General features: G+C 33.6%; 13 protein-coding genes and 3 pseudogenes across 15 annotated transcripts; 5 read left to right on the forward strand and 11 right to left on the reverse strand.

Annotated features, from left to right (window-relative positions):
• Positions 1–15853: 15853 nt before the first annotated feature.
• On the forward strand, positions 15854–23613 carry LOC145568220 (sulfate transporter 3.1-like). Its single transcript, XM_081627656.1, has 12 exons — positions 15854–16400; positions 17507–17714; positions 18963–19134; positions 19423–19488; positions 19874–19987; positions 21225–21341; positions 21575–21701; positions 21842–22128; positions 22231–22421; positions 22528–22613; positions 22856–22932; positions 23077–23613. The coding sequence occupies exons 1-12, from the start codon at positions 16052–16054 to the stop codon at positions 23254–23256; spliced, it is 1974 nt and encodes a 657-aa protein (XP_081483782.1). The 5' UTR covers positions 15854–16051; the 3' UTR covers positions 23257–23613.
• A 2180-nt stretch (positions 23614–25793) lies between these two features.
• LOC145568068 (sulfate transporter 3.1-like) lies at positions 25794–31716 on the forward strand. The gene is made up of 12 exons (XM_081627507.1): positions 25794–26142; positions 26628–26835; positions 27913–28084; positions 28423–28488; positions 29079–29192; positions 29724–29840; positions 29929–30055; positions 30252–30538; positions 30780–30970; positions 31058–31143; positions 31311–31387; positions 31513–31716. The coding sequence occupies exons 1-12, from the start codon at positions 25794–25796 to the stop codon at positions 31714–31716; spliced, it is 1998 nt and encodes a 665-aa protein (XP_081483633.1).
• A 1181-nt stretch (positions 31717–32897) lies between these two features.
• Positions 32898–35200, forward strand: LOC145568221 (protein ANTAGONIST OF LIKE HETEROCHROMATIN PROTEIN 1-like; annotated as a pseudogene). Its single transcript, XR_014095787.1, has 2 exons — positions 32898–33289; positions 33931–35200. The product of XR_014095787.1 is annotated as a protein ANTAGONIST OF LIKE HETEROCHROMATIN PROTEIN 1-like (transcript).
• Positions 35201–38000: 2800 nt separating this feature from the next.
• Positions 38001–40053, reverse strand: LOC145568070 (receptor-like protein 7). Its single transcript, XM_081627508.1, has 3 exons — positions 39411–40053; positions 38461–39348; positions 38001–38374 (listed from the first exon to the last, which is right to left on the reverse strand). Exons 1-3 carry the CDS (start codon positions 40051–40053, stop codon positions 38001–38003), a joined length of 1905 nt encoding a protein of 634 aa, XP_081483634.1.
• Positions 40054–40181: 128 nt separating this feature from the next.
• On the reverse strand, positions 40182–41009 carry LOC145568071 (receptor-like protein 6). Its single transcript, XM_081627509.1, has one exon. It carries the CDS (start codon positions 41007–41009, stop codon positions 40182–40184), a length of 828 nt encoding a protein of 275 aa, XP_081483635.1.
• A 4064-nt stretch (positions 41010–45073) lies between these two features.
• LOC145568072 (serpin-Z10 pseudogene) lies at positions 45074–46706 on the forward strand (annotated as a pseudogene).
• A 964-nt stretch (positions 46707–47670) lies between these two features.
• On the reverse strand, positions 47671–49060 carry LOC145568073 (glyoxylase I 4 pseudogene; annotated as a pseudogene). Its single transcript, XR_014095766.1, has 2 exons — positions 48685–49060; positions 47671–47928 (listed from the first exon to the last, which is right to left on the reverse strand). The product of XR_014095766.1 is annotated as a glyoxylase I 4 pseudogene (transcript).
• Positions 49061–53521: 4461 nt separating this feature from the next.
• On the forward strand, positions 53522–56401 carry LOC145568074 (receptor-like protein 6). The gene has a single exon (XM_081627510.1). The coding sequence runs from the start codon at positions 53522–53524 to the stop codon at positions 56399–56401; it is 2880 nt and encodes a 959-aa protein (XP_081483636.1).
• An 834-nt stretch (positions 56402–57235) lies between these two features.
• On the reverse strand, positions 57236–59572 carry LOC145568075 (receptor like protein 27-like). The gene has a single exon (XM_081627511.1). The coding sequence runs from the start codon at positions 59570–59572 to the stop codon at positions 57236–57238; it is 2337 nt and encodes a 778-aa protein (XP_081483637.1).
• Positions 59573–61908: 2336 nt separating this feature from the next.
• Positions 61909–64717, reverse strand: LOC145568076 (receptor-like protein 6). The gene is made up of 5 exons (XM_081627512.1): positions 64053–64717; positions 63632–63688; positions 63316–63555; positions 62653–63229; positions 61909–62481 (listed from the first exon to the last, which is right to left on the reverse strand). The coding sequence occupies exons 1-5, from the start codon at positions 64715–64717 to the stop codon at positions 61909–61911; spliced, it is 2112 nt and encodes a 703-aa protein (XP_081483638.1).
• A 3694-nt stretch (positions 64718–68411) lies between these two features.
• On the reverse strand, positions 68412–71725 carry LOC145568077 (receptor-like protein 6). The gene has a single exon (XM_081627513.1). It carries the CDS (start codon positions 71723–71725, stop codon positions 68615–68617), a length of 3111 nt encoding a protein of 1036 aa, XP_081483639.1. The 3' UTR covers positions 68412–68614.
• Positions 71726–76591: 4866 nt separating this feature from the next.
• LOC145568078 (receptor-like protein 6) lies at positions 76592–79693 on the reverse strand. Its single transcript, XM_081627514.1, has one exon. The coding sequence runs from the start codon at positions 79691–79693 to the stop codon at positions 76592–76594; it is 3102 nt and encodes a 1033-aa protein (XP_081483640.1).
• Positions 79694–82054: 2361 nt separating this feature from the next.
• LOC145568079 (receptor like protein 27-like) lies at positions 82055–84355 on the reverse strand. Its single transcript, XM_081627515.1, has one exon. It carries the CDS (start codon positions 84353–84355, stop codon positions 82055–82057), a length of 2301 nt encoding a protein of 766 aa, XP_081483641.1.
• A 3443-nt stretch (positions 84356–87798) lies between these two features.
• On the reverse strand, positions 87799–88668 carry LOC145568081 (receptor-like protein 43). Its single transcript, XM_081627516.1, has one exon. The coding sequence runs from the start codon at positions 88666–88668 to the stop codon at positions 87799–87801; it is 870 nt and encodes a 289-aa protein (XP_081483642.1).
• Positions 88669–89109: 441 nt separating this feature from the next.
• On the reverse strand, positions 89110–90465 carry LOC145568082 (receptor-like protein 7). Its single transcript, XM_081627517.1, has one exon. It carries the CDS (start codon positions 90463–90465, stop codon positions 89110–89112), a length of 1356 nt encoding a protein of 451 aa, XP_081483643.1.
• A 1151-nt stretch (positions 90466–91616) lies between these two features.
• Positions 91617–99010, reverse strand: LOC145567167 (protein NETWORKED 1D-like). Its single transcript, XM_081626403.1, has 4 exons — positions 98875–99010; positions 98135–98337; positions 93610–97682; positions 91617–93002 (listed from the first exon to the last, which is right to left on the reverse strand). Exons 2-4 carry the CDS (start codon positions 98220–98222, stop codon positions 91848–91850), a joined length of 5316 nt encoding a protein of 1771 aa, XP_081482529.1. The 5' UTR covers positions 98223–98337; positions 98875–99010; the 3' UTR covers positions 91617–91847.
• Positions 99011–108274: the final 9264 nt, after the last annotated feature.

Genomic DNA, 108274 nt, shown 5'->3' on the forward strand with positions numbered 1-108274 from the left:
TGATATAAGGTTTTATGGTGGAAAGCTTTTCAAATATAAAGTGAGTTTTTAAAAGTGATTGTCATTATTATATTGTTGATGAGTAAGGCTAATTAAATTAGGGTTGATCTGACTTTCTCCGTTTTGATTTTAAGTTATAACAAGTTGAGTTTTACATTTTAATGTTAGCCATACAACATAATAATGAGAAGTATTAATTAACTATATCAAGGGTGATGGTGTTTCAAATTTGTACGTATGTTGAATCAAATAAATAACAACATAATTATACATAATATATAGTATATTTTTTTTTATATACTGACAACTCATGTGGTCAAATCATTGTAATTTATAGCAACAGACAAAACACAGAAGGTGATGTATATATATGTTTGACATTTGAAAATTTCAATATAGTCGGTTATTTTGTTTCATGCTCCTTTTTAACAAAATTGAAATGAATGGACTAGCTGGGTAGTGGGTTTAAAGAGCTACTAAACGAAACGAATTGAAAAGGAAGCTTCAAAACATGGGTTTCATTTTCATTTCATTCTTTGGCGTTTCTTAGAAAAGAGATTTGGGCAATGGACCTAACAAGCAACACCATGGTGAGGGAAAGCTTAAAAGCTTTTCATCCCCCTTTTGCCATGTGATGTTTTCGTGGTCCTCAACTCAGTGTGTGGTAATAAGCCAATAACAATTTGCGTATATATTGTCCTACCAAATAAATAAAATAATAATAAGAAAACTATTACTCGTAGCATATTGTTCGTATTATTAGTTAGGGTAATATGTAAATGTACAAACAAGTACAAAATGGAACGTATTTTATTTTCATTCATTTTAGGTCTTTTGTATCTTGCTTGCTACTACTACTAGTGGTGGTTTATAAATTTGAGATTTGACATAATTCTACTCGGTCAATGCAAGTTATTATTTGCCATTTGCCAACGAAAGACCTCACAAATGAATTGTTCAAAATGTCATAAGTCAAATTTGTCTTCATTTTACCCAATTCATATAGAGGGGCCGGGGTGTATGTATTAATTAATGTAATACCTAAAGGACTAAACAAACTTATTGATAGAGTATATAATTTAATTTTGGGTATCAACCATAAAATTAAGTGGTTAAATTGGTTATTAAAAATGGTTGAATTAGGCCTAAAAGTATGACACTCCTTAATAATTAAGTGTTCGTTGCTTAGTAGTAAACTTTATCTTGCATGAACATGTTTAATAATAATCAACAATTGATTATCAAATAATACACGCATGACTGTGTGACCATAATGTATGGGATGGTACCGGTACTGATATGATTTCGGTAAAATCGGGTTGGATCTTGTCTTTTGAATCACCTTCATACCGGCATATTACCCATATTAGCGTTCAAGGCTGGCCACATGGTGAGCTGCTTCCGACCACGTGGATACCCACCACCCATTTTGACATGCTAGCTACGTGGACCAACACGTGACACCAGCTTGATTATCTTCCTATAAATACCCAAGCACCATTCATTTTAAAGTTTATTTTATATATCTCTCTAAACCTTTCTCTAGAACACTCTCTCTCTAGACTCTCTCTAATACCCTTTCTTACTCATATTACCTTATTACTGATTTTATTATTATCGAAATGGTTATCCCCATATGAATCCTCAAACTAGTTAATCCACGTTGACTGTATAGGCACTCAGTTGGACGATCAACCTTTACCGACCCTGAATACAAGTTGCCGGAGCTGATCCGAAACACATAACAACACTTAACACAAATAATTAATTAAATCTTTTGTAATAAAAAAAATAATAATAAATAAATAAATAAACCTAATTAATTAAAATAGTGATGATGGATTAATTAAATCTTTTGCATCAGTTCAATTAAGAGCCTCATTCATATGCATGATTGTATGAAAGACCATATGCTATCTTACAGCCCCGAATTAAACTACAAATACGAAGTTATATTTTACACGTCCACATGTTACATACGTGGCCTATGAAACGGATAACCATTTTCGTGTATGCATGCAGTGCTTCGCATCTTCATGAGCGCACCCGCAGCAGTCAGCAGTAGCACCATACTAATAACTAAGATCGACTTACCTAAAACGCCGACCTTTTCAAACCAACGAGTCGTTTATTAATGGTAGGGTCGTCCACGTACAATATCCTATTATCCTGACTAGACAAGTAAGAGTGTAAGATCGATGTACTCCGCGCTTGCATTGACTACTCGGCATACAAAATTTTAAATACTACCTCCGTTTCGCATTATCTGCAACAAAGGAATATTTTATATCTCACAAATAATACCCCTTTGTTGCAGATAATGCGAAACGGAGGTAGTATAATAATTATGGGCCGTAAAGCTAATAGGGTTGTACATAAGTCCAAAACTACATTAAACTGTAATTGAAAATACTACATCCGTTTCATATTATTTGTAACGATTTAACATAAAGTAGAGAGGAAAAATGTCTAATCGTTACAAATAATATGAAACGGAGGTAGTAAATAAATAATTCTCGGAGAATGATCTGCTATTAACCCGTATAGTCTAGTACATGTTCAAACAACAATGAATCTCTCCGCCATTAATCCGATTAGTATAGTCCATGTTTAAACACCATTGAATTTGCTAGGTTAATTAAGGTGGTCGAGTGTGTAAAGTTTCTTTTGGTTACAACCTTACAAGGAAAAGACATCCATCACAATCACGTACAACTTCTCAAGTAGGCCGAAATACATGATGTTATGTTATTATATTATCAACCAATACACATGTACATTACTCCTTAAGAGCGAAGCACTAGTAATAGCAACCGTCAAATAACGGAAAGCTAGGTACCAAAGAATTTAGGTATGTAATATGATTTGACTTTGATTATACGTTGATTAGGGAACTTAATTATATTTATATATAATTACTTGATATGGTAAAGGGAAAATGGAGGTACGTATACAAATATAGTAACGCCATGTGAACCTGTTATATGATGCCCAAGAAGGTGGTAGTTGCTTTCAATTAGGGATGGGACACTTTTTCTTCTCAAAATTTTGATTTACCGGTTGGCACTTAGTGAGATGGTGAGATCCAATTTTTCATGAAAGAAATAGAAGCCAAATTTTGGACAAACTTGTGACTTTAGGTGTAAAACTAAGAACAATTCCGTTCCGTTCTACTGGTTATAAATTATTTCGAAAAATAAATTAAAATATTTTAACTCATTTATATAAATTCGGACAAACTCAGTTAAATTTAGGCAAAATATATTTCAAACATTCTAATAGATTTAAACAAATTAGCTAAGTCAGAATAAAATAAGTATGATAAAATAAGTTTGTAAACAATGCGAAGTATGTCAGATTATATAATACACAATCCTCAAGTCATGATTAGCTATATATCTTTGAGTGTGCAAAGCCAAACACCTCCATGCTATATAGAAGATCATTACCTGTAAACACACCCATACCTAGTTGTCTCGTGATTTTTAACATTAGGCTCAGATCGATTAAATAAAAACGCTACTAAAATAATTAACTTTTGTATTATGTGAGGCTTAGTGAAATTCAACATCGATTACCCATGCAGATGGATTCTATAATTCAATACCTACATACTCGATCTTGTTAAACATGACAATAACATATGCTTATGGTTGAGTTAGTCCTTTAACATGGTATTAGAGCCTCGATCATTAATTTAAAGTTATGATTGAGTTGGTTCTTTAACGTGGTATCACAACCAATGTAGGGGGAGTGATAAAGTATAAAACATACTTATGGACCTTAACCATCAGGTTAAATTTTTAATTGAGTTGGTGCACTAATAACAATATTATTAGACCTCACTTTGACACGAATATTGTACCAGCATGAGGTTTAAAAGTATCAATAGTGTTGTTGGTGCTATTTAGACCTTCCATTATTACAATGCTTGTGTCAAGGCGGGAAGCCTAAAAAGTACCAATAACACTTGTTATTGTCATGTTTGACAAAAATAGTTATTGGTAGAGAGTTTCTTCTCATGCTATCAATGTTTCTATCTTAATAGGACTTAATAATAAATCTTCGGTGGATGAGTGATGCATGACTAAAAATTGACACTCACTTGTTGCCTAGCTACCTAGATTCTAAAAAAACTTCAATTTCTCTGTGGATACTATCCGATCGCGCGCCCCATAGGCCAGGACGAAATTAACCCATGTATGTTGCAAGACAAAGACTTATTGTTCAAGCATAGTTCCTTATTAAAAATTTTAAACAATATTCCTACTTGGCATGCATTGCCTAACCCTAACTATACAATTTCAAACCAACACTATTCAATTATTAAGGTCACTTAAGAAAATTCACTAAATGTGGGTGTGTGGGCACACCCATGTTTTGGGATTAAAGATACACCCCAATATGATATAGACACGTTTTGTAAAACTTATTCTACTACTATTTGTTATTTAAAATAATAAAATACATTATGTGGTGGGTCGTCGAAACAGTGTAACCAAGCAAAGTTTATAAGGGTAATAAAATCTGCGCTTTATCTTCTTCTATGTAGTTGACAATCTCTTTTGTCAATTTAAGATATATAACCTCGCACAAACTTTCATATATGGCTGGTCATACAATATAATCATCCATTATAGGGGTTACTTTGTTAGTGTTATAAGGGTTACTCATTTGGTCTGATGTTAGTAAGTCGGTTAGGGGTTACTTGATCGGTAAGGGGTTATTACTCGGTCTGGGGCACTTAGTCAGAGATTACTAAGCCGGTTAGGGGTTACTCGATCGGTCAGGGGTTACTCGTTTGGTTAGACATTACTTGATGTGTGTCAGCTAATCACACGGTGTGGCCAACTTCACACAAAAGTTGTTTAAAAGGTTGAAAATATAATAAATTTGATAAAATTTTAAATGACTATTTTTTTTAGATATAAATCACAAAATATAGTCAAAATAAACAAATTAAATGGTGTCAAAAATCAAGACATAGACAACTTTCATCTGTTTTTAAAGCTTGCTCTAATTTTTGCACGGAGTTTTAGGAAAAATTAAAGAAAGTAATAAAATATGGAGATAGGGGGATAGGTGGAAGAATAAAAAATTATAAAAAAAAAAAAAATTAGTTGAGAGAATTGGAGGAGAGAAAATATGAAATTAATAAAATATGATTTATGTTGGGTCCATTAGTTGAGAAAAATGAATTAAATATAGTAAAAACTTTCCAAATAAGGAAAATAGAGCAAGTATTTAAAAACGGTCGGAAATGAAAAACTAAGCAAGTATTTAAAAACGGTCGAAACTGAAAAGGTAAGCAAGTATTTAAAAACAGAAGGATTAGAAAAGAGTAGAAGATGTATAATTTTATGATTGGCAAACTATTTAGTCACTGTAGCCATTGACCCATTAGCCACCTAAATGCTTGCGCAATCGGCAATAGGATTGTATCATCTGTGTTTGCTACTTTCTGTATACATTGACTTGTTGCATTATTTATAGCACTCCTAATTTCCTCATTAGTCCTATATACTTCAATTCTATGTATCAATACATGTGAAATTCCATTATTTTTAATGGATATCAAACGAACAACGCAAAAAGAACATTTATCAATTATCATTGATCACTACTCTAGACTCTAGTGTGTGGACAATAAGCTGTTACATTCTTTTTATTCCATATCTGATTATCTATCACAATGTCAACCCGGCCCCTTTAAGATTTTCTTCCACAAAATTTGTAAATTGTAATTATAAAATAATTTCTACCGATATTCTTCAAAAATTAAGCGATGATGATTAATACGAGTAATTTGAATCACATCCACATAAAAAAAAAAAAAAAAAGAAGTTATGCAAGTGTACTGTTAATGTGTCATGATAAGTGTGAAGTGGAATCTAACGTGAATTGGAGGAAGTACAGAGTATTATTTAACCTCAATTAGCTCACTATGTCAAGGTTATTTATTTATTTCACTTGTATCCTCTCAAAAAATAAATAAATCACAAGGATTCATTTGCATGATTTAATTAAATTTACTTGGACTCACATATATGGTAATTTGAAATAGAAGAACAATACAGAATAGAGGAATTATATTAAAATAGTTGTTAAGGCTTTGCTCATGAGTAGTTAGTTGATAAGTTAATTAAATACCAATTGCTTTTGAGATGGAGCCTTCTAAAGCTAATTTTTTTTACGTCATCCCAATTTTAAGGATCGACTATAGCAAACATAGAAGCAAAAAATTTAGAGGACATACAATTATAGAATGAGAAAGTATCTTCAAGAAGTATGTTTTTTTATCCATATCACATAATGACCTTTATTACAATGAGATACCTACAAGAAAATATATACGGAGTTTTTTATAATAAATTATTAACTTTCTATATCTTAAAGTGTGTTGAGATAAATTTAACAATATCTTACATTTGATGAATTATTCTAAACGAAACAAACAAAAAAAAAACAGAGGTAATACTTTTTGACTATGCATGTGCACATACCTTTATTTTTATGGGCTACAGGCCCACAACCTTCCTGCCAGTGTCCTATAAATTGGCAATAATACTTCAAACAAAGAAGAACCTTATCTTTGTTAAGTTTTGCTACAACCATGTTAAGTTAAATCACTGAGAAAATAACTATAGAATTACACAATTATACATTGCAACATTTGCTTTCATCTAACTAATTATTAGCTGCCCTGGATGACTCCATATTTAGTTGGTAGATTATTGTCGGTCTTTTTAATTGATACTCTGTAAAATAATTCATTAATTAAGGTATAATTTATATGTGGGTGGCCAACATTAGTTAGGATGATATATATATATATATATATATATATATATATATATATATATAAAATAAAAAAAATAAAAAAAAAAGGTTATAAAATTATGTTGTTTATTAGTTGAGACATAATTTCAAATCCAAAGTTAATCATACTTAGGTCCCGTTCTCTTTACTTTATTTTTGCTGACTTGAAATTATTTTTAATGAAACAAAATTATATTTGCTGAACTTAAATTAATTTTACTGAACTTAAATTAATTTTGCTAAATTAAAATTATTTTTGCGGAACTGAAATTATTTTTACTGATTTTCTGTTATAATTTTCTTTAAGAAAACTGAATTTTACTGAACTGAACTTATTTTTATTGAACTGAAATTATTTTTACTGAACTTAAATTATTTTTACTGAACTGAATTATTTTTACTTAATATTATTTTTTTAAGGTGAAGAAAACAGGGTTTTAGAGACAATTTTGATAATATCACATAATTAGTTTTAGTCCACTTTTACAACTTCAATTGATAAAATGGCAGTTGTTACAGAAAATGATAAAAATTGTAGGTAAAGAATGCAAATATGACCATTTATAAAACCAAATCGATTTCTAACAACTCTAGAAGTCAAAGTTCAAGTATAGCACGACCTTGGTCTACAATCATTCCATAATTTATAGACCTAAACTTCTCTTTTCGGTACCCTTTTAGCCTGGTCATAGCTAGCCAATAATTTTGTACCACGTGTCATGTTTGCAATGAATCAGGTTTAACACCTAAGCCAATCACAGTCTAACACATAACTAGAATCTACCACTTTTTGGATATTCATTCATGATATCATGCATGAACCTATGCGATATGCAGCCAAGAACCTTCCATGTCCCTGCACCATAATCCTATAAATCTATACATTACTAAAAAGAGAATTGTAGCTTTGGGTGAAAAGGGCATTTACACAATAGCATCTTTTGATATAATTGTTTTTATGTACTTTTTTTTTTTTAGTAAGGTGTGGCCCTATTTGTATAATTGTGTAGATAGTGATGACCGCAGATGATGTAGAACTTGTGATATTAATCATCTCTGTTCAACAAGGTTTCTATTAGATAAATACGTAGTATCATAATTTGAGACTTTGAGATACGAGTTAATTTTAGACCCATTCACGGCTCACCAAGAAACCGAGGGAGCAATGACTTATAAACAAGTTTTGTGCGTGGTCAACCACACAAGGCGATCATAATTGTTTATATAAACTGTAATAAAGTTATGACCATAAAAAAAGGACGAATAAAAAACCATAGAGGGTAGTATTATACTTCCTCCGTTTCTTTTTAATTAATACGTTTTTTTAAATTTTTAGTCATGTTTGTCAATGCACAAATTCAATCAATAATATTCTTAATTACTGATAAGAAAAAATTATAAAAAGTTGATATTTAGAAAATATAAATCATGATGAATCTTACAAGATCCTACATGACTATAATCTCATTTCATACAAAACTTAGTCAAAGGGAAATGTGAGAATAGTGTTAAAGTCAAAACGTGTCAACTAAAAAAACGAAGGAAGTATATATATATATATATATATATATATATATATATATATATATATATATATATATATATATATATAAAGTTAATTTATAATTGATTTTTTTCTTGCTTATGTATGATATATAAATTTAATATTACATATGCTAATACATAAATCCATGATTGTTTAGAGATATCCTAAACCTTTATAGATAATAACACATGTATCATAAAAGAACAAATATCAGTTATTGCACGAATATTCATATATTAAGGTTAAAAAACATGTGAAATTTAAGCATAATTTAATTAGATATATAAACAATAGTTGATAGCAATTTTCGACTACATATATAAAGATGTTGGTTATACAAAATTATATGGAAAAAAAGGGACACAAAGGAAGCTTTTTCAAAGCAAAAGGTTTTGTGTGAGACCGGACTCACGTGAGACCGGGCTCAATAACAAAAGGCCAACAAAAAGGCACGGGCTAACTAAACCCGATCGCGAGGCCCGCGACACCAACTCTGCCTTAGTACTACTTCTTCCTCCATTTTCTTGGATTGTTTTTCGTCGTTGTTGATACTCTGAAGAAGAAGGTTGAGCTTCGAAGATCGACTTCTGAGTCTAGATCGAGAAACTACCGATTCTTTGATACTTTGACCTTTCTCTCTCCTACAACAAACAAAAATGAAGTTATAGGAGAGAGGAAATCGGATTAAAAATCTGGTATCACCAGAAACCAGAACAACAATGGTGGAAAAATTAATAATATTCAGAAAATTAAAAGAAATTTTCTTTTTTGTCAAGAATAAGTAGTCTCCATTTCGTATTGCTTTGTGTAAAGGTGTTGTACCTTCAGAATCTTGAAGATTGAATAGATTTTGTGCAATTAATCCATAGAAAGTCTTCATACCCTCACTTAAAAACAAAAGTCAGAGTTCGTTTGTTGATGAAGATGATGAGATTGGGAAACATTAGCAGCTTAATATATATCAAACAACAATAAGTCTAATACCTGACCCATATAACCTATTATCAAACAAAATAAGTCTAATACCTTATTAATGTAACCTATTTTCAAACAAAATAAGTCTAATACTTGACCAATATAACCAATTATCAAACAAAATAAATTTAATACATGACACTAATATTTTAATATCTGAAAATAATATTCTAATACATGACACTAATATTCTTATACCTGACAGTAATATTCGTATACATGACACTAATATTTTAATATCTGACAATAATATTCTAATACATGACACTAATATTCTTATATATAACACTAATGTTTTAATATCTGACAATAATATTCTTACATATGTTACTAATATTCTTATACATGACACTAATATTTTAATGTCTGACAATAATATTCTAATACATGACACTAATATTCCTAACACCTAACCATACTAATCTATTACCAAACAAAAGATTCCTAAAACCGAATATACTAATTTATTACCAAACAAAATAAACCTAATACCTGACTATAATAACCTAATATCTGACATTAATAATCTAATATCTGATATACAAGTGCTAATAGCTGGCCGTGTAAAATAATCTAAAACCAAACACTTATATTCCTATATCCTACAAAATGTTCTAAAACCAAACATTTATATTCCTATATCTGACAACAAATGCTGTAATATCTATAATATTATATCTAACAAAATAATAGGTACATGAGAATTGAGAAAATCAATTACAAAATCAAGGAGCTTAATACGGTCTCTAATGGCACGAGAAGCAGCCCTTTTATTGAAACCCATTTCGATCTCCTCATTATCTTCCTTAAATGAATTTTGTTGAATAACACCAAAGATGTATTCCGCTGAATAATTTCATCAGTTGATGAGAATGAAAAACAAATAACTCTTCAAATAAAGATCTTAAAAGGAAAGAAACACATAAGATGAATTCTGTTGAATAAATCGGAGATGATGATGATGAAGGTGAGAAATACGACGGCGTGTTGGAGTAGTAGTACTGGTGAGACGACGACTGTTTTCGCCGCCGACTGCCGGCGATTGTCATCGACGTCATTTTGTGTATAGTGTTAGATTTTCAAGCTGCGGGCCGGTTAATAAAACGGACTTACGTGAGTCCGTTCTACACAATATTTTTCGTTTTCAAAGTGCTCTTGACCAAGTTAATTTATCAAATCAAATCAATACGATTTTATGAGTGTGAGGCAACTATACAATATACATAGTATTTTTGTAAATATTTAACATTTTGTGTGTCAAGATGAATATGATTATACTAGATTAGCTATTGTTATTATAAATTTATCAAAATAAGGAAGGGTGAAAATGAGATACATCACCCATGTTTATAGATTTACTTTATAGATCAGACATAAGAGATAGAAAGTAAAAGCATTTACTTGGGTGGCATCGCCTTACAAAATGAGGTAGTAGATAATTAAAAACAAAAAAACATATTATATAAAAATATAATAAAAGTGAATACAACTTTAGAAAATTAAGGAACATAGATATTTCGAATGTATTTTTGGCCCTCAACTTTTTTTCTTCTACTATTTATAATCTTTGTGACTTTCCACAAATTGAGGGAATGTTTGAGAAAAAAAATTACAGATGCAATAATTTTTACCGGCCTACATTGATTATTTCATCTCATCTATCAAATACTTAATTTTCTTTATTTTGGAATCAAATCATTATTTAGATTGTATTAGTAAAGTATGTAAACTGTATTAGTCTACAAAAGCTCCCTTTGATTTTACAATATATACCACTACTTTAGCTACTATATCTGTTTTTAATTTACAAATTTTTACCTTTAATGTTTTTCTTACAATCCTCTTAGTCGGATTGTCTTATTTTAGCTTAGTTTCAATGCGTGTCAAATTTTTATAATTTTTTTATTTATTCATAATATTGTCAAAAAAAAAAAAAAATACTCGTAATGTGTTAGCTTAATATATAAAAGAAGTGTATTAATCTATGAGTACATACTCTTTTACACACTCTTTTCATCCCATCAACACAAGTGCTCATTCCTTATATATTAGGGGAATTAAGGGCAGTGAAAGAAGATGTAATATTCTTAAGAGTAGAGAAATTATTAATTACATGGAAAATGACAAAAAAATCTTGACGTTCGTAATGAATACTCTCTTCACTTTGTTGATCAATCACTAAAAATAAAAAAAGGAGGAATCCTTATAATTTAAAAATTTGATTGCAACTTTGTAATTAATGTTTTGTTTTTTCTTGTTTTATCTATTGGAATTGGCTATAATTAAATCTCATATAATAGATTTTGATTGGAAGATTTGCCATGTCAGCAATATACTAGCACATATATTAACCAATCAGAATTGTTTGACTCTTTAAATACCCAATTAGATTTTTGACAAGAAATACCCAATTAGATTAACTATTACAGATTATGAAAATTATTTACCCTATAATAATAATAGGATATATTCAATAGGGGTATATCATTTTGAAACGTCCAAAATAGTATATGAGACTGACGAAGTGAAGCGGAGAGAGTATGATTTATTTGAAATTAGGGTAATTTTTATGAAAATGGTTAAGAAAAGAAGGCACGTATGTAATGACACAAAGATTTGGGAAATAGAGGATTCCTATACAAGGAAAAATTAAAAAGTTGATTAAATTATATTATAATTTTTTTTTAAAAAATAGCTACTAAGGCTCTATTATCTTAACTTAATACTCTGTATATGGTGAGCTAAAACAATATTTGGTTAACTAAATTATTTTACTAATTTTCTACATTGATTGTTACTGATTAAAAATTTATTTTAACTAAATCGATTTTTTTTTATAGAATTGATTTTTGTTTACTAAGCTAAAATTAATTTTACGGAATATAAATTATTTTTACATATTATTATTTGAAGAAGATGAAAAGAAAATAATCTTAATTTTGTACACACAATTAAAAATCCAGTCATTAAAAATAGGGTGATTTCCTTAAATAATGTTGAAAGAAATCAAAATTCCTTAAATACGCCCCTTTTTATTAAAATTCCCGTTATACCGTCTACATCAGCAAAGAATCGGCCACTTTTTTTTTTTTTTTTAAATAAGTCACCACAAAACCGCTAACTCAATTAGCGGTTGAAATAGGTAAACCGCTAACTAAGTTGGTTTCAAAATACATGTACAAATAATATTATTATTCCTTGAACTCTTTCGTTATTTCTCTGTCTTCTCTTTCACTATTGTTTCATAGTATTAAAAAAAAGGTTATTTCTTCGTGAACCTCGCTTCCGAGCAACCTGCGTCATATCCTCAAGCACACCCAAGACCCACCCTCGCATCAACCATCAGCAATTAAGGAGGAATGAATTTTTTTTTCAAAGAAATTCACAGTAGATCCGAGAAGAAGCTAAGGTTGATTGTTTCCACCGCTTGACACTGCTCATCGCCACCACTACTAGCGGTAAATTTAGCCCTAATTTAATTGATGTGTAATAGTTATATGAATTTGATTATTGCATAATTAACTAATATAGTGGAATATTAATTTAGGTTCGTTTTCAATTGCTTGGGTTATATACTACAATATGTTTGTTGTTTTTTTTTTTTTTTTTTTTTTTTTTTTTTTTTTTTTTGGCTATGATAGAAATCACTAATTGGGGTTCATTTGGTATTGCTGTGGTTTTTTGTTTTTTAAAAGTATATGATATATGTCCCAAAATGAATCAAAAATTATATAAACTTATTAAAATCATGATAATTTTGAAAATTGACAATAGAAAAGTGAAAACACCTTTTTTTTGTTTCTTGTTTTTGGTTTTAAAAAAAACAGTAAACTGAAAACCAAAAATGATGTCAAACAAGCCCGAATTAGCGGTTTCACAATTGTGAAAACCGCCAATTCAATTAGCGGTTTCACAATTGTGAAAACCGCCAATTCAATTAGCGATTATTAGTGATTAATTAAATGTCCGTTGACTAGGGATGGCAATCCAGTCCGAATCCGACCCTACTCTGCCCCGATCCGAGGTAAAAAATCCGCTCCGAGTCCGAGAAAAAAGTAATCCGAGTTCGACTCCGTTAAAATAATCCGACTCCGAGTCGGAGGAGGGTCGGAGTCGGATCCTAAAAAAAATCCGAGAAAAAAATCCGACTCCGACAAATGTCCGACTTTGACGGATTATCCGACTCCGACTCCAATAGATAGTGGATTTTTGTGTGGGTCATGGTGGCATTGGGTGTGGGTTGTCAAGGCCCAAATAGCCCAACATCTCAAAGTATATTAAATAATGTAAAAGAAACTCGGAGTCGGGTCGGATCGGAGTCGGAGTCGGAGGTCGGATATTGAAGTCGGAGTCGGAGTCGGATTTCGGAGTCGGATGTCGGAGTCGGAGTCGGATGTCGGATTTAACATCCGACTTCTTGTCGGATCGGAGTCGGATTTAGCATAATCCGCTCCGAGTCCGACCCGTTGCCATCCCTACCGTTGACGTGGACGGTAGTTTGAGAATTTTATTAAAAAGGGGCGTATGTATGGAATTTTGACATTTTCTAGCATCTTTCAAGGAAATCGCCCATAAAAATAGAATAAATTAATTTTATTTACTTTGAAAATTGGTTGACGAGTGCGTAGCACGTGTCGATCCAACTAGTTAATAAGAAACATAACTAACTCGGTCCCTCCATCCCATATACGTTACACACTTCACTAATTCTTCATTTTTTTTTTGAGACCAGACTAATTCTTCATATGATCACTTCACAAACTAATTAATTTAATAAGAATGAATCACGACATACTTTGCATGCAATTAATTATTAAGTGTTGTTTGGTTGATAGGATAGATATTAAGAAAATCAAGAACAGTTTAAAATTAATTGTACATTAGAATGTGCGCTGATGAAGTGGAAAATTTTGATAGCTTGAGGAAACTAGCTGGAACTTCTTTTTGATAAACCCGATCCAATTCTATAACTCACGAGCAACCATACCATAGCCCTTGATAAGTTGGTATAATATTGTTTTAGAACCACAACCTCAATTGTCTCTCAATACTTACCATTTAGAATATGTGAAATAATAATACTTATTTAAAATCATTACTATTACAATTCTAGTTAAAAAAAAAAAAAAACTCATACATGCATTGCACAAGTTCCAAAAATTAGCTCTTCTAAATTACAAGTAATAAAGTCATGTTCCAACTGAATTGAACTGAGGGCCTGTTCTGATTGACTGAAATCAACTGAACTGAACTGAACTGAACTGAGCTGAGCTGAACTGAACTGAACTTATTAATTAGTGATTTTTAACTACGGATTAGTGATCTTTGATTATATATTACTATACCTATGTGTATATACAAATGTACTATTTCATATGACATAATTATAAAATTTATAATATAATTATAAATTTATGAAAAATATATTAAAAACTTGAAACCTCTAAATATTTTAAACACATATACTATTTAATTTCAGATATGGGAGTCAGTTCAGAGGAATGCCGAGGTAATGGAGGAGCTTGGTGGACAAGAAGAAGACGAAGAACTAACTGACTATGAAAATTAGTTTAAGTTGTGTAGTACTCTAATTTTCTCAATAAGATTAACAATAGAAATGTGTATCAAAAAAATAGAACCATTTGAACAATGAATTGTATCGATATTATTATTATTAATATTAATTATTGTTATTATTATTATTATAATTAATTATTGATTATTATTATTAGTATTATTGTTATTATTTATTCATGATTATTATTATTATTTATTGATAATAATAATAATAATAATAATAATAATAATTATTATTATTATTTGTTGCGTCGTTGTAATAAGAGCTTAAAAGAATGAAATTTGGCTTTATATCATTAGCAATATCATTAGACATAAGAGCTGAACTGAACTGAACTGAATTGAATTTCAACGGAAGAGAACAGGCCCTGAGTGCAGTTGAACTGAACTGAGTGGAGCTGAAGTGAACTGAACTGAACTAAATAGAGCTAAAATGAATTGTTTATGAGAGAAGAAAATTAAGAACTAAACTGAATTGATTGGTGCTGAATTGAACTGAAATTAAGCTAAACAGAACAGACCCTAAATATATATAGCTAGACATCTAGTAACTTTGTAATAATACAAACAAAATGTTGCAAGTAGCAATACCTACCTATAATTAAATTAAAATTAAAAATCATGAGTATGACAAGTTGACAACCTTTATGATAAGAAGATCTAACTCCATTCTCTAGGTAAAAAATGACCAAAACCACAAGTTATTGTGATCTCAAAACTGAAAAAGAGGGGGGAAAAAAAAAAGGTTAACAATCGAAAAAGCGCTTCTTCTCCATTATACTGTACAAATAATACATCTATCATCGAGCATGAACACCAGCCACGTGTCCAGCTGACGCATACTCACTAGTGGGTCCCATTGCGCACTCTCCTTAACCCTACTTAGTACACCATTACCAAATACAATGCCTAAATCACAATAATGTATCTCTTCATCTATATAAACCCTTCATTTTACATCATTACCTTCATCTCAAACCTCTCATCCTCCAAAATCTCCTACAACATTCATACACTTACTATTTATACATTATTCTCCACCTTAGTATAACTTTGACCGACCAAATAACATTTATACATATCTCGTGTTTCTATTTGTAATACCACATCAGCAGTGTTAGTTACTGATATCTTATGGGGACGGTGCAAGAGGATCAGTATGTGTATTCTAACATGAATAGGGAGCAATGTAAGAGCCGAGTGGCGGTTCCACCACCTCAACCATTCTTTAAGTCTCTACAAGGCTCATTGAAAGAGACATTCTTCCCCGACGACCCCTTGAGGCAGTTCAAAAACCAGCCGAGGTCTAGGAAGTTCATACTAGGGTTGCAATACTTCTTTCCCTTCCTCGAGTGGGGGCCGAAGTATACGTTGGACTTCTTGAAGTCGGACCTCATTGCCGGGATCACCATTGCTAGCCTTGCTATCCCCCAAGGGATCAGCTATGCTAAGCTTGCCAACTTGCCCCCAATTCTTGGACTATGTAAGTTGTGGTATAGTAAAATAATACTCATGTTGATATTTTTAATTATTTATCTTAATGTTCTACTTTATGAAACTATATTTATTTTGGATGTTAATATCTTAAATCTGATTCGAAACAAAGCTAGCTATACGTTTGATGATTTAAGTGTATCTAAGTATCTTCATGCACTAAAGTGAAAGATATTAATTAATCAATTGCAAGTAATCTTTTAATTAAGGGGCTAATTAGTGATCTAATGACAGCTACGTTTTATCATAAATTAAAAAAAAGCAACGTTTAGTGCAAAGTTAGAGTTTTAATGACAAATAGGAGTGAGTGTTTTTTTAATTTAAAATATACTCGTAGTAATAATGTGAAACAGCGTTTAGTGCAAAATTAGAGTATTAATGACAAATAGGAGTGAATGTTTGTATTATTATAGTAATAATGTGGAGTGTATGACTGGTTAATTAGTACGGATTAGTAATCTTGATTAAGATTCTGAATGTTGCAAGTGGTGTAGAGAGACTGGAGTGCACTAAATTATACTAAGTATAACTATAAATATGTACTTTGTAATAATTTAGGCATATTTATATACTATATACGTGGTATACGCACACTTTCTTATAGTAGGAAAGCTTAACACGGTTATAACGTTGTTCCATCCTAAAACAAACGAATCTTATAAGTTAGTCATCTCTCATCTTATTAATCAATGATACAAGACAACTTATATGGGTTATATATACACGTTCATGTATACTGTTTAGGTTATTTTTTTTTACTAAAGTTTATTCTTACAGTAAGTGGCTTGGTAATAGGTTTAATTTATTCCTTATTTTAACTAAAGTATATTGATTTACCCTATAACTAACTAAAAGTTCAGTTATTGCTAATTACTGGTGGAACTAATTGATTAACATAATGGTACACGGTGCGATCCGAGTGAATGATTAAATCAATGGACATGTCATTCGATTAACTTACAACATTAAAATAAACTTTATTTTTAATATATGTAGTACATATTTATTTATTTATTTATTTATTTATTTATTTATTTTTTGAAAACGTCGTATATGTTATCTAACATTAAACATATTTTGTGGATTTATAATCAGACTCTAGCTTTGTTCCACCTTTGGTCTATGCCATGATGGGAACTTCTAAAGATGTGGCGGTAGGAACCATCGCAGTGGGGTCGCTCTTGACCGGAGCTATGCTAAGCACCGTTGTTGATCCGAACCAGAATCCGAAGCTATTCCTTCACCTTGCTTTTACTGCTACCCTTGTTGCTGGAATTTTTGAAGCCACTTTAGGCCTATTAAGGTCGGTATAGTAAATTTTTTTATTGTTCTTTTTACTTTTAACGTTGAAGTACCAATAGTATGGATAAACATGATTAACTTTTTTTAACACATACACACTTACACTCAAAACTCTTCTACTAGTTTATATAATATTTACGAAGTATATAATAACAGTTGTACAACTTGCACTATTTATATATTTACGCACTCAATTTTAACAAGGGTAGTAAATAATAAATCATTTATAATATGAATCACTTTAATTATATAAATAAACATGCTAAAATAATGTATGCGACTATTATTTTCACACGTAGATTGGATGGAAAAATATCTTGAGAGGCAAGTGGCCATATCTAAGAGATTCATCTTTTTTCATACCACTTTCTCCATATATTTAGATTGTGATTGGCCAGAAAATAGTGGGAAAAATGCCAGTAAGATCGCTGTTTGGGTAAGGTTCGATTCACCTTATCGAAGCATATGCTATCCAAATATCCAATGATACAATTTCCAATATTTGTACATTTTTTCTATACCAAGGAATAAAATTATTTGCACTCAAAAACACAATAGGTCACGCATTATTAGACAGAAAAAGGGTTTCAGAGATATCACTTTTTTGAAATTATTGTTGGAATTTTCTTACACTTTTTGATCTTAAACTTTATTTTTTCAATGCAGTTTTAACATGAAAAAGATAAGAATATTGATTTTCCCATATGGAGATATTGTTTGTCTCCTTGGATATGAATTTGCTAAGGTAGGCCAATTGTCGTTCACTATAAAAGTGCACAATTAAAAAAAAAAAAAAAAGGTTTTGCTTATACGAAGTATGATATACGAGCTGAGCTGAGTACCTCTTTATCTCTAAGAATCAATTCGATAATATAATCAACTTTGTAATATATATATATATATATATATATATATATATATATATATATATATATATATATATATATATATATATATATATATAAATTACCATACAATTCGATCATTCGATATTACAATACAATTTGATCGATCTAAAACGACTAATGGGCAAACGACAAATTTAATATATATATATATATATATATATATATATATATATATATATATATATATATATATATATATATATATATATATATATATATGCGCGCAAATGTTAATACTAGAGTCGGTATTATGTTAATATATGTATAGTATTATTTTAATTTAAGTCTAAAATAGATAATTAATTGATTGATTAATAATGATGAGAATAATAATAATGCAGGCTAGGGTTCATAGTAGATTTCTTATCACATGCAACAATTGTGGGATTCATGGGAGGAGCAGCAACAGTGGTGTGTTTGCAACAACTCAAAGGAATACTTGGACTCACTCATTTTACTAAATCTACAGATATCATTGATGTTATGCATTCTGTCTTTTCCCAAGAACACCAGGTACTATATTTGTTTTTTTTTTTTTTTTTTTTTTTTTTTTTTTTTTTTAATTTTTTTAATTTTTTATTATTAATTTTTTTTTATTACAATGCTAATTATAAACAATCCATAATTAAACCATCCACTAGCTTTTTAATACAGTACATAACTATTGTATTCCATTATCTTAATGAATGATCTTTTGATTAATTGTACATTTGATCATGATGTAAAATGTTGAGTATGTATTTAATTTGTTTTGATTAGAAAAATTGCCAAAAATTGATTATTATTTTTTTAATTGTGCAGTGGAGATGGGAAAGTGCAGTACTAGGATGTGGTTTCCTCTTTTTCCTTCTTCTCACTAAATACTTTGTAAGTTTGATTTATTTTCTTAATGTTCTTGACACTTACTGTATGCAAAAGAGTTAAACAAATGAAGAACTAAAGTCAAAAAGTGGGATTGTAAGGGCCTGTTCTCTTCAGCTTATTTTCACTTCAGTTCAGTTCCTAATTTCCTTCTCTCATAAAATATTTAGTTCAGTTCAGTTCAATAAATCAGATCAGACCCTAAGTGACAAAAATAAATATACCTTGTATTAGTGTAAAAAACGTTGTAATCACGAAAAAAGAATAATAAACGAGAAAAAGGAATGGAGGTAGGATTCGTCATAGAGGAAGTGTCTATATTTACGTGATTTTTGTGACTTTCCTTTCCGGTTACTAATTACGTGCTGTTTTTTGGTATTTAAAAATGCAGAGCAAGAGAAAGCCAATATACTTTTGGATATCAGTGATGTCTCCTTTGATCTCAATCATATTGGGAAGCCTACTTGTCTATCTCACCCATGCTGAAAATCATGGTGTTCAAGTGGTAAGTTTCGGCAACGTCTTATCTCAATATTCCACACTTTTGTTATTATGTATATAACTTACATATTAATTGATTGCCACTTCTTTTTATATCACTTTTTAGAGATTATCAAACCTTTAAAGTGAAAGCACTTAAACATACACGTACCTTGACAAATAAATACATTAGATCAACACAACATTTAAACTTGGAAAATGACCTCCTTGATCATCAATATAAAATCCATAAATTTTATGGAATATAGTGAAAGTTACATCAATACAAGGCAAAAACACAACTTTATTTAGGGTGTGTATATAATTAATTAGTTTCTTGGTATATTTAAGAAAATAAATTTGATTGTGAGAGTGAGGGACAGCTCAAGTGGTTAGAACTTCCCTCTCGATTCTAAAAGATCCTGAGATCGATTCTCACCCCCACCCTTTTGGTTCTCTAAACACAAAAAAAAAAAAAAAACAAAAAATTTGTTATTATCAACTAATTTAGTTAGTTAATGTCTTGAATCTTGAGAGATTGTGCTTAAGATCTGGATCAAATTCCATATATATATATATATATCATATACTCTTATGTCGTTTTGAAAGTGGGTCAAAATGAGATCCAGAAAATGTAATATCCAGTAATAGTGGTAACCTTGGACCACACACCACAGTCCACAACATAAGTAGTGAGTTCCATACGTATAATCAGAACAGAACTCTGAAGACGAATATTGGTCTGTGCCACTAAATCCGTACCCACTATACCTTTTATATCTTGACGTATTACTAAAGTATGGCCCACCACTTATATATTGTTGGGCCCTCAAGCTATTCAATTAAAGGCTGTTTGCCATGAGTAAGTCTTTGGGCTGGCCCATTACATCATAATTGGTTGTGTGAAGATTCCTATATAGAATCTTCCTTTTAATTTAGCGGTGTGATTATGCACATACATGTTTGGGACAGCCCCACTAAACAATTGTACATTTGTATTTGTGTAATTTATACACTTCCTAAATATTTAGGGGTGCATAAGGGCATATAGTGCTCTCGTGGATCATATTTGACCCAATATTTTGATTATCTACCTTTTCATACTTTAACCAAGTAAGCTAGTTGACATTCAAATATCAATGAATTGAATATGGTATAAGGAGTAACTTCAATAAAGATAAGATTTGATCGAGAAGTTTTAGTTTTATAAATATATGTGAGCAAATGAATTAATAGAGTTTTCATTTTTGATGGATATGCAGATTGGGTTCTTGAAAAAGGGCATTAATCCACCTTCCTTTGGAGACTTTGTATTGTACTCTCCTTACTTTCCGGTGGCTCTCAAAACTGGCATTGTTACCGGTATCATTGCTATGGCGGTGAGTTGCTATACCTTTGCCTTAAACTTCTTACTAATCACGTATACTGGAAAATTTCTTATACAACGGTTGCACCACATTAACAATATAACCTGACCTCTCATGAGTACCTTGGAATATTTGGGGTTGTAACATTTCTTATACAACTGTTGCACCACGTGAACATAACTTATTTACAAACAATAATTCAAGTACCTTAATTACTTACTATTATATGATGTGATCAATTACAGGAAGGAATTGCTGTGGCAAGAAGCTTTGCTATGTTCAAAAACTACAACATTGATGGAAACAAAGAAATGGTTGCCTTCGGGGTTATGAACATTATTGGCTCTTGCACTTCTTGTTATCTTACCTCAGGTACGTACATTAATTTAATTTAACATATGATAATTAACTAATTAATAAAAACAAGTGAATTTCTACTAGAATTATTTTTTCAAATGATTTAATTTCTAGTTATACTAATCTAAAATTCTCAAATAAATCACTTGCTTTAGGTCCATTTTCGCGGTCAGCTGTGAATTACAACGCCGGGTGCAAAACAGCATTTTCAAACATAATAATGTCAACTGCTGTGATGATCACACTTCTATTCCTCACACCATTGTTCTACTACACCCCTCTTGTGGTCCTCTCATCCATCATCATGTCTGCTATGCTCGGCCTTATAGATTATGATGCCGCGATTCATCTATTTAAAACAGATAAATTTGATTTTGTTGTTTGCATGAGTGCCTACATTGGCGTGGTTTTTGGCAGCGTTGAAATTGGCCTAGTGATTGCGGTAAGAATTAGTTACGAGAAAATATAAGTTCAAATAAGTGCTAATAAGTTCCAATCCGAACAAACTAGTTATTAATTGACATTGTTATTCGAAATAATGTAGGTTGCATTGTCCGTGTTGAGGGTGTTGCTATTTGTGGCTAGACCAAGGACCACGGTCCTGGGTAATGTGCCGAATTCGATTTGCTATAGGAGTGTTGATCAATACCCGGAAGCTCAAACTGTGCCCGGAATTCTCATACTTGAAATTGGTGCTCCTATATATTTTGCCAATTCTACCTACTTAAGAGAAAGGTAATTTAAAAGAATAGTTCTTTATGTTTGTTTTATATATAATGAATAGCATATATTATTTCTGGAATTTAGATTGTTATATAAATGATTGTGTGTTTGTTCTTAGGATTTCGAGGTGGATCGATGATGAGGAAGAGAGGTTGAAGTTATCTGGAGAGTCTAGTTTACGTTATGTCATCTTGGATATGAGAGGTATGTTATACTATAGAAGTAAAAATAGCAATTAGATCAATAACCAATGTTTTTGTTTGTCTAGCTAAGTGGTAGGATTCTTGTTACCCTAAGGTTAAAAGTTTGAATCTTACCACTATTTAGCTCTTGGGAGCCAACAAGTTTTGACCACTATACGTAGTACATGTGTGGATGTTATTATGTAAAGGCGAGTTTAAACTTGTGACATAAACTAAAAGACTAAATTCGTTATTATATTGCAGCCGTCTCATGCATTGACACAAGTGGAATCAGCATGTTTGAAGAAGTTAAGAAGATCATTGACAGAAGAAAGCTTCAGGTATATATATATATCCTATTACGTAGTTTCACAATTGTTACATGTTCAATGTTAAAAGTACGAAAATCGATATATTTCATATTATCTTACCAAAGATAATGTTGTTTCTTATTTATATGTGTTTTTTTTTCTTGTAAAATTCAGCTTGTATTAGCAAGTCCAGGAGGAGAAGTGATGAAGAAATTGGACAGAGCCAAATTCATAGAAAAATTAGGGCAAGAATGGATACATTTGACCGTTGGGGAGGCAGTTGGAGCATGTAGGTACATGCTTCATACTTACAAGGCTGATGGTCAACCCGAGACGTGGAGCAACAATGTTTGACTTATTTTAAATTATTGATAAATTTGCTATTATTTAAATTTTGTTTTGGTGCTTAATCATAAGAAATTAAGAACAATTAATTAGGTGGGGAAGAAAGTATTGTTATTAGCAACTTAATGAAATTTAGAAAGAAGTTGTGATTCTTAATTGGAAGCTAAGGTTCTTATGCCTTCCAAATCATCAACATGTAAAACTATTTTGTAGTGCATCAAAATGATGCTATATTGTGTATATTTATGAATCATGAAAAAATATTTCATGGAATTTGCAATCTTCTGCACATTGTAATGTATTGTCATTGCTACTTAGCTTCTTCATCCTTGTATAAATTAAAGCTCCTTTCTTTATAATCTAATCCTACATACAATGAAGCTTTTTTTATGTGTATATGGATTGGATAATGCTATAAGAAGTCGATTGGTTCTCTAGTTGATCTTGCAATTATACGATTTGACAAGTTTGATTTATACCATTGTATTTATAGAGGATTAAAGGTTACACTTTCGCATATACATAGTTAACTATAGAAATATATACTAAATAATTGACTAGAAATCATAATCTTAAAATCATGAAAATCCTAGCGTGGCCGCCTAACGGCTGTGTTCTTGTTTACTTACTATCCTTATTGACTTGGTGACCAACAAAGCTTCCAAATAAAGATGATAATAATTCAACATTTTCTTATTAAATTACATCAATTGGCACATTTATGATCCTAATTAATTAGGCCCTAGTAGCTTATTTAATTTGTGAAATGCATTTAGCTTAGCTTTTTATTGTTTAGACTTTAGATGATTGATAAATTGATAACATAATACTCCGTAACATATACAGTATGACTAATACGAGTACCTAGTCTGAAATATACTCCGTGAATTGATTGGTGGAGACCTTTTATCACGGACCTTGGGAAAGCTTAACGTTATACGAGAAGTAATAAGTTAATTAACTACATGTAATGCAACTTGATGCTTGAGAGCTGTATTTTAGCTAATATTACTTGTATGTCATTTTGTTAGACCAAACTATCCCTAACCTTTTGTTTTTAAGGATTTGTCGGAGAAAACATGTGATTTTGTCCCACATTAAAAAAGTATGTCAATGATGTATTTACATATATTCGAGTTTGACATTCAAATCTTTATTTTATATTTTTAGGCATGCACCTTCAATTGATAAGTTTGACCTAAAATACATTATTTTTTCAATTGTTCGTTTGTTTAATTATTTATTATTGAATCAAAGACTTGAAGAAACCTTAATTGCATGATCCCCCATAATATAGCGAGAGGAGCCGAACCTATACCACCTTGTTGAAATTAAATTCAATTGTTGTAATCATATATAATTTCTTAAACAATTTCACAAATTAAAAAATTGTATATGTAAAAGTACGTTTTGATTGCCTTTTTAGGGTTGGGGAGGAGGAAAGAGGAGGAGTTTGATCATTTGACCTACTGCCACTTTTCTGTACACTTAAATTAGCTTAGCGACGAAAAAAGGTGGACAATTATGTCTTGATCTTGTCTATACCACGTGTTTAAGCATGATAATCGTTAATTAAGGAGGCCTAACTATTACTAGGAAATATCTCAAGTTTAAAATGTATGTGTAATTCTTTTGTACGAAATTTACTTTGTTCGATTGTCATTTATGATCACAAAATTGACAATTAAATACTCCTATTTTACCATTAACATTTTCAGTCATTACTAGATAGTATACTTCGTATAAGATTAATAGTTTATAAATATATAACAAGATGAATCTAATAAAATCTCACTTTAGAGAAGAATAATGCAATTTAAAGATTATATAAATTGTATACTACTTAATTAGTTAATTTATTAAGGAAAATGTTATACATATCCCTTAGGACTACATATAAGCATTAATTTTACACATGAAAATCGTAAAAAGTTAAGAAATCATAAAAATATAAACACTTATTATACTGATTCACGCGTGTATTTGTCATGAATTCCTAATTTTATACAATTTTCAAGAGTATATTTAATGCTTATATTTATTAAAATTAATCTCACTTAAATTAGTTGTATTATTAATTATGAAAGCTTAAAATTAGGGAAACAAGTCCACTCTTAGTAGAAAGTGAGTTATGACTTTTGAGTACCTAAAAACACAATGCAATAATAGGCAAAGAATAATTAGGCTATGCTTGACCCCTAATAAGTGATTATGACATTTAACGTCTCTCCAAGACCAAGCCACGTGTCCAAGTGACGTAATATCCAGAAGTGGCTTCTTTTAATTTGGACACTCTCCAAAGTCCAAACCATATGCCTTGATCTTCCTCTACATATACTCTTCAATTCATTACCTTATGAATTCATCTCTCAATTCTATATATCAATGTTCCTCTCCCCATTTTTCTTATATCAAATAAAAAAATAATCATTCATAGATGTTTTATCGATATTAAAATACGTACATAAATCATATCATTTAATTCATAAATAAAATCTAGTACAATTACGTTGTAACTTGTAACATTATAGTAATCGTGTTATCATATGGGGGTGGTGGAGGATCAACAATATGTGTACCCTAGTGCGAATATGGAGCAATGTAAGAGCCGAGTGGCGGTGCCACCACCTCAACCATTCTTAAACTCTCTACAAGCCTCATTGAAAGAGACATTCTTCCCCGACGACCCATTGAGGCAGTTTAAGAACCAGCCGAGGTCTAGGAAGTTCATACTAGGGTTGCAATACTTCTTCCCCTTCCTCGAATGGGCTCCGAAGTATAGTTTGGAGTTCTTGAAGTCGGATCTCATTACCGGGGTCACCATTGCTAGCCTTGCTATCCCTCAAGGGATCAGCTATGCTAAACTTGCTAACTTGCCCCCAGTCCTTGGCCTATGTAAGTACAGTACTATACAATATACAAACTATTTAACATTAGAATATACATATACATGTTCTTATTTATGTGGATTTATTATTTCAAATTATAGTTTATGTATCGTATATGTTTATGGGTTTCTCCTTTAATTTCATGCACTACATCATTATCATACTATACTTGACCTATATTGCAAAGATCAGCTAACGAACTATGAATCTATGATCTAATTATAGGTACCATTTTGACTTTTGTGGCTTTTACAAACAAAACATAAGTAAATAAATGTGATGCCTTAGCTTATAAAATAAACAATTAAACACAAAATGCGTACATATCTATGATTCACTCCCTATCTTTACTTATCAAGTGAGATTTTGTTATAATTAAACATCTAAAAGTGTGTTATCCTAACACTTACATATTTTATTGTCATTTATTAATACATTTTTGTATTTATTTACAATTTTTATTTTTATTTTGGGTGTGTTTTACTTGCACAGATTCTAGTTTTGTTCCACCATTGGTGTACGCGATGATGGGGAGCTCTAGAGACTTGGCTGTGGGTACAGTCGCGGTGGCATCACTCTTAACAGGGTCTATGCTAAGCACCGTCGTGAATCCAATCAAGGATCCCAAACTTTTTCTTCATCTTGCTTTTACAGCCACCCTTGTTGCTGGAGTTTTCCAAACTTCTTTAGGCCTTTTGAGGTTGGTACTACACTTACTTTCAAATTTAAGACTACTTCTACATTAATACTATATAGAAACTTAATTTTCTCTTATATAAGCAACATATGTAGTGTCAATCTATCTAGCTTATGTACATGTATCCTTTATTCATTCGATATAATGTTACAATTTAAAAAAGTAAAGTAAACTATGGTTCAATTTCAAAATATTTATGGAATGATTACGGAAATAAGTATATAGTACAACGTAAAATGGTATAGGTGACCTATAATATATGTACTACGTGTACTTGTTGTCCACACCTCAAACTAAATATCTATTTTTCCACATGAAATCTTAATTATTTTAGAGGACAAAATAGAAATTGTTTATAATTGCTTCAAAATCTGTAAAGCAGAAAATAGATCTAACTTTAAGTAGCAAGTGACCATTCTTAATAATTTTCCTCAATTCCCACATTCTGAGTATGATTGGATAGAGTTTAGATGTATGGATAGATCCATGCAAATTAAAGTTGGCAAACTCAATTAATGACAAAATTAAACAAATTCTTTTGGTAATATTTTTGTAATTTTGCTGTTGGACCCTTCTTTTCCCTTTTTTGATGATTTATTTCGCCCTATATTTTAATTCTTGTTTTGGGTTCATTCTCTTCTATAATTAGACAATTAGACATGTCATATGGTGAACTTTTTAATAATTGCAACTTTTACGTAAAGCCAAAATTCTTAATTATTATGTCAAAGCAATGAACAAAACACCACTAATTAATTCTACCTTGTTAAATATGGGTTTGGGCTGCACTCGTCACAAGAAAGTACAAGTCCACCACTTGATAAGACCAAGGAAGTTCCACCTCAAAACCATATGACAATGAGGGGAGTAGCCTCTACCTTATAAAATGAACACAATTATCTTCTTTCTTTAATGTGGAATACACATATTAATACAAACTCTCACTTAATATGGGACAACACACCACTCACATGTGTGTTTTCTCATGGGCTCAACATACTTATAATTATAAAGGTTTTTTTAGTGTAATAAATTAGATTAATTATGTGATTAATGGATCGATATTCGATATTAATGCAGGTTAGGGTTCATAGTAGATTTTCTATCACATGCAGCAATAGTGGGATTCATGGGAGGAGCAGCAACAGTGGTGTGCTTGCAACAGCTCAAAGGAATTTTTGGACTTACTCATTTCACACAATCCACAGATCTCATCGATGTTATGCACTCTGTCTTTTCTCAAGAACACCAGGTTTAGTTATCACTCTATAAAATTAATATTACCGAGTATACGCTAAAATGGCTAAAATTGTACATCCAATAATGCATAACAATTTGTCTTTTGGCATAATAGGCCTTATTCTTTTGGAGTTAATTTTCATCTAATTTCATTTCTAGTTTATTTTAGTTCAATCCGCCGGCCAGGCCAGTCCCTTGTCAGTTTCCTCTTATATGATTCCAAAATTATATATAAGTAATTGAAATACGGAGTATATAAGTACATATCACCATCAATCAATTGAATTCATTGAAAGCATTATAGTCATGATATATTAATTGGTGTCTATATACGTTTTTGTTGTTTTGCAGTGGAGATGGGAAAGTGTGGTGTTGGGATGTTGTTTCCTCTTCTTCCTGCTTCTCACTAGACTCTTTGTAAGTGCACTAAGACAAATTCTTTCTTAGCTTAACTGCTTTACTTTTTCACATGAAATTATTACATTTTGTATATTACTCCGTAATATTATATCAATGTACATGTATAGTGAGAGGTGTGTCTAGTTAATTCTCCAGAAATTTGTTTATCTTGGGGTATAATCGTCTTTTTAAGTACCAATAGAGGGATACATGCGTCTTTTCATGTAATAGTTGAGGGGTACATGGGTAATTTCTTAAATACAAGTTGCAAACAGTAATTGGACAGCTGACCAAAAGTACTGAATAAATGACCACGCTTTTCAATATATATACAGAAATGCCACCAGATTAACATGCACAAATTTGTTTATCTAGCAGATAAACTTGTATTTGCCGATATTATATTAATGTACATGTATAGTGAGAGCACAATGAGCAACATGGGTGTATGTTGTGTAGAAAAGTGTACGGGTCGGGATAGGGCTAGTAATCCGTATTGGGTAGCTAAAATTAAATAAACGTACTTTTACATTGAGATGATATATGATACATACAATAATCTTTACTCATGTATTGTTTGGGACGACAATTTGTTAAATGGAATGCAGAGCAAAAGAAAACCAAAGTTGTTTTGGATATCAGCAATGGCACCTTTGACTTCGGTTATATTGGGAAGCCTACTTGTTTATCTCACCCATGCAGAAAAACATGGTATCCAAGTGGTAAGCTTCCTCAACTCAACCCCCATGCTCATTGGTCTCAGCCCACTTTCTCAATTTTTTTTTTTTTATTTTTTTTGTTTTGAGTAAATTAATTGTATAATTTGTTTAATACACGATCACACGTATCTTTTTTTAGAATTATACATTTTTCATTTAATTTTTTTGAAATCTACTACAAGTAGTAAAGAAGTATAGGCACATGAGAATATTGGGTTGGATTGGAAATAGTGAGTCCAAACCGCTATGGGCTGAAATGTTAAGAATGTCGGCCCACTAGTAATGTTATTTGGTTAAAAAATAATATAAAAATTATGGATGATACTATTTAATACGGAGTGCCATTAATAAAGTAATATAATTAATTATTTGGAAAAAATATGTTAATTATGAACTATAGATTATATAATCATTAAAATATTGTGTAGTCTTTTTCAAACGACTATTGTAAAAGTTTCATATTGTTTTCCTTTTGAATGTTATTACTCCGTGTTATTAAGCTTCATGAATTTGTTCATCTTGTGACATTTACAGATAGGTTATTTAAAGAAGGGTATTAATCCACCATCTTTTGGGGACTTTGTATTCATTTCTCCTTACTTTCCGGTGGCTCTCAAAACCGGCATTATTACCGGTGTCATCGCTATGGCTGTGAGCTTCTATACTACCTTAACCATCAAAGTTCCATTTAATTAACACGAAGATTAGTAAATTTAATTACATACTAATCAAAATGCAGGAAGGAATTGCAGTAGGAAGAAGCTTTGCTATGTTTAAGAATTACAATATTGATGGTAACAAAGAAATGATTGCCTTTGGTATGATGAACATTTTTGGGTCTTGCACCTCTTGCTACCTTACCACTGGTACATAACCTTTAATTCCATATGATCATTTTTTAACGATAATACTCCCTCTATTTCATAATACAGGACATTCATTTATGTTCTATTCAGTACAATCACTCTTATGTACATACATCTTAATACATACTCGTATTAGTATTTGTTACGGAGTAAACAACTTTGTGGTTAACTAACACGCACGATATTGAATGCCTAGGTCCATTTTCAAGATCAGCGGTGAACTACAATGCAGGGTGCAAAACAGCAGTTTCAAACATAGTCATGTCTGTGGCAGTAATGATCACATTATTGTTCTTAACACCATTGTTCTATTACACTCCTCTTGTAGTACTTTCATCCATTATCATCTCTGCTATGCTCGGACTTATAGATTATGAGGCAGCCGTCCATCTATTGAAGCTCGACAAATTTGATTTTATGGTTTGTATGAGTGCCTACATTGGTGTGGTCTTTGGTAGTGTTGAAACTGGCCTAGTGGTCGCGGTATGTTAGTCTCTTACACCGTGGTTTTTGTTATTTTAATTTGGTTATTGTTATTTTGTTAAATATATTTGGGTGCATTTGAGATTTGTGCTGATTTTTTTTTTTTTTAAATTTGTCGGGTCAATTTTGTCTAGTCTAACTAGTCCTCACAAGTCACAACTTGCATGGACAAAATATTGCATAAATTCTGTATTCTTTGGACTAAGGTAGTTGGTATTGTTTGACTATGAACAATTTGCAGGTTGCATTTTCTGTGCTAAGGTTGTTATTATTTATAGCAAGACCAAGAACTTTTGTTATGGGCAATGTGCCAAATTCAATTAGTTATCGAAGCATTGACCAATACCCTGCGGCCCAAACTGTGCCTGGGATACTCATACTTGAAATTGGTGCTCCTATATTCTTTGCCAATGCTACTTACTTAAGAGATAGGTAATCTATAATTAGTAAGCTAAGATAGATAGAGGAAAATTGACTAGGGAGTTTTTCTTATAATGATATTTTCGTGTTTGTTAACAGGATCATAAGGTGGATTGACGAAGAAGAAGATAGGTTGAAATCACTCGGAGAGACCAATTTACATTATGTGATTTTGGATATGAGTGGTAAGTTTCAATTCTACCTATACTTAGCATAATTAACTAGACTCCAACTGAACTAATTAAGATTTCTCACTTTTGAAACTACTAGATGTATATTACTACATATATAATTTTATAAATAGTTTGAGTTATGGTTATGGAAATTGGACTAAATTTTGTGGCAATTGTAGCGGTTGGAAGCATCGATACAAGTGGAATCAACATGTTTGAAGAACTTAAGAAGATTATGGACATAAGAGATCTCAAGGTATATATATATTCTTTTATCAGTACTCAATTTACGTTGATCCTGAATTAGATACGTACACTTAAAAGCAAGAATAGATCCTTAATTATATAATATTTCATATTCTCCTCTTTTTATTTCAATAGCTTGTTTTGGCAAATCCGGGAGGAGAAGTAATGAAGAAATTACAAAGATCGAAAGTAGTAGAATTGTTAGGAGAAGAATGGATACATTTGACTGTTGGAGAGGCAGTTGGAGCATGCACATACATGTTACATACATTCAAGCCAAAGTCAACCCTGAAATCAATGGGTGATCAATTAGAGACATGCACCAGCAACAATGTTTGAATTAGCAACTAAAATTTGCAATTATTTGTTGATATATTGATGTACAATTAGTTGATTACTAGTGCATCAAAATGATGCAATAGTATGTAATTTATAAACCATGATAAGTCTCAAATTTATGTTTTTTCCTAAATTATAGCCATTACAAGTTATAAGTTATAATTGTCTTTGAATCAATTTGTGACAAATATTGTTCATGGATATAGAATTATTACGATAAAAGTTGTTACTGTTCAACATTTACCTACGAATATCAATATTTGTGATTTGAAGTACTTTCAGTGGTAGTACTCAAAATGTAGAATTATACAAGTACATTTTTCAATCCAAATTAAATGACACGTTTTAACTTTTGATAACACTATTTACAAACTCTACCTTAACTAGTTTGTGTGATTTATATATAAGAAAAAATATAGTCATGTAAGATTTTGTTGAAGTTATCTTAATGTATAATTTTCAAAATATCAAACTATAATATTGGTGAAAAATATTTATTGACCCGTAACCTGAAATAATGACCCGTCCGAAATGACTCGTGATCCGACCGATTGACAGGTATAAATAATGGATGTGGTACATTTTGAACTGATTCTTTCGCTCCAATAAAATATTATGATACAAAAAATAAATTTATATGATAATTTATGAGAGTTAAAATCTAATTATTTTTTGAATAAAATTATAATTTAATTTATACATATCAAATATTAGTACTTTTATTGAAAATAAAATTCTAAATTAACAATTTTATCCTAATATTCTATTCAAATTTGATTGAAAATAAAATTCTAAGGCCTTGTTTGGTTGGCTAAAAATTTTGTGGGAAGTCAAAATTCCTATGAATTTCATTTTCACCCTCTTGTTTGGTTGACACAAAAAAGTGAAAATGGAGGCAATTAAAATTCATGGGAATTTTGACTTTCCACAAAACATGGGAATTCATTTACCTTACCCCCCGATAAGTTGAAATTCCCATGAAAATTTACTTCCTCCATTTTTAACCAAACAAATTTGTTGAATTCCCATAATTTTGATAATAGAATTTATTTCCCACAAATTGAAATTTCACGAGAATTTACACTTCCCTAGCTAACCAAACGACCCCTTACCTAACTTTTTTATCCTACAAATTCAATTATATAACTCTATCCTACCAAAAGCCTTTCAGTTCTTCACACATTGTTATACGACCCAGTTTTTGCCCAAATTCAAAGTGGCAGTTTCCAACAGAAAAAAAAAAAAAAAAAAAAATTCAAAGTGGCAGAAATTAAGCACTCCTCTTCTACTTCAGAATTCAGTTACTAGGGTTCTTCCTAAATTCGTTTTATCTCCCATTTATTTTCCAACATTACAGAAATTTCCGGTTTTCAATTGCAATTTCGTTGAATTAATCCCATCTGCAATTGTTTGCCATTTCAAATTATGGCCCCTCTGAAGAAGAAATCAAAGAAGAAAGATTTGAAGAAATTAAAGAAGAAAACCAAAACAGTGAATGTTGTTCCAATTGAACCCAGACCCATTGAATCTGATTGGTGGGATAGTTTTCTCCACAAAATCTCCTCCTCCCCAGGTAACCAATTTACTATTTCCATAGTTATTTATGCTAATTTTCTGTCATGAAATTGCAATTTGTTGATGTATATTTACCTGGGAATTTGTTAATTTTAGGGATTCCTTTGTTTGATTTCTGAATTGCTTCCAATTTTATTTTGTAAATGTTATTTGAGTTTTAACTGAAAATGGGCATGTTTGTATTTTTTCTTTATGGTTGTTGTCGTTGTTGTTCTTGTTGTTGATTGTCTATGAAAAATTGAAAACTATTTAGCTATAATGAAGGGTAATAGGGTGTCCATTGTACACCCGGGTATTTGATATATAATTTACAGTTTTTACACCCACAAACATTCTCCTCCCAGTATTTAGCTGAAAATGGGCATGTTTGTATTTTTTCTTTGTTGTTGTTGTTTTTGTTGATTGTCTATGAAAAATTGAAAACTATTTAGCTATAATAAGGGTAATAGGGGTATTTGATATATAATTTACACCCACAAACGTTCTCCTCCCAGTGTGCTTGTGTTGGAGAATTTGAGAGGGTGTAGAATAGTAGATTTATTCAAGAATCAAGATGTAATATGGAAATGGCACTAGTTGATTGAATTACCAAAATGTTGGTAAAGTGACTAGCAAATTTGTTATTTGGGAACCTTTCAGGTTTGACCATACCTAGTGATGAAGAGGAGGCATTCAGGTTTTTCTTTAGGGTGTCAAAAAAGATTTTTGAGTATATATGCTCACTTGTTAGAGAGGACTTGATATCGAGACCACCCTCGGGGTTGATCAACATTGAGGGGAGGCTCTTAAGTGTTGAGAAACAGGTTGCAATTGCAATGAGGAGGTTGGCTTCTGGTGATTCACAGGTTTCCGTTGGTGCCTCATTTGGGGTTGGTCAGTCCACTGTTTCTCAGGTCACTTGGAGATTTATAGAGTCATTGGAGGTTCGTGCTAAGCACCATATTAAGTGGCCTGATCAGGATCGGTTGGAGGAGATCAAAACAAAGTTTCAAAGTTTGTTTGGGTTGCCCAATTGTTGTGGTGCGGTAGATGCTACTCATGTTCTTATGACCCTACCGGCTGTTCAAACATCAGATGACTGGTGTGATGAAGCCAATAATTATAGCATGTTGCTTCAGGGAATTGTTGATGATGAAATGCGGTTTCTTGATGTTGTCACTGGTTGGCCTGGGGCAATGTCGGTGTCTAGATTTTTGAAGTGTTCTGGGTTTTATAAGTTGTGCGAAAATGGAGAGCGATTAAGTAAAAAATTGAGGTTAGATGATGTAGAGATCAGAGAGTACATTGTCGGTGGAGTTTACTACCCTCTTCATCCATGGCTCATGATCCCTTATGACAATCAAGATTCTACCCTCATGAACTCAAAATATAAGGAGGCACATGAGGCTGCAAGGTATTTGGCAGTGAGGGCATTATCATATTTGAAGGGAATGTTGGAGAATTCTTAGCAAGGTCATGTGGAGGCCCGATAAGAGTAAGCTACCCAGCATAATCTTAGCCTGTTGTTTACTCCACAACACTATGATCGATTGTGGTGATAAATTGCTCTCTGATATTGCTATTCCTGGTCACCATGACTTGGGTTACGAAGAGCAATCGTGCAAGCTTGTTGATACCTCAGGGGGTACCATGAGAGATAATTTAGCTACATATTTGCAGCCTAGATAAAGAAGGCACTGATTATTGATTTAAGCATGTCTCCATCTTTGGTTTCTGGCAGTCATTTTTTTCTTGGGGTTGAGGGGTTAGGAAGCCTTCAATGGGGTTTTTGTAAATTTTGGGATAAGAGATAATTTAGATGAATGCGAGTTGAGAGTCTGCAGTATCTGAAATATTTAAAGCTGTTGTATAACATATGCTGTTTGATTACTTGCTTTTCAATGAGAAAGAACCCTGTTAAATTCTTCAATATTACAGTTCCATTTTTTTTTTTCAAATTCTATATATACTGATTATTTAAGAACTAAGTGGAACTCACCTGGTAATTCTGTAAGAGCTTGAGTGTACGAGTCTAGAATAATGAGTTGCTTGTAGAAAAATCAGTTAGTACAAGAGTAGAATATGGATAGAAAGCATTTTCTTTTATTTTCGTTATAAATTAAATTTAGGCAGCCCCTATCAATTCTTGTAAAAACTAATTTGAATTAATTTATCTTAAATGTATTTATTACCCTAATCTGAACTATCTTCCTAAACTAAGTGGACAGGTGAAAAGAACCAGAAGGTAAATCAAGTTCAGACAACAACTAATAACAGCTATCCAAATTCAACTTACAACTAACATAGTCTAAATTAAATAAAATTAATTAACAGAAAATTAGGTGAATATAAACGCAGCTTAACTAATAATTGTGGAATGGAAGTAACTATAACATCAACTATCAAGTAATATGGAGCAGTACATTCAACAAACTTCTTTTTTGTTTGTTTTATTTATTGTCCACAGCTTTTCTGTAGCATTGTTAATAACATTTTACTTCTATTGTTTCAATCTAGTTTGCTCACTTTCCTTTTATGTCTATCGAATTTATTTTGTGCAATTCTAAAATTGCCAATGACACTATTTTTGTTTCACAAATTTTTGTATGCGGCTGGCCACATGATGCGGCAGGGGTTACTTGTAGGGTGTTATTGGTTTTGTTAGGGGTTACTTGTATTCTGGAGTTACTTGTATGGGTGTTATTGGTTTTGGTCAGGGGTTAGTTGTAGGGTGTTACTGGTTTGGTATGGGGTTTTGGTACAAGTAACCCCATAATACAAGTAACCCCAGAATTTAAGTAACCCCCTACAAGTAACCCCAAAATACAAATAACCCATACAAGTAACCCCAAAATACAAGTAACCCGATACAAGTAACCTCAGAATACAAGTAACCCCTTGAAAAACCTCTGTTTTTGTTTTTTTGTTTTTGTTTTTTATTTTTATTTTTTATAAAAAATTACATATTATTTTCAAGTTGGGCTGCTACATTTTTTTTTGAGCAACTGATCGTATATATCTTGATTATTTCTGAGGTAATTATCAATTTTATTGTTATCATAATCTTGCATATCCATAGAAATTTTATGAATTTCAAGAATTAAATTTTTTCTAGGGTTTTAGATTCATTGGAGAAAAGCCCAAATAATTGGAGGAGATGAAAAGGAATTTCAGAGCCATTAACTCAATTTTGATGGTTGGGGTTGTTAACCCCACATCCTGGTATATTCTCTTCCTATTTTCAATTTTGTTTTAATTTTTTTTTTTTTTTTTTTTTTTTTTTTGGAATAATATTAATTTTCCTGCTTTGAATGAACTTTGTCAAAATTTGTGTTAGTGGCTTTTGATATAAATTGCTAACTATTCTAAACAATCTAAAGTAATTGTATTAGTTCAAATTAGTAATAGCTCATATATCCCCCCTTCTCTACATTGCCTATTGAATCGAAGTGATTGTTCATTTGTTCTGTTCTCATGTGTAGCATGCTAAGATTGCTAACATACGGGTATTCTTTATTAGTGTGATACTCATATTATATAACACAAGGGAACATTTATTGGAAAGCACCTGATATGTATCATGTTTTGCCAGAAAGTACTTGTCATGGAGTGTGTATCATTTTGTCCGAAAGCATCTAGTATGTATCACAATGCACATATTCTTTTTATGAGTAATTGACAACATTTTGTCAACCTATGGCGATATGATGATGATTACTATCGTCATTTGGCAATTTAGAGTCATATGGTGATCAGTTATCAGTGCTAAGAAGTCATTGGTACCAACTAACACTTTGATTAGGTCATGACTATTTAGTACCAAGACTAAAACTAACGACTTCTTCAGTTATATAGCCATTCAGGAAAGAATTTTGATGGAATTATGAGGTTGCAAAGGTATGGTTGCATTACTAAACTTCCATTTCATTGATTCCTTGACTCTGCATAAACCAAATTCTCTCCTTTACACTGTGCTTTGATATTTTCTTATCATTCTTTTTTCGACCCACAATACTTACTCTTGGTTTTCATTTGCGGTTTTGGATTTCACATATTGATATCCAACAAGTTTCACTTGCTTTTAAACTGCTTCAATCTTCTGAGTCAGGCCCAAATAGAGATTTAGTTGTGCAGGTTTGGCCTCTGGTTCAATCTGCTTCAGGATTCAGGAATGACATTTTTAGTAGAATATATCACCTTGCTGAGAGTAACTTGTTTTAAGTGGAGGTAACCTTGGATCCTCTACTATGCAAGGAAGATTGTTATCTCCTTGTGGTTATATTGCCCATATTACTCCTATTTTTCAGCTGTCAAAGGTTTTGGACTTTTGGTTAGGATTTAGGATTAATGTTTTACCATGACTCAAGATATATGCAGAGCCACACATAAAATGGATGATGGCATAAGTTCACTTAACCTCTCAAGGGAAAGGGTAATTCAGAGCAAGATAAATTCAGATAAAGTAGGCAAAGTGCTTATTCTGGCTAGGTGTTTTTTATTTTTTTTTTTAATTTTATTTTTTCCTATTAACTACAAAAAAGGAAAACCCTTGTGAGCAGCAATTTTCTCATGAAGTACCATATTATCATTGATGTAGCAAACTATGTACAAGCTAGTGATATTAAGACAATAGGAAGTAGACATACATAAGAACTTCAATATTCCATCACAAACCATATCCTTTATTACTAGTATATAACATGTAGAGCTGAACTCTCTCGTCTATGTCTTTATGCTCTCCTAACTCTCCTAGTTGGCCTCCTCCTTCCGAAGGTGTCCATAAACCATTCATGGTACTTGTCAGTGATGTAGATTTTCCCAATTACAAAGCCAACTATGGTCCCACTAATACAACCCAGTGATCTGACGACCCAATCAATTAACTCAGAATTGTCATTGCTCTCGTCAATATTCACTGTTGGCGGTGGCAGTGGCACATCTTCATTTACACACTTCTTGGATAATAAACTTCCACACAACCCGGGGTTTCCTTGGAATGAGGTATCATCAAAGGTATTGAATTGGTTTCCTTGTGGTACTGGGCCCATGAGATGATCATTATTGGAAATGTTGAACACCTCTAGTGATGTCAATTGTGATAGTGCTGGAGGAATTGCACCAGAGATTTTTTAAGAGAAAGATCTAGTGATTCAAGGTCTGTTATGTTGGCTAGAGAGGGTGGAATTCTACCTTCAAGATTATTGTTGGACAAGTTGAGTGCTTGAAGCCCCTTGAGATCCCCAACGACATCTGGTATCCTGCCCGCGAAGCTATTACTTGATAAATCAATGACCCTAAAGACTTTAAGAACCTTTGGGTAAAGAATTTCGTTGCCTTTGTTTGTTATGGTGATCGAGTACTCGAAATTCTGTTCAGAAATTACTAAATCTGTTCCCACCTTAAAGTAGAAAGTAATCAGAGTATTGTATGAACCTGATTTTTCTTCTTTAGAATCTCTCATTGCATGCCAATTTTGAAAGTACCTTGATGGTAAATGACCTGTATGAAGATTGTGGGATAGGTCAATAATGCGCAAGAAGCGGAAACCAAGGTAAGGTTTTGGATGCATTATGCCTCCAAAAAATTTATTATGGCTCAGGACAAGAACTTGCAACTTTGGGAGACTTCCTAACCATGATGGAAAAGAATCATTAATTTGATTTCTTCCAACATCAAGTACCTCAAGCATTTTACAGTTTGCAAGTGACCTTGGAAGCTCACCTCCCAATTGATTTTGACTCAAGTTGATCATCTTCAGTTTGCAGTATCTTGAAAATTTTATGGAAATTGTGCCACGGAGATTGTTACCTCGCAGGTTCAGAAGCTGTAGAGATTCACCAAGCTGACCCACGCAATCTGGTATCTGTCCGGTCATGTTGTTGCCAGACAAATCAAGGGAAATTAGAGACTTTGCATTGCAAATTTGCCTGGGAATAACTCCGGTCAACAGATTATCTGAGATATCGTAAAACTTCATAGAACCTGGTGGAGAAGGAACTAGTCCTTGTAACTTATTACCCCTGAAGCAAAAGTCCTCCAAATGGGTCCACGGAAGCTCTGCTGCAGGCTTTTCAAAGCCTGTCAAATTATTCTGGGAAAGATCAATTTTAAGGAGATTCTCTTTAGTTGTATTCACCAACCATTGTGGTAAATTACCCTTGATTTTGTTTCCTTTGAGTGATAGTGATTGCAGGCTTGCAGCTCATTTTGATACTGAAGGAATTGCGGAAAATCGGTCAAGTTGCAAAATTCAAGTTCTAAGAGCTTGAGCTTTGGAAGAGATGAATTGGTCGTAGAACTAGGAAATGTTAGGTTGAGTTGAGATAAAGCTAGATTACGAAGATTCTTTAGATGAAAAAAAATTTCGAATTTGCCAAACAAGTTGTTGTAAGACAAGTCTATAGATTGAAGGTTGGTAAACTGAGAAAACCATTGTGGTATTGGACCATTTAATTGATTGTTCTCTAGATACAGTTGCCTTAGCTTGGTTAGGTTTGCAAACCATTGTGGAAATGGACCTATTATATGAGATGATGCGAGATCTAGATAATTAAGTTTTGTAAAGTTTGCAATAAAAGGAGGTATCTCAGTAGTTAGTTTCATCTCAGCTAGGCGTAAATAACTGAGATTGTTTAGCTTGGACAACTGCGAAAACAAGTCTTGTGGCCTGAATTCGAGATTTGAGAAATCTAAAGCTTCGAGGCTGGTAAGATTAGTGATAGAGAAGAGGACTTCACCTTTGAAGTTATTGCGACTTAAGAGTAAAACGGTAAGTGTTGTCATGTTAGCCAGAGAAGATGGAAGTGATCCTGAGAAATAACAACCACATAGGTCGAGTTGTTCCAAATGAGCAAGATTTCCAATTGAAGGTGGCACTTCTCCTGAAAAAGCTGTGCCAAATAGATACAGCTCTAAAGAGGGCTAGTAGATTGAAACTGAGGCAAAAATCCTGCTAGATCTCTGTTGCCACTCAGGTAAAGGAATTCAAGTTGTGGCAATTTGAAAACACTTGTTGGCAGTTCTCCATACAAGTTGCAGTATTGGAGGGAAATAGCTTTTAGAGAGGTTAGATTTGTGAGGATGATTGGAACTTTATTAGATAAGTCAACCATATCAAGATAGAGTTTCTGAATACGAGTTAGGTTTCTGAGTAACTTCTCAAGACCCCGACCCTGAAGTTTCAAGTTAAGTTGGCTGTTAGCTAAAGAATCACCATTGTTGGAAAGATCAAGGGTATAAAGCTGTGATAATTTTGAGATTTCAGCTGGGATTTGGCCGCTAAATGATGAATAGGAGAGATTAAGATTTTGTAGCTTGTTGATTTGGCCGAGTTTAGAGGGAATGAGAGAGTAGTTAAAATCATTAAAGGCAAGATTAAGCTTTTTAAGATGAATGAGGCTGAAAAGGGTGCTGTTAGGAGGAAAATTTCCATAAAGACAGCTGCTACTGAGGTCGAGCCCTGTTACATGACCTGTCTCCTCCTCGCACTCAACACCATCCCACATACAACAGTCCCTTGTTAGCTTACCTGACCATGATTTCACCTTTGGGTATGCAGATGCAGAATCAGAAACAGCGCAGTTTATCAGGAAACTCTGCCTGAACTGCTGCAATGCCAATCTTTCATGATCAGCACATGATGGCCGCAAAGAGGAAACGAAATTGTTTAGTTTAATGGCATGAGAACATACTGGAACTAAGAAAAGAATGTAAATGCATGACAAATAACACATGAACATAGTGTTATTATGATGCAACTTTTACTTATAGGTTCTTGTTTGTTTAGAAAAAAGAAGTAAGCAAAAAGGTTTGTTTTATAGACAGGAGAAGGCATGGTTTTCTTTGCTGATCAAAGAAGTTATGTGAATCCATTCTATTTTTTAAGGATGTTATTTGAATGTTCTAGGAAATTTGAAGGTATAACCTAAGATTTTTCGCACTTGCCTAGTTTCTAAGGGGGGACATATTGAAGTCAGCATTTTTAACAGATTGCTGAAGAATTTGTGCAAAGCACTAGTGAACTGCCAACTTCTGGGAATATGAAAACTAGAAAAGCATACTTAAGAGAATAAAAAGTTACAGATTAGGGATGGAGAAAGAAAAATGATTGATGAGATGGTGAGAGAAAAGCATAAAAAGTCTTTGTAAAGACCTGGAAATTTATGGTGGACATAGTACCTGACCTACCTGTTGTATTTATCAATTTGAATTTGAATTTGAATTTGAATTTTCTTTTTGTTTGACTTTTATCTTTGGTGAAGCATATATGGAGTAGTGTAATTGGCTGTTTGGTTTTTCTTGGTTATTGATTACAATAATTGTTGATAAAATTAGATTTGTTATGAAGTGCTATTTTAGTATTTACGATAAAATTCATTAGTTTGTAGTGATGAGCTTCTCTGGGAAGTGAGAACTAATAAGTAACAACCAGACATGGTAATATTCCCTTTATTCTATGTTATTTTCATCTAAGACTAAGAGTATACAGAATATTTTAAGAGGTGTTATTGTGTTAGTGATTAAATTGGTATCTGAATTAACAATTTATAACATATTTATTATTTTATCTAACAACTTAGAGCTGTCCCAATGGTGATAAAATTGTTCACAGAAAGTTATTTTTTATCCAAAAAGGTATCCCAATGGTGAAAGTTCACCAAAAATCTCACAAACTTCTGAGAAAATAATCTCAGCATGAGGAAGTTCATGGCAAACTTCATGCGGGCCCCACAACCAAAAAGTGTCAACTTTATTTTTTATTTTTATTTTATTTTATTTTATTTTTTAAAAGCTTTAAATGTAGCCACCCAAGTAATGACATGTGGCAAGGTCTTTAAATCAACCAATCATATTTTTTAGGCAGAATTTCTTACCGTTATTTGTTTGTAACGGCTATTTTTTTATAAAAGTTTGGCGACAATAATCCTTGAAATCTTTTAGCATTTCTGTGATTGTACCGTTGTTCTTCGTTGTATTGGTTTAACTTTATGTGTTTAATTTCAATTTCATTATGTGTTCATTTCATAATTTATTTGCAAATTATTCGGTGTCAAAATATTTAAAAAATTGTAAATGTGAGATTAAAAGTAATTAATTAAATCTTGTCATTAGAAATAAATAACTAACTCGTTATTGTATAATTATCACTTAATTACGTAATAATAAAAATAACTACAATTTAGTTATTGACATTTTCATGTACTAAAAAATTAAATACTTTTCTTTACTAAAAGTAAAAAATAAAATAAGAGAGAGAAATGTGGTGGGGTAGTGGGAAAAGTAAGAGAGAGATTGGTGAGAAAAATTTTGATTTATTCATTGATGGGATAAAAATAATTCCCTCACAAAAAATCTGATGTGGAGGAGAGGGAAAGGTAGAGAGAGAGTGGTGAGGAAATTTTTTTTTCTTCACCATTGTGTATGCTCTTACGATGCACTGATACTTAAACTGACAAATATATGAAAAATCAAAATGGAGGGAGTAACTAGTGAAGTTGATATAGGAGCTAGAGGGCCAACAATGGACAGTTCTTAGTTTTCGGAATATATATTGATAAAAGGGTTAGACCGTTTGTTTTTAGCTAGGTTAGTCGGAGAAGTCCTCGAGAAAAGTGATAGAGACGGGAGTTGTTAATCATGTACTAAAAGTAAAAGGCACTAAAGAATAAAGAATAGGCAAATTCCTCTGCATTAGGATCAATAGTACTGATGAATGATAATTTTTTCAATGATAGCAATGATATACTGTGCAACTTATTTTATGCTGCTACGATGTATAATCTACCAATGCAGGCTAGAATGATGCAGATGTCTGTGTAATAAATCTATTTGGTTTGCTTCAGGAATGATGGTAGTAGTAATGTTGTTTGACATGGGAAGTTGTTGCTGTTAGAGAATCAAACTTGAACACCTAATACAGACGTAAGAAATATCTTGTCTTAACTCTTATGTTTCATGGAGATATGAAGATGAATTTGACAGCGGCAGGGCTGCATTCCTAAGATGTTTGAAGGGATACTTGCATTTTAACATTTAGCTAATTAATTTTTGGTAGAAGTAGTTTAAGTAATGTTTCTATCAAAAACCCTGGTTTTTGCTTTCTCTAAAGTATTCTCTGAATTGATTTATATTATTGATTTTTTATTTTTTTATTTTTTTATTCATAAGGCTAAACGGCTTATCATGAGTTGTAAATATATTTCCTTGAAGTGAATTAAGCTTGGATTTATGAGAGAATAATGAACTTGTTTGGTGTTATTAAAATTGTTGTGTTTTCAAAGTTAAACAATTAACTTCTTATTCATAGACTGTAGGGCTACATGTACAATTCTGAATTTTGTAACTATTACCCGGCTTGCATTAGCCAAAACTTCAAAATTTCAAGATACTCAAGATTGTATAGAAGTAAATGGCAAGCGATTAAGTAAAAAATTGAGGGTAGATGTAGAGATCAGAGTACATTGGTGGTGGGGTTTACTACCCTCTTCTTCCATGGCTCAAGATCCCTTATGAAAATCAGGACTCTTTGTCCATTAACTCAAAATTACAGGAAGGCACACGAGGCCGTGAAATACCTTGAGTGAGGGCATTATTTCTTTTAAAGGGATGTTGGAGAATTCTTAGCAAGGTCATGTGAGAGTGAGCTGCCTAGCATTATCTTAGCATGTTTTTTACTCCACAATATTATGATTTATTGTGGTGATAAATTGCTCTCGGATATTGATATTCCTGGGGTCACCATAACTTGGGTTATGAAGAGCAATCTTGAGCCCCTTCGAAGGGGTATTCTGTATATTTGGAAATAGAGAAGAATGTAACTTGACTATCTGCGACTGCAGCATCTGGTATGTTTTAAGCTGTTGTATTATGCATGTTGGTTTGATTTCTTGTTCAGTTGCTTATTGTTGAGTATTGCTTAGTTGCTTATTAGGACTTTGGAGTGATGACTTTTACAGTGTATTTGGATAAAAATATGAGAAAGAAAAGAAGGTGAGGGAGGTGAAGGGGAGGGAAGAGAAAGGAAGGGGAGGGAAGAAAAATGAGTTTTCCTTCCAAATCTCTCCATTGCTAGAGAGATTAATTTTCTACAATTTAATCCTTTCATTTTCCTCCCCTCCAATTCTTTTCCTTCCTTATTTGTTATCCAAATGAAAGATAATCAATCCCTCTATTTTCCTTTCCTTTTTTTCCCTCAATCCAAACAAAGTGTTACTTTTACATCCTGAAAGAGAGTGCCAAGGGTTAGGGTAACAAAAATATAACAGGGTTTTTCATTTTTTATGGAAACGAGGTCATTATTAGAAAGGGGTCAATGTGGGTCAATAATATATCTTAAAATATTTTGAAAAGTAAAATTTTGAAAAAATGAATAAAAACACGTTGAAAAAAAAAAAAAAAAAAACTAGGATCAAATCAATAGTGATGCACAGGGAAAAAAGACAAACGTGATCAAAAGAGAATGAACAAATGTACTTGTATGATGGTGGCACGCTCTAAAACGAATGATCAACTCAAACTATCCCTGACTCCTGTCCACTGTAAAGGTCAATGGTGTACTCCGTAATTTTTTAATATGTAAAAAAAAAAAAAAAAAAAAAAGAAAAAAAAGGATATAATATATGCAGTATATATTTTGTATTATTTTTAAAAGATATATATTTTGTATCCTTATCTTATTAAGTATCCCAATGAGAATATAATCAGATTGGAGTGTGTAACAAAAAATACATGGTTCCAATTAAAGTTTAAAAACATACTCTATCAAAGTATATCCATTAGGGTTTTCCCAAATATTGCACACATCATGACGAAGAATTTGACTGCAAACCATAATTCCGACTCCGAAGACATGGGGGAATTCAATGATGTGGATTTCACATATGTGGAAAAAAAACAGTGCACCACGCACCGTCGGTACTGCCGGATCTCCCACGACATCCGCCTCGCAATGAAATTCAGCTTAAAAGTGGCCAACCACATCTTGCAAGAAAATCTTACCATTGATAATCCTAAGAATGTTGTTTGTTCCCCGCTTTCGATGGACGTCGTGCTTAACATGATTGCCCTTGGTGCAAAGGGGTCGACGCTAGGCCAGTTAATGAAGCTTCTCGAGTGTGATGGCGTGGATGACTTTTTTGCGGGGGCGTCTGTGTTAGCCAATATCCTCAAAGAAGCAAAGGATGATGATGATGAATTAGGATTATCTTCCGTCAATAGTTTGTGGGTTGATCAAATCTATACCCTAAACGCGTCGTTCCAAAAGGTTTTGAGGGATTTGTACAAAGCTGAGTCTAAGGTTGTTGATTTTGTGAACCAGGTACTCATCTCATAATCTTGGTACAATTGTTTTAATATTATTTGTGCATGATTATGTATTAGGTTTCTTTTGCTAGTTTATTATTTGGAATAGGTCCCCAAATCCAATTTCAGTATATTACGAAGAATTTTTTTTTTTTTTTTTCGTTTGACTTCCACTTTATTCTCTGTTTCTTACTATGTGCAACAAAACAAAGGTGTTCTGTGCTTAATGAATCCCAAAATTTTGACCTATGTACTTATGGATTCTCATTATGCATTTTTTTTTTTTTTTTTTTTTTTTTTGCAATTTGAAGGTTGATGAAGTGGTAAAAGAAGTGAACTTATGGGCTGAAAAAGAATCAAAAGGTTTGATCAAAGAACTCATTACAAAAGAGTCTCTTTCTAATGACACAGTTATGCTATTGGTAAATGCTCTGTACTTCAAAGGAACTTGGGTTAAGAAATTCAAGCCAGAATACACAAAAGACGAAGACTTTTACTTGCTCAATGGAGAAAAAATTCAAGTTCCTTTCATGAACAAAACTGATACGCACTACGACTACGGAACCTTTGATGGATGTCAAGTTATAAGGTTGTTATATGAAGAGGAGGAGGAAGTCCCGATGGGCGAAACAAAAAGGGGCTTTTCTATGTATATCTTCCTCCCGGACACCAATGACGGGTTGTCGAAGTTGTTGGACACGATACAAATGAATTCAAGTATGTTCAAGGACAAGATAAAGCTTAAGTATGAATTAATTGACAACCTTTCGATTCCAAAATTTGATTTTGAATGCGAGCATTCACTTGGCGAGCCTATGACAAAGTTGGGATTGACACTGCCGTTTGATGTGGGTTGTAAGGATCTTAGTAAAATTATAGAGTCCTCTACTTGGGGTGATGAACAACAGCTTTATCTCTCGGACGTGATTCAGAAGTGTCGGGTACAAACCGACGAAGTAGGAACGAAAGCCGTGGCTTTCACTAGGGCCGTAACTATGTGTGGAGGTTTAAATTTTAGAACGCCTCCACCCCCTATTAACTTTGTGGCTGATCATCCTTTTCTGTTCATGATTAGGGATGATTATTCGGGTGCGATACTTTTCATTGGCACTGTGCTTAATCCTTTACAAGGTTAGGCTTAACATAGCAAATTCATCACTTATGGATGCAATAATAATGCTGCTTAGTACTTACTGCTATGGAAGGGATTACGTCTTTATTGAGGATATATTTTAGGAAATATTTTGTTATTATCTTTTGGGGCTAGTTAATATCTTTTGATATATTTTCCTTATTTTTCTAGTTTCCTAATCCTATTATATTAGGGTTAACTTGTATTTTATATATTGGGGTTGAAGCCATCAATGAGAATTAAGCTATTGTGTTCATTCAATTTAGCAGTCTTGTTTAAAGTTTTACTAGCTATTTTTAATTTTTTTTAAACTGTATTTTCACTATTTTGAAAGGATTGATTTTGATGCTTACTTTGTGGTAATCACAAGTTTAATAACTTTGGAGAATTTAATTTTGATTTGAATTTCTGATTAAATTTAATGTTTCTATATTGCATTATTGCCTATTGAACCGAACTAATTGATATGTATTGAACTGTTGACACTATATTTGTACGAGTTATAGTACTAGCTTATCTTTAAGCTCTGTAAACACCAAAAAAAAAAAAAAAAAACTCTGTAACCGTAAGTCGTTTACTTGGGTTTGTAAGGCTTATAATTGGTGTATGATTGGCTTGCAATGTGCTTGGCATTGATGCAAACCAATTTGTCACTCCAGAATTCATTATCATGGTCAATAAATAATTTAATAGCTACATCTAGCAGAAAGTATTCCAAAATACAATAATCAAAGCTTTAATCCCAAAAAGGCAAAAAATTGAATACCAAAACAACTTAACTTGTTTATAACCATCATGAAACCAACAAATGATGAGATACATATTCCTTTCCTTTGACAAAAATGAAAGGAAGTGAACAATGAACCTTGCTTCTTAATAAAAATAAAATAAAACAAGCTACTCTTAACTTCAAATAATCCATTTTCTTTGTTAAAATGAAGAACAACAAATTTAAGTCGAAATCTCCTCTAATTTGTACCATTATCATCTTTTCGAAGCTGAATAGGAGGGTTATGACGGTCACATGGGAGCTTAATATTACCCATAGACCCTGCTGGTACAAGCTTTAGATTCTCACAATTACACATCTCTATCATGAATCCGTCTGGATCATTGAAGAATAGCTGATCGATCGACGTCTTGTTCTCTTCGTCATCCACCGTTCTCTTCATGTACTTGACATTGTATTCCTTCAGTCTTTGCTCTATTGCCTCCATATCCTCACACTACATACTCCACATTATCAAGTTAAATGACTTGATAGATAATATAAAAAACTAACATAAAATTGAATCGAATAACTCATCACTCTATTTGTCCCTAGCCCCATTTGATTTATCACGGTTTCCAACACACGTCTTAAAATGCGCAACTCCATTTTTACATGCATAAAAATAATAAAAATTTAATACTCCTCCCTTAATAAAAAGCCCCATTTTCTTTTTGGGTAAATCAAAATACAATACCTCTTTCTATTTTAAGGTTGTATTTTTTAACATTATTACTCTCTTTTTAATGAGTTGTCATATTTTTTCCATTACTTTTTTGTACTTTTAACAACAATTTCCAACACTTTATCTCTTCGATTATTCCCACCTACTTTTCTTTCTCTCTATCTCTCTCTAACCTCACATGCATATATGTACTTGTAATCATTATTTTTTTTAAAAAATTTACAACTTTCTTAATTCTCGCATAATAACAAAAAAGACTTTATATTAAGGGACGGAGGGAGTATTAATACAATGAGACAAATTCAATAATACCCCACTTGACTATATTATCTTTTATAAATTAATGAGAATTTACAGTCAAAGATTCTAAAATTTGACTCAATTTTTTAGAATGGGGCAGAAAAATAGGGACAGAGGGTATGTATTATTTATGTTTAATAGCCTTTAGGCTACTATGGCGCTATGAGTCTCAATAAAGATCCTCCCCTCACTCGAATAAAAAAAGATGTCAAAAGATACGTACGATACCTGAAAGGAGATGTGGTTGTCCATGGGATCTAAGGCCGTCTTATCTGAAGGCAAACGATCTTCATCCTTAGACTGAACCAAATGAATACCAACACCGTAATTGAAAAGCCAAGCCCCGTCGAAATTAAAAGCTTGAGGCCTCTCAATTTTTACAAACCCCAAAACTTTGGTGTAAAACTCTAATGAATCTTCCACTGATCTACATAGTCTTGACACATGGTTTAGTGCCATCGATGGAAGATCGTGGTCGTGGTCGTGGTCATGGTCATGGTCACTGTCGTGCTTCTTCTCATCTTCTTCTTGCTCCCTTACACTTTCATGATCTTGCTCTCTTCTTTGTTGATTGCTTCCCATGCTTTGCTTTCAATTAATTTTCTCAAAGATTTTTTTAAAGTGGTTTAGTTACTAGTATAGTTAGTATGCGTCAAAGATGAAAGGTTTATTTATTTATTCCTTCTGCCTATTGTTTTGAAGAAGGTGAGAAGTGACACGTGGAGGTAGGAAATGCATCAAGGATGATGAGGTGGTAGATTTTCAGGAGGACAGTTATAAGTTTGGCATGATGTGTCTTTAATGGCGGTGCATTTGCAATCGTGCTAAGGGCAGATTACTTCATGGTGAAGTGGAGCCCTACTCTTGTAATTTTGTAATTGTTGGACATGTATTTTTTCCTCGAATGAGGTTTTTTATTTTATTTTATTTTATTTTTTAACTACCTTATCGGCCCATAACCTCTCATTATTAGTCTTACAGATTAACCAAGTTCGAGATTATGGATTAGACACCAGTGGCGTATCCAGGATTTGGGAAATGGGGGTACGAAATAAAGTTCGATAAAAAATTTACGAAATAATACGTGGATTGCAATATATTTTTCTTAGCTAAATTTTGAGTTTATTAAATCGTAAATCATAAATAATTTTACTTTGCATTAGTATTAGCGGGTACGATACACTCCATTCTCCGACAATAAGTCTTACGAGTATTATTGAGTAACTACATATGTTTTTGAAAAAAAGAGATTATCTAAGAGACTGTTATTTGGAACAACTGGTCTCTTTGATCGAAATACTAACCTGGCTTTAAAAAATAAATATTTCACTTAAGAGTCTAAGAGACCTGTTTTTTAAATAGGCGATCTCTTTGAAGTTATCACAAACAAGGGAGGCCTGATTCAGTGCCTAGGCTATAACTACATAACAGTAACTAAGAGACCACCTATTTGATACAGGCGGTCTCTTTTCTTACCAGATTTTTTTTTCCTCCAGCGGAATGGGGGTATAGCTGTAACTCTATGTACCCCTAGATCCGCCACTGTTAGACACTATAAAAATGTGATACTATTTTTTTTCTTATTTAAATAGAATTTCCTATCAGCATCGTTTTAATTAATAAGGGGTGATCACTTGAGCCCCTTTATATACTAGTATGGCCCTAATTGCGGTTGCGGTTTCAAATCAATTCATAAAAATGTAGTTTTGTGGAATTTTGTTAGATTCGTCTCGGTTTATACTTTATTAATATCAAATTTTTATTACTTTTACATATTGGTAATAAAAACCAATTGATTGTTGTTGCATGTAATGGTGATAGGAGCTGCACTTGATACAGAGAATTGCGTATTCGATCTTTCGTAAGGCCGCAACAATAATTGGGAGAGGACTGAGTTCCTAACCATCCCAAATTGAGCCTCAAAAAATCTAAATTAACCTAAAGGGTGAATTGGGTGGAACACCAAAAGCATATTGGTAATAAAAGATATCAGTAACTAAACCACAATCGTTATAAAGTGATACATATCTTAGTCTTATATTTAATTTGCCATTAGTCTCATAAATAAGGGCATTGGTATCCTCAAATTGTAGGTCTTTGTCATTGTTTGAAAACATTCCCTCCATTGTTGAAGAACTTTTGGATCTCCATTGTTGAAAAATTCTCAAACTCCCTTGTTAATAAGGAAAGAGAACAATAGGTATGTTTGACCAAAAAGACTTAATATAATGAAGAGAAGTGTTACAAGTAAATACAAGCAAGAGGACGTATTACTTTAATGTATATCTTATAATTACAAGCATAAATAAAAAGTGTTATAGGTAAATACAAAAAGAGGACGTATTTACTTTAATGTATATCTTATATCTTTCCTACTTTAAAATATTAATAACTAGTTTAAGGCCCGTGCCATGCACGATAAATCTAGTTTTTGTAAGAATATCCAACAAATAAAATTTAATAAAACATACACATCAAATATAGAAATTATAATGTCATAATCTATCTATATTAATAAGCAAGCGAAAAATTAAATAAAAATGGATTTTTTAGGCTGCCTAAACCCAGTATTTTTTCAGGCGATACTTGGCTAGATCTAGTCTAGCTAGTGGCTATATTATTAAATACTTATTTATAAATAATTTTTTAATAAACATCAAAAATTAATCAAACAAAATATGATGTTTTACCTTTTCCTATAATTAGACTACAATTAATTGATATTTTACCTTTTCCTACAATTAGACATATGTAGACCTGGTGATTCTGATCCCGACCCGAATGACCCGACCCATGACCCGAAATCGACCCAAAACCCGAATCAACCCGACTCGAAGTGGAATTGACCCGACCTTAACCTGAAACCCGAATTGACCAGACCCAAAATGACCCAACCCGAGATGACCCAACCCGAAGTTGACCCGAGACTCGAAACGACCCGACCTGACCCGAGACCCGTAGTTGACCCGATATCCAAAGTGACCCGACCTTTAACTTGAATTAATTGACCCAAATAGACTCGAAACCCAAAATGACCAGAACCAAAATTATCTTATACCTTAAATGACCAGAATCTATTTAAGCTAAATAAAGACTGGCTAAGCAAACCGAAATAGAAAAAAACCGCAATCGAAAAAAACCACAATCAAACTTACTTAATTTTTTTTTTATTAATTTGTAATGTGTAACAGTGTAAGTAATTTACATATTTTGAGCATTACTTTTCTCGATTTCTTCGGCCTTTATCTCTATAAGTTATTAAAAATTCGTAAAAAAATTGAATTTTAACGACGATTTTACGGAGTTTGTCCATAAGATTAAAAGAATTAACTAAAGCTCGAAATAAAAGTCTCAATTCTCACAAGTCTACAAAGAAAAAAAAAATAGTACAATAATAATGCGTACATAACATAATGTTCAGTACCAAATGAAATTACAAAATAATCTAAAGTCAAACAATTACTGTATTCCATGAAGAAAGTAGCCTTAATAAATATAGTGAGTTTCTCGTCAAAAAATATATAAATATATATAAAGAGTTGAATTTAACCCAATGCATCGACCCGAATATGACCCGACCCGAAGTTGACCCGAAAATTGGACCCGAAGATTGACCCGACCCGAACTGACCCGACCCAAACTTGACCCGACCACAACTCGACCCGAAACCCGACCCAACCCGATTATCAGTTGACCTGAAATCAACCAGAAACCCGAAATGACCCGACCCGGCCTGAAATGACCCGACCCATACCTAACTCGAATGACCCATTTGCTAGGTCTAGACATATGATATAATTGTCAAACACAAAATTTATTTTATAGTTATACTATACTTTATAAGTCCTTAATTTGTAATAATATATACGTAGTAGTAAAATCTCAGAAACAAAATTATAATTAATTTGAATTTATAGTCATATTGAAATTGAAATTGAAATATTAGCTTGAGGAATTGGAAAAAAAAGTATTTTTTAAAGTAATTTCTTTAACATCTTGTATGAATCAATTTATTATAATTTTTTTGCAAAATTTAATAATACTCCATTTGAAAGACAATTAAAAAGGATTGTGTTTAAAAAAATTATGAACACCAAGTAAAATAAAGGAATATATTTGTCACAAAGACAACATAAAAGATTTTGAATGGTATTATTATAGAAACAAAATCAAATATTAACAAAAAGAAAAAATAGTCATATAAATAACATAAAATATTTGGAATGATATTATTATAGAATCAAATGTTAACAAAAAAAAAAAAAAAAAAAAAAAAAATAAAAAAAAAAAAAAAAAAAAAGTGAAAAGGAAAGGGGAGTTTTGGAGGGGAAAAATAGCATCAGGATGTGACACGTGACACTCCCGATGTCTGTTTTAGTATAAAGTTATTGATTGATGAAGAAAAAAAATTAAGGTCCCACCCTCCCCCATCTCCTCTTGAAATTTATGGTTGACGCCATGACTTTTCATTGACTTGATGCACTGGGTAGAGACTTTTTTTTTTTTTTTTTTTTCCTTTCCTCTTTTTGACATTTCAGGATAATTAGGGGGTTAGACACTTAGACTTAGTCGTATATGAATAATAACAGCATGCGAAATAAACATAAGAATAATAGCGTACACATTTGGACATTTGGTCATTTTCTTACATGTAATATCTAATAAGACTGAAAGTCTATGTTTTGTGCTCAATTTTTTACATACTTTTCAACTACAAACGTATGTTAGTGATTTACATTAATTCTAACCTTCTATAAAAGTCTCATTCCCAAATCAATTGTTGCTCACTCAAAAATACATACTATACCAACCTCCATCAAAATAAGCTACATCACAATTCATGGCTACTTTATTGTCTACAATATGCTTCTTAATAATAATATGTTTATTTTCATTATTATTTTCTCTTGCTTCTAATAATTTTGTACTTGCATATAGTAACTCTTTCCATGCTACCTTGCAGCAGCCGCAACCAAAAATCTTATGTCATGACCATGAAAAGTTGGCTTTGCTTCAGTTCAAGCAAAGCCTTCTCATCAATTGTACGGCTTTTGCGCGTCCAAAGATGAAGTCATGGCTGCCCTTCTCATCGGATCATCATCATCATCTAGGTAATGGTACTGATCTTAGCCTCGAGGATTGTTGTAAGTGGGATGGTGTCAAGTGCAATGAGGAGACGGGTCATGTGATTGGCCTCGACCTTAGTAACAGTTGCCTTTACGGCACCTTCCCTTTGAACAACAGTCTCTACCACCTTAACCATCTTTTAGAACTTAATCTTGCTAATAATAACTTCGACTATTCTCAAATCCCCTCAACCATTGGCCGTCTTTCTAAATTAAGAAAGCTTAACCTCTCTCACTCGGCTTTCATAGGCCAAATTCCATTCGAAATGTCAAAATTGTCCACCCTCTCAATTCTTGATCTTTCATCTAACGACGGTTTAGAATTTGGTCATGATTTGAGTTTTAAGAAGTTGGTTAAAAATTTGACCAATTTAACTCAACTTCTTCTTGATTATGTTGATATATCTTCTGTTGTTCCTGTTATCTTAGGCAACTTCACTTCACTTAAAGTTCTCTCACTCAATTTTTGCAACTTATATGGTATGTTTCCAACAAAAATCTTGCAACTGCCGAATCTTGAAAACATTTCTTTGTTTCACAACAATAATCTAAGAGGAATTTTTCCAGAGTTTTCATATAATAGTCCTCTTAGAATATTAGAGCTTGGGTCAACATCTTTTTCCGGAGAATTACCTCCTTCAATTGGAAGACTTAGCCATTTGACTAGTCTAAACCTTTGGAGGGCTAGTTTCGCCGGTCCAATCCCATCTTCTATAGGTAACTTGACAAAGCTCACTCATCTAAACCTTGGTGGGTTCGGAAATAATTTCAAAGGTGACTTACCATATTCTGTTACAAATCTAACACATCTCACATCTTTGCATCTATCTAATCTTTGTGTTAGTCCTCGAATATTAAATTCATGGTTGCTTAAGCTAAACAAACTAGAGGAGCTAGAACTTTCTCGCAATGTTTTGTGTGGCGGAATGCCTCCTACTCTTGCAAACCTTACTAGACTCAATTGGTTAGACCTTCGCTATAACCAACTGACTAGTCCATTACCATTTTCTCTTGCAAATTTGACGAAACTAACTGACTTATATTTGTATGATAATCAGTTTCAAGGTCCGGTAATACCCTCGTGGTTTTCCCATCTTACTAGTCTTGAAACACTCTCTTTATCATCAAATGGTTCAGTTGGCATGTTTGATCCGTTATTGAAACTCCCATATCTCCAAACACTAAACTTTTACGGCATCAACCTCAAATTTCCTACTACTAATGCAAGCACCAATTCTTCCCTTTCAAAGTTTGGTAACTTGCAGCTTGTAGCGTGTAACTTAACTGAATTCCCAATGTTCTTACGTTATCAAGATGGGTTATTTTACCTAGATCTTTCGGGAAACAACATCACTGGCAACATACCACAATGGTTTGTAAACACGACTGCAAATAGTCTCTTGGTAATCATACTTGATATCAACTCTATTTCCGGCTTTGAGCAACCTCAAGTTTTCCTTCCGTGGAATAACTTGGAAGTCTTCTATATGAACTTTAACATGTTCCAAGGAGTACTTCCAATTCCACCAAAGTCCTTGAAAATTTATGGAGTGTATCAAAATAAGTTATCTGGGGCTATTCCTGAAGAAATCTGTAGCGCGACTTCTCTAGCCTATCTTGATTTATCAGGCAATAACCTTAACGGCCACATCCCAAGTTGTATAGGTCCTCTTCTCGCTACATCTATGCAAGTCTTAAATTTACTTGGAAATAATTTACATGGTACCATATCTCATATTTCATTCACAAGAGCATGCAAATTGAAGATGATTAATCTAAGCAAAAATCAATTGGGAGGCCCGTTGCCAAAGTCGTTGGACAATTGTACAATGCTCGAGGTACTTGATGTAGGGGAAAATCGTGTTAATGACACATTTCCGTCATGGCTAGGAAATCTTCCCAATTTACAAGCTCTTATCTTGAGGCATAATAGATTTTCCGGTACAATAGACACTTCAAATAATCGGCCTAATGATCATTTTCATAGCTTACGAATAATTGACTTGTCTTACAATTTCTTTTGTGGTGACTTACCATACTCGTATCTTGAAAATTGGCCAGCAATGAGGGTGACAATTGAAGATCAGCCGAATGCATCTAATACAGATATTGAGATAGATTATTCAGCAATGGGTACCATTTATACTATAAATGAGCAATATCCCTATGAAATCACAATTACAAATAAAGGTAGAGATACATTATACACAAAGGTTTTGACCATTTCTCGAGTGATTGATTTCTCAAGCAATAACTTTACGAGTGAGATCCCGGACATCCTTGGAAAACTAAGGGGGCTTCAGGCTCTTAACCTATCGAACAACAACCTTGTTGGTGGTATCCCCTCGTCGCTAGGAAATATTACAGATCTCGAGTCATTAGACCTTTCTCAAAACATGCTATCAGGAGAGATCCCACAGCAGTTAGTCGAGCTAACATCTCTTGAGGTCTTTAATGTCTCTCACAATCGTCTTGTGGGACGGATACCTCAAGGGAAGCAGTTTAATACTTTCGACGATAGCTCTTTTGATGGCAACTTAGCACTTTGTGGAGCTTTCTTGTCCAAGAAGTGCGAGTATGCAGACACCCCACATCCACCACCACCATCGATGACTAATGATGAGACAGAAGAAGACTCCAAGTTGATTGATTGGATAATTAGATCATTGGGCTGTGCAAGTGGGCTCATCGTAGGTTTTATCATTGGAAAACTCTACATAACTGATCGGTATCATGATTGGTTTATAGAGACTTTCGGAAGGAGGAGGAGGCCAAAGCCACGAGCAAGGAGATCAGCACTCAATCGACGAAGACATTGATGAGTTTGAAGAGGTCTATCTAGTCTTCTATGTATGCATTTTCATGGTGTATGTTTATTTTATTTTTTTGAAATAATGGTATATGTTTAATTAGTGTATTTAATATTGTGTATGTTTATTTATTTTTTTGAAACAATGATGTATGTTTAATTAGTGTATTGCTATTCCACCACTTTCGTACTTTCTTTTGTGGACTGTGTTATATGATCTCTTAGCTTGTAATATTTGGGAATTAAATAAACATAACATCTCTATGAGATGAGGATTTGCAAGTTTTGCTAGAATTCTTCCTCCGTTCTTATTTTAAAAGCAACTCTTAACCCGTTTAAAATTAAGGTGATTGAGTTGAATATATCAAGACAATATATACTTTATTTGTCTCTATTTTTTCACATTGCAATTGATTAAGTTAAACTTAAAAACTTTAACTGTAAATTTCTATTGATTTGTAAGAGGTGATATAATTAAATGGGGTCTTGTTGCATTCTTCTCATTATATATTTTATTAATATCAATTTTTTTAAATATATTTTTTCCGCATATAGAAATAAAGTTGTATACTACATTTTAAGAAGTGTTTTGAATATCGTGAAAAATCAAAGAAGAAAAAAAATATGGAAATATGCATGGGGAATTGGGGAGTAGTACACAAAACAAATAAAGCACCAAATATATTATCTTATTTATTCAGCCAAATTTACATACTATAGTGGGGAAGTGATAGCAAACACTAAGACACATAAAGAAGAAGAAAAAGGAAAATCCTTGGTTAACTACTGATGCTATAACAACACTTGATGATCAAAGCAAAAGGGGGTCACATCTACGAGTTCATCAGTTTCTCCTGTGCCTTGGTGTGGATCTCCTCGCTTTTGCATTTGTCTTCCTCCTTTTAAAGGTCTTGATAAACCATTGATGAAGCCTATCAGCTATGTAGACTGTCCCGAGGATAAAACCAATAGTAAACCCATTTACACCCCCTAAGGATATGATAAGCCAGTCAATGAACTTGATATCCTCTTCCGTTTCCTCCTCTGTTGGTGATGGAGGCAATGAGTCTATGTTCTTGCAGGAATCAAGTATTGGTGCACCACCACAAGGGTTAGGCAAAGGATGCCCACATAATGCTAAATTCCCATAATAAGAACTTTCATCAAATAATTGAAGTACAGTTCCTACTAGATGATTGTGAGAGACATTGAAGACCACAAGAGAACTTAACTGTGTCAGCTCCTGAGGGATCTTACCTGAGAGCATGTTTTGAGAAAGGTCCAACACCTCAAGGTTCTTGATATTACTCAAAGATGATGGAATACAACCGACAAGGTTGTTATTGGATAAATTAAGTGACAAAAGATCAACAAAATTCCCGATCGATTCAGGAATTCTACCCGTTAATTTGTTGCTTGAAAAATCAATTACAAAGAGAAGAGAGAGAATTTTGTTGGAGAATTGTTGGAAACTACCTTTCCAGCTTACACCAACATATCCGTAGTCCTCATTGTGGATGAGCGATGAGGCACAAAATGACATATATGTTCTGTAATCAATGTCGTCGAACTCGTCGGATGGATCCCAGGAATATTCCCTCGAAAGTTTCAAAGCAAGCCAATTTTGAAAATAATCAGCCGGTAACTCGCCGGTAAAAGAATTAGAAGACAGGTCAAATATGCGCAGGCAATGAACACGACCAAAAACTGGAGTTGTTATACTTCCATGAAAGTTGTTTTGCCTAATGCTAAGAACCACCAACTTTTGAAGGCTTCCTAACCATGATGGGAATGTATCATTTATACGATTTTCTCCAACGTGTAGTACTTGAAGCATTGAACAATTGACCAATGACTTTGGAAGTTTACCTTCTAACTGATTTTGTCTTAAATTAATGTATTCCAATTGACATGATGTTGGGAATGTATCAGGGATATTTCCACTAAAACTATTGTTTTCTAAGTTCAGAACATGTAAAGAGACACCAAGTGTACCACCAATGCAGCTCGGGATCTTTCCACTGAGGGCGTTGTTAGATAAATCGAGGTGGATCAGAGAATTTGCAGTGCAAATCTGCTTAGAAATAACACCATAAAATTGATTACCTGATAGATCTAAGGTAGTTAATTGGGTAAGGTGTATTAGGCTCTTGATAGAGGAGGAAAGATCACCCCTAAAGTCATTGTCATTAAGGGCTAGATAGGTGAGTTTAGTCAGGTTACCTAGTGAAGGTGGAATTGATCCGGAGAACTTACACAAACTAAGATTAAGAACATTTAAGGAACCAAGATTTCCAAGTGAAGTTGGCAGTCCTCCGAAAAATGCTGTATTACTCAGACTTAAATGTTTAAGACGGCTGCTAGACTGAAAATCAGGAAGATGGCCTTGTAGCCCCAAATTATACTCTAATACAACTTTCTCAAGATTTGGTAATTGTAACAGACCCGTTGGGAATTTACCAACCAGACTGCAGCTGCGAAGAGTAACAGCTTTAAGTGAAGAACGATTGCTTAAGAAAACAGGCACGCCAGAGTGTATGTGAACATGGTCAAGGTGGAGTTGGCTCAAACAAGTTAAATTACGAAGCAACTTCTCTAGGCTTAATAGATAAAGGTCATGATTATAAGAAAGATCGAGAACAGAGAGGGTAGATAGTTTTGAAATTTCCCTAGGAATTCGGCCCCCTAAACCAGATTCAGAGAGGTTGAGGCTTGTTAACTTGTACAGACGACCAATGTCTGAGGGTATTTCAGAATAGTTGAAATGATTATCAGCAAGATTGATCTCTAAGAGGTGATCAAGTGAAAAAAGTGAGCTATTATGAGGGAAGGTGCCATAAAGGCAGCTACTACTGAGGTCAAGGCCAATGACATGGCCTGTCTCCTCGTTGCATTTGACACCATCCCACCTGCAGCAATCACCACTAACAGTTGAGTTTGCAAAATGATAATCTGATACATCATGCCAGGATTCCACCTTTGGATAGGGGGAAATCGATTTTGTACAATCGAGAAGAAAGGTTCGCTTAAAACCAAGCAATGCAAACTTCTCGGTATCATGGCACAGTGGCTTCAATTGCTGCAGGGAAGGGAGATTATAATTAACAAGCACAAAAAAATCGATAACGAGTACACTAAAAGAAACTAAGAAAATCATATATGTAGACCACTGAGAAGGCATGGTGATATAGGTGTATATCTGATTTTGTTAGGGAGGAACTTTTAATTGGCAAATAACAGAAGAAATGAGAGTGGCTTTTATAAGAATATAGAAGATCACTTAGTTTGTTTGAATTTATAGTGATGACACTTGAGGACTTGAGGTTAAGGATCACAATTGACAAGTCTACAAGTCCACTAGAGGGAAAGACAGGGCATAGCACTTGCCACAAAACATTGAAAACGAAATCGTCGAGAGAAGATAAGGAAAGAACGAACTAACCAAACAGAAGTAGACTTGATTTATCTCCTGCGATGACTATAGACTATAGTCCAAGTTGGACCAACACAAACCAGACGTTTATTTACAAAGAATTTAGAAATATCAATACCCTAATCCCTTTTTTGTATCCAAAAATATTTGCCAAGTAATAACATTATATCATTAGCTACTTTTGTATGTAACATGTACTTCCCTTAGAGTTAACAATATTGTGAGACAATTTTTCTATCCATTTTAAGATGATAAATTCCTTATATCTAGATGATAAAGATCCTCTCCTATTACTTGCTAAAGAACAAGGATGATGATAGAAATTGAGATATTGGGCATCTTTTGCTTTCAATTAGTCAACATTGTTTCTTTTCAGGACATTTTCAAAGACCAAAAATTTCCACAATCCAAATCAGATAATAACATCTTCTGATTCATTGAAAAGAGACAATGAACTAAAAGATGTATGATAGCGTGTGAAATCCATGTCTTTATTCATTTAGGTACCAATTTTTTATTTTTTTAACAATCTGCTAGCTGAATTTCAAGAATATACAAACACATGAACTGAATGATAAAGCAAGAAAGTCATGAATATCTAGATTTCCAAACACCTTTGGTAAAATTGAGAGTGATTTCCTTTAAAAGACTACTTTGCCAAAATTTGGGTATCAATTCGTGATTAAATCCGAGCAATGCATATTAAAGACATAAACAATTAGTATTTTTCCTTAATAGTATTTTATTTAAATACAATTGGCAAACTAATACTGTTGTACAATTTGGGGGGTGTTTGGTATGATTAATGGAAATGGAGTGAAACGGAAACAAATAAATGGGAGGAAAGGAATTATTTAACTCTTACCTTTGCATTTGTTTGGTTTAATCATGGAAAGAGATCACTTAAATCTATCTTCCTTTATATTTGTTTGAGGAGAATAAGGGTAATTGTTACGGTAGATTTTAGAGAGGTAACAAATGGGTGAAACCATTACCCTTGAGTAATGATAATTGTTACTCAAACCTTCCAACCAAACACTTGATAACAATAAAGGTTTATTTGAGTCCGTTTCCAATCAAAAAACACTCCAACCAAACATGCTCTTTGTGTATAGGACTATGTTTTTTTTCGTTAACAGCTTGACATACCAAATTATTGATTCCTTCTTGGATTTTAAGTGGTACGTACTCCTACATTATTTCTACTTGCAAACAAATGTAATACCCCAAAATGTCAATATGTAATACTTTGTAGGTGATAGTGTGATACCCCATATTATAAAATTATTAATAATACCTCCAAATTATCAATGATACCCCAAATTATCAATGATACAAAAAATTATCAATTTTTCTAGACTTTATGTATGTACAATATCAAGTTGCTATACACCAAAGTATCAGATTAACAAAAAATCATCGAATTTTTTAGGCGTTATATACAATATCATATTTGCTGCAATGAATTATAATTATAACTGTGTTATTGCATGTAATGTCATGCTTGCATTAAAAGGACAACAAATTAACAATAACAAGTACTTCGCCAAAATTACTCAACAAATTAATTGGGCATTGAAACATTTATACTATTGTCATATTTTTGAGTTGAGTTGTGAGGCCTTGTGCTATTAGACTAATTGCACAGCCTAATAACCAGCCATACAATTATACATGAGAGTGATGAGACATAATTTAAGCAAAGTTTACAAGCTACTAGCAAACAAAACTATTAAAGGCTTGCACCATGCAAACTCTTTCATGTTTCATTTTCTATTCACCGTAAGTCCAATGATTTATATGAAGATCAAACGAGAAAGATATAAAGCTCACACCATGCAAAATACCGGATCGAAAACCTCTATGAGCAATACTCTCGTCTTATAGGGTGTTATCTTATTAATATAGCTAACAAAATATTACATGTTAGACATAAGGAAAAAAAAAATACAAGCTATTTACTAGGAAACACAACTATTAAAACACACATTATACAATAACAAAGGAAAAAGCCTAGATAAAATGAAGTAATAAGACTTTACTCTTAGAACAGATCGATATAAAGCCCTGCATCTGCAGCTTTTTCAATTTCTCCCAAGCCTTTGTGCTGACCTCTTCACTCTTGTTTTCTTCCTCGATCTCCTTCCAAAAGTTTCCATAAACCAATCATGATGTCGATCATCCACGTATATCTTCCCAATGACATAGCCGATTATAAACCCACTTACACACCCCAATGATCTGATGATCCAATCAATCAACTCAGTATCCTCTTCATCATTTGTTGCGTTTTGTGGTGGTGATGATGGAATGGAGTCTTTCTTGCATTTCTTTGACAATGGAGCTCCACATAATGCCAAGTTCCCAGCAAAGGAACTATTGTCAAAAGTATTGAATTGTTCTCCTTCAGGTATTGGTCCAACTAGACTATTGTGTGAAACATTGAAGACCTCGAGAAAATTTAGCACTGTGAGCTCCCGAGGGATCATTCCTGAAAGCTTGTTTTGAGAAAGGTCTAAGGACTCGAGGTCTATAATGTTTGCCAAGGAAGATGGGATATCACCAATAAAATTGTTGTTGGATAGATTAAGTGCCTGAAGTCCTCTAAGATTCCCAATGTCCTTGGGGATTGTTCCCGAGAATTGATTGCTTGAAAAATCAATTAGTCACAATACGGTCAATATTTTTGTGAAAAGTATTTCACTTCCCTTATTTGTCACGGTGATAACATAATAGTATGTCTCATTGTATGACCAGAAGTTATTGTCATCCAAAAAATATATTTGAAAAATAGAGTTTGACGAGTTTGAAGAGATTTCATTTGTAACCGTCATTGCAACCCAATTTCGGACATATCTAATTGGTATGTCACCAGTAAGGAAATTATAAGACAAATCAATTATACGCAAGCAATGAAATTTATGAGCAATCGAACAAGGTGATGGGGTTGTTATCCTCCCATGTATGTTGTTATGCCTCAGGATAAGAACTTGCAATTTGGGAAGACTTCCTAACCATGATGGAAAAGTGTCATTAAAGAGATTTCTTCCAGCATCAAAGACCTCGAGATAAATACAATTGACTAGGGATTTTGGGAGCTTGCCCTCAAATTGATTTTGGCTCAAATTAATCATTTTCAATTTACATGATTTCGAGAATGTTTGAGGAATGGCACCACCAAATTTATTGCCTCGTACATTCAAAACTTGCAAAGAACCACTCAGTTTATGACCAATGCAGCTTGGAATCTCGCCCATAAGATTGTTTTCAGATAAGTCGAGGTAGATTAAAGAAGTTGCATAACATATATTATTGGGAAGAGCTCCATAGAATTGATTATTTGAGACTTGATAGATTAGCATGGAACTTGAAGGAGTTGGAAGTGGCCCTCGCAACTTGTTATCACTGAGATCAAAGGTTGTTCAAAACCTGTTAAAAGGTTTTTAGAAAGGTTTAAGAACAATAGATTTTCCCTAGTTGTGTTGACAAACCATTGCGGGATATTGCCCGTGATGTTGTTTCCATGGAAAGATAGTTCTCTTAGCTCGTCTTGACAACATAAGAAATTTGGGAACTCAGTCAAGTTGCATGATTCAAGACGCAAAACATGAAACTTCAAAACAGATGAATTGGTGCACATATTTTGAGGAAATGTGAGGCTAACACCACTCAAAAATAAAGAAAGGAGATTTGGGAGCATGAAAAATGGATCAAGCTTGCTAACTGTGCCCCTAAAAGACAAAGTCAATATTTTTAGATGATTAAGGCTAAAAATCCAATGTGGGACTGAACCTTGTAGCTGATTACCTTGTAGGTCTAAGGTTCCTAAATGAGTTAGATTCATAAACCAACTTGGAAGTGGTCCTGTTAACAAATTGTTATCAAGACGCAAAGAACTGAGTCTTGTAAAGTTAGACAGAGTGGGTAGAATTTCATTTCCTAAACTCATTTGGGAAAAGATTAATTTATTGAGTGAATTTAGCTTAGGCAACCAAGATTTCAATATTCCAACAGTCCTAACATCCATCATGTTTGAAAGATATAAACGAGTAAGGTGTGTTAGGTTCATGATAGAGTGAGGGAGTTCACTAAAATCATTGTGGGAAAGGCCGAGTATTGGTGAGGTTTGTCAAGTTACCTATTGATGATGGAATTTTTCCTGAGAATTCACAATTATGTAGATTCAGAACATTCAAGAAAAAAAAGATTCCCAAGTGAATTTGGCAACTCTCCAGAAAATTTTGTTCCCCATATTTTTAAAACATGAAGAGGACTATTAGAATGAAATTCAGGAAGAAATCCTCCTAATTTGGGATTGTAACACAATGAAATTACCTCAAGGTTTGGTAGCCGGAAAAGACTTGATGGGAATTCACCCAATAGATTGCAGGAACTGAGGGAGATAGCTTTTAGGGAAGTTCGATTGCTTAAGATAGGAGGTACCTTAGAAGATATGTCAACTGAGTCAAGATAAAGATGGGTTAAACGACTTAAATTATAAACCAACTTCTCTATACTCAAATCATTTAGTTTCAAACTTAACTTCTCATTGTCACCTGTAGGATCTCCATTACTAGAAAGATTAAGAAGAGATAGGCTTGACAATTTTGAAACTTCTAGTGGAATTTCGCCACTTAAAACTGATTCGGCAAGGTTGAGGTGTGTGAGCTTATACAAACAACTAATGTCGAAGGGGATTTTAGAATAATTGAAGTTATTAAAAGAAAGATCAAGCTCATGAAGATGATTGAGGCTGAAGAGTGTGCTGTTACGAGGAATGGTGCCGTAAAGGCAGCTGCTACTAAGGCGTATGATTTTAGACACTTTAGAAACACAACTAAGAATATTACATGTTAGACGTATAATCGCCTTGAGTGGCCTTTTATACGTCATTGTCTCCTTTACTTCAATTTTTCTATGGACACAGTCGACCTCATCATGAGTTGTGTCACTTCAGTTTCCTCCTCCATTCTAATGAATGGTCGTCTTTCTCAAACCTTTACCCCAACTAGAGGTTTGAGTCAAGGCGACCCCCTTTCCCCCCACTTATTCATTATTTTCTTGGAATACCTTTCGAGGATGATTCACAAAGAATGTGAGGGGAATAAGTGGAGCCCTTTTCGGTTTAGAGAGGAAAAACAGCTATCTCACATCTACTTTTTGCGGATGATGTAATCCTTTTTGGTCAAACAAATAAAAGAACTCTCCATTCCATGACCAAAACTCTCTCTGATTTCTTCAAAATTTCTGGTCAGAAAATGAATGATCAAAAAAGCTTTATCTTCTTCTCCCCGAATACCCCCCAAGCCATGATTGACGAGTTTGAGCAAGAGCTTAATGTTACAGCAACTTCAGACCTTGGGAAATACTTAGGTTTTCCCCTCTCTTCGAAAAAACCGAGCAAAAAAAACCTCCAATCCCTAGTGGATAAAATAGGTACTAAACTTGCCTCTTGGAAGAGTAAAACTCTGCCCAAAGCTGGATGACAAATCCTTATTCAGTCCACTCTTCACTCCATCCCGAGATACTTTATGCAATCTTTGTACTTTCCCTTATATATCTGTAAAAAGCTAGACTCAACTTGCTCTAATTTCTTTTGGGGAAGCTATGATGATTCTAGGAAGATAGCATGGTTATCTTGGGATAAAATTTGTAAGCCTAAGGATCAAGGTGGCTTGGGGTTCATTAAGCATGAGCATCTCAATTTGATTTCTCTGTCCAAGTTATGTTAGGCTATCTATAACAACAAAGGCCAAACTCCTCAGAGAAATCTACATAAACAACAAGCCAAATCCCACTCCCTTTAATAAGAGATCATATATTTGGAGTGGTGTTGGTAAGGCATGGCACTTGTTTCAAAGGAGCCTTGCTTGGGAGGTAGGGGATGGTACTTCTATCAGCCTTTGGGAAGATAGGTGGATAACAAACCTATCCCTTAGGGATTTTCTTCATGGTCCCACCAATCTTCAAGCTTCTACCCTCAATCTTAACTCCATAAGATCTGTTTCCAAGCCCCAACTCGAGGAACTTCTTTCCTTCCAGATTAATGATAATCTCTTCACCCTTATTCACTCCATTCCCTTCTCAAATACTCCAGATTCTCACTTCTCAACCTGGTCTTATAAAGCCAAATTTGACTCCCACAAAGCTAAGACAGCACTACTTGTGATGATGGTTGATAATACCCAAACACCCGATTTCAATTGGGACCTTGTTTGGGACTCTCACACTCACCCAAAAATCAGATCTTTCTTGTGGTTGTTAGCTTGGGATCGCATACCTCATAAGCTGAACCTTCATAGAAGACTCAACTCCATCTCTCCAAAATGCCCCTTTTGTCCGAAGATGAATCCTTACCCCACATCTTTATCCATTGTCCAAGAGCAAAGGAGTTTTGGGACCTAATTCCCTGCCCTTCACCCATCAACTATCATGGTACATGGACCAATTGGTTGTCCCAAAACATCAGCATTTCATCTGAAACAAGCCAGGAAATACCATGGAAAGTGGTATTCTGCTTCTCTCTATGGCATCTTTGGCTTAGAAGAAATTCTTGGTCTTTCTCCAAGCTCAACACCCCCCTAATCTCATCAGTCCACCAGTGTATTTGGGCTGCTTCAGAGTCCTACTTTTGTAAGCCCAACTCTGAAAGTCCTAAGCCCATAACCCCACGCTGGTTTCCTCCCCCCCCCCCCCCCCCCCAAACTCTTACAAAATCAACTGTGATGCCTCCTTTATACCCTCCTCAAAGGAAGCAGGGTGTGCTATGGTTTGTAGAAATAGCATGGGTGATTGGGTTGTTGGCCTAGTCTGGAAAGGTTATCTCCCAACCAGCCACGATGCTGAGTTGAAAGCTCTTGATCTGGCATTGAATTTAATCAGACACAAAAACTGGAACAATGTTATCCTTTGTACAGATGCTAAAAGGGCAGTAGAAGAGATTAACTCTATCGAATTTATCCCTAATGCTCCGCCATTAATTAAATCCTGCAGGGACCTGCAAACGGAACTCCTAGTGGATATGCGCTTTGAAGCCAGGGGAAGCAATGCGGTTGCAGATGTTCTAGCAAAGGATGCAAGAAAAAACTTGGAGGTTATGAACCAGATTTGTATTTTGTCACAGCCACCTATGATTTGTAATGATGCTTTTGTGAGAGATCTAACTCTTAGTACTGAGAACTCGTCTTTTATTTGCATTGGTGATGTCCCAGCTGAACATGGCTGTAACTTAACTATTTCCTAATTAAGCATCCTTTATTTCAAAAAAAAAAATAACAAAATAGATAACAAAAGTACTACTATAATGTTTTGAATAAGTTATATAATATCCCAGGAGTCCAGTACACAGCAGGTCAGCAGGTATGTGTCACGGAAAATGCTCCAGTAATCTAGTGCAGGTATGAAAACACTAGAAAAATTTATGTAAGTAGCAATCTTATATTATAGAATATCATAGTATAATTCTTATTTATCCAGCCAAATATACACAACCCATAGCTTTACTGAAGAAGGAAAAAAAAAAAAAAAAAAAAAAAGCTTTGATTAACTATTGATGCTATCACACTTGATGCATAAAGCAAATGCCGGTTGAATCTGCATACTGCAGGTTCATCAATGTTTTATACTGGTAATATAACTCGTAATCTAAGTTATGAGAGGTCTCATTTCAGAACGGAGGCAATGGTTAAATGTTAAGCAAAGAAAAACTCAAAAATTGCTAATGCTGATCTGATGAGGTGTAGTAGTGTTCGATTAATTAATCATGGGAAAAACTATAGCTTCCTAACTGTAGTAACTTGTTGCGAGTTTAAGTAACTAGAGCTGTTACGTCTTATAAAGTGAATGAACTGAAGGTGCCTAAAGTAAGTCATATCAGCTGAATTTTATCTGTAATGCCGTCCCACCAACACTAACACTTTCACCTTATTGCGCCTTTGGACCAAATAAGCAAAGGTGGCAAATGATGATGCAGGGCAAAAAAATCTACAAATAATGCGGAAGATGGGGCATAAGATTATTCTGTATGTAGTAAACTCGCTACAATGTCCTTAAAACAAGAACATCTTTATTTTCATTTTTTTTTTTTTTTTCTTCTCTCTAAACCAGTCAAAATTGTTGATCATTTTTTCCTATATAATTAAAGAATACATAATTAGAAGAAAAGATGAGCAAAGAAATATAAGGTGAAGTCATTATCAAAGAGCTAAAGATATGAACGTTGAAGTTGGGGCAAAAGACTAGCGGGTCAAGCACGGTATAATAGTAGTTATCTGACTATGACTTTCATATAGGAATAGTACTGGTCTTCTTCTTAGTTTGAATTTTGAAACCCATTGATGATTCCAAATTGCTAAAAAAAAAAAAAATCAGACGTTGATTCCATTATACAGCTTCTCTTTAATGGTTTGGGAGTTAACAAAATCTTAATTTGTTTTATCTTCCAAATAATGATTAGCATATACGAGTAGCAAATTTTGAGCATTGCAACGTTGCTAATTAATTATTTGTAACATTTTCTAAATCTTCTTTTATTCTGTAAAATTGAGAGCTATTCCCTTCACAAGGTTTGCTAAAATTAGGACATTAATTGTTTCAAAAAAATAATAATTTATGAGCATTTTATTGAAGATAAAATGATATGAAAAGATAAAGTACCCAAAGGAAAAAAAATCTAGGCATAACCAACAATACAAGCTACTAGCTAGGAAACAATTAACTATTTTTACGATAATACAAAGTAAAAAGGTAGAAGAAAATCCCTAAATACATTGGACTCTCATCTTCAGGTTTTTAATTTCCCCTATGCCTTTGTGTTGATCTCTTCACTCTGATCTTTAACCTTCTTCTCCTTCCGTAAGTCTCCATAAACCAATCATGATGTCGATCAGTCACGTAGATTTTACCAATGACATAGCCTATTATAAACCCACCTACACACCCCACTGATTTGATGATCCAACCAATCAGCTTTGAGTCCTCTTCCATCATCTCATCATCTATTAACTGTTGTGGTAGTGATGATGGCGCAGAGTCTTTCATGCATTTCTTAGACAATGGAGCTCCACACAATGCCAAGTTCCCAGCAAAAGAACTATTGTCGAAAGTATTGAATTGTTCTCCTTCGGGTATTGGTCCAACTAGATGATTGTGTGAAACATTAAAGACCCCAAGAAAGGTTAGCTTTGTCAACTCTTGAGGGATCATTCCTGAAAGAATGTTTTGAGAAAGGTCTAAGGACTCGAGGTCTATAATGTTGGCTAGAGAATATGGGATACCACCTACAAGATAGTTGTTGGATAGATTTAGTGCTTGAAGTCCTCTAAGATTCCCAAATATCTTTGGGATTCTACCGGTGAATTTATTACTTGAGAAATCAATCACTCGCAATACAGTTAATATCTTTGTGTAAAATGTTTCACTCCCCTTATTTGTCATGGTGACAACGTAATTATATTTCTCATCATAAAACGCATAGTCACTATAACCAATCCGGTAATAAAACCTAATAAAAGTGTTAGATGAGTTTGACAAGTTTTCAGTTGAAACTGTCATTGCAACCAAACTTTGAAGATACCTAGATGGTAAGTTACCGGATAAAGAATTACATGACAGGTCAAATATACGCAAGCGATGAAAATCATAAACCGTTGGACTAGGCAATGGAGTTGTTATCTTCCCATGGAAATGGTTATGCCTCAGGACAAGAACTTGCAAGTTGGGAAGACTTCTTAACCATGATGGAAAAGAGTCATTGATACGATTTCTTCCTATGTCAAGTACCTCAAGCAACGTACAATTGACTAAGGACTTCGGGAGCTTGCCCTCAAATTGATTTTTGCTTAAATTGATCATTTTTAAATTACATGATTTTGAGAACCTTTGAGGGATGACACCGCTAAATCTATTGCCTGGTATGTTTAATACTTGCAATGAATCACTAAGCTGATGACTAATGCAACTTGGAATCTTTCCCGTAAGATTATTTTTAGACAAGTCAAGGAAAACCAAAGATGTTGCATGACATATATGACTAGGAAGAACTCCATCAAATTGATTATTTGAGACTTGATAAACTTGTGTGGAGATTGGAGGAGTTGGAAGTGGCCCTCTTAGCTTGTTGTCATTGAGATCCAGCATTTGCAAATTATACCATGGGATGAAAACTAAAGGTTGTTCAAAACCCGTCAAAAGATTATTATAAAGGTTCAGGATTAAAAGATTCTCTTTAGTTGTGTTTACAAACCATTGTGGAATATCACCTTTGATTTGGTTCCATGAGAGAGATAATACTTTTAACTCACCTTGATAACGGAGGAACTCTGGAAATTCAGTTAAGTTGCATGATTCAAGATCTAGTATCTCTAACGGTAAAAGAGATGAATTGGTGTTTAGATCTTGAGGAAAGGTTAAGCTAACACCAGCCAACATTAAATTACGGAGATTTGGGAGTTTCAAAAATGAATCAAATTTGGCAACTGAGTCCCTAAATGACACAAATAATGTGCTAAGATTCACAAGTTTAGAAATCCAGGGTGGGATTGGACCTTGAAACTGATTACCATATAGCTCTAAGGTGTGTAATTGGGTTAGGTTTACAAACCAACTTGGTAGTGTGCCTGTTAACAAGTTGTTGCTAAGATCCAAAAGAGTGAGCCTAGTAGAGTTACACAAAGAAGGTAAAATGTCATTGCCTAAATTCATTTGGCTAAGGCGTAGTTGAGTGAGTGAGTTTAGCTTAGGCAACCAAGATTTCAATATTCTAGCATTCCCAACATTCGACATGTCTGAAAGACCTAAGAAAGTAAGGCTCATTAAGTTTATGATAGAATCGGGAAGGTCATTGCTAAAATAATTGCGGCCAAGGTTTAGAACAGTGAGATTTGTCAAATTACCTATTGAAGACGGAATTTTTCCATAGAATTCACTTTCTTGCAAGTCCAATTTAGTCAAAGAAACAAGATTTCCAAGCGATGCTGGCAACTCTCCTGAAAATCCTGTTGCATCAACGTATAATATACGAAGAGGACTTTTAGAATAAAATTCAGGAATATATCCTCCTAATTTAGGATTGAAAGTCAATGACACTACTTCAAGATTTGGTAAGTGGAAAATATTTGTTGGGAATTCACCCAACAAATTGCAGTAGTTCATTGAAATAGCCTTTAAAGAAGTTCGGTTGCTTAAGATGAGAGGTACCTCAGATGATATATCAACCCTATCTAGATAAAGATGGGTTAAACTACTCAAATTATAAACCAACTTCTTTAGACTCAAATCATTAAGTTTCAAATCTAATTCCTCATCGACAACCATAGGATTTCCATTAAGGGAAAGATCAAGAAGAGAAAGATGGGACAATGTCGAAATTTCTAATGGAATTTGGCCACTGAAAACTGACTTAGAGAGATTGAGATGTGTGAGCTTGTACAGACGACCAATGTCAGAGGAGATTTGAGAATAATTGAAGTTATTATATGAAAGATCAAGCTCACGGAGATGACTAAGGCTGAAAAGGGTGTTGTTGTGAGGGATGGTGCCGTAAAGGCAGCTGCTACTAAGGTCAAGGCCAATCACATGACCCGTCTCCTCATTGCACTTGACACCATTCCACCTACAACAATCACCACTTACAGTTGCATTTTCTGAATGATGATTGTGTAAATCATCATGCCATGATTTCACCTTTGGATATGCAAAGGAAGCATAAGATGATGCAGAGCAATTAAGAAGAAAGCTTTGCTTGAAACGAAGCAATGCAATCTTCTCATGATCATGGCACAATGGCTTACGATTTTGCACGTAGGGGAATTTAGAATTAGCAAACACGAAGAAATTAGTAACAAGTAAAGCAAAAGATAAAACTAAAAGGAATATGTAAGTAGTAGACAACCCAAAACCCATTGTATTAGTAATATTAGTGTATATTTGATTTTGTAAGTGAGAAACTTTTTTTTCTTGACAAGACTGAAGACATGACTGTGGCTTTTATAATCGTAAATGGTCGCTTGAATGTACATTTAATGATCACAATTGACAAGTCAACTAAAGAGGAAGATGGGGCATAGCAGTTAAAGCAACATAAACCAGATATTTATCTTCAAAGAATCTAGAATGAGAACCGAATTCCTCAAAAGAACCCATAAAATACAAATCAAGCGCAGCAATCATAATCAAATTAATCAACACATATTTTCATACTTTCCTTACAATCATATAATCAATGATAAAATTATAAAGGGGAAACTACAATCAATAATCAAATCAAAAGATGCGAATTTGGAGATGAAAGAGATTGCCAGTAAAAATCAAATCAAAAGATGCGAAATTGGGGAAGAAAGAGATTACCAGTAAAAGAATGAAAATAAATACGGGAAGACGAGAGAGCTTCGGAAAGCGGAGTTGGTGAAGCAGGTTAGATCCTTTGGCCGCCATTGTTATGGCAGCAGAAGAGCTTGACTAAATCTATGGAGTATCGAACTGGTGGAAGGCAAGAGGGAGAATTTCAATGGCGGAAATGAGTAATCATTACGGGGGTCGGGGTGTGGGGAAAGAGAGGAGGTTGGGCGTCGCCGGCCGGGGGTGGGGGAGGCTGGGTGCCTGGTGGGGGTGCGGGAAGGGTTTGGGGTTTTTTTTAAGAAAATATCTTTTAAAACTATTTTATTATTAATAAAAATTGATAAATTAACCAAACAACTAAAAATTTTAATAAAAAAATATAGTTAATATTTTAAAAATTGAAATACTTTTGCATACATCCGATTTACTGTACATTAGGTTTACTTTTACAATTTTTTGAGTAACTTTTATCAATAAAGCATATAATACTACGTAACTTTTATTTATATTAAGGTAGTTTTTATTGATATTAGGGTAACTTTTGCTCATTTTAGAATAATTTTATAACGGATGTATAATATTTTATTGTACACCCGATTTATTTAAAAGTTTGTCATAAAAATTAATCATTAGTGTTATAAGTAATAAAAATTAATTATACCATATTACTAAAGAGAATTGAAAATTTTATAATTTACTAAAGAGAAAAAAATTAAGTTGGGTGTTCCAAAGAGAATTTCTCTAATAACTAAGCTCATTAGTACTCCCTCCGTTTTTTTTTTTTTTTTACACTTGAGATTTTGCATTATTCATAAGTTACCTTTGATTTAATTTTGTTGTATATTTTTGGATTTGTTACAATATCTAATTTTATAAACTATTTTTGTATAATTTTTATTATTACATAACTAAAATTATCGATGGGCAAAGTTGTTCTCGACAAATGTGCAAACACAAGTGTTGCATTTAAACAAACAAATGGACTATTTATGGTTTCCTATTTATGTGCTGAAGCGGAGCCAGGCCGAGCTACCATGGGGCCTGTTCGGCAAAACTAGATGTAGTTGTTGGCTATTAACTTTTGAGTAGTTGTGAGCTGTAGAGGAGAATGAGAACTGTTAAGTAGTAGCTGTTAGAGGTCAACTGTCAAGGTAGCGGTTTATACATTGAGTGTTTGGTGTAAAAATAGCGATTGAAACTATTATTATTATTATTATTATTATTATTATTAGTGTGACGTGTTATGTATCATATGTTTGATAATTTTAAATATTATATAGTATAATATATATTGCTAATAAGCAATCAATCTAAAAAATAAGATAGAAAAAAAATGCTCCTCGTAATAATGATAGTATGATTGACTTGAACGAATAATATTGAGTCAAAAAGATAAAAACTTCCAAAAAAAAAAAAAAAAAAAACATTAAAAATAAGGTTGAATGTTACTTTATAATTTCAAAAGCTATCTTTTTTAGCTTTCAACAACAGGTACTTAAAAGCTACATCTGCCTCTACAGCTACTTCACCAAACACTAATATTATTCTAAAAGCTAACAGCTAACAGCTACCTTAAAAGTTAACGCCGAACATGCCCCATATCAATAGTGGAGACAATTAAAGTCACTTGCAATTTTAAATTAAAGTTTTAGTAATTTTATATATAAGATATTACAAACAATTTTATTTATAAGATATTTATAATCTTAACGTTTTGATTTAATTTTCAGGGTTGTAATATCTAAATTAAACAAACCTATTAGAAATCTATTAAAAATAGTTCTTGTTTATTTTGTTTCCTTACAAGAAAAATTAAATGTTGTCAAAAATATATATATATATATATAAAGAAAAATCATTATTCTTGAAATAAATAAATAAAATTATTATTACGAAGCATATGGTTTTAATCACTAACTTTTATATGTGGCTGGTCACAACGTGTGATCAGCTACCATGAGGTTTCCCAATTAGTGATATAGGGGTTACTTTGTTAGTGTTGTAGCGGTTACTTTGTTATTTATGGGTTGCTCAATAAGTATAATAAACAGTGGCGGAGCCAGAATTTTTAAGTGAGGGGGGCCAAGATTATACCTACGTATATATAATTTCACAAATATTGAATTGATTACATTTACTTTAAAAAAAATAAATAATAAATTTTATTAGTTATAAGATTTGATCTCTTGACATCTTGCATATACTATCACATGGAAAAAATCAACTCCTGTACACCAAAATTTATGACAATTATGAGCAAATTTAATTAAGGAAGAATTGCAATAAACCACCTTTTATAACACTTTTTTTTGTGAAAAAACACCTTATAAAAATTTTCTTGTTAAAACACACCTAAAACCTTTTTTTTTTTTTTGCGAAGTAACACCTTAACCCGGTTTTCGGTGTTTGACCTGATTTCCAGGCGTTGACTTTGCACGTGTGGGTCACGTGATCTTCTTCCTTTATTTTTTTTTCTTTTCCCTCACTGCCACCACTACCTCACTGCCACCTCCACCAACAGTCCAACACCACCTCACCGCCACCACTAATTCACTACCACTCTCACCAACACCATCTCACCCAATAAATCTGCTCCCATGAAAATTCCACCCCCGTTCATTCAGCCCCATCCACCCAAAACCCCACCCCACCTTCTTACCCCCTTCCTCCATTGAAGCCCAAAAGAGCAAGCACATACAAAAAAAAAAAAAAAAAAAAAAAAAGAATTAAAGACCACATTGGTGTACATTGGTCTCTCGAAATTACTCCTAATTCCATCATTTAATTTGTGGACAAAAACGAAGAACCCTAATTTTTAATTACAAACCCTAATTTACAAAAATTCGAAAACCCAACATAATTTACAAGAAATTTCAGTAATTACAACAACTTACCTTACTCGAAATTAGGTTAATTGCAACAATTCACCCTTAAAAATGGAGTTTCCTTCGTTAATGGTGAGTAATTGGGACTTTGTTGGAGAAGAAGGGAGGAGAGAGAAAGTTGAATTGGAGAAATGGAGGGTATATTGGGGAAAAAAAAAGGAAAAGGGCGAATTCACTGGAACATGTGCTTCTCACGTGCAAGTCAATGCCTGAAAACCGAGTCAAAGGACGGAAACCAGGGTAAGGTGTTAATTTGCAAAAAGAAAAAGTGGTAATAGGTGTGTTTTTACAAAAAAAAATTTATAAGGTGTTTTTTTACAAAAAAAGTTGTTATAAAAGGTGGGTTTTTGCAATTTTTTCTTTAGTTAATATCTTGCGCCAAGGGGGAAGCCAAGGCCCCCACTGGCTTCGCCCTTGATAATAAGGGGTCACTTTGTCAATATAGTGAGATTATTCTATTAATATTATTACTCAATTATTTAATAAGCGGTCACATGGGGTGGTAAGACGTGCAGAAAACGGGTTTTGATTAGATTATCATTTTTATATGTTAATTCTAATTTTTTATTTTTTTTTCAAATTGTTCACATTTCCCAATTTAATATTGCTTGATTTAAAAAAAAAATTAAAATAATATCTATAAAATGAGATTTCTCCATTTGTAGATGATATGATTGAAAATAATCTGAGTATTTGCTCGAAGATTATCTAATTTTCGTTTGAAACTAGTCAATATATTTTAATTTTGATAACCAAAAATAATAACGCTTTCCAAAGACTATATCTAACTAAAATAATTAAGTATAGTCTTTGGAAACCGGTATTAAACTAGTCAACATTTTATTTTATACTCCGTATTAAATTTAGCTAATATTAACATCAGAGACGAGATGACTGAAAAACAAGGTAAAGAAGTGTCTAACAATGCATGTCAGATATTTGTATATGATTGGAGAAATAGTCTTTAATCAAATAAGCAAATTAATTAATAGGACTTTATGTTATTATTCATTAGCAACTTAAGACATACCAAATTATTGATTCCTTCGTGCACCTTATGGTACATTATTTCTACTAGCAAAATAAATACGTAGTTTATTAGTAGTCCCCGCTCCCTGAGTTGACTCCAAGTCCCAACTAGCTAAAAATGTAATTGGTGAAAAGTTTAGTCAATGGTGAAAAAATTATACCCCAAATTATCAATACGTGTGTATGGTAAAAATGATACCCTATATTATCAAATCCTCAAATGCTTAATAGTTTATAATGAAGATAGCTCACACCATGTAAAACACTAGGAAAACCTCTATGAGGAATACTCTCGTCTCATAGGATGCTATCGTATTCATATAGCTAGCAATATATTACATGATATAACAACACTGGATAATACATAAGATAGACATTAGCAAAAAATACAAGCTATTGGGAAAAAAGACTAAAAAAACAGAAACTATACAACAACAAAGGAAAAAGCCTATATAAACTGAAGTAATTATACTTGGTTTTAGAGTAGGTAGGAAGCCCTGCATGTATACCTTTTTCATCAATTTCTCCTGAGTCTTTGTGTTGATCTCTTCACTCTTGTTTTCGACCTCTCTTTCCTTCCAAAAGTTTCCATAAACCAATCATGATGTCGATCAATCACGTATATTTTACCAATGATGTAGCCTATTATAAACCCATTTACACACCCCAATGATTTGATGATCCAATCAATCAGCTTTGTGTCCTCTTCCGTCATCTCATCATTTGTTGACTGTTGTGGCGGTGATGGTGGCACGAAATCCTTCTTGCACTTCTCAGACAATGGAGCTCCACACAATGCCAAGTTCCCAGCAAAAGAACTATTGTCAAAAGTATTGAACTGTTCTCCTTCAGGTATTGGTCCAACTAGACGATTGTGTGAAACATTGAAGACCTCAAGAAAGTTTAGCGCTGTCAACTCTCGAGGGATCAGTCCTAAAAGCATGTTTTGCGAAAGGTCTAAGGACTCGAGGTCTGTAATGTTGGCTAGAGAAGATGGGATACCACCAACAAGATTATTGTTGGATAGATTAAGTGCTTGAAGTCCTCTAAGATTTCCAATTATCATAGGGATTCTACTAGTAAACTTATTGCTTGAGAAATCAATCACTCGCAATACAGTCAATATCTTTGTGTAAAACGTTTCACTCCCTTTATTTGTAATAGTGACAACGTGATTGTATTTCTCACCATAGAACCCATAGTCATTATACCCAATCCTAAAATAAAACCTAAAAAAAGAGTTGGATGAGTTTGACAACTTTTCAGTTGAAACTGTCATTGCAACCAAACTTTGAAGATACATAGATGGTAAGTTACCAGATAGAGAATTACATGACAAGTCAAATATACGCAAGTGATGAAAATCATGAACCATTGGACTAAGCAATGGAGTTGTTATCTTCCCATGGAAATGGTTATGCCTCATGACAAGAACTTGCAACTTGGGAAGACTTCTTAAGCACGATGGAAAAGTGTCATTAATACGATTTCTTCCTATGTCAAGTACCTCAAGCAAAGTACAATTGACTAAGGACTTCGGAAGCTTTCCCTCAAATCGATTTTTGCTTAAATTGATCATTTTTAAATTGCATGATTTTGGAAACATTTGAGGAATGGCACCACTAAATTTATTGCCTTGTATGTTTAATACTTGCAATGAATCACTAAGCTGATGACTAATGCAACTCGGAATCTTGCCCATAAGATTGTTTTTAGATAAGTCAAGGTAAACTAAAGATGTTGCATGACATATATGACTAGGAAGAACACCATCAAATTGATTGTTTGAGACTTGATAAACTTGTGTGGAGCTTGGAGGAGTTGGAAGTTGCCCTCTTAACTTGTTGTCATTGAGATCCAGCATTTGCAAATTATACCATGGGATGAAAACTAAAGGTTGTTCAAAACCCGTCAAAAGATTATTAGAAAGGTTCAAGATCAAGAGATTCTCTCTAGTTGCGTTTACAAACCATTGTGGAATATCACTTTTTATTTTGTTCCCTGTGAGAGATAATACTTTTAGCTCACCTTGAGAATGTAGGAACTCTGAGAATTCAGTCAAGTTGCATGAATCAAGAATTAGAATCTCTAACTGTAAAAGAGATGAATTGGTGTTTAGATCTCGAGGAAAGGTTAAGCTAACACCAGCCAACATTAAATTACGGAGATTTGGGAGTTTCAAAAATGAATCAAATTTGGCAACTGAGTCCCTAAATGACAATAATAATGAGCTAAGATTCACAAGTTTAGAAATACAGGGTGGGATTGGACCTTGAAACTGATTACCATATAGCTCTAAGGTGTGTAGTTGGGTTAGGTTTACAAACCAACTTGGTAGTGTGCCTGTTAACAAGTTTTTGCTAAGATCCAAAAGAGTGAGCCTAGTAGAGTTACACAAAGAAGGTAAAACGTCATTGCCTAAATTCATTTGGCTAAGGCGTAGTTGAGTGAGTGAGTTTAGTTTAGGCAACCAAGATTTCAATATTCTAGTATTCCCAACATTCGGCATGTCTGAAAGGCCTAAGAAAGTAAGGCTCAATAAGTTCATGATAGAATCAGGAAGATCATTGCTAAAATGATTGCTGGCTAGGTTTAGAACAGTGAGATTTGTCAAATTACCTATTGAAGATGGAATTTTTCCATAGAATTCACTATCTTGCAAGTCCAATCCAGTCAAAGAAACAAGATTTCCAAGCGATGCTGGCAACTCTCCTGAAAATTTTGTTCCACCAACGTATAATATACAAAGAGGACTGTTAGAATAAAATTCAGGAATATATCCTCCTAATTTAGGATTGAAAGTCAATGACACTACTTCAAGATTTGGTAAGTGGAAAATATTTGTTGGGAATTCACCCAACAAATTGCAGTAGTTCATTGAAATAGCCTTTAAAGAAGTTCGGTATCTTAAGATGAGAGGTACCTCGGATGATATATCAACCCTATCTAGATAAAGATGGGTTAAACTACTCAAATTATAAACCAACTTCAATAGACTCAAATCATTAAGTTTCAAATCTAACTCCTCATTGACAACCATAGGATTGCCATTAAAGGAAATATCAAGAAGAGAAAGATGGGACAATGTCGAAATTGCTAATGGTATTTGGCCACTGAAAACTGACCTGGAGAGATTGAGATGTGTGAGCTTGTATAGACGACCAATGTCAGAGGGGATTTGAGAATAATTGAAGTTATTATAAGAAAGATCAAGCTCACGGAGATGAATAAGGTTGAAAAGGGTGGTGTTGTGAGGGAAGGTGCCGTAAAGGCAACTACTACTAAGGTCGAGGCCAATCACATGACCCGTCTTCTCATTGCACTTGACACCATCCCACCTACAACAATCACCACTTATAGTTGCATTTTCCAAATGATAAGATTCATCATGCCATGATTTCACCTTTGGATATGCAAAAACAACATGAGATGATTCAGGGCAATCAAGACGTAAGCTTTTCTTAAAATGAAGCAATGCAACCTTCTCATGATCATGGCACAATGGTTTCGATTGCTGCAAGGAAGGGAGATTAGAATTAGCAACTACTAGAAATTTGATAAAAGGTAGTGGAAAATATACGATTACTAGAAGCATGTATTTAAAGCATCCCAAACCCATTTTGATAAAATTGTATATCTGATTTTGTGAGTGAGAAATTTTTTTACTGGCACATAACAACAGAGATGAGAGTAGCTTTTATAGCCATAGACGGTCACTTGGTTGATGTACATATGGTGATCATGATACTTGAAGCTAAGGATCAAAAGTCTACTAACAGGAAAGACGGGGCTTAACATTTGTCAAAAAACAATGTTGATTACTAAACCATTTAGAGAAGAAAAGATTAAAACAGAGACTTGACTTCTTTTTAGAGATGACAATAGTACAAGTTGACGTTTATTTACAAAGGAACTAGAATCGTAAATCCTCTAATCTTTTTTTGATTTCCACTAATATATATATTCAAAGAAAGTAACAGCATTGTCTAGGCTGTATCATTAGCTACTTTTGTTAAACATGCTTGTGCATACTTCCCTCTGATTTAAAAATATAACTACCTCAATCTTTCTGAAATAGTTTTTTCTATCCATATTTAAGGCAATAAAATTCCTTGTATATCGCTTACAAAAGTTCATTATGGGGTCAGACCTCTATGAGCCTCAACGTAGATCATCCCCCACTATTCTACTATAGCTAGAGAGCAAAGAGGATAGGTACTGCGATATTGGGCATCTTTTGGAAACCAATGATAATAGTTTTCCAAAGGCCAAAATTTTCCACAATTCAAATTAGCTAGTAATAACATCTTCTGAATTATCAAAAGAGACAATCGTTTAGAATGGGGCGAAGAATTTTTTAGCAATGAATCCTAGTCAATGGACTAATAGAGTAATAGTGTCTAATCAGATATGATGCGTGTGGAATTTATTTTATTTTTCATTCATAGTCAACTTGTATGATGTGTATGGAATAATTTGGGCATCAATTCGTCAAGATAAATTGTTAGGAATAAGTTTAGACTAATCGTCACAGGCCACATCAGCACCAATCTAGTGCACGTATGAACGCAACTAAAACCATGCGTAGCAAGCTTATCTCATGGAATATCATCTTTATATAATAAATAGAGTGGGGAGCTGATAGCACACAACAATCTGCATTTAAATAAAAAAAAAAAAGGAAAATGTTTGATTAACAGCTGATGCTATCTCACTTATGCACAAAGCAAAAGCCGGTTGACTGCAGAGAATCCATTTAACCGGTTTTGAAAAACATCAAGTGTTCCATTTAACCTTAATCGGAATGAATTTTCAAGGCCAACTTTCGATCCAATTCCACCAAACTCTTTGAAAATTTACGGAGTCTCCAAAAATCAAGCAAATATGCAAAGTATGATCTCAACTTGACTTAGATTTGTCAAGCAACAACTCCAGTCCTTGCCCGTGTTGGTGCTTCTTTACGAGTTTTGGATTTGAGTGAATAATTATAGTTTTCCAACAACCAGGAATTTCCACAATCCAAATTAGCTAACGTCTTTGACAATTATAAGAGACAAAGGTGAAGAATGGGGCAATTAATGACTATTTCAACAATGTCCAATCCTTGTCGATGAACAACTAGTGTTTTATCAAATAGGCAATGCAAAATGAATGATGTGTGTGGAATTTATGGTTTTATTCAATGACTAACGTACCAAGAAAAATTCGAAAATTTCATGGAAATTTCGATCAAGAAAGCTTACATAGTCATTACTCAATGGTGTAGTCAGCTACTCATCAGCTTGTTAAGCTTGAGCAACTGACCAAGTGATCAAAGATTGCTAATTTAAACTTTTTTTTTTAGCATTGCAACGTTGCTATTTGTACAATTTCCAAACACCTACAGTAAAATCGAGAACGATTTCCCTTAGAAGATAACTTTGCCAAAAGGCCCAAAATCAGGCATCAATTCGTGAAGAAATCCGAGCAATTAGTTCAAAATTTTTGCTGTCGGTGCATAATGAAGACACATAATTAGTAATAGAAACAGAACAATTTTTTTATTTTTTTATTTTTATTTTTTTTTTTTTTTTTTTTTTTTTTGTGAAGAACAGAAACAGAGTAGATAACATAAGTACTACATAGTAGATGATATCAATAAATTTGGATAAATGTCACATGTCAATATTCAGGTATTACGAAAATGCACCAGTAATGTTACTCGAGGTTAACTTATGTTAAACCTCAAGAAATTTAATTATTGATGTACAAATCAGAATTGATTAAGCACAGATTAAACAATATTCTGTTTATTGTACTTAACTACACTAATGTACAAATATATCATCTTATTTATTCAGCCAGATTAACATACTATAGTGGGAAAGTGATAGCAAACACTAAGACACATGAAGAAGAAAAAGGAAAATCCTTGATTAACTACTGATGCTATAACAACACTTGATGCTCAAAGATAAAGGCGGTTACATCTGCTAGTTCATCAGTTTCTCCTGCGCCTTGGTGTGGATCTCCTGGCTTTTGCATTCGTCTTCCTCTTTCCAAAAGTCTGGATCAACCAATGATGAAGCCTATCAACTACATAGACTGTCCCGAGGATAAAACCAATAGTAAACCCACTTACACCCCCTAAGGATATGATAAGCCAGTCAATGAACTTGGTATCTTCTATTTTCTCTGTTGGTGATGAAGGCAAGGAGTCTATGTTCTCGCACGAATCAAGTACTGGTGCACCACAAGGGTTAGCCAAAGGATGCCCACATAATGCTAAATTCCAATAATAAGAGCTTTCATCAAATGCGCTAAATTGATTTCCTTGAGGAATTGGTCCTACGAGATGATTGTGAGAGACATTGAATATCCCAAGAAAACTTAGCTGTGTCAGCTCCTGAGGGATCTTACCGGAGAGCATGTTTTGAGAAAGGTCCAACACCTCAAGTTCTGCAATATTACTCAAAGATGATGGAATACAACCAACAAGGTGGTTGTTGGATAAATTAAGTGCCGCAAGTCCAACAACATCCGCAATCGATCCAGGGATTCTACCCATGAAATTGTTGCTTGAGAAATCAACTACTCGGATCGGTAACCATTCTCCATCTTCAATATAACTTACGGCATAATGCCCATAATATCCGTATTTGTCGTTTTTGATGAACAATGAGCCACAAAATGACATATATATTCTGCCATTAATGTCGGATGTATCGAAGGGATTATCAGGTTTCATTGCAAGCCAACTTCGAAAATAATCTGCCGGTAACTCACCCGTAAGAAAATTACTAGATAGGTCAAATATACTAAGGCAATGAAAATCACGACCAATCACTGGAGTTGCTATCCTACCATGAAATTTGTTTTGCCCAAGGATGAGAGCAACCAACTTGGGAAGGCTTCCTAACCATGATGGGAATGTATCATTTATAAAATTTGTTTCAACATCAAGTACTTGAAGCAGTGAACAATTAACCAATGACTTTGGGAGCTTACCTTCTAATTGATTTTTACTTAAATCAATCAATTCTAGTTTACAAGATATTGAGAATGTATCAGGGATATTACCACCAAAACTATTATTTTGTAAGTTCAAAACATGTAAAGAGTCACCAAGTGTATCACCAATGCAGCTCGGGATCTTTCCACTGAGGGCGTTGTTAGATAAGTCAAGGTAGCTCAGAGAACTTGCATTGCAAATCTGCTCTGGAATAACACCATAAAATTGATTACTAGATAGATCTAAGGTAGCTAATTGGGTAAGGTGTGTTAGGTTCTTGATAGAGGAGGAAAGGTCACCGCCAAAGTCATTGTCATTAAAGGCTAGATAAATGAGTTTAGTCAGGTTACCTAGTGAAGGTGGAATTGATCCGGAGAACTTACACGAACTAAGGTTAAGAACATTTAAGAAACCAAGATTTCCAAGTGAAGTTGGTAGTCCTCCGAAAAATGCTGTATTACTCAGACTTAAATGTTTAAGATGTCTGCTAGACTGAAAATCAGGAAGATGGCCTTGTAGCCCCAAATTAGAATCTAATACAACTTTCTCAAGATTTGGTAGTTGTAACAGACCTGTTGGGAATTTACCAACTAGACTGCAGTTGCGAAGAGTAACAACTTTTAGCAAAGTTTGATTGCTTAAAAAAAAGGGCACCGGAGACTGTATGTGAACATTGTCAAGATGGAGTTGGCTCAAACAAGTTAAATTAAGAAGCAACTTCTCTAGGCTTAACAGATAAAGGCCATCATTATAAGAAAGATCGAGAACAGAGAGGCTAGACAGTTTTGAAATTTCCCTAGGAATTCGCCCCCCTAAACCCGATTCAGAGAGGTTGAGGCTTGTTAATTTGTACAGAAGACCAATGTCAGAGGGAATTTCAGAGTAGTTGAAATGATTATCAGCTAGATTGATCTCTAAGAGGTGATCAAGTGAAAAAAATGAGCTATTTAGAGGGAAGGTGCCATAAAGGCAGCTACTACTAAGGTCAAGGCCAATGACATGACCCGTCTCCTCGTTACACTTGACACCATCCCATCTGCAGCAATCACCACTAACAGTTGCATTTTCCAAATGATGATCTGATACATCATGCCAAGATTCCACCTTTGGATATGCAGAGTGGGATTTTGAGTTTGTGCAATCGAGAAGAAAGGTACGCTTGAAACCAAGCAATGCAAACTTCTCAGTGTCATGGCATAGTGGTTTTGTTTTCTGCAAGGAAGGGAGGTCAGAATTAGCAAGCACCAATAAATCGATAACAGGTACAGAAAAAGAAACTAAGACAATCATGTACGTAGACCACCAAAAAGGCATGGTGATATAAGTGTATATCTGACTTTGTGAGGGAGGAATTTTAATTGGCAAATAACAAAAGAAATGTGAATTGGTTTTATAAGAATAGACAATCACTTAGCTTGTTTGAATTTATAGTGAGGACACTCGATGTTAAGGATTACAATTGATGAGTCCACAACTCCACTAGATGGAAAGACAGGGCATAGCACTTGCCAAAAGACATTGAAAACGAAATCATTGAGAGAAGAAAAGGAAAGAACAAACGAACCAAACAGAAGTAGACTTAATATATCTCCTGAGATTACTATGGACTATAGTACAAGTTGGACCAACACAAACCAGACGTTTACTTACAAAGATATTAGAAATATCAATCCCCTAATCTTTTTTATATCCAAAAATATATTTGCCAAGTAACAACATCATATGATTCATATCATTAGGTACTTTTAACATGTACTTCCCTTACTAACCATTGATAATGAATTCCTTATATCTAGAGTTATTGGAGTCGGAACTTTATAAGCTTTATTGAAGATCCTCTCCTACTACTTGTTAGAGAACAAGGATGATGATAGATATTGAGATATTGGGCATCTTTTGCTTTGAATTAGTCAACATTGTTTCCTTTCAGCACATTTCCAAAGATCAAAAATTTCCACAATCCAAATCAGCTAATAACATCTTCTGATTCATTGAAAAGAGACAAACGTGAAGAACGGGGCTAAGAATTTTCTAACAATGTCAATCCTTGTCGATGGACTAATAATTTTCAATCAATTCAAATAGGAAAGTTGTATGATAGCGTGTGAAATTCATGTCTTTATTCATTTACGTACCAATTTTTTTTAAAAAAAAATTTTTAACAATCTGCTAGCTGAATTTCAAGAATATACAAACACATGAACTGAATGATAAAGCAAGAAAGTCATGAATTTTTAGGAATAAGCTTAGATGAAAGGTCACAGGTCACAAGACTCACAGCAGGAATATATCATGGAAAATGCACCAGTAATCTATATGAGCATTAGAAACTAGACGAATGTGAAAAACAGGGCAAAGAATTAATTAATAGTACGAATGATTGAATAGAATAATCTTACCTTTACCACTTCTGCTCAGAACAATCTCGCTTTCACGTAATCTGAAAATAAACCCACCTTTTACCCCATTGGAGATTATGAACGGATTAAATTAGGGATTTTTTTTCTGGAAATTGACAATTATATTCCAAGTGATATTTAGTGGGTATAGAATTTGAAAAGGTGACTGAAATTCATGGGGTTTTAATGGGGTAAAGGGATTGAAAACTCGAGGAAAGTGGGGTGGCATTGGCACCGGCAGGGAAGGGGGGTTAATTCAGGTTGGGGATCGGGGAAGAGGTTAGGGGAAAAGGGCTGAAAGGGCATTTTATAATTTATTTATTTTATAATTTATTTTCTTTTTTTTTTATTTATTTAAAAATTAATACGGAGTACGTAGTACATCAAGAGGTAAAATTGAGAGTGATTAGTGTAACCTTAAAAAACCGGTCAAGGGACTTATATAAGAAGATGGGAGTAAAATATTGGATTGTTTTCATATTACATTATTACGTAAAGGATAAAGGTAGAATTGTTTTGAACACAATTGGCTAATTAGTAGTGTTGTACGATTTGGGGGCGTTTTGTATGACTAATGAAAATGGAGTAGAAAGGAAACAAATAAATGGGAAAAGGAATCATTTAACTTTTACCTTTGCATTTGTTTGGTTTAATCATGGAAAGAGATCACTTAAATTTTTCTTCCTTTATATTTGTTTGAGGAGAGTAAGGTTAATTCTTAGAGATATGAGATATCGGAAATTATATATATTTTTCGTATTGATCTTATTACTAGAATAATATATTTAGGTTTATTTTATGTTGAGATATTATTTAGTAAATATATCTTTAGGATATATGATTATGGTAGTATATCTTTTAGGAATATTATTTAGAATAATTGTTATCTTAAATTTTAGAGAGGTAATTAATGGGTGGAAACCATTACCATTGAATAATGATAATTGTTACTCAAACCTTCCAACCAAACACTTGATAACAATAGTAGTTTATTTGAATCCGTTTCCAATCAAAAAACCTCAAAGTATCAGATTAACAAAAAATTATCAATTTTTCTAGACTTTATGTATGTACAATATCAAGTTGCTATACACCAATATATCAGATTAACAAAAAATCATCGAATTTTCTAGGCTTTATATACAATATCATAGTTGCTACAATGAATTATAATTATAACTGTGTTATTGCATGTAATGTCATGTTTGCATTAAAAGGAAAACAAATTAACAATAACAAGTACTTCGCCAAAATTACTCAACAAATTAATTGGGCATTGAAACATTTATACTATTGTCATATTTTTGATATGAGTTGTGAGGCCTTGTGCTATTAGACTATTTTCAAAACCTAATAACCAGCCATACAATTATACATGAGAGTGATGAGACATAATTTAAGCAAAATTTACAAGCTACTAGCAAACAAAACTATTAAAGGCATGCACCATGCAAACTCTTTCATGTTTCATTCTCTATTCATTGTAAGTCCAATGATTTATATGAATATCAAACGAGAAAGATATAAAGCTCACACCATGCAAAATACCGGATCGAAAACCTCTATGAGCAATACTCTCGTCTAGCCCTGATTATTGGACAGGGTAGTCCAATGGGCAGTAGGGTCGGGCCAAATTTAAAGGGCTATGACCCTTTAATTATCTAATTGGACAGGACTTATATAGGGTCTCTTTTTAAAAGGGTCTTTATTAGGCTTTTGTGAACAACCCTATAAAAATGAAAATAGATATAGGGTCATCAAAAGGGCCACCTAAATAAATAAAAAGATGAACACTCTCTCTCCGCCTTTTCCTCTCTCCTCTCTCTTTAATTCAGATTTACAGTTACAACTTTCAAGGCTTTTACTTCACTGTAAGATTCTTCGTCGTCATTTTTCTCATTGATGTGCCGAAAGATCCGTCTCCTGCTATCAATTTACACAACCTAGAATCCTTCTTCAAGATTCCTTTCTTAATAATCTTATAAATCTGATTTCTTTCTTAGAATTCCCAACTTCAAAATTAGATTTAGAAATCACTAACTCTCAAATCTACAATATAAGTTAATGAGTGTATTTTTTTGTTATTAAAACGATTTGCAATGAACTGGTGTTGGGATGTAGTTGTTAGAATTTTTTTTTTTTTTTTAAACATTAATGGAACTTTACAGAAGCAATATTGAAATGAGTATTCTGTAGAGTCTGTACTCCGCGACTTCTTGACCCATTAATGACGCGCTTTAATTTTACTTCCGACCCTGACCCCCCCTTGACCTTCTTAGCCCTGACCCTTCTCCCAAGCCTTTGCGCTGACCTCTTCACTCTTGTTTTCTTCCTTCATCTCCTTCCAAAAGTTTCCATAAACCAATCATGATGTCGATCAGCCACGTATATCTTGCCAATGACATAATCAATTATAAATCCACTTACACACCCCAATGATCTTATGATCCAATCAATCAGCTCGGTATCCTCTTCATCATTTGTCAATTGTTGTGGTGGTGATGGTGGCACAGAGTCTTTCTTGCACTTCTCAGACAATGGAGCTCCACACAATGCCAAGTTCCCAGCAAAAGAACTATTGTCAAAAGTATTGAATTGTTCTCCTTCAGGTATTGGTCCAACTAGACGATTGTGTGATACATTGAAGACCTCAAGAAAGTTAAGCACTATCAACTCCTTAGGGATCACTCTTGAAAGCTTGTTTTGAGAAAGGTCTAAGGACTCGAGGTCTGTAATGTTGGCTAGAGAAGATGGGATACTACCAATAAGATTATTGTTGGATAGGTTAAGTGCTTGAAGTCCTCTAAGATTTCCAATTATCTTAGGGATTCTACCAGTGAACTTATTGCTTGAGAAATCAATTACTCGCAATACGGTTTTTATCTTTGGGTAGAATGTTTCACTCCCCTTATTTGTTATGGTGACAACATAATTGTATTTCTCTTTAAACAAACAGATTATACCGTAGTCCACATAACACATTTGAAAAAAGGAACTGGATGAGTTTGAGGAGTTTTCAGTTGAAACTGTCATTGCAACCCAACTTTGAAAATACCAAGATGGCAAGTTACCGGTAAGATTATTATAGGACAGATCAATTATATGCAGCCTATGAAAATCATTATCACCTGAACTAGGGAATGGGGTTGCTATCTTCCCGTAGATTTTGTTATGCCTCAGAATAAGAACTTGCAACATGGGCATACTTCCTAATCATGATGGAAAAGTGTCCTTAATACGATTGCTTCCGACATCAAGTACCTCAAGCAAAGTACAATTGACCAATGACTTTGGGAGATTGCCCTCTAATTGATTTTGGCTTAAATTAATCATTTCCAAAATACATGATTTTGAGAATGTTTGGGGAATGACACCATCAAACTTATTGCGTCGTGCATTTAAAACTTGCAAAGAACCACTAAGTTGATGGCCAATGCAGCTTGGAATCCCGCCCATAAGATTGTTTTGAGACAAGTCAAGATAGACTAAAGAAGTTGCACGGCATATATGATGGGGAAGAACTCCATGGAAATGATTATTTGAGACTTGATAAACTAGCATGGAACTTGGAGGTGTTGGAAGTGGCCCTCGCATTCTAAGGTGTCAAATTGGGTTAGAAATCCAGGGTGGGATTGGACCTTGAAACTAATTACCACATAGGTCTAAGGTGTCAAATTGGGTTAGATTCATGAGCCAACTTGGAAATGGGCCTGTTAACAAGTTGTTATCAAGGTTCAAATAAGTGAGTCTAGTAAAGTTAGACAGAGTAGGCAGAATTTCATTTCCTAAATTCATTTGGGGAAGGTATAGTTGAGTGAGTAAATTTAGCTTAGACAACCAAGATTTCAATATTCCAGCAGTACCAACATCCATCATGTTTGAAAGATATATAGCAGTAAGGCGTGTTAGGTTCATGATCGAGTGAGGGAGTTCACTGAAATCATTGTTGGCAAGGTTGAGTAAGGTGAGGTTTGTCAAGTTACCTATTGAGGATGGAATTTTTCCCGAGAATTCACAATTACCAAGATACAATATTCTCAAGGAAACAAGATTTCCAAGTGAATCTGACAACTCTCCTGAAAATTGTGTTCCCGATAGAGATAAAGCACGAAGAGGACTATTAGAATGAAATTCAGGAAGATATCCTCCTAATTTTGGATTGAAAGCCAAGGAAATTTTTTCAAGTTTAGGTAGCCAGAAAATACTTGGTGGCAATTCATCCAATAGTTTACATAAATTAAAGGAGATAGCTTTTAGGGAAGTTCGGTTGCTTAAGCTAAGGGGTAACTCAGACGATATGTCAACCATATCAAGATAAAGATGGGTTAAACGACTTAAATTATTAACCAACCTCTCTAGACTCAAATCATTAAGTTTCAAATTTAACTTCTCATTAACACCTGTAGGATCTCCATTAACAGAAAGATCAAGAAATGATAGGCTTGACAGTTTTGAAATTTCTGATGGAATTTGACCACTAAAAACTAACTCGGAGAGGTTGAGATGTGTGAGCTTGTATAGACGACCAATGTCAGAGGGAATTTTAGAATAATTGAAGTTATTATAAGAAAGATCAAGCTCACGAAGATGATTTAGGCTGAAGAGTGTGCTATTAAAAGGGAAGGTGCCATAAAGGCAGCTGCTACTGAGGTCGAGGCCAATCACATGACCCGTCTTCTCATTGCACTTGACACCATCCCACCTACAGCAATCACCACTTACAGTGGCATTTTCCAAATGATAAATGTCTGAATCATCATGCCATGATTTCACCTTTGGATATCCAAAGGTATATTTAAACGCGAAATCAGATGATGCAGAACAATCAAGAAGAAAGCTATGCTTAAAATGAAGCAATGCAATCTTCTCTTGATCATGGCACAGTGGCTTCGATTGCTGCAAGGAAGGCTGGTTAGAATTAGCAAGCACGGAAAAATCGAAAACAAGTATTGAAAAAGTTAAAACTAAAAGAAGCATGTATGTAAAGCATCCCAAACCCATTGTGATATATCTGATTTTGTGAGTGAATAATTTTTTAACTGGCAAATAACAAAGAAATGAGTGGCTTTTATAGCCATAGACAGTCACTTGGTTGAATGTACATATGGTGATGAAACTTGAAGCTAATGATCACAATCGACAAGTCTACTAACGGGGAAGACGGGGCATAGCATTTGTCACAAAACATTGAAAACGAAACCATCTAGAGAAGACAAGGAAAGAACAAAACAGAGACTTGACTTCTCTTTGGAGATGTCAATATTACAAGTTGGAGCAACACAAACCAGACGTTTATTTACAAAGAATCTAGAAATGAAAATCCTCTAATCTTTTTTAATTTCCACTAATATATGCAAAGAAAGTACGAGTACTATCTAGGCTTTATCATTAGCTACTTTTGTAAAACATGCTTGTAATTCCTTCAGATTTAAAAATACAATTACCTTAATCTCTTTGAAATAGTTTTTCTATCCATATTAAATGCAATAAATTCCTTGTATATTTCTAATCGCTCAAGAAAGTTATGGGGTCGGGGCCATATGAGCCTCAATGTAGATCATCCCTGTTACGAGGGTAGCTAGAGAGCAAAGATGATAGATACTGAGATATTAAGCATCTTTTGCTCTGAATTGGTCAACATTATTTCGTTTTGGAAACCAATGATAATAGTTTTCCAAAGGTCAAAAAATTTTCAAAATCCAAATTCGCTAGTAATGACATCTTCTGAATCATCGAAAGAGACAAACGTTTACAACGGTACAAAGAATTTTCTAGCAATGTACTAATTGTGTTTAATAAGATAGGCAAGTTGAATGATGCTTGTGGAATACATGTTTTCATTCATTCAGCAATCTTATCTCATAGAATATTATCTAATTTATCCAGCAAATATTACACAGGCCATAACTTTACATACTAGAATCTACATTTAAAAAATAATTTTTTTTTTAAAAAAAGGAAAATGCTTGATTAACTGCTGATGCTATCACACTTGATGCACAAAGCAAAAGCTGGTTGCATCTGCAAGTACATCAATTTCTCCTGCATAGCCGCGTAATACAGCTCATATTCTAAGTTATGAGAGGTCTCATTTCAGAATGGAGGCAATAGTTAAATGTAAAACAAAAAAAGACTCGAGAATCGCTCTGAGGTGTAGAAATCAATTATTTAATCATGGGAAAAACTAGCTTCCTAAATGCATTAACTTGTTGCAAGATTAAAACCCTAAACAAAGCCTAGCATGTATATTGTACACCAGATTCTCTTTCCCATAAAAATTAAGAGAATATATGCTAGTCAACATGTTCTAAAAGATTAGGGGAAAAAATTACAAGAAAAGCTAAAACTGATCGAATTTCTAAGCTTTAAACACCTCACCAACCTCAATCTCCTCTGGTGTGAGGCTGCACACATCCACAGAAGTGAGTTCTCTTCCGCCTGCGCGGGGTCCGAGTTCCACCATAGAGATAGTCTCGTAGGAGGACTCTTGCACTGCGCTCACTTACTCGGGTTCCACCTTTGCCTACTTTGTTATTGTCAAGTTTCACTAGAAGAAACTGTAACTTCTGCACTTCAAGCTGCAACCTACCGATCTTCTCTGATATCCTCCTTGCTTGCTCCAAGCATCTCCTTCTCTTACCACCCCCATTTTCTGATGAATCAGCCGTAACTGATCCATCAAAAGACGATGCTGTTGAGGAATTTTCAATGTTCTTCATTAGTTTTGCACTGTACTCGAACAACTTTAGGATTGTATTCTCACTTTCCAAGAGTTGCTCCTTGACATTGTCACATTCAATACCCTTTCCCTTGCTGGAGTTGTGTTCAGTCATTTCCAACTTCTCCTTCAGATCTTGCACTGTTATCTGAAGGTTGGTTAGCTTTTGAACATCAGAAGCGAGCCTCTCTAGGGTCTTCCTCTTGTTATCCTCCTGCTCGGGATGCATAAATCTCTTCGAAGTCAGTTGCTGATCATCCACTCTTAATTCCTTCTCCACCATTGACTCTATTGAGGGACGACCACTCCTGCTCTCTTTTACAGAGTCGAGGTGAGAGTACTTGTTGGAAACAGTAGGAGCTGCTCTGCTCTGCTTCCCCACTGTGAGATCAATGCTGCCTGCTTGGTCAATGGTTTCCCATAACTCGAGAATTTGATCATTGGACCCCGTCACTTTTCTGTTTTTCCCATAGGATGAACAATCCGATACCTGATCAAGCATAATGTCTTTCATCAGAAGCTCCTCCTCTGGAGGTGAGACATCAGGATTTGTTTTTCGGGACTTTGTTTCATCTGGATGTGATGCAACACGCCTACTTAATCTTCCACTCCCACGGCGTGAACTGCTTTGAGATTTTAGTGCCTCGATTTGTCGCAATGCTGAATCTAGCTCAGAACGGACACCAGAGTTTTCCTCCTCTGCTTGCTGCTTCAGCTCTATAACTGCCTTTTGCACATCTTGGACCTTGGCCTGAATGTCATGCAAGTTCACAAACACAGGTGCCTGATCTTCATTCTGGTTTTCGTTGTTTTCAACACCCTAAAAACATGAACAATGTGAGCAACAATTCAATAGCTAAATAGTCATAGTTCTCTTTGAGAAATCATAAATAATAATAGCTAATCACTGTAAACAGTTAGATGAGTTCAAACAACACAAAAGGCAGGCAAAAGAAAGAAATATAAAAAGATACAACCGTGGCAACAGTACTAAACTAGGTTGGCAAGTGGCAACAGAAAAGTCCACAAAAATACACCACCTCCTCACATAAAACAATGAATTTATCACTGAAATGAGTTTTTCACTGGAAATATTAACATGTTATCATGGATTAAAAAATAATAATAATAATTTATAAAAAAAAAATAAAACAAAAAACACACGCACAATGTTTGGTAGAAGCAGACTTGCAATGGAGATCAGTACATATGTGGTAGACAAATTTCCTCTCACAAATACTACCTTTATTATCAACACAGATATGCGAAATTGGATTCTGCAATGACAATATTCTCATAACAATCCACTCATTTTTTCAAGTATGCAACTATTAATAATGGGCGCACCCAGGGAGGGGAAATTCTCAGCATAAACATTAATTACATTTAGAAAAATAGGTGATTTTTTTAATTAGACATAAAAGTACCTCTTTCTCCTCGTCGTCAGTTTTGTGAATCTTCTTGTGCCAATTAGCATGCTTCTCAAGAGACACCAAGGAATCCTTCAGGGACATAATGGCTGAGAGATCAGCAGCCAATCGAGCCTTTATTTCAGAATTTTCACCTTCCAGGGTCCCAACTCTTTCTTTCAACTGAACAACATCTACACATTTGGAATAACTTTCTTCTTCAAGGATTTCATAAGCCTTCAGAAGCTCAGAGAACTTTTCTTTGATCAATGCTTCACGTACGCTGGAGCTTTGTAGCTCAGTGAAAAAAGTGCCTGCGATAGTCTCCCATAGTTTGACTTCGTCTTTTCCCTTCTGTAATTCAGAGCTCAGAACCCGGATTCTTGCTTCACTATTTTCATGCTCCTGCATTTTAGAAATCTGTGAATCCAGATATTCAATAAGTTCATGAAGGTCTTCACATTCTCTCAGTTGTTCAGCATAATTCTTGGACAATTCAAGTAATTGGATATCCCGATTCTCTTTCATTGACTCTGCTTCCAGAAGCTCCTTTTCTTTCAAGCAAAAAAGATTCTTTTCATTAGCTATTTCATCCTTCAACCTGTCATTTGAAACTCTCACTTCTTTCAGTTCATTCTCTGACTTCTTCAATGAGAGCTCAAAATTGATATTTTTACTACGAGCATCTTCTAGTTTCCTCTCTACTATTTGCACTTTCTCCTCAAGAATACTATTGTCGCTACAAAGCTTTTCAATATGCCCAGTCAATTGTATGACTTTCTTTGATTTCTCAGAGATGACATTCTTGAAAATAAATGACAGATTGTCCAGTGCAACTACCTCCCCGACCATACAAGAGCACTCATACTGTAGGTTGTGCTTCTCCTCCTCCAAATCTTCAAATGCCTTCATCAATGATCCCTTTTCCTCGATGACCTTGCAATTCTCTTTCTGTAGATCATCATAAGCCCACTGGAGATTAAACAACTTCTCCCGGAGATCTTCCATTTCAGTGAGAAGAACAACTTCTTTCTGACTTCCCTCCCTAACTTTGAGAATTAACTCTTCATTACTCTCCAAAAGCTTCTGTATCTCTTTCTGGAGTTGATTTACTTCCTGGTTCCTGCTTTCAACCTCCTGCCTGAGGGAGTTTATAACAGCATTTAAATCTGCCATATCTTGTTTAAGATGCCAAATCATTGCAAGGAAAACAGACTTCTGTATTACATGTTCTTGATTTTCATCCCAGGCTTTATACAGAGATGCTTTTATATCATCAAGCTTTCCATGTATAAGGTTCACAACTCTTTGATCCTCACTGCCGCAGTCATCAAGTGCTGAACCTGCATCAGATTCAAGTGCATCTAACAAATGAAAAATCCCCATTCTCAATCCTTGTACTTGACCAGACAACACATTAACTTCATCTTGCTTATCAAGACTCTCCTTCTCCAGTTCCGAAATGAGTTTCTCAGACAACCTGGATGCTTCCAGAAGCTTCTCAGAGTATTTCTGCAATGAAGAATTATTGTCTTTCAGATCTTGAATACTTTTCCTCAAGATGAAGATCTCAAACTGAGCATTAACAGCTTTATCTAATTCTTCTTCAAACTCCTCTCTCATGTGATCACCCGCCTCTTCAAGAAGATGAATCCGCTTTTCCAAATCAGCAATCCGAGTCTGACTCAACTGGTTTGAGTTAGTGTGCTCTTGCTTTTCAGTATCTAAGCATACCTGCAGTTCTTGTACCATCTGGGTTGTGGATTCTCTCTCTTCCTCCAAACCTGTGAATCTTTGCTCCAAGTCTGCATGTCTTTTACCCAGTTCTTCCAACTTACAGTGTGTTGTTTCCAGCTCAGATGTCAATGTTTGATTCTCCGCAATAAGGGCAGAATTCTGGTCATCAAGGATCTTGCATGAATGTTCTAAGTCTTTAGATTTTACCCTCAACATCTCAAGTTCTGCATTGGCATCGAAAAGAGAGTTCTCCAAGAAAGTGTTCTGTTCTGAGAGTTTCTCTAGATTCTCAGTTGTAATCTGTAACTGAGATATCAGAAAACCTTTCTCAGCAACAAGTGTAGACTTCTCACCTAGAAGCATCTGGAAGGACTGCTCCAACTCCTTCACCCTCTTTCTTGCAGCTTCTAGCTCAGCATTCAAATTTGACAGAGAATTCTCCAGAAGCTCATTCTTTTGAACAAGTTCTTCCATTACCTTCAGCTTCTCCTTTACCGTAGCTACCTCAATCTCACTGCTCCGGAAGCTTTCTTTGAGCTTTGAGTTCTCATCCTGCATCTCTTTTACAGATGAACCAAAAGATTCTGAATCATAGCCCACCAACTCCACCTGCCTCAACATATTTTGGTGTCTCTGGCTCAGACTATTTATTTCCTCCTTCAGCGAGGATATCTCTTGCTGAAGATTATTCCTCTGATCAAGCTGAAGCTCCAGTTCATGTTCAAGCTTCCCTTTACCCTCCTTCAAATCAAAGATCTGTTCTTCCATGCTTCTTATTGAAGCAGCCGAGGACAGGTTAAGGTTGTTGAGGCTCATGTTGTCATCCTTTACCTTCTGAACTTCGTCTTCTAAATTCTGCTTCTGATTCTCGAGGTCCTTCAAAAGTTGAACATTCTTGTGAAGATCAGCAGCAACAGATCTGAGCTCCTCCTGGACTTTCGAGTGCAGATTCTGAAGTGACTGGAAAGAAGTTTCAGCCTCCATAAAACGCATGCGTTCTTCCTGCACACATGTCCAAAGTCTACCTAATTCCTTCTGCTTCTCAGATAGCTCCTGGTCCTGGAAATCCACTTTCCGTTCCAACGATTCCACCTCAGACCGCAAAGAATTATTTGACCTATCCAACAGATAGCACTGTTCTTCACTTCCCTTTAACTTCGCTACCCCATCTTCAACCTTAGCTTTTAGCCTTTCAGCCTCTTCCTGCATGAGAACAATTTCACGTTCCAAGGTCACTATCTTGGCCAAACACTGCTCATGTTTAAGAACAGCAGCTTCCTTCTCCTCAGTTAATTTGGTTATAGTTTTCCTCAAAGATTCAACTTCTTTTTCAGCTCTGTCAGCTCTCTCACTAGTCCTGCTGGCATAATCCTCAGCTAGCAACAATTTGTTCTCCAAGTTGGCTATCTTCTCCAAAGATTCCATATACTTGGAAAGAAGAGATTCTTTTTCAGCCTTCAATCGAGAAAGCTCTTCTTTCAACACTTCAGCTTCTGTTTCGGCTTTGCAGGCTCGTTCATTAAGCTGTCCCGCATCCTCTTCCACACGAGATATATGGCTTTCCAAGCTGGATACCCTGTCCAGGCATTGCTGATACTGAAGCAGACTAGCTTCCCTTTCAGCTTCTACCTTTTCCAGGGCTTCCTTCAAGCTTTGCACTTGAGCTTCAGCCTTGCTTGCTCGTTCGTTGAATCCTTGAGAATCCTCCTTGGCTTGAGAGACTTCAGACTCTAGTTTAGACAATCGTTCTAAAGTCTGCTGATACTGATGTAAGCCAGCTTCCTTCTCATCTTCTAGTTTGGCAAGGGCTTCTTTCAGAGCTTGAATGTCAGTCTCAGATTTTCCTAATCTCTCAGATTCGGAGAAAGCTTTAGTCTCGGCAAGATGCTTCTCAATCTTTTCCACGATTTCCCTCTCCTCTGCCTCTTGAAATTTAAGACCTTTTCTTGCCTTCCCTAACCCATTCAGCTGCTTTGTTCCCTTTCTACCAGCTACAGTATCAGACTCAGATGATAAACCCACTGCACCCTTCTGCAATTCATCAGGATCAAATGAAGCTCGTGTAGGAGCCTGTATTTCAGGCGTATGGGGACCGGAATCTTGAGTGCCATTCACAGGCCCATCATCATTCATTATAAAAGGAACTTGGTGTTCTGCCATTGTTTTTTGAGCCTGGCGAATCACCCCTGTAGCATGATCATATCTTTCAGCCAATGCACGGTATGCACGATAGAATTCCTCAACTAATTTCATAAGCTCAGGCCGTTTCTTATAATACATTTCAGCTCTCCTTGCAAAAGAGTCCTCATCTACCTCAATGAGTTTAATCATTGTTTTCACTTTGCTATCCATATCTACAAGAAAGAGTGCAAGAGTTAATCACTATAGCTAGAAAGGCGAAATTCGGAACAAATTTTTGCAGTATAGAAAGGGCAGAAATTGTGACAAGATTAAGCATTTAGATGCTATGATAACACTTCCAAATTCAGACTCGACATCAATTGCATATCAACACTTAAACACCACAATAAGTACAGCATTTGCATGAATCCAGAATGGATATTACAATACTTCCAATACTCAAACATAAAAAAAAAAAGCAATTCAACCTTTTTAAATCTACCTTCAAAAAATCCAACCATTCACTACACATACAATACAACTATACAAACATTTCAACATCACATACTACTCAATTTAACAAATTATAATCTTGACATCGTACAAACCATATATCTAACAAGAAGTTGCATAAATCGCCTTGAAAATTGCAACAAAACAAAGCCAGAAGAAAAGCACATTATACCAGTGAGATTTTCCTTGAGCCATTTCGAATTCTTCGGGCTAATATGGCTATCCCACCACCAAGAATACATGTCTTTACTTTTCGCCATAATTCAGTCAAAAACTATCTCAATTTCACAATGCCAGCCTGATCAAACTGCCTTAATCACTTAGCACAAAGTGCTACACAAAAAACAAGGTACTGTACCCTTCAACTATATGTACCTGCAAACCAAAATTAATGATCTCAGGTTAATAACCAAAATCATTTTCTTGAAAAATGTTTTCCATCAAAACAAACGGGACGAACATATAATAATCTTATTATGTTAAAACAGGCCAAAATTTCCCTTCCAAAGCACCTGAACATTCAACAAATAGTCCAAAACCCCAATTTTACAATAAGATCAAATTTCCAGAATTAATTACATAAAACAAAAACTTATGAAATAAAAGGGACAAATTATACTTAGATGGTCAGACCCATGATTATTTCATTGAAAAGGAATCATCTTGAATACTTCAACTTTATTAAAGCTACTAATTCAACCAAAACCCACCAACCAACTGGAAAATCCCAACAACATAATTCTGAAATTAAATTATGAGTTTATGACAAGTCTAAAAATCCTAAATTCATGAAATTTAATACCATAACCCAAAAAAAAAGTTGGGATTTTTAGTTTCTCATTCAATAGTCAAAATGATCCAAGACAAAATACAAAAACTATATAATATATCAAAAATTAAATTAAAACTTACCAAAATAAAATTGAATAAAATGAAACCCAGTTGAATTCTTCAGTTTGATTCCATGTTTTTCACCCCATTACCGTTGGATCTCTCACTTTCTCTCTCTAGAACTACAGAACTGATCCTCTGTGTACCTTTATTTTCTCTCTCCTCTGTTTTTACTTTGCTTTTTATTCTCTGCTTTCTACTGTTTGGAGGGCTGTCACGCTGAAAAAGAAAACAATTATTGGCAAATTTTTTAATTTTTATGTATTTTTTGGGGTTATATTGTACTTGAATCGTATTTATACGTTATATTTTATCAAGTGGGTCCCAAAGTTTAAGTATTTTATGTGAAAAATGAAAATAATTAGTTTTTGGGGTGATTTTAATTTCTTAATTTAGTTGAGAGATTTGGGGCAAATCCTATGGGATTGTAATTAATTGAGAAGAACGTTGGTAATTAAGTACTAATTTGATTTGATTTGATTTGATTTGATTTGGTAAGATTTATTTTTTAATGTTAGCAAAAATATTGACTAGGTAATGAGATTTTAAATGACGAAATTAGTCTTAAATGGGATTATTGAAAATGTTGGTTCTTCCTTGGGTCTCTAGAAGTTGATGGACATCATTATTTTGCTAATCAAGCATATAATATGAAATTTTGTGTATGATTGATGAATTAATTGGGAATATTTTAGTACTCTAAGCTTACGCAAAACCCAAGTTATTCTAATCTATGATCCCTCTTTCACTGCAATAAGATATTAAGATCCTTATTAAGATGATTTTGGTCAATGGTATCATAAGATGCGTGTATACATGATACTGCCTAACATACGCTATGATAATCCCTCCTTTTTCTTTTTATGTTCTTGTTTTGGAATGTTTGGGTCATAGAGTCAATAACTTTGATTATTAAAAAAAGCTACATCTAATTTTTAAATTTTGAGTAACTTATATTATTTATATGGTCAAAATAAAATAATTTGAATTATACTCCGTATCTTATTTTATTTATATAGTATGATATGCAAATACTAATAAATGAAATATGTTAAATCCGTCTCCATGTAATTTTCAAAAAAAAAAAAAAATTTACACATAGTTGAAGATATGATGATCTAAATGAGTCAAACCTTTTAAAATAAAATGAGTTTTTTTCTTTTTTTTTTTTTGGGAAAAAACGTTACTTGTATTAATTTGTTATGCATGTACAAGTAGGATTTTGTTATAGTTGTTTTAACTAGATTAGGGCCTGTTCATATTTACTGAACTGATTGGAGCTGAACTGAACTGATTGGAGCTGAACTGAACTGATTGGAATTGAACTGAACTGAACTGAACTGAATTGAGCTGAAATGAATATTTTATGTGAGAGGGAAATTAAGAGCTGAACTGAACTGAACTGAACTGAACTGATTGGAACTGAACTGAACTGAACTGATTGGAACTGAACTGAACTGAACTGATTGGAGCTGAACTGAACTGAAATTAAGTAAATATGAACAGGCCCTTAGTCTCGTGCGATGCATCATTTGACCAAATAATATTTTCTAACTTTGTTTATTTTTTTCCATACAAAAATGAAAAACAAAAAAAAAAAATCCCAAAACAAATAAGGGTAATGATATATGTAGCCCATAAGCATTAAATATACTTCCTAAAATGGAATTAAGTTGGAATTCATGATAAAATCACGCACAAATCGGTGTAATTAATGTTACTTTATCTTCAATATTTTATTTTTTTAATATACTTCTTTGTTTATTTATGTTTTTTTTTTTATACTTCCTAAGGGCTATGTATATCATTTTCCAACAAATAATACATCAAATAGTGAAAAAAAAAAAATAGAGCTCATACAAATGATTGAAGGGGTACATAAGGAAGAAAAATTAATTTTTTTACTATTGAAGAGAATAGGCTATTTCGTAAATTGATACTAATAACAATATAGCTGACCAAATATAACATATGCCTAATTTTAGGTATGATAATGTCAGCAGTTGCTATTTTAGTATTAGTAATAGATAGATATATTTGATTTCAAGTTTAGAATTTAATATCCGAATTAATATCCAATATCCGATCTATAGAAAAGGATCGTACATTCATACACATATATAATTTCATACGTACTCCGTACAAAAATCGAAATAGAGTTGGTCCACCCTTTTTATGAATCATGAAGTACTATTTTTTTTTTTTTTTTTTTTGCAATAATTACCGTATGTACAAATGTACAATGTACTTTTGCCTTTTCAGTTTTTTTTTTTTTTTTTTTTACTGCAAAAGAAGACGGATAAATGACCTAAAGAAGTAAAGAAGCAAGTGGTACAAAGGGTAGTAATTTAATTCCTTCAAACAAAAAAATTGGTAGTGATTTAATTAAGGTATAAAATTAATTAATTAGGAGTAATTAAAAATTGAGCAGTTTTTTATAAACTGCAAAACTTTTTATTGAAGGCGGGCTCCGTGGACGGTGGAGAAGGTTGCCCATTCCACACCAGGAAAGTGGAGCGCAGGGATTTCTCTCCTTTACATGACATTCTCTCTTTACAAATTGGACCACGTTTCTTTTGTATAATTTGCTCTAAACACATTTTAATAATGTAATTAGCAACTAAATCCAGAATGTTGACTACGTATCAACGTATGTGTTTAGAATCACAAATTTGCACTCGACAGCTTTTTTTTTTTTTTTTTTTTTTCTTATACGGATTCAACCGATAAAAATGAATATTTTTTCGAAGTTTTTATAGGGTGCTTAATACTTTAATGAGATTTGCTTGGGCAATATTTACTTGGTCAATAATAATTTACATCAATTTTGAGAAGCATAATCTATTTTTGGTCTTTATGATATTGAGCTAATGCTTATTTCTTAATTAATTATCATCATAAGAAGTATTTCTTTATTGGTATGATCCCATATTCATATGTAAATAACAACCACATCAGAAAATATATAAGAGTCACTTGCATGCAAAGATAGGGTTTTCCATGATGTTATACGGAGAGCATCACATTTTTTTTCCAACTCATTGTTGTAAACACTCTCGACCCGCAACTTTTACGTTCAAGTTGAAATGGGATATGTGGTGCACGTACATGCCAAATTTTGCAATATACTCATCGATCACTCTTTTATTTTTTTTTATTGATCTAACTATATAATATATAGTTCGTAGTACTTTGTAATTGGTAAATACTAATTCGTATAATTTATATACCAATATGCGGAGTATTCTGTAATGGACTAATGGGTAAACATCATAAAATTGTCGTTAGACGGTTATGCTCTTGACTAAACACGGACATTATTCAAAACAGAGCAATCATAATCATACCCATCACACTATCAATATCAGCAGGTCAGTTTTAGCTTGTATTTTGTTAGGTAATAATAGCAATTTAAAAGGGGATAAAAATAAAATAAGAATAATGGTGGATGAGAAAATACTACTCGTAGCATTAAAGGTCGGCGCGCATTATGTTGTTTATTTATGCAGGCATATCATCAAATGGTAGCAACAGTTTACCAAAAGCCAAATTTGTGAGGTTGAGTGACTTCTACGATTGTTTATTTTGTAGGGCCGTCACTTTAGTTAGGAGGTTGGGATTACGTCTTGGGTGCATCTAATTAATGTTTTCATTTCTGATTGATTTTGTTGAAGCTAACATTTTGGACTTTTTTGTCTTAATATATACGTTCCGATTTTAAATATACGCAGTACATTAAATTTATGTAGTAAACTTCATGTCAATTAGTTTAGTTTATAGAGTTTTAAGATAACATGTATGATAGATCTTGTATCATGATTTCATTGTTATACACATTGCTAATTCACTATCAGTACCATTTTCTGGTGGTTTTTGTAATTATTAATTTCGGAATTGTGTAATAGTTATTGAATTGTATTTAACTATATGTAACACAAATACACAATGAAGAGAATATTCCGAAATATTAATTAGAATAATTATAAATATAGGATGGCAAATATGATAAAAGTTGGAAAATTGAAATGAAGTGTAAAGTATACAAAAGCAAGATTAGTCCTAGGTCTTAAGATTCTAGATGACATTATCAATTTCTAATTTTGTGGTCTTAAGACAAGACACTATTATTTTTAAGCATTTATGAAGTTTGGTCTTAATAAAATCTAAAGTGGAGTCTTGAAAATTCAAGACTCCACTTCAGACTTTATTTAACACTCAATTAATTTTTTTATTTTTAACAAACTTTAATAATTTAATTTATATGTAAAAAGATGAGTATGAGCGATTAAAGAGATAAATTTTATCGAGTCTTAAGGAGTCTTAACATAATTATAAATTAGAAAAATAACTAAATTTAATCTAAAAAGCTGAGAGCAAGATTAGCCATGAGTCTTAAGACTCAGGATGACATCATCATTTTTTGATTTTGTGATCTTAAGACAAGACTTTGTTTTTTTAATGCATTTAAGAAGCTAATTCTTAACAAAATCTGAAGTGGAGTCTTGAAAACTCAAGACTCAACTTCAGACTCAATTTAACACTCAATTAATTTTTTTTTTTTTAAAAAAAAACTTTAATAATTTAATTTACATGTAAAAAAATGAGTCTAAGCGATTGAAGAGATAAATTTTATCGAGTCTTAACATAATTATAAATTAGAAAAAAAATTAAACTTAATCTAAAAAGCTAATGTGGCAATGGATTAAAGTCTTAAGATAAGACTGCGCTAATCTTGCTCTGATGTGGCAATGGATTAAAGTATTAAGATGAGACTGCGCTAATCTTACTCTTAAATAGTTTATACTCGATCCGTAATACTAGTATAAATATCCATATCATCCCATCGTCGAATATAACCAACAACCATTTTTACTCATTTTTTTTTTAATGATAGGTGATGAGGAAGCATTGAATCAATCTAATTTTTTTTTTTTTTTTTTTTTTTTTTTTTTTTTTTGAGACCAATCTAAAACTAGTTGATATTTGGTAATTTAGAACTCCATATTTGGGTTTAGATTATATTCCAAGGTAAGTATATTTTGTGGCCCGGCCTTAATTATTTTATTTATTTGGTTTTATTTTATTTGTTGATGATTATTATTTTTTTATTTATTAAGGATTTAAGGATTAAGAATATTCTTGACTGTGATATGGTTTTGTTCTCAACTATATGATGAAAACATTTGAAAAAAATTGAGCAATGAAAATTGATAAGTGTTTTGTACATGTTCATTCCTTATTTATTCAATTTTGTCTAAACCAAAAAGTAACATTTATTGCTACAATTAGTGTTCATCTTGTTGTCTATGATCGACAATACTCTCTTAAAATCTTGGCTAATTGATATTTGGAACATTTAAATCAATTCTAAGAAATTTTTATTTGCAATTTTTTGATGAAATTACAAAAACCAATTCTAAATTTTCAATTTGAATTCTAAAATTGTATGGTGCATGAAGTTTGAACAAGTTTTTGTGAAAATTGTGATGATAATAATAAAAATAAAAAATATTCGAACTTATATTCACCCGTCATACCTTGTATTAATAATGCTTCAAAAATTTAGACCATTAAATAAGGTATATGACTCAAACACTGAATACACGTGATCTAGTCTAGCGTATATAATTATATATAAGACGAATTGAATAGTTAAATTCGATAATAATGGAATGTATAGTCATTAATCAATGTATGGTTTGTTTGGTGAGCGCAAATTGGTTGACAATGGGTGTCACCACGTAGACTCATCACTCATGGAATTAATTTGTTTAGGACTTCATGTATAGTTAAGAGTCTTATCACCTCTACTTTAATTTAGACAACATTGTATGCTAATTAACTACGGATAGAAACGTCTACGTACCCCATGTCCCCATGCCATTATTATCCACTTACATCAACTTCATTAAATTTGCAAACGGAAAAAATTTGATCAAGCGACCACATCGTGTAACATTTTCAATAACTGCCATGAAGTATAGTATTGTAAATAAATTGACAAACTTATACTCCTTCCGTTTTTTTATTTTTTTAAATAAAGAAGTAAAACGTTTTGACTTTTTTCACGATTCACATAATTCACTTTGATTAACGATGGATACTTTTTGGAATCGTTTCAATAAATTGCTTATTATTAATATTTATTGCTATAATTTTTTTTATGATAAAGGACCAACTCAAATAAAGGCTTAAGTTAATGGTTGAAACCCAAAATCAATTTATATACACTATCATTTTACTTATGATAATTAAAGATATTAGGGGGTGTTTGGTTCGCAAACTAGTATGAAGTTGGAATCAGAAATGAAACTATAGTGGTATGAGTTTGGAACTTGAATCTTAATACCATATATTTGGTGTGATTATGGAATGCAATTTTTTTTCTTTTATTTTGATACCTAACAGTATGGGAATAAGTCAAACCCACCCCTCCTAAGGTTTCTAAACCCCATACTTTGGGGGTTTGAGGTATGGGTTTGAAACTCTTAAAATTATAAAACAAACATAAGATATGGGTTTAAACCATTCTAAACCCATACCTTATACCTTAATTATGTGAACCAAACACCCCCTTAATAGTTTAAGTTTTGTATTGACATATATGCCCATTTTTTTTTTACGGAGGGAGTACTACTTAAAATAACTTATGTCCTATTCACTTCACCATAAAAATAAAAATAAGTTCAGTTTAGTAAAATTAATTTCAGTTCAATAAAATTAAATTCAGTTCAGTAAAATTAATTTTAGTTCAATAAAAATAAGTTTAATTCAGTAAAATTCAGTTATCTTAAAGAAGAATTATAATAGAAAATCAGTAAAAATAATTTCAGTTCAGCAATAATAAGGTGAAGTGAACGGGACCTTAGAAGTAAATTTTGACAAAATTGGCCAAGATATCTAAACAAATGGAGAAAAAAAAAGACTCAATTATAAATCAACTTATTTTTTTTTGGAAAAAATTGTCAAAAATAATACAAACTTTGAGTGATCCGCCAAAAAAAGTCAATCTTTTGATTATTTAAATAATACGAACTTTGGGGAGTATCCGTTTTAAACGAGATATTTTACCTAAAACCTAAATAACCGGTTACCATTTTTATTTATTTTGATAAATTCATTTAAGAATTTAACTAACTCCTAATTAAAGCTTTAATCATAGTTAATTAACAATTAAAATAATTAAAAAAAAAAAAATAAAACCCCCTCCCTCACTACCAGCCACCGCTCTTCCCCCACCATCAGCTCTCCTCCCCCACCCTGGCAGCGCCAGTCCCCACCAGCCCGCCGCACATTCCTATCAACTGTCGCCGTTGCCCTCCTTCTCCCCCTCCGTTGAACCATCAATCCACCATCATCGAAACCCCATTCTCCCTCCTTCCGAACCGTCAACGAAATCCCTCTCCCTCCCCACGAAACCCTTTCCTCCACCCCAAAAACCCCCTATTGTCACTGGTATTTTGTTCGGCCGAGATTTGCGATTTCTTCTGATCTGGCGGCAACAGGGGGATGCGTATGTTTGATTGTTGTGCGGCGTGAGGTGTGCTGCGGCTGAGGGTTGTTGCTGATTGTTGCGGCGGTTCGATGGTAGCTTTAATTGCGGGCTGGTGTACAAGGTGGTGATGGAAGCGTTGTGGGAGAGAGATGGGGTCAAATTTCGTGGAGTTTCGCGGCGGTTTGGGCTGAGCGTAACGACGGTTTCGCAGTAAAGGGAAAGGAAAGGGCTGGGTCGGCACCGGGCTAGGGTACTGGGTAGGTGGTTGCCGGCATTCAGGGGCGTGGTCGGTGATCGCGGTAGTTAGAGGTGGCTACCGGTTGTCTTGGCAGGGTGGGGGGCTGGGAGAGTAGGTGGCTAAGGATTTTTTTTTAATTTCTAAAACAATAAATAATGTTATTTTATATATTTTTTAAAAATTGAAAACATTAAATAAAAAAAAAATCAAATTAAATTGTCAAACCAATAGAATAGCAACACGTGTTCCATATACCTACTAATCAAGTCACCAACCGGTTTCAACATGTTTAAAGCGGATACTCACCAAAGTTTGTATTATTTAGAAATAATCAAAAGTTGGACATGTTATTGACGGATGACTCAAAATTTGTATTATTTTTGACAATTTTTCCTTATTTTTTAAAGCCACAAACCATTATTAATCATGTATTTTATTAGGTGTTTCTAAAGCCACAAACCATAATCAATCATGTATCTTATTAGGTGGTAGATAACAACCATAAATTGACTGCTTTATTACAATTTATTAGTTCTGCTCTTAGTCTAGTGCATAATAATGATGTCACATTTTATTACATTCCCTTACTCATTCCCTCCTTTTTAAAGTGTTTACTTATTAGGTGTATTCTATTCACCTGATTTTTACTTATCTGAACTTATTATCCCTTATTAGAACTTATTTTAGTTATAAATTAAACTTGAATAGCCCTGATTAACCCTTATTACAACTTAACTGAACTTATTTTTCCTGAACTTATCTTATCTGAACTTATTAACTCTGAAATAAGTGAAAATAAGGTGAACAGAACACGGCCTAACTCGGATTAAATTAATTCAAACTAGATTTTATATCAATAGACTACCACCTTATAAAATTTGCCTACTTTATAATAAATGTATCGATATATTCATTATATCTGTCTTACGTACCTTTCTTGCCTCTTTGGACTAAAGGAAACAAGCTATCCTATTACGAGTAGAAGATGTTGCACCATACTTTAGTCGAGTTCCAGGAAATTTCACTCCCCATGACATTTTGGGAGTATACGAGATGCCATTTACATAAACTTAAGACAAATTAAGCCATCTCTATAGTTCGACAAAAGACGAACTTGTAGAAAATACGTAGGTATATGAACATGGACCCATTTTATGTCTTTTTTGTTCATGAAAATATAGTACTGCAATGCAAAAATCTTTGGTTTAATTGAGGTAAAATAAAGTGGAGAATGGAGACCAAATAATAGAGATGATAGTATACACAAAAAGCACACGTCCTGTAAATTTGCCATTATGCTGCCTCTTTAAAGTCATAGCAACTAATTTAGGCCCACCTATACCAACTAATAAAAGCCTTTGGTCCCATTTGCTCCCTTTTGAGCATGGTGAAAAATGTGGTTGTGGTTTAACCTAGTTATTACTATGTAAAAGGATGTGTTTCATTCAATCATTCTAGCAATTAATGCCAAAAAAATTATGAGAATTAAAGAGAAGCTAAGGAGTACATGAAATTAGAATTGAATTTTGGAACTATGAACTATCAATGCTTTTGTTTTGGAGCCATGTAAGTGATGCTATCAAGTGAGGGTGGATAGGGACTTTCTTAAACAATGACCAAACTCATTTGTTCAAATATCTTTATCAAACAACTCTAAAGTATCTTAGCTCCTTAAGGATTTTCTTGTA

Source organism: Chenopodium album, chromosome 11 (genome assembly GCF_948465745.1).
Source record: "Chenopodium album chromosome 11, dcCheAlbu1.1, whole genome shotgun sequence".
Taxonomy (NCBI): domain Eukaryota; kingdom Viridiplantae; phylum Streptophyta; class Magnoliopsida; order Caryophyllales; family Amaranthaceae; genus Chenopodium; species Chenopodium album.

Coding starts and splice junctions, on each gene's coding strand:
- LOC145568070 (XM_081627508.1), bottom strand. CDS start 40,053: ATGACAACACTTACCGTTTTACTCTTAAGTCGCAATAACTTCAAAGGT. Junction 39,349..39,410: donor AAGGGTAATTTACCACAATG/GTTGGTGAATAC, acceptor ATAATTTGACAG/GCTTTGAAAAGCCTGCAGCA. Junction 38,375..38,460: donor GTCCAACAATAATCTTGAAG/GTAGAATTCCAC, acceptor CAATTCCTCCAG/CACTATCACAATTGACATCA.
- LOC145568220 (XM_081627656.1), top strand. CDS start 16,052: ATGGGGACGGTGCAAGAGGATCAGTATGTGTATTCTAACATGAATAGG. Junction 16,401..17,506: donor GCCCCCAATTCTTGGACTAT/GTAAGTTGTGGT, acceptor ATTTATAATCAG/ACTCTAGCTTTGTTCCACCT. Junction 19,988..21,224: donor AAAATCATGGTGTTCAAGTG/GTAAGTTTCGGC, acceptor ATGGATATGCAG/ATTGGGTTCTTGAAAAAGGG.
- LOC145568082 (XM_081627517.1), bottom strand. CDS start 90,465: ATGGGTTTGGGATGCTTTACATACATGCTTCTTTTAGTTTTAACTTTT.
- LOC145568078 (XM_081627514.1), bottom strand. CDS start 79,693: ATGGGTTTGGGATGCTTTAAATACATGCTTCTAGTAATCGTATATTTT.
- LOC145568077 (XM_081627513.1), bottom strand. CDS start 71,725: ATGGGTTTTGGGTTGTCTACTACTTACATATTCCTTTTAGTTTTATCT.
- LOC145568075 (XM_081627511.1), bottom strand. CDS start 59,572: ATGCCTTCTCAGTGGTCTACATATATGATTTTCTTAGTTTCTTTTAGT.
- LOC145567167 (XM_081626403.1), bottom strand. CDS start 98,222: ATGGCGAAAAGTAAAGACATGTATTCTTGGTGGTGGGATAGCCATATT. Junction 97,683..98,134: donor GCTCAAGGAAAATCTCACTG/GTATAATGTGCT, acceptor TCTTTCTTGTAG/ATATGGATAGCAAAGTGAAA. Junction 93,003..93,609: donor CTGACGACGAGGAGAAAGAG/GTACTTTTATGT, acceptor TCATGTTTTTAG/GGTGTTGAAAACAACGAAAA.
- LOC145568079 (XM_081627515.1), bottom strand. CDS start 84,355: ATGATTGTCTTAGTTTCTTTTTCTGTACCTGTTATCGATTTATTGGTG.
- LOC145568076 (XM_081627512.1), bottom strand. CDS start 64,717: ATGACGTATAAAAGGCCACTCAAGGCGATTATACGTCTAACATGTAAT. Junction 63,556..63,631: donor AGGAACCTTAGACCTACAAG/GTAATCAGCTAC, acceptor TTTGTCTTTTAG/GGGCACAGTTAGCAAGCTTG. Junction 63,230..63,315: donor ACGGGCAATATCCCGCAATG/GTTTGTCAACAC, acceptor CTTTGATCTCAG/TGATAACAAGTTGCGAGGGC.
- LOC145568071 (XM_081627509.1), bottom strand. CDS start 41,009: ATGTTCATGTGTTATTTGTCATGCATTTACATTCTTTTCTTAGTTCCA.
- LOC145568068 (XM_081627507.1), top strand. CDS start 25,794: ATGGGGGTGGTGGAGGATCAACAATATGTGTACCCTAGTGCGAATATG. Junction 26,836..27,912: donor ACTTCTTTAGGCCTTTTGAG/GTTGGTACTACA, acceptor ATATTAATGCAG/GTTAGGGTTCATAGTAGATT. Junction 30,056..30,251: donor CTCTTGCTACCTTACCACTG/GTACATAACCTT, acceptor TTGAATGCCTAG/GTCCATTTTCAAGATCAGCG.
- LOC145568074 (XM_081627510.1), top strand. CDS start 53,522: ATGAAGTCATGGCTGCCCTTCTCATCGGATCATCATCATCATCTAGGT.
- LOC145568081 (XM_081627516.1), bottom strand. CDS start 88,668: ATGCCCATGTTGCAAGTTCTTATTCTGAGGCATAACAAAATCTACGGG.